General features: G+C 42.0%; 1 protein-coding gene across 1 annotated transcript; it reads right to left on the reverse strand.

Annotated features, from left to right (window-relative positions):
- Positions 1–23,839: 23,839 nt before the first annotated feature.
- NAA35 (N-alpha-acetyltransferase 35, NatC auxiliary subunit) lies at positions 23,840–84,589 on the reverse strand. The gene is made up of 23 exons (XM_063454995.1): positions 84,484–84,589; positions 78,589–78,734; positions 76,566–76,599; positions 73,999–74,113; positions 72,003–72,077; positions 70,744–70,911; positions 69,684–69,750; positions 69,555–69,598; positions 56,430–56,480; positions 55,985–56,068; positions 55,763–55,877; positions 54,811–54,989; positions 54,472–54,531; positions 53,796–53,902; positions 53,631–53,697; positions 53,443–53,541; positions 52,732–52,910; positions 42,962–43,098; positions 40,818–40,885; positions 34,931–35,071; positions 33,900–34,022; positions 33,356–33,436; positions 23,840–24,159 (listed from the first exon to the last, which is right to left on the reverse strand). Exons 2-23 carry the CDS (start codon positions 78,722–78,724, stop codon positions 24,100–24,102), a joined length of 2,190 nt encoding a protein of 729 aa, XP_063311065.1. The 5' UTR covers positions 78,725–78,734; positions 84,484–84,589; the 3' UTR covers positions 23,840–24,099.
- Positions 84,590–111,895: the final 27,306 nt, after the last annotated feature.

Genomic DNA, 111,895 nt, shown 5'->3' on the forward strand with positions numbered 1-111,895 from the left:
TCCACAGACGCAGAAAAAGCGTTTGACCGCGTCAACTGGACCTATATGATGGCAACACTGAGACAAATGGGCTGCGGACAGAAACTCCTCACGTGGATCTCCGCATTATACGACAAACCACGTGCCACACTTAGGGTCAACGGGGCCACGACGACTGACTTCATGATCAATAACGTCACCCGACAGGGATGCCCGCTCTCGCCTCTACTGTTCGCAATATCCCTCGAACCACTCCTGCAAGTGATCCGGCTGAACCCGGATATCCAGGGATACAACTGGCGGGGGACGGACCATAAAGTAGCTGCGTACGCGGATGACTTACTCTTCTTTATACGCAATCCTAGAATTACTATACCGTGTCTCCTTTCAGAATTAGATCAATATAGTGTATACAGTGTGTGTAGAGTGTGTGCAGTGTGTGCATAGTGTATGCACTGTGTGTGTAGTGTGTGTATAGTTAGTGCAGTGTGTGTATAGTGTGTGCAGTGTGTATGCAGTGTGTGTAGAGTGTGTATAGTGTATGCAGTGTGTGTGTGCAGTGTGTATAGAGTGTGCAGTGTGTGTATAGAGTGTGCAGTGTGTGCATAGTGTATGCAGTGTGTATGCAGTGTGTGTATATTGTGTGCAGTGTGTGTGTATAGTGTGTGCATAGTGTATGCAGTGTGTACAGTATGTGTATAGTGTGTACAGTGTGTGTTTATAGTGTGTGTATAGTGTGTATAGTGTGTATATAGTGTGTATGCAGTGTGTGTATAGGGTGTATAGGGTGTATGCAGTGTGTGTATAGTGTGTGCAGTGTGTGTATAGTTAGTGCAGTGTGTGTATAGTGTGCATAGTGTATGCAGTGTGTGTGTGCAGTGTGTGTATAGTGTGTGCAGTATGTGGGGGCCCTAAATTAAAATCCCCCCTCCCCCATCAAAGGTGACTAGGGGTCCCCAAGCCCCTAGTCACACAACCAAATAAAAAAAGCCCCTACCTACCCTAAAAAATAGTGAAGGGGGAATAAAATTACTACCCTGTAAAGTAAAATTCAACTTACTATTCAACGTCTTCTTTTTTCTAAAATCTTCATTTTTCATGAAAACATAAGCTACAAAATGTAGATAGATTGCTCACATTTTGAATATAGCAGATTTGGTACATTTTTCAACTTGGCTACGTTGGGACATGATTAGAAATATTTATATTTCAATTAACTAGTTAGTGGATAAACCCTTAAATGCCTATTTATCAATGTGCATTTGCACAGTCATGATAATTCTCTTTGGTGGATAGATAATAACAATTCCTGGTTTCTAACAGGATTTATTTACTCATTTGAAAATGGAGATTAGATATACTAGTTGCATGAGAGAAGACATCATTTAAACACCAAAAAAAAAAAAAAAAAAGAGAGAAGACATCATGCCATATATAATTCTATAGTGTAAATAAAAAGAGCAGCTCAATACAATCACACCAAGGACAAAGGTTGCAAAGTTGTAAAAGTTTATTGAGCTGTACCTTGTTCAATCGATTTTACTGTGAATGCTTTGCACAGACTTTCCTGATATTTGAAAATAGAGAATTGTCTCCCTGGATGTCCTACTTCAAATATATCCTAAATACAGAAAAAGAACAGCACTACAAACTAAAGTTTTACATTTTACAAGGATACTTAAAATCACTTATCTTAGCTAACAAATATGGAGATTCGGGTACTAAAGGGTTAGTCTATATGTGTAGCATTTTGGCTTAAAAAGCTGAACATCAAGGGTAGCCTGTAGTTTTGTGCTGGGGCTAGTTACATCCCTGGCACACATGACTTTGGAGTTCTGGGCTGCCTAATGTAAATTCTGTGCTTCTTTTACTTGTGTCGTCTGCATGCACTGCATGCTTGCAACAGACATAGTGAGCTTCTACCCTGGCACGCAAAGCCTGCAAAGGGAATCATTAATCTCTCCTCTCTTCCTGCCTTATTTTAGACCTCCCTTCCTTTCAATAGTCTTCCCAGCCTCCTTTTTCATTTTTAGTGAGGTTTTTTTTATCTTTTTTATATTCTAATATCTTCCTCCCAGTGTACTCCCTCCTCACCACTTGTCAGCTCAGAGCGCATGCATGCTCATTATCTGCCTCCTTGGCTTACATAATCAGAAGTGGTAATCTTAGCCAATCACGTTTTCCATAGGAAAGCATTGGATTGGCTGAACTTGTCAAGGTGGCAGACCAGAGGCAGAGCCAGCACAAGCCAATCACAGCCCTGGCCAATCAGCATCTCTTCATACAGATGAATTTAATCAATGTTATCAGAAGCTACCGCCACTCAGCTAGGCCCAGCTGAGCAAGGTGGCCCTTATGTGCTGAGCATTTTCAACTGACACTCAGCCAACGAGTAGGGAGATGATGGCAGGCAGCTGAGAGCCCCAAGTAAACTGTCAAATTGTTCTGAAACTGTTTGATTATTTTGGGAGTGTACCAGGGCACACCATAGACACTCCAGCAAGCTGTGGTGGGGGGGGGCGTGGCTAACTGCCGAAACGAGTGGTCGCATGGAGTGAGAGCTCCGTGCCTTGGATGACTTCGCAGCCATAACTCTCATCACACACAGCCCCCCAGCGACTGCCAAGCTTGTGGACCTTACCCCTATGATGGCGCCAGCAAAACAAACGAAACTGACGGACCAGATCCGTCCCGCCAGAAAGGGCCCGCCAGAAAGGGCCTACACAAGATCGCGATGACGGCCACGCCAACTCACAGCCTGCTGATAACGCGCCCGACCCTGAGGGGGACCCCTGCCCGTACACAGATGCTCCGGTAACGGAAAAAAGACTGTACCTAATGCTGCAAGACTTTAGGGTCACCCTGCAATCAGATCTCAGGAAGGCGACCAGTGAAATCAAACAGGAGATTTCTGATCTGGGAGAACGCACAAACCAGTTGGAAGCCCGCACGGAAGACATATACACCGAGCAAAATGCGCTGGCAAAAACTGTGCAACAACTGATGGAAGAACAGACTCAGCTCAAACGTAAGTTAGCTGACTTAGAAGACCGGTCCCGTAGGAATAACGTTAGATTCTGCGGGGTACCTGAACAAGTGGGCACAGATGAACTACCCGCATTTCTTAAAGGACTCTGCGCAACTCTACAACCTGACATAGCAGATGGAGCGTGGCTCCTGGACCGCGCCCATCGACTACCACGACCACCGAGGTTGGCACCAGATACACCTCGAGATGTGGTTGCAAGATTCCATTACTTCACCTCAAAGAACGCACTGCTCACAGCGTCACGCAAACTTGACAAACTACCAGCACCATATACCTCCATTAATATATATGCGGACCTGTCGGCCTTAACAATGGCTCGGAGAAGAGACTTCATCACGGTGACGAAAACGCCGCGGAACCACGATATTCCATACAGATGGGGTTATCCAACGAAATTACTCGTATGGAAGAACGGTAAAAACTACATGGTGAATGAACCAGAAGTGGGCATGTGCCTAATCAAGGAATGGGGACTGTTCCCGACACAATCGACGGTAGCGGCCGCTACTGCACCACAGCAAAGATCGCAAGGAGAATGGCGTATGGCGGGATCGCCGGCTAAATCTTAAATAGCTGTGCTCCTGGGACTCTTTCCTCCACCGATAAGCTGAATTGGGGACACTGTTCCACCTAATCCCACGTAACTATGAGAAACACTATCCGACACACATAACATGGGAAAATTGCACACGGCCACTTAAAACTGGGCCACGTGTTGCAACCAAAATGGAGGAATGATTGACTGAGGGAGAGAGTTCCGAATAAAAGGAAGTGATGCCAATCACACTGAAGCAATAAAAACCGGATATCGAGGACTAATGTTTGTAGATACTGCATTTTCATATTCCCGGAAGTGACGCCATCCGCACGATCGTACGTACGTGCGTGACGACGTCACTATTAAGGGATAAAGCAATACAGCTGCAGCACTTCCCCCTCCCTCGCAGGAACGTCTGTGATTGGTTGGTTTTCGATCCCTGGCCACCAATCATGACGGGAGGCGGGGTTTATAAGTAGGAAGAGGATCAGATGGAAATTACCAATTGAGAAAGCCGAACGGAATCGGCGAAACGCGTTTTGGACACACCAACTATTGTATGTATCAAGATTTTAATGTATGTAATAAATAATCTTTTTCTACTGAAGTATATTTGGTGCAATTTCCATCTAACTAAAGAGGGAAGGAGTCATCCCAAAAGGACTCATATGCTCTTTTACTCAGAGCCAGGTTACAGGCTCTTGTTCAGGTGAGAAGCAACCTTCACCTGTGTATATATATATTTGAATATTGATGGTTTAAAGGATTTCAACACTAGGGCGATTTTTCCCCGCTTTTCCCTTTTTGTCTTGAGGAATAATCTCCATTTGGAGTTGAAGGTGTGTGTCACCTAAAGGACACAAGGCGAGAGTGATTAAGAGCCAATCCCTAATAGGCTCTGAACCACGTGAGTGTTTCCTATCATACGCTGTACAATCACGTCCTTTTGCACAGAGTGCACTATATATTTTTCTATTTTCCACAACAGATATATCTACCATACCCTCCAAGAATCTGGAGGAGATATATATATATTCTACACCCCTGAAGTTTTGTATGGTGTAAGTTAAGACGATATAGCGCTACACACTTCCACTTGTACATACTGGTTATGTAATTAGTGTTTTTTTCCACATACAATCACGATAGGATTGAAGAGTACCTATACTGTGTGAGAGCTGCTGCACTATAAGAGCACCTATTAGTATTGTATTTAAGCGCCTGATAACACAGAATATTTTGTTTTGCAGAAGTGGGCATGCGCCTAATCAAGGAATGGGGACTGTTCCCGACACAATCGACGGTAGCGGCCGCTACTGCACCACAGCAAAGATCGCAAGGAGAATGGCGTATGGCGGGATCGCCGGCTAAATCTTAAATAGCTGTGCTCCTGGGACTCTTTCCTCCACCGATAAGCTGAATTGGGGACACTGTTCCACCTAATCCCACGTAACTATGAGAAACACTATCCGACACACATAACATGGGAAAATTGCACACGGCCACTTAAAACTGGGCCACGTGTTGAAAATGAATGTGTATAATGATGACGGGGGGAGGGTGGGGTTCCTGGGAGTGCTCTAATGATATACTGTTAGAATGCTATTATGTCGTAAGGTATATGTGAATATAGTACTGTACTCATGTGAGGGCTATGTAACCGAATTTAGCATGTAAGTCATCCATATCTCGCTCCTGCCACCGAGCGCACCCCAAGGATGAGCGTGGGCATAGGCATGGAGAACCGGCGTACGCCTCACCCAGTGAAGGCGCCGATCGCTATGAGGGCGCTATGTAAATACTTTAGTTTAGTTAAGAAATGGTTGTCATTGTTATCCCCTGTATTAACCCCTATCTCCCATATCCTACCCTCCTTAAGCCGAGCTATGCCAACACCGCGCCAAACAAGCTTCTTACCAATTAGCATACCACTACCTGCAATCAATGGATAACACTTTAAAAATCCTTTCCATGAACGTTAAGGGTCTCAATAGCCCACACAAACGCAGATTGGCCCAGGAAATGGCCAAATCCAAGGCGGCTATAATATGTCTACAAGAGACTAATTTTCACATACGCAAACCGCCAACTTTCAGGGTCAAATCCTTCCCCCAGGCCTTTCATGCCATGTCCGGCTCGAAATCAAAAGGGGTCTCAATCTACTTTCACAGGGACTGGGTTTTTACACCCAACAAACAATACATCAGCAAAGACGGCAGGCTGCTCATATTGGTAGGCTCTCTCAACGGCCTACAAATGACTATTGCCTCCCTGTACGCCCCAAACGACACACAAAAAGATTTCCTCACTAGGGCGTTCCGCAAATTAGGTCACTTCCAGTCAGGGCACACCATAGTATGCGGGGACTTTAACTGCACACCTGACCCACATGTAGACGTGCAGAGGACCCAAAACCGACCTCCTAAAAAGCCATCATTGGCTATGGGCCAACACCTAGCGAATTTATTAAACTCCTCAGATTACTACGATGTATGGCGCAACCTCTTTCCGAGCGCGAGAGACTATACATTTTACTCCCCTGTCCACATGACTTATTCCAGAATAGACCTATGCCTGTTTGATAAAACCACTCTGCCCCATGCCATGGACGTGCAAATAGGCCCCATCACATGGTCGGACCATGCCCCCTTGCTGATAACAATGAAAGTACCACACCCAGCGAGAGGGAGAGGAGCCTGGCGACTCAATGAGACCCTCCTGGAGACACCTCTCCACTTCGAGCACATACGCGCTACAATAGACGCATACTTTGCAAACCACGCACACTGCGAAACCTCACTTGCTACACAATGGGTAGCCCACAAGGTAGTTATGAGGGGGGAATTTATAAGGATGGGAGCAAACACCAAGAGGGCAGCACGCACGGAGAAAAAACAAACTCACTAGTGACATAGCTGACACTGAGGCTGGCCACAAATCCAACCCATCCAAACAAACTCACAAACGACTACGAGCACTCAGGGCCAAACTGAGAGACTTACAATTACAAACCACTGAGAAACACATGCGATACCTGAAACAAACTCACTACACGCTGGGGAACAAAGCTGGCAAACTTCTAGCTGGCCGCCTGAAACAAAAATACCTCCAGACCAAGATCCCCTACATTGTTTCCAAGCATGGGGACAAACTCTACAACCCCCAGGACATAGTGAATTCCTTAGCGGAATACTACGCAACGCTTTACCAACTACATAAAGACCCAGAGACACCTCAACCTACTAAGGCAAGAATAGAATCCTTTTTGAATAAAGTCACCCTCCCCTGCATATCCCAAGACCTTTGCGCATACCTAACCAGTCCCTTCACCGACGAAGAACTAAGGGCAGCAATTAAATCGCTCCCCAAACGCAAATCTCCGGGCCCAGACGGCCTCTCAAATTATTATTACATTAAGTTCACGGACCAATTAGCCCCCCACCTATTGAAACTGTTTAACGATATTAAGCAATCTGGCAGAATGCCCCGTGAAATGCTAGAAGCTTTGATTGTCACTCTGCCTAAACCCAATAAACCCCCCACGCACTGCACCAACCTGAGACCAATATCGCTCCTCAACACGGACACTAAATTTTACGCCAAATTGCTGGCTACAAGGATCAAAGCACTCTTTCCCACAGCAAGCTGTGGTGGTTGATCAAATGAGGAACTTACAGAAAGATCTCTGACAGCCACCAGGAGTTTCACTTGAAAAATCACCTGGTCATTGTGCACATTACAGACAGAGCTACAGCATTGGCTGCTATATTGTCTTAAACTTTGAAATTCATTTTAGTGAGTATGCCCATAAATTTGAAAGAAAAATAAAAAAACACCTCTCATCCACATGGTATTGATGTAGGTAGAGGACAGGAATTTAAGTTGGATCTATGAAATGCAGGTATTTGCTGGCCATCTCCCGAGCGCATTAAACATACTGTCTGCATGCCTTTCCTTTTCACTACTGCCTGTGGAACGCATCCCAGCTAAGACTAACTAGTAGTGCACAGTAACTACAGAATTATATTTGTGTGGTATAAACAATAGAATATTCCCCACTGCCCATTTAAAGCCTGTGGTCAGACGATTTAGGGCCACTTCACCTCACCTTCTTCATATCCAACTCTACTGCAGCACATCTAAATCTTTACTATGTTGAAAGGAACACGGGGGCGTGCCTGAGCCTTGACTGTGATGGCAGCCTAATTGAAGAGCTCCAGGCCACATAGCAATCACAAGCGTACCTCTACAGCACAAACTGCACCAAATGGTTTGCACTATGCGCCCTGACATGCCTCAAACCCTCAGACCCCGGCGGGTCCCACGCAAGCGGCACATGTGTGCCTCTGTGACTTCGGATGCAGGGGGCCCGACACTAGCGGACATCAGTGGGGACCTCAGGAGACTCACAGAGGCAATGGTTACAAAGCACAACCTACAAGTGCTTTCCACTAAGCTGCATGACTCCATAGCTACCACAGTAACGGCACTCCAGTTGGATGTCGCAGCCCATGACACACACATCCAGGTGCTAGAGGTCCAAACCCAAGCATCCGCCACTCAAGCCAGAGCCACAGACACAGCCCTCGCAATGCTCCTGGCCCTCAGGAGACAGACTGAGGACCTGGATAATAGAAGCAGGTGCTCCAACATTAGGGTACACGCCCTAAACAAGGGGATGTGACACAGGGAAGGTTGTCCCTACCTCGGGCATTCAGGCAGTAACATCTCACCCTGCCAAGCCAGACCCTCCTATCACTAAATTTGAGTCATCTTTGTCTTGGGAGGGGGGGTCATGGTGAGTCCTGAAACTACCAACGCATAGGATCCCTTATATATCATTGGGGTGGATGCCCGCTTCCCAGGGCCTTGTGGACTGTTCCTTAACTTTTGTTCCACTGGACCTAACCTGCCACCGAGGGCTGGGGCTCCTATGGTTGGGGTGGCGGGTATCGGGATGTTTGGGGTGCCGTTGGGACTGCACTGCATTAGTTATCCTTTGTGCCCTACTTTGTGGTGAGTCAGTGAGCATGGACTGTCTGAGAGACATAGGTTTAATTAATACCAAAGAGATAACTGTTTAAGAGATACTACAGACACACCGTGCAAAGAATTGCAAAGAAACGCACTGGTAGTTCGAATTGTTAAAAAAAACAAAAAAACAACAAAAGTACAAGAAAAAGGGGGTTCTGTATCGGATCCTTCGGTGCCCTGCTGGTTGTAGTACTGGGGCCTGCCTAGGGTGGGGGAATGAAATGCTGGCTTCCTGGAGTGCCCCGGGGGCAGGGGTGGTAATTCAACTTATACCGCACATGTACTGATTTTTTTAATATTTTAGGTACACATCTGACACAAATACGTGGCTAAGAGTTGTACTTCCCTTCACATCTTTCTCTCAAACCACCCTTCTATTGGCATTGGTACAATCTGGCTGGGCTTGGCTGCGATTCCCGTTGCCGCATCTTCTCCGCTGCATCACTCCAGGCTGAGTTGGGCACCACCTGCTCCCGCAGTCACACAAACACCCTCCACGTACGGAGGTATTCTCACCTACTACATAGGGTCCACCTGGGCCCTCTAACTTCTCTCTCCCAGCTACTACTCTCTTTTTCTCATCTGTACTTTCAACCGACTGCCCCCTGCCTAGTGGTGGGTACGGCGTGGCTGGGTGACCCCACGGGGTCTCCGTGACCTTTCTCACTATTCTGCTCTCACGCAGGGGCGGGGTGTCCACAGGTGAATCGCAACCAATCACAGTTCATCCACAAAACACTGTCTAAACTATTCACATTCACGTAAGGTATGCTCCTCTAACGCGCCCCTCAACCAAACAATAGATTCTTCCTCCGGATACAGTATCATACCCCAGAGTGCCAGTCGGAGCATACACAAATCCCTCCAAGCCCTGCGGCTCATTGTCTGTTGGAGAACGAAACACCCCGCTGACAGGGACTATACCCACTTCTCAGTGACCCATTCTAGGTATTCAAGGATTGATATGCCGTTTCTCCAACAAGAGCACCTGTCCCACCTGCAATCCACCCGTATCGGAATATCCACCTGGTCTGATCATAGTGATAAGGGAATCTTTTAAGCAAACAAAGAAGTTTGAATGACTATCTGTTCCTGTCCAAATTAGAGATGTTTAAATTGCGTATACGCAGAAGTAAATTCACACTGACACAGGGTTCAGATTAGATGAAAGAACTTCAGGAAATTTATTGGCTTCTGTTCAAAAGCGGGCTTGCAAGCCCTTTTAAAGGCGAAATTACATCATTGTAAAAATCAAGATATAAGCAAGAAAACATTGTCAATTGGCTAAATTATAAAGTGGTTAGTTAAATGCCCTCCCTGTTGGGTGTTACGTCTTTTGTCATAACTGACGTCATGACTGTCTCCTCCAGGTTTCAGCGCCATCTTGCTGGGCACGAGTGAGCTTACAGCTTACTCGATGGGAGGGGGGCTTGGCAGTTATCCATAATGAGTGGCTGGTACGTTAAGGGTTTCAAGGTTAGTATCCTTCAGCAGGGCCGCCATCAGGGCATGACAACCATAACGGTTGTCATGGGCCCGGCGGTCCTGGGGGGCCCGGACCGCTCAGGGAGTCCCGGGCCCCACATTCTATTTGTGCTCATATAGATAGCGAGTATCGCTATCTATATGTTCACCTCGGGCCCCGACTACCTGTAGAATGCAGACGGGGTCCAGCCAACACATCCTTACTCTCCAGCTGCTCCTGCCTGTAAGTCTCGCGAGCTCCGCGGCCGGCAGAGCGTTGTCACGGGTTACCATGGCAACGCTCCGCGCGGCAAACAGCCACAGCTCGCGAGACTTACAGGCAGGAGCTGCTGGAGAGTAAGGATGTGTTGGCTGGTCCCCGTCTGCATTCTACAGCGGCTGGCTCCCTCCACTATACCACCGGACCACCAGGGATGCAATCTCCCCCCTCCCTGGCCAGGTAAGAAGCAGGGAGGGGGGAATAAAATGTCAAATTTCCCAAATGGCTCCCCTTCCAACCCTCCCCCTCCCCTCCCCCCATGCAGCCCCCTATTTTACATACACTAAAACCACAACACACACACTGCATACACACACTAAAACCACAACACACACACTGCATACACACACTAAAACCACAACACACACACTGCATACACACACTAAAACCACAACACACACACTGCATTGCATACACACACTAAAACCACAACACACACACACACTGCATACACACACTAAAACCACAACACACACACACACTGCATACACACACTAAAACCACAACACACACACACACTGCATACACACACTAAAACCACAACACACACACACTGCATACACACACTAAAACCACAACACACACACTGCATACACACACTAAAACCACAACACACACACACTGCATACACACACTAAACCACAACACACACACTGCAAACACACACTAAAACCACAACACACACACTGCATACACACACTAAAACCACAACACACACACTGCAAACACACACTAAAACCACAACACACACACACACACACACACTAAAACCACAACACACACTGCATACACACATTAAAACCACAACACACACACTGCATACACACACTAAAACCACAACACACACACTGCATACACACACTAAAACCACAACACACACACACTGCATACACACACTAAAACCACAACACACACACACTGCAAACACACACTAAAACCACAACACACACACTGCATACACACACTAAAACCACAACACACACACACTGCATACACACACTAAAACCACAACACACACACACTGCATGCACACACTAACACCACAACACACACACACACACACTACATGCACACACTAAAACCACAACACACACACTGCATACACACACTACAACCACAACACACACACACACTGCATACACACACTAAAACCACAACACAAACACACACTGCATACACACACTAAAACCAAAACACAAACACACACTGCATACACCATACACACACTAAAACCACAACACACACAATGCATTCACCATAGATACACTAAAACCACAACACACACACTGCATTCACCATACACACACTAAAACCACAACACACACACTGCATTCACCATACACACGCTAAAACCACAACACAAACACACACTTCATTCACCATACACACACTAAAACTACAACACAAACACGCACTGCATTCACCATACACACACTAAAACTACAACACACACACTGTATTCACCATACACACACACGCACTGCATTCACCATACGCACACTAAAACTACAATACAAACATACACTGCATTCACTATACACACACTAAAACCACAACACACACTCTGCATTCACCATACGCACACTAAAACCACAACACAAACACACTGCATTCACCTTACACACACTAAAGCCACAACAAAAACAAACACTGCATTCACCATACACACACTAAAACCACAACACAAACATGCACTGCATTCACCATACACACACTAAAACCACAACACAAACATGCACTGCATTCACCATACACACACAGTAAAACCATAACACAAACACGCACTGCATTCACCATACACACACTAAAACCACAACACAAACACGCACTGCATTCACCTTACACACACTAAAGCCACAACAAAAACAAACACTGCATTCACCATACACACACTAAAACCACAACACAAACATGCACTGCATTCACCATACACACACTAAAACCACAACACAAACATGCACTGCATTCACCATACACACACAGTAAAACCATAACACAAACACGCACTGCATTCACCATACACACACTAAAACCACAACACAAACACGCACTGCATTCACCATACACACACTAAAACCACAACACAAACACACACTAAAACCACAACACACACACTGCATTCACCATACAAACAAACACAAACACACACTGCATTCACCATACACACACTAAAACCACAACACAAACATGCATTGCATTCACCATACACACACTAAAACCACAACACAAACATGCATTGCATTCACCATACACACACTAAAACCACAACACAAACACGCACTGCATTCACCATACACAAACTATAACTACAACACACACACTGCATTCACCATACACACACTAAAACCACAACACAAACACACACTGCATTCACCATACACACACTAAAACTACAACACAAACACACACTGCATTCACCATACACACACTAAAACTACAACACACACACTGCATTCAACATACAAACACTAAAACCACAACACAAACACTGCATTCACAAAACAAACACTAAAACCACAACACAAACACACACTGCATTCACCATACACACACTAAAACTACAACACACACACTGCATTCACCATACAAACACTAAAACCACAACACAAACACACACTGCATTCACCATACACACACTAAAACTACAACACACACACACTGCATTCAACATACAAACACTAAAACCACAACACAAACACTGCATTCACAACACAAACACTAAAACCACAACACAAACACACACTGCATTCACCATACACACACTTAAACCACAACACAAACACACACACAGCATTCACCATGCACACACTAAAACCACAACACAAACACTCTGCATTCACTACACAAACACACACTTTATCTAAAACACACAAAACTACATTCATTATACAAATGTGCAATCTGTATCCATTTTACACACCACACAGGCCATCCTTGTGGGTGGACTCAGAATGGGCCCCCAGGGGCAGACTCGGGGGCGGGCCCAGGGGGCCCACACTTTGAACTGTGTCAGGGGCCCCAAGATTTCTGATGGCAGCCCTGTCCTTCAGTGTTCTCAAGGCCTTCTTAGCAATTATACATTCTATCAAGACTATCTGCTGACATGCTGTTTCTATGAACAAAGGAATCTTGTAAAGCTTAAACTATGAGGCCTGAGAGCTGAATATGAGAATATAGTATTAAAGGGGCCCAGTAAGGATTATATAGTTTATAAGGGGCCTAATAATGGTTATAGGTTTATAAGGGGTTTAATAATTCTACAACAATAGTCCGGATGAGACCCTGGCGGCTAAATGACTCCCTCTTGCTAGACCTGGAGGACCGGGATCAAATATCGCAAGCCTTGATTTCATCCTTTGCAGACAATCCTCCTGGGGAACAATCCAATGTCACCATCTGGGAGTCGCAGAAGAGTGTCATCAAGGGCTCTCTAATCCAGATCGCAGCGTGGAGGAAGGCGGAAGCTAGACGGCAAATCAAAGACCTAGTGGAAACAATCTCTCACCTTGAGTCCCAACACAAACTCTCTCAAGTCGCGTCAGGCTATAAGGAGCTTCTCGAGACCCGAGGGAAACTATTAGCGATTCTATCGAGCCAACACTACCAAACAATGCAGTGGTTCAGGCTTTTTCTATCTACATGCCAACAATGGCGCCAAGCTTTTAACACGCATGCTTCGAGGTCAACAGGCACAGGCACAAGCCTCCGGACAAACAACTCAAATCCCTGAGTAAATTGCAGCGGAGTTTCGCACCTTTTACTCATCCCAATACAACATCGCTCAACCAAAGGGGGGTAACCAGGCTGGAACCCTTGAGCAGATGAGAACCAGATTGCTAGCCAAATAAGTCACTACCACCCTCCAGACGGATGATGCGGAGATGCTTGAATCCCCAATTACAGACGAACTCCAGAGCCCCATCGAGGCTTCGAGGTCGGTCTGAGCTCCGGGGTTGGATGACTTGACACTAGATTACAAAAAATTAGACTATTCCCTGATCCCAAAACTTACCAAAGCACTCAACAACCTAAGTTCTGGTGGACGATTCCACCAGGAATCATTGTCTGCCTGGATCATTATCTTGCCCAAACCGGGCAAAGACCCGGACTCCTGTGGAAGCTACAGGTCGATTTTACTGCTCAACATCAATGTCAAATTGTTGTCGAAGGATTTAGTGGTGCGGTTGGGTGCAAAGCTCCCAGGCCTAGTCAACCCATACGAAACGGGGTTCATTCCCGGCAGAGAGGTGCGGGACAGCACATTACGAGTGCTCTCCATCCAACATCTCGCACCAAGGACTAAGACACCCCTGCTGCTCCTCTCAACAGACGCAGAGAAAGCTTTTGATCGGGTGGACTGGCCATTTCTCATGCATACCCTACGAAGCTACGGCTTCGGGACGGGTTGGATGGACTGTATGGGAGCCTTATACGACTCACCGAATGCACGAGTACGGATGAATGGAGCCTGGACGGACGGATTTTTGATCCAGAATGGTATCCGTCAGGGCTGCCCACTTTCACCACTCCTTTTCGCCCCAAATTTTGATGGAGATATTTCCACACTGTACCAGCATCTACTGGCCGGTCACCTGGATCAAAATCATACCTTTAAACACCTGAGAAAACATCCTGGGGAAAGTGCTGGAGAAAATCTTGATATTGGCTCACAAAAGCACAGTGAGAGACCAACTACAAACTCCTTTCTTCCTGGTACAGAACACCTAAATACCTGCACAGCATCTTCCACACAGTGCCCAACACCTGCTGGAGGTGTGGAAGAGCCGAGGGAACAACCCGACACACCTGGTGGGACTGTCCTCGGATAGTTCTGTTTTGGAACACGATCCACACCGAGATTTTCCTAGGGGAGGCACAACCCTTCGAGGCTGAACAAGTACTTCTTCACGCCACCCCAACCGCACTGGCCGCAAAAAATATATATTTTTTAAATTGTCACCTCCTCAACACGGCCAAAAAATGATACCTGCCCTCTGGAAACAGGATAAGACCACGACAGTTGAGCCGTGGCTAGACAGAATTGTAGAAATCCAATCCGCAGAAGAGCTACATGCGTCACTAACAGGGACTGACACAAATGGAATGGTGGCGACCCTGGTTTGAATATATGGCATTAACGGGCGCTACGCGCACCGGGGACGTGGGGGCTGACCTGCAGGTTTCAGTACCCACACTGCACCTGGTTCCCCTGGGCTCCTCTCTTAACCTCACCACCACCTGCATTAAAACCAGATTCCCCCTGACTTCTTTCTCATTTCCATCCTACCCTATCCTATACGTTATGAGCACTCGTTCAGACGAGCCCACCCACTCCTGGGTAAACCCATCTAGCAAGATATATTTGGGGTGTCCGTGGCCCTTAATCAGGAATGCGCACCCTAATAGTGTCACGCGATCACTACGAGCTGAGAGGGGTGAAGCACACCTCCAACTGACATGATCTGTTCTCCCATTCCTCAACGGATCTACCGCTCGATACACCTTATGTGGGCTCCACACAGCTAACCATAGGGGGTTACCCACCCTTGTACAGCAGCATCAGAATTGCTGATTAGTTCACACCTTAGCATACACTAGCTGCTCTTTTTCACTATCCTCTACGATAATGCAACCTAAATTCCCTATGTCTCATTACAAGGTCGAATGATCACGTATGAGACCTATGTGTCTCAAATACTGCTTTTCTCTCTTCATGTATCACAGTAAACGCATACGCTGCACAAATTACACCCACATTAGAAGGGCTACATAGCTGGAATGTTCGTATGAACTAATGGTTGCTTTCCAGTAGCTCTTATAAGAATATCATTTGATTTTATTGACTTTGTGCACTGTTGAATGTCTCCAGGAGGGACCTGCGAGTCTCATGTATTGCTAATTTCTATTTTCATATTGCTAGACATGTATTGCCAATACAAATAAAGCCTTGTTGAAACATGAAAGGAACACCCCTAGCACCACAAAATCATATAGTATTCCACTCTCCTCTTCTTTGGCTCAATATTTCTACTTTTTCCCTCTCTGCTGTCTTTTTTTTCTGACGACGTATACGTAGAAAATTCTACTGAGTTTCATTATTTCAAATATTTTTTTTTTATTTTTTTTTAATTCTTTATTTTATTCGTGCATAGTGGGAACAAACGTTTGCACAGCCACAACAGCTGGTGCAGACCAATACGTAAACATCTTAGAACATTGGTATGGCATCAAAAACAGTGCACATTTTTTGTTTTTTGAAAGTCAAGGCATAGAATAAGTTGAGTGTGGAGCAGGCTGACACTAAAGAGAGATGGCCACATATTTACAATGGTAAGCAGATGAATACAGGATAGGTTTAACTAGTGCTTGGGGATATTAGACTAATGTGTCTGCTGTGGTTTCCACCGGAGGAGTGCATGAAGGTAGCCTGCAAAATGAATAATAGTGAGACAGGGTTCAATACATAGATGAACAACGTTGGCTTAACACAATGCCTATGTGATACCTCAAAGGGAAACATGCTGTTGAGAACCCCATTATATTAATGGGCTAGCATTGGGTGTATATAAACAAAACAATATATGCTAGGCTTACTGGCTACATTGCCATATTTGGCATTGATATCTTAAAATGCAAGTGAATTAAGCAAACCAGGAAAAGTACAACAGGAGGAGTTCAACAGTCCACTGGTACCTGCTTCACTCTGCTAAGGCTGAGGTGAGTAAGGCTGGTACATGAGTAGTCGGGTGAGGAGCACCTCAGTTAATGATTTAGGTAATTTGCAAAACAAAAAGAAACAGAGTCATCGGCAGTCCAGTGGTACTCACGACAACCTTGTAGGTAGGAGCAACAGGCGTCCCGGCGAAATGTAAGGTAGGTATGGGACACATGCAGCCAGTCCGCCTTAGGCCCTCAACCCACGCCAGTCCTTGAGGCCCGCCGCCCGGCAGCAAGAATCCGCTTGGCAATATGTGGCCAGTCGGTCTCGACGGGGTGTTGCGGGAGGCATTGGAACCGGGCAGGCTTGCTGGTGTGAAGCTGTGCCGTTTTCCGAATTGCTGTGTGGGTCTTCATATGCGGGGTTGTGCTTTGGTGGTCGGAAGGTTCAGGTTCCTCTGAGTGGGGAGTGTGTCGGGCGGGTTCGATTGTCTCGGTCTGATAGCCGTGGGACTGACTGCTAGCGTCGGAGGGATATGTCGTCCGCTCTCGCTGCTTCGGTCCCCGATTCCGTTTCTGACCCGAGACCGCTCCGGTGGCTGGAGGTAAGTATCTGCCTAATTGACGCCGGGTCGTTGGTCGTATCCATGCCGCCAGTGTACATATCGCTAAGTGGAGGGACCGGCCTCTGATATGGAGTTTAGTCCATAAGTGATTGCATGTGTTGGGATGAGTCCTGAGGTGTAGTGACCCAGAAAAGGTCGGTGGAGTGTCCATAATGTTTAGTGTCTTCTTCTGTGTCCCCTGCTTTCCTCTCCCTGCTTCGGCTTGCTTGGCTTTCCGGCTGATGGCTCCATAGGCATCACTGTCCGATGTAGGCCTGTGCTTCCCGCCCTTTGTGCTCCGCCGACCCGTTTTTTTTCGCCCTGCTTGTGTTTTCTCTGTGTTCCGCTTATTTCGAGGCTGCCAGGGATCAGGTTTGGATGGGTGCTCTTGTAAGATTTGTTGGGCGGGTACTGGGTTTCGGAGGGACAGCGCTCCCCAGAAGTCGGCAATTATGTTGTCCAGGAAGGCCATCGTTCTGGGCATCACATCGCCATAATCAGGCGTGAGGACCGCTGCGTCCACCATATTGGTTATGCCATGTGGGTTGTCAATGCTGGTTGAGGCCGGGTCGCTTAGTCCTGGTGGAGGGAGTGAGCCTCCAGGGTGGGGACCGGGATCACCCCCGCCGGTCCAAAGGGGGGGGTTGCAGGGTGCCATCAAGGGTTGTACAGAGGTCTGCCTGAGCTTGGTTGAGAGAGCGGCCGCCTCTCCCCTCCGCGCTGCTTGCTAGGCCTAACTCCGACCCGTTGAGGGTTTGATGCTGGACGGCTGCCACCGATCGGGCAGAGCCGGTCGCCTTACACCTGGCGTTCAAAACCTCGCTTTCTATTTCGGAGAGAGCCCCAGTAGTACAGGTAAGTCGCTTAATTTCAATGATTTGCCCGGAGCTCTCTGATAATGCGTCCAGCCACCATCACAGTCAGGCCCCGCCCCTTCAAATATTTTTTGTGACTGCTCATTGTTTAACTCCCCTCCCCCATAAACCACCACACACAGCTATGAAACCTTGAACTCTGACCTGCTTATTTATGTGCAATTGGTATTTGAGAAACACCTCAATCAAGTGTAAAGCAATGAGTAAGTTGAGGAAGAGAATTATGTATGACATCACCAGTGTGTTTGTATGATTCCCAATTCTCTCCTTAAATATATCGGGAGAAGTGGGATTGGCTAACATTAACTATTACCTAAAGATTTCCTAAAATTTCTTTGTGGAGAACATTAGCACATGGTGTAACGGACCGCCCAGCCCCACGACTGGGTACCTCCGTTACTGGATGCTCCTAGCGCTTCCAGAGGGCTCCAAGCACTCCGCCAGACACCACAACCACCGCAGACCCCACGAACCGCCGTAGCTTGGTTGGGGTCTCACTGTCTCCTACCTACCCTGGACCTGGTACAAGGCTCCAGGCTTCAGTGGGTGGACCTCTCCTCCAAGAGAGGGAAACAGGAACAAGCTCTTAAAAGAGCTTAGAAGTGATTATCCAAGGGAGCATGCAGAGCATAGCAATTCCTTGTAGTGATATAGCAATTCCCCCAATAAGAGACAAGACTCTAGATTGAGGGTGAAGAAGAACTGATCTTTTATTCAAACACTCTACTTTTATGCCCATTCTACAACCATAGTACCACCCACAGGGTTTTGAAGTACAACCTGTGGAGTATTGATCATTATTTAATGTGCAGTTTGCAATATATATGTGTATTATATATGGTATGGTGCATATATATATCTAATATGAATGTACATTTAGCTGTATAAAATAGGTGTATGAAATATGGCAGGCCCTTTTGCTTAGATTTGAAAAAGTTAACATTTCAATGACATCCCACAAGGTTAACAGCTAAAAAGGTTAAAATTAAATTAGAACAAACACATGTGTTGTCAGTCAAATGTATACAAAACTCGTAAGCTAATTACAGGCAAGAGCCTTCTAGAGAATATTCCAAAAACACATGTGCTGTCAGTTAAATGTATACAAAAACACTTCGTAAGCTAATTACAAGCTCGAGCCATTTAGGGAATATCCCAAACTTAGATATGCAATACATTACATCATGTAACAAGTTAGAAAACCTTTTTGGGAAAATCACACAGGTGGGGGCTGCTTTATGGAGGACAAAATGGCTATTTAACTGAAGGAGAAAGGATAGGATGTTGTCATTCAACCATTATTCCATTCTCACTTGCACGCAGAGCATCATACACAAGGACATATGCTGTCACTAATACTTTGGTAAGATTGATTATTTACGGACTATTTTTGCATTCTGTTACATTCATCCAATACACTTTTATCTTATATTTATTTGAGTCATTGTTTCATTTATTACAATATTTTTACAGTGCCTTTTTGGGTCTTCAGACACTGAATCATTTTAATGATAGTCAAGTTATCATCTAGAATGGTTAAGGAAAACAGTATTTATAAGTAATTTGGGAACGGAAGGGTCTACTCCGTATACAGCTATAGATTGCATAAAGACACGCTAAGCTTAGAATGACCCGGAGTGACCTTTTGTCGGTAAAGGTCCACATCATACCTGAAGCGAGCCATAACTATCAAAATTGAAGTATCACCGAAACCGACACAACCAATCAATACGTACAATACACTCAGACACTCCCACACAAAATCCTCCCCTCTGCCTGTGATATAATTACCTTACACAATGGGTTAATGTAATTATCAGGGGCAGAGAAATACAGTTTTTACACATACACTGTAACTTTAAAAATATACATTTAATCTTCATAAAAATGACATATGGGGGCAAAGCCAGCGCCTGTATGAGCCGGAAGCACACCGAGACTACTCCGTGCATCGCAATCGATACACGGGATATTTACCGTCCCAGGCACTGCTATACAACCCCAAAGGCACCAGCTTGACTCCTGAAGCCATGGGGAAAAAACCTAAGAAACATCGAGCGGACCCGGGCTCGGGCTCCCGCGATATTGGAGATTACCTCCGCACAACCTCGAGGCCAGTCACAGCCAAAATAGCGCCGGCTGAGGCCTACACGCCAACGTCGTCGGACGAGGACAGCGCTGCAGCCGACTCTCTACCTCCTTCCCGGCCACGCTCAGGACCACAAACAGCTACTGAGCTGGCAGAGTCTGCACCATCAACCAAAGCAGACATCAGGGCACTAATGGCTGAAATAAAAAAAATGTTTAACCCCTTAAGGACACATGACATGTGTGACATGTCATGATTCCCTTTTATTCCAGAAGTTTGGTCTTTAAGGGGTTAATGCTGATATGGCCCCGATCCGAGAGGCGGTCACAAAACTGACAAGGTACAAGCACTTGAGGAAGGAATGGAGGGCACTAAACTGGCCCAATCAGCCACTGATGCAGCTATAGGCGCGCTCCAGAAACAATGCGCAGACCAACAAGCGCAAATAGCCACCATGGAGGACAGAGCCAGAGCCTGCAACCTAAGAATCCGGGGAGTGCCGGAGACGATAGCAGGGGCAGAACTCCCCCACTACTGCCGGAGAATGTTCGCCACACTGCTCATGCCCAAACAGGCGAAGCAAATGGTGGTAGACTCTTGTTTCCGCCTCAACAAGGCTTCCAACGCCGCTCCAGAAGCGCCCAGGGACACCCTGCTAAAACTGACCCGAAACTCCGACCGCGGAGCGATAATGGGGACAGTGAAAGGCTCCTCCACAGTGTCGTTTGAGGGAGCACAGCTGATTTTCTTTCGAGACTTTTCAAGACACACACTTACCTGGCGGAGATCCCTCAAGCAAGTCACCCAGATATTGTAAGAACACTATCCCCTACAGATGGGGTCCACGCCGAATTATGGTGGATAAAGCCGGCAAGATGCACACAATGACATGACTCTCAGAAGCACCCACTTTTCTCCAACACCTAGGCATACCAGCGGAGAAAGCACTACAACCGGAGCGCCCAACGTGGACAGTTGCTGGAATCACTCCTTTTGTTCCTGGAAGGGGGAGACGTGAGATGGACCCCTCACCCACCTGAGCGCGGGACTTACAGACACCCATGTTTGTTGTTCACACTGTTGGTGGACCGTAAGACTGCCTATTGCCTATAATGCAGATTTTATACCCATACCCCCCTAAGGTCTAAAATGGCTCCGTAAGCCGACGGACTAGCCCTATATTACGATATACTCTCTCCCCCCCCCCCCCCCCCACAACGAGCAATGGCCTAAAGTTCATAATGCTATCACTAAGCATACCATGCCCGCACGGGCCATTCCCCAGGCCTTCCACTCTAGCAATAGTATGCCAAGCGTAAAGTCACCACAAATGAAGGCTAGCAGGCTGTTAACCTCACTGAAGGCCTCAGTGAAGCTGATTCCTCACAGCGATAACGCGATAAGACCAAAGAGGCACTACGAGACCTAAGGCCAGACCCCTCTATAAAAGTAGACTGCCATAACGCACCCTGCCCATAATAGGGAAACCTAGTTGATATTACTTAAAAATTAGCGGAATAACGAAATGAGACCTTGAGTAACCCGCAACTGTACCATGCTTGATTGTAAATGTTTTGACGTGTTTCATGTGTCCTGTTCCCATTACGCGATCACTCGCACAAAATAAAGAATTTAAAAAAAATAAAAATGACATATTATTCAGCACACTTTAATTATAAACATATCCACAATTCAGCCAATTCCATCCAGGGGTTAAAACCTTAGCTGGAAGTCCTTTTATGACCGACAGCAAGCACATTTTCATGCCCAAAACAGTTCCAGAGAATCAGGCTGTGCGGCCGGTCTATTTCCCATGTTAGAGTCAGTTCAAACAGACGAATGACAACCATTCAAATTGTCGAACTGTCGAATGAACTCTCGAATGAATTAGTTACAGGGAAGGTAAAACGTCAGCGGTGTTCGTGCTGTTCTGTAGCCGATTTTAGTTCCATGAGTTTGACGGCACACACCGCTGACTGCATTCGAATGAATCAAAATGGCCGCCGACACGTGTTCGGTTTTCTAATGGCGGCCACTTCGACTGCATCCGAAGTGCCATGCCAAAACTGCAGGTCCTTTCCCAAAGTACTTAAAGGGCCACAAACCGCACAATAAAAATCCATTATGCCCAAATACGGTTCTTAAAGGGCCATACACAGTCCAATACAAGTCTATAAGCCACAAATCAGTTCCCAAGAAGGGCAATACATCCCAGGGCCATAGTCGCAGGGAAGGAGGCTGGCAAACAGGCCCCTCCAAAAACCAGTGGCGAGGTCACTTTTGCCACAATATCACATCTGAATCACATCAATATCACATCTGAAATGGAGATAGAAAAACACAGGTAGAAGGAAGGAAAAGGGAAGACATGGCACCGCAAATGACAGTAATCAAAGTGCAAAATGAGGCACACCTAAATAATTGATTATCAGTAGTATTTTACTACTATGATAGATTTGATTGTGCTATGTGTGGTGTATCACCACATTAATATATATATTACACAAGGTTCATCTACATTAAAAGGTATTTATTTAGAAGGCAACAACACAATACTATAAATGTATCACAAACACACACACAGCCCAGACCCACGGAGCAACAACCCTTTTTTAAATCTATCTATCCATCTATATAGTAATCCCCTTCCCCACACGTTTGATCTCACCCACGGTTAGGCCTTCACATCTAGTAATGGCTCACTGCTGCAAGTCCAACATCACATCCACCAAGGAAGAAAAGGAAGCAACAGAGTGTAACATGGTTCCTCATGCAAGCACATGGCGTCTGCCCACGTCTGCTCTGCAGCACAGCCAAGAAGGAACAGAGAAATGAGGATAGGGGGAAGTGGTTCTCTCTTTCCTGACTTGTAAAGGTATTGAATTACCCAATTACCATATCAAAGGGTAAAGCTTATCCCCCTGTAAGAAAGATCTATATGAACTTGGCCACATGACCCCTGGTCACCATATTAGTTTGATGACAGAATGTTACCACACTATGTATATTGTTTATTTCTTGAACAATAAAGACTATGGCAGTTAATGGTTGATACTCTCTGTATGTGTGGTTTTCTGTGACTGCAAGTGACCGTAAAATGACCAAAATCACACTGCAGATAGGAGAAATAGGGACGACATCTTGTAATGGTGAAAAGGAGAGCAGTTAAGCCCAAGATGTTAGAGGGTGGAGAAGAAAAGCTTTAACTCATGATGGACAATTTTAATTAAACTGAGTTTAAAAAACAAAAACAAAACCCACATAGTATATTTCTTAAATATTTAATACTTATTCAAAAACAAGTGTTTAGACACAATTATGAAAATGGGAGCAACTAAAATCTTTTTTCTTTCCTTAAAAAAAAACAAAGGAAAAAAAAAACCAAAAAACATTTTTTCTTTTTTTTTTTTTTACCAATAACAAAATTATGAATAAAACTATTTTCACGTCAGTCTTGCATTTGGTTTCCAATGAATAGTCTAGAACACACTGTATATTTATGTGACAGTCTCTTCTTTGTAGGAACCATTCAAACCAGTTTGACAGCAGGAAAATATTTGTGTGCAGAGAAGTCAAATTCAGGTGGAATCTAAAACAAACAGGAAAAAAAATATTAAATATATGCAGGCCTTTCAGCAGGTGTTACTATGTTTTCCAAATGCAAAATCTAGCTTGTGGAATAACTAAAGCACCTGCATGTCTGTAAGTCCAAAACAAGCCTAGCTACAAAAGTAAACAAGGTCATGTCATTATGCCAGGAGAATGTCCGGTTTCACAACTTCTTGCTTTCATAAAGCAAGCTGAATAATGAACATATATCCCAGGAGCAGTGCTTTTTTATTTTAATTTTTTAGGATGTGTTTTTATTTAGTGTAATGTATTTCTATTGAGATACAGAGAACCCACATTTTTGCTTTATATATTTTAATAAAAATAAAATAAAATCATATTAATACTGAACAACCAGGAAGCTCTCCAGCTATTAAACCAGCGTGAATGACATTAGAAGTCAACAAATGGACATTTAGAATACATGGATGCAGCAGTATTTTTGGTATGTGAATCAACATACCGGTAGATTGTTAAACTTTCTTCCTACTTCAATATCCCCTCCTATCTGCATGGAATGTTTTTGTTTTTTTTTAACTGTGACTATACAATAATCCAACTAGGTATATAACAATTTCTAAAAATATGTTTATGTCAATCATTCAAATGACAATTAAATTATTAATGTGAAACATTTAAAATGATAATGCATTTAATTCAATTCTAACTACTTATTACATATCCATCTTCACTTTGCCATTTTTGGAAAAACTGCAGTGGGCTGGTTACTAATTCAATGCTGTATTTTCACAAAAACTTGACAAGTGTACACAAAGGGGGGCTTTCAGTTCTCTGAAGATAAAGCTGAGCACAATTTAGTGATTTTTATATAACCGTATAACACAAAGTTTAGAAAATAATCAGATAAATTCCAATTTGCAAAAAAAAAAAATGCATAACATTTGAAATAAGTTAGTGAAAAATTGCTGTGCAGTAAGGCTCAAAACATACCATATGACATACTTTATGGTGTCTGTTTTTTCTACGGGTATGTATTTACAGGTTAATTTTAACTGTTAAATTGCAAATATGCTCCAAAGTAAGAAATTAGCCCATTAAATTGATGTTAAAATTCTAAGTGTTCAATGTAAACTATTAATGTCTCTTATATGGCAGTGTAACATTGAGGTAGTATTGTTTTACTCAGAAGTGTTTGAGGATTATTTGGGTACAGTCATAGGTGCACACATCAGATTTACAAAATGCCCAGCAAAAATACTATACGCGTGAAAAAAGAAATGCAAAAAAATAAAATGAACCACAAACTGACATAAACTGGTGAAAAAATGGAAGCACTATAAAGGGACACTCCAGATGTCTGATGCACTTTAGCTCGCTGAAAGTGCAGATTTAAATAGAAATTGACACTTTCATAAATTAGGAAAAATGAATAAATAGCCCAGTGATCTCAAAACCCCTGTGTAGGTGAAAAAGGAGGAGTTCTGAGACCAATGGACAAAGTGGTCAGAAGGTGGTGCCAGTCCACCAAAGGGCTTGGACCCAAATAAATATGTAAATAGAAAAAATTGTTGCTGGCAAAAAAAGATATATATCAGACAACTTGGAGGTCTGTACCTACAGAGCTCTATAGTGACGTGATGTATATCTAATGGGAGTATATGGGGGAGAATCAACTCCCTAATATCTTAGATGGTGCTCCTGCAAAGTGATCGCCTGACAATTGTCTTTATTTGATCCTTTATGGTTAGCAAGATGTCACCAACTGAAAAGTCACCCATCAAGGGTTAACAGAAAAAATTCCCATAGAAACATTAGGACAGTATGAGTAAAAGAGGGGGAGTGGGTTAAAGCTACAAAGTTGCAGTCATAAATGCAAATACAAGTAACCCCTTAAGTACCCCTTGAGTAGCCCCTTGTGTATGGGTTATATACAAAAGGGAGATATGCGTTTGAGGGCTGCCAAGACACTCCTCTAATTTCTGTATAGGAGAGGAAAAACTCTGCGCTAGTCCCCAGGGGCGGACTGACCGGTCGGGCACTTCGGACATGGTCCGAGGGCCCGGCCGGGAGGGGGGCCCGCCATCAGGGGGCCCGGCGGCACACTTTGAGGGGGCCGTCCGCACCTTTAAATGCTGCAGCCGCCTGAGCGCTCTCTTAAGAGCCTCAGGCGGCTGCAGCTTCTCACCTCACCTCCCCTCCCCTGTAGCGTGGCCGAGCTGCTCTCCGGTCCACGGTGCCCGTCCGGAGTGATGGGAAGGTGCACACTGAGTGTGCACCTTCCTGTCAGTCCGGCCGGGTACAGGAAACAGAAACTCCTGTTCCGCGCGGAACAGGAGTTTCTGTTTCCTGTACCCGGCCGGACTGACAGGAAGGTGCACACTCAGTGTGCACCTTCCTATGACTCCGGCCGGGCACCGCGGACCGCAGAGCAGCTCGGCCACGCTACAGGGGAGGGGGTAAAAAGAGAGTGGGAGGGGAGGGGGTAAAAAGAGAGTGAGAGGGGAGGGGGTAAAAAGAGAGTGGGAGGGGAGGGGGTAAAAAGAGAGTGGGAGGGGAGGGGGTAAAAAGAGAGTGGGAGGGGAGGGGGTAAAAAGAGAGTGGGAGGGGAGGGGGTAAAAAGAGAGTGGGAGGGGAGGGGGGTAAAAAGAGAGTGGGAGGGGGGTAAAAAGAGAGTGGGAGGGGAGGGGGTAAAAAGAGAGTGTGCGGGGGTAAAAAGAGAGTGGGAGGGGAGGGGGTAAAAAGAGATTGGGAGGGGAGGGGGTAAAAAGAGATTGGGAGGGGAGGGGGTAAAAAGAGATTGGGAGGGGAGGGGGTAAAAAGAGATTGGGAGGGGAGGGGGTAAAAAGAGATTGGGAGGGGAGGAGGTAAAAAGAGTGGGGGGGGAAAAAGAGAGTGGGGGGTAAAAAGAGAGTGGGAGGGGAGGGGGTAAAAAGAGAGTGGGGGGTAAAAAGAGAGTGGGGCTAAAAAGAGAGTGGGAGGGGAGGGGGTAAAAAGAGAGTGGGAGGGGAGGGGGTAAAAAGAGAGTGGGAGGGGAGGGGGTAAAAAGAGAGTGGGAGGGGAGGGGGTAAAAAGAGAGTGGGAGGGGAGGGGGTAAAAAGAGATTGGGAGGGGAGGGGGTAAAAAGAGATTGGGAGGGGAGGAGGTAAAAAGAGAGTGGGAGGGGAGGAGGTAAAAAGAGAGGGGGGTAAAAAGAGAGTGGGAGGGGGGTTAAAAAGAGAGTGGGAGGGGAGGGGGTAAAAAGAGAGTGGGAGGGGAGGGGGTAAAAAGAGAGTGGGGAGTAAAAAGAGAGTGGGGGGTAAAAAGAGAGTGGGAGGGGGGTTAAAAAGAGAGTGGGAGGGGAGGGGGTAAAAAGAGAGTGGGAGGGGAGGGGGTAAAAAGAGAGTGGGGAGTAAAAAGAGAGTGGGGGGTAAAAAGAGAGTGTGAGGGGAGGGGGTAAAAAGAGAGTGGGAGGGGAGGGGAGGGGGTAAAAAGAGAGTGGGAGGGGAGGGGGTAAAAAGAGAGTGAGGGGAGGGGGTAAAAAGAGAGTGGGAGGGGAGGGGGGGTAAAAAGAGAGTGGGAGGGGAGGGGGGGTAAAAAGAGAGGGAGGGGAGGGGGGGTAAAAAGAGAGGGAGGGGAGGGGGGAGTAAGAAGAGAGGAGGGGGGAGTAAGAAGAGAGGAGGGGGAGTAAGAAGAGAGGAGGGGGGAGTAAGAAGAGAGGAGGGGGGAGAAAGAAGAGAGGAGGGGGGAGAAAGAAGAGAGGAGGGGGGAGTAAGAAGAGAGGAGGGGGGAGAAAGAAGAGAGGAGGGGGGAGAAAGAAGAGAAGAGGGGGGAGTAAGAAGAGGGGGGGGGAGTAAGAAGAGGGGGGGGGAGTAAGAAGAGAGGGGGGAGAGTAAGAAGGGGGTAAGAAGAGGGGGGAGTAAGAAGGGGTAAGAAGAGGGGGGGGGAGTAAAAAGAGGAAGGGGGAGTAAGAAGAGGGGGAGGGGGGAGTAAGAAGAGGGGGAGAGTAAGAAGGGGGTAAGAAGAGAGTGAGGGGGGAGTAAGAAGAGGGTGGGAGTAAGAAGGGGGTAAGAAGAGGGGGAGGGGGGAGTAAGAGGAGGGCAATTGCCCCCTCCCCTGTCCGCAGGCACCGTGCGGGCAGCCGGCAGGGGAGGGAGGAAGAGAGGACCCGGGAGCTCAGCCTGCAGCTCCTCTGGGACCTTCTTGCGCGAGCACAGATCGTTGCCGCGGTTACCACGGCAACGTTACGGCTCTGGCGAGAGTAAACTACGGGCTAGAGTTCACTCTCAACACTGTGACCACCAGGGATTCCTGGTGGTCGCAGTGGTGAGAGTGAACTCTAGCCCCATAAACACACTGCCCCCACACACCATACACATTCACACACTGCCCCCCATACACACACACACCATACACATTTACACACATTGCCTCACACACACACATACACTGCCCACCAATACACACACAGCCCCCCATACTAACATTGCCACACACATACACAGCCCCCTCATACACACATTGCCCCACACAACCTACACATTCACACACTACACCCACTCACACACACTGAACCTTTCACACACACTGCACCCCTTAAACATTGCACCACTGCTCCTATACCCTACTACAGCCTCATATCCCAGCTGACCCCAGGTAAGTTGTCAAACTGTTCTTAAACGGTTTGACTACTTACTCTGGGAGGGGGGCCCGGCCCTCCTGGCACCATAACGACTACACCAGGGGTAGGCAACCTTCGGCTCTACAGATGTTTTGGACTACATCTCCCATAATGCTTTTACAGCCATATTGCTGGCAAAGCATCAAGGGAGATGTAGTCCACAACATCTGTAGAGCCGAAGGTTGCCTACCCCTGGACTACACAGAGCAGTAGTGGTTATTGTGCATGGATTATTTCTTTAAATAATCTACAAGTGCCCCAGTAGCCAGCAAGCCAGCCAGCCCACTGGCCGGCCAGCCAGCCAGCCCACAGGCTGGCCAGTAGCCAGCCAGCAAGCCCACAGGCCACCAGTTAGGCTTACAGCCAGCAAGCCCACAGCCTGCCAACCGCAGCTAGCACGCCACAGCCTGCCAGCCAGCAAGCCACAGCCTGCCAGCCGCAGCCAGCAAGCCAACAGCCTGCCAGCCGCAGCCAGCAAGCCCACAGCCTGCCGGCAGTAGCCAGCAAGCCCACAGCCTGCCGGCAGTAGCCAGCAAGCCCACAGCCTGCCGGCAGTAGCCAGCAAGCCCACAGCCTGCCAGCAAGCCCACAGCCTTCCAGCAAGCCCACAGACTGTCAGCCAGCAACAGTAATTAAGGTAAGAGGAGCCAACTTGGTCTAGGTATCAGCGAGCTATGTTGTGTTGAGAGCCCCCTCCAGGCCCCATTAGACTCCATTGTAGTCTCTAATGGGACCTGGAGGAAATTCTTTCTAACACACTCTCTAAAGGACACTGAGATAGCCTCTGCTAGAATGCTCCCCCCCTCCATAGCCCATTAGCCCTCAATTGTAGTCTCTATTGGGGCCTGGAGGTGACTGTTTCCAGCAGGGACACTGAGATGGCCTCTGTTAGAAAAAAAAACCCTTCCAAGCCTATTAGACTCCATTGTAGTCTCTAATAGGGCCTGGAGGGGATTCTAACACACTCTCTAAAGGACACTGAGATAGCCTCTGCTAGAAAGACCCCCCTCCATGGCCCATTAGCCCTCAATTGTAGTCTCTACTGGGGCCTCGAAGGGATTATTGCACTTTTGTTCCTTGTGTCTAAAGATTGTGTAGGGTGTGGCTGGAGGCGGTGCATGGAGCGGGACATGGGTGGCGCTTGCTGCGGAGTATGGGTGGGACCTGTAAGGGGGCCCTTGATTTATTTTGCCCGGGGGCCCTGAGGGTTCTCAGTCCGCCCCTGCTAGTCCCTATTGTTCTCCCAACACCTTTGAGGGTGTTCTAATCTATAACTCCATCTACAAGGAAAAAGTATATACTGCCTAAAAGTATATAACCCTAAAGGCAGTATATACTTTTTCCTTGTAGATGGAGTTATAGATTAGAACACCCTCGAAGGTGTTGGGAGAGCAATAGGGACTAGCGCAGAGTTTTTCCTCTCCTATACAGAAATTAGAGGAGTGTCTTGGCAGCCCTCAAACGCATATCTCCCTTTTGTATATAACCCATACACAAGGGGCTACTCAAGGGGTACTTAAGGGGTTACTTGTATTTGCATTTTTGACTGCAACTTTGTAGCTTTAACCCACTCCCCCTCTTTTACTCATACTGTCCTAATGTTTCTATGGGAATTTTTTCTGTTAACCCTTGATGGGTGACTTTTCAGTTGGTGACATCTTGCTAACCATAAAGGATCAAATAAAGACAATTGTCAGGCGATCACTTTGCAGGAGCATCATCTAAGATATTAGGGAGTTGATTCTCCCCCATATACTCCCATTAGATATACATCACGTCACTATAGAGCTCTGTAGGTACAGACCTCCAAGTTATCTGATATATATCTTTTTTTGCCAGCAACAATTTTTTCTATTTACACTTTCATAAATTATACTGGCTATACCCCCTGGCTTCCAATCAGACAACCAGTCCTGTTACTTCCTGGTTTGGTTAGCTCAGTGGAGGCAGCAATTGCTCAGAGCACCTGCCTTGCAAAGACTTCTCATTAAAGGACCACTATAGTGCCAGGAAAACATACTCGTTTTCCTGGCACTATAGTGCCCTGAGGGTGCCCCCACCCTCAGGGCCCCCCTCGTGCCGGGCTCTAGGGGGTGGAAGGGGATAAATTTACCACTTTCTCCAGCACCGGGCAGGGAACTCTCCTCCTCCTCGGCTGAATGCACATGCGCGGCACGAGCAGCTCGCGCCTTCAGCTAGTATCATAGGAAAGCATTCACAATGCTTTCCTATGGACGCTGGAGTCTTCTCACTGTGAAAATCAGCCACTAGAGGCTGGGTTAACCCTATTATAAACATAGCATTTTCTCTGAAACTGCTATGTTTATAGAAAAAAGGGTTAAACCTAGCTGGACCTGGCACCCAGACCACTTCATTAACCCCTTAAGGACCAAACTTCTGTAATAAAAGGGAATCATGACGTGTCACACACGTCATGTGTCCTTAAGGGGTTAAGCTGAAGTGGTCTGGGTGCCTATAGTGGTCCTTTAAGCTGCATTGGAAGTCTATTATTAAACAGCCACATAATGTCTGGGCGGGGTTAGAAGAAAAGGGTTTGCAAAGGAAGCAGACAAGAGTTCTGCAGTTGCAAGCGGTTTTTAGATATATCCTCAATGAAAAAAAATGCATAGTCGAATGCATGTACGTTTTATTTTGGGGTATATCTACTAAACCATTATTCGTATTTAAACTGTGTTTGAGTGTCCTTTTAAGGCACAATTTGCACCATATGAGTTACACTGGAGTGTCCACACCATTATGGCCCTCCATTTGTGAAAGCAATTTTAACAGTCAAACTGCAATAAAACCCGAAAATGAGACATATAAGCCTATCAAATCCATCTATAAAAATTCTGGAATGGTCAGATCTCTTGTATGACGCTGTAGCTTCACTGGATAATAGCAAAGACATACATTAGTTATATTGTTGTACTCCGATGATAGTACTGAACACAATCTGGATTTTTGTACAGAGGGAGTACACATCAAGTTTACGAAATACACATTTAAAAAAAATAGTTTTGTGTGTGTAATAAAACAATTTTACTACAATATTTAGCAGAGATTGTCTGTTAGATGGCTATGTAAAAAGTGTCAATAGGCTGTGTTTGCTTGCTGATAGATTAGGACACAGCTTGCAGGAGCTCCTCAGATCCTAGTGATTAATAAAATGACACTATTAGCACTCATACCATTTATTGAGAAACTGCAATAATTACACTGGGGGTACTTTGGGGTGGTTAGGCGACTTTTGGCGCACCTTGTGATATTACAGGTTTCCGACTACACTGGATCAGTGGGTGAGTGCGGGCTATGCCTTTTGCCTTGGGCAGATGGAGTGGCGTTTGGGCCAGACCTGGACTGCTGCGAGCTGGCCTCCATTTTTAAGCATTTTTCCTTGTCAGGGAATAGAATGATTGTGCTATGTTTATGGCCTATATACTCCAAGAGCTTGTACTACAGTAGTTAACTTTTTAACTTTTAACAGTATCTCCCTTTTTGGGACATTTAAGCAGCTCACACACTTACATTTCTCCATATATGCAAACCATTTGAAAATGTGGACAGTATGGGGACAACCGTATGATATTTTGAGCATTATGTCCCATTTTAATTTTTTTAACCATTTTCTTTCAAAGTATTTGGTATTAACTTTTGAATACACATTGTATTTTTGCAGCTTATTGTTTAAATCTTGCCACTCTAGCAAAATTCCCTAAACTGTACTATGCTATATCTCCTGAGTACAACAATATCCCCTTATGTATACCTTGGTAAAGTTTATGCAAAATACAGGGACATATTACTTACTTGCAGATTGCAGGAAAAAAAAAAAAAAGTAAAAGTCTATATCACCAACCCCAATGCCAACCATAACCCTACCCCTAACCAATAACTATAACCCTAACCTTAAGCATAAATACTAACACTACACTAACCACTAATACTAGCTAAAGCTAACCCTAAACCCAAACGTTAACATTAAATTTAACCCTAAACACCAACTAAATTAATAACCCTAACCACTGCAACTATCTAGAGATCATGTTAGAGGGATTTGCTTTTCTGACATCAATGTCACCAGACTTATTCCCTTGCGGTTTTAAAAGTCCCATGCATAGTCCAGCACCGATCATCCTCTTCAGCTGTTGGTCTTGCTGCTGCGGGGTCTTCTCAGACCCCACAGTGAAGTCAGTAAAGATGTCACAAGACAGTGGCTGAACATGCTAATTTAAAGGGCTGTGTGCAGCACTCTGAGTAAAGTACACAGCTCATCAGTCAGCATGGGGCCATTAATTGTGGCCCCTGCTGACAGATGGGAGCCCCAGTTCTCAAGTGATACCTGGAGATCCCCAGTAACCAGTAGGGAAACAGTACCTCCTGGTAAAAAGCAACATGACGGAATAATTCTGTCATGGGTCCTTAAGGGTAGGACCATCATAATGGAATAATCCAGTCATTTTCCTTAATGGGTTAAAACAGACCACTTATATTATGTAGGAGAATGCACAGTGCCATTTATACTGAAAACACAGAAATGTGCATGCGGCAACCTTACCTTTGAATCCTTTTTATGACCCCCAGCAAGCAACTTCATGACGACAATATTGTTTTTGGCAACCTTTAGAATCTCAGTGACCTAAACAAAAAAGCAAATATATACAATCAAAACATTTAAATGCATAACCTAACAAGACACCATTGCATATATGAACGATATACCAGAATATTTGAGGTCACACAGAACCCAAAATTTATACTCTAACTTGTATGAAAATGTGTCTTTCTCACTAATATTTTTTAAATAAACAGTCATTTCAATTTTACTCAATGTATCCTGCATATATCAAAACTAGATGTTGGGGTTTAGATATAAACAGCAATTGTTCTAAATGTGAGCCAATCAACATTAACATCCCATGGTGATTGTTCCAAGTTTAGTACTTTGCTCCAGATTTTCTCTAATGCCAACACCAAACCCTAATATGTTTGGCCTCAGTGGGTGTGCAGTTTACAACTGGATAGCCTCTGCTTTAAAAGCGTAATTAAATAAATTAAAAGAAAGGTGCTCAAGAAAAAAACCAAAACCAAAAAAACCTCACCTCTTGATCCTGATTGGGAATATTTTCTAAAATCATCCTTGCTTGCTGAAAATGTTTGCTAGCTGCCATGAATAAGTCTGAAGACTGAGGAGGAGGATTATATTTATTTAAATCAGACATTTCCTGTAATAAAGAAGAAGAAGCAGAAGACAAAAAAAAATGTGAGTCACGTATACGTTTTAAATGAAAATGTCAAATCGTACAAATACTGGATAATTTCTAAAAAAAAACAAACAAAAAAAAACAAAACAAACAGCAACAACTGTTGATGGTTTTATTATAGAGACAGATAAACTCTAGAATAACCTAACAGAAAAAAACAAGGCAAGCATACCAGGTCCACATACCTACATGTATAGGGTATAACTAGTATTCACCAATATATCATCTGTGCCATACTGCAATACTCCTGTAATACATACGCGCGCGCACACATTATTTTGTGGGGTGCGCACACATGCACAAAAATTAAAGTTCCACACAATTAGGCAAGCTGATAAATTACTTGCCACTGCAAGCATGGTGGATCCATGACACAAGTATCAGAGTTTAATTTCTACTCGTCAATGGCTAGTGGAATCTTGAGCACAGATGTTTACACACATGTTGTGAGAACTGATCTCAGCTGGAGCCCCAAATGGGGGTAACGGAAAACCTATTTCTGAGATTGCCACTACTTCACTGTTCGATAGATTTGTCAACATTTCAGTTTGCAATTAAACTTTCATAAGCACCTGATGAAAGTTTAATAATAAACTGAAACATTATAAAATTAAAAAATATATTCTTTTGAAAGTCAAGAGGGTGTGTGATTCCCTTCAACAAGATGTAGGCAACCTTCAACTTTCCATGTGTTGTGGGCTACACCTTCATTTATGCATTACCAGCATTATGGTTGTAAGAGCATTATGAAAGATGTAATCTACAACGTGTGGAGTGCAGAAGGCTGCCTATCCCGGCCTTAAGAGTTGTGTGCTTTTGTGTAAATATATATATATATATATATAATTTATTGAGAAGTAAGACCTTACCTTAAACTGCAGATAGTGCACGGGAGGTGGTGTGATTACACTGTTAAATGGCGCAAACCTGTGCTCGTATCGAACTTGTTCACTGTCCAGCTCAAATTTTGGTTTCCTAACTTTGCCATCCATATCGAATGCAATCATTGTCTAAACAACACATGATAAAAATCAACAACCAGTGGAAGATCATGGGAGCTTTCATCAAGTTGAATACACCCTACTCATACAAAAATGAATACGTTTTCATAGACCAAGTTCACTTTACATTTAAACTATTGCTAGCAGTATGATTAGTTTATATCGTCAAAAAAACCTCAACTGCTGGAGTGAACCAGACTAGTTAGGTGTACAACTGGATATGATGAACGAAATAATATTGGTAATATGACAAATACCGTATAGTGAAACACCAATAAATAGTAGTGAGAATCTAGCCAAAATGGCTTACCTCTATGTACAAAAAATAATAATAATAAATAGAAGAATGATGCCTATGGACCTACAAGGCTCCCAAATAGCTAACTGGCTGGAGACTTTAATCAGTACAAAAAAATGGTCAAACCCAGAGCTAGGGGCCCATACAGTAGGTATGAGTCCAATGACAAGCATAGGTATCAGGGGTGCTGTCACGTTCAGCTAAACACGGTGCTTGGATCGTGCAGCTGTAAGAGGGGCTATGAACTTGGTAACCAGTGTAATATAAAATCTGATCGACGGTATGCCAAGCAATAGTCTCACTGGAAAAGGGGGGTGTCAAAGATGAGTTTATGTATACTTCTCATAGATGACATAGGGAAGAGGTATATAGATAGAACCTCCCCCTCTATAACTCGATAGCTGTAACACTAAACAAATAATGGTTACAGTATATAACCGAGAAGCCCCAATTAGTACTACTGAGGTATACTTCAGCAGATACAAAACGTGACCCAAACCCTAGTACAAATAGGAGGTAAAAAACACACAAAAGGGTGACTACATGTGTATAACCATACTTAGTATGTTGGTTGCCTACACATGGTGATAGAGATCCCTAAGTGAAAAAACGTGAGTAGAACAGAGAGCCCTTAGAGCCCGACGCGCGTTTCGGTGCTCGCTCTGGATGCACCTTCGTCAGGGGCTAATTTGAGACTGGTCAAAAGTCTCCTTTTAAATGAATCCAAGTCCCAGCCACTTGCTAATTGTCCAATGAAACCGCCGGAATTCAGCGCCAAGCCAACCACGTGGGCGTATGTAAATGCCCTGGGTGGATGGACCAATCACTAATCTCCTCGTCAGACGTCATCTGACGTTTTCTTTCGTATGCACTTTTTCTTATCAACACCAGTTTGTTAACCCAATGTATGCCAAGTGGATTTTGTCCTTATGGCTATTATCATACCGATACATGTGTAGAGTTGTAGCATTTTGCTACATAGCCGTGTTATTAATCAAATCTTTAGATATTGTTACGGGTTTCAGATACACTTAGATCGAGAGTTCGTCTAAAGTGTTAACATAAAGTATTTTTCTTAGCTCTTCCAGCCTCAGAAAAAACTGAACACTTCCCCATCGTTTTGTCCGATTTGTCCCTTTGGGGACTAAGATCGGAAGGAGTAGCTATTGACTTGTAGCGATTGCTAAGAGCCTCCACTGTATTTGGAGTGCCAGTCTTATGCTGACAGCTAGAATAGCATGATAGAGAGATCCTTTATCTTAGGACTAATGGGGGGCTAACAGTACCCAAAATATCTTTAGCATCTGTATCTAAAATGGGTACACAGCTTTCCAATGCGCAAAAGCTTCGGATATACTGCCCTTTAAATACCGAAGGGATGTCAATAAAACAAGCCTCATGCTGTTATGTAGGGTATGTGTTTCTCCACATAGGAGACTTGTGTTGCCTAGTGCATGTATAGGGTTTTGATCGTGAACACCCTATATTGAGTAGCAGTGCTAGCTGGCAGAGCGCCGCGAAATGTACCAGTACTCGCCCTACTATGTCCACCAGGACTGATAAAAGGATGGTACGCATAGTGTTCTATTTGTACAGTGGTTATGTACTGGGGTGTTGCAGGTTGGAGGTAGGTAGTGCGCCCTATGTGTGGATGATCAAATAACGTTGTGATGCTTTGGAGTCAAACCCTACGAGCATCCTGGTGCACACAACTCCATAGACATTCATACTATGTTGGGTAACCACCCCTCTATTACATAGGGGATAATGGAAAGTAATCTCTTATTAGTGTATGGATATCTATACTGTGTGGGGTGGAGATTAGAGGCTGGGCAGGGGCTGGGCGGTTGGGCAAGGGACTTGGAATACAAAAGGTGATAGTTATAGTAGTGACCAGAAGGAACTAGATATTTACAGGTATTTACAATATATACATTTCTATTAAAATTGGTAGTAATCAGTATAGCGTGCTTAGGAAGCTGGATTTATCAGGGCACTTAACGGGAGGGTACGGATCATAGTATTGGTAAGGCATGGCGAGACATTCATCCGTGAATGCTGTGTATGTCCAGTAAAGTACTTCTTGGGATGAAATGAACTCACTATCCTTAGTTGGTGAGGAGAGGTTTCATATAAAGGGGGTGTAGGAGAAGCCCTCATTCAATCCGTTTGGAGATAGGGTTTTTAATGTAAAAATCCAATAGCTTTCTCTTTGGAGCAGTTTGGTATCAATATCACCCTTTCTGGGACCTAGCTTCATCTTTTCAATGCCGTTAAAACGTAGGCCTTGTGCTGAGCCACCATGTTTGAATTTTAGATGTCTGGATATGACTGTGTCGATTTGTCTCGTGGGATTTACCGAGTTTACGTGTTCAAGAATCTGGTTCTTGAATGGTCTAAAGGTTTTCCCTACATATTTTAGACCGCAGCTACATGTTAAGAGATAGACCAGGCCCTCAGTCTGGCAGTTGAAAAAGGTCTTCACTGCATGTGTCTGGGTGTTTGTTGCAGACACATGCAGTGAAGACCTTTTTCAACTGCCAGACTGAGGGCCTGGTCTATCTCTTAACATGTAGCTGCGGTCTAAAATATGTAGGGAAAACCTTTAGACCATTCAAGAACCGGATTCTTGAACACGTAAACTCGGTAAATCCCACGAGACAAATCGACACAGTCATATCCAGACATCTAAAATTCAAACATGGTGGCTCAGCACAAGGCCTACGTTTTAACGGCATTGAAAAGATGAAGCTAGGTCCCAGAAAGGGTGATATTGATACCAAACTGCTCCAAAGAGAAAGCTATTGGATTTTTACATTAAAAACCCTATCTCCAAACGGATTGAATGAGGGCTTCTCCTACACCCCCTTTATATGAAACCTCTCCTCACCAACTAAGGATAGTGAGTTCATTTCATCCCAAGAAGTACTTTACTGGACATACACAGCATTCACGGATGAATGTCTCGCCATGCCTTACCAATACTATGATCCGTACCCTCCCGTTAAGTGCCCTGATAAATCCAGCTTCCTAAGCACGCTATACTGATTACTACCAATTTTAATAGAAATGTATATATTGTAAATACCTGTAAATATCTAGTTCCTTCTGGTCACTACTATAACTATCACCTTTTGTATTCCAAGTCCCTTGCCCAACCGCCCAGCCCCTGCCCAGCCTCTAATCTCCACCCCACACAGTATAGATATCCATACACTAATAAGAGATTACTTTCCATTATCCCCTATGTAATAGAGGGGTGGTTACCCAACATAGTATGAATGTCTATGGAGTTGTGTGCACCAGGATGCTCGTAGGGTTTGACTCCAAAGCATCACAACGTTATTTGATCATCCACACATAGGGCGCACTACCTACCTCCAACCTGCAACACCCCAGTACATAACCACTGTACAAATAGAACACTATGCGTACCATCCTTTTATCAGTCCTGGTGGACATAGTAGGGCGAGTACTGGTACATTTCGCGGCGCTCTGCCAGCTAGCACTGCTACTCAATATAGGGTGTTCACGATCAAAACCCTATACATGCACTAGGCAACACAAGTCTCCTATGTGGAGAAACACATACCCTACATAACAGCATGAGGCTTGTTTTATTGACATCCCTTCGGTATTTAAAGGGCAGTATATCCGAAGCTTTTGCGCATTGGAAAGCTGTGTACCCATTTTAGATACAGATGCTAAAGATATTTTGGGTACTGTTAGCCCCCCATTAGTCCTAAGATAAAGGATCTCTCTATCATGCTATTCTAGCTGTCAGCATAAGACTGGCACTCCAAATACAGTGGAGGCTCTTAGCAATCGCTACAAGTCAATAGCTACTCCTTCCGATCTTAGTCCCCAAAGGGACAAATCGGACAAAACGATGGGGAAGTGTTCAGTTTTTTCTGAGGCTGGAAGAGCTAAGAAAAATACTTTATGTTAACACTTTAGACGAACTCTCGATCTAAGTGTATCTGAAACCCGTAACAATATCTAAAGATTTGATTAATAACACGGCTATGTAGCAAAATGCTACAACTCTACACATGTATCGGTATGATAATAGCCATAAGGACAAAATCCACTTGGCATACATTGGGTTAACAAACTGGTGTTGATAAGAAAAAGTGCATACGAAAGAAAACGTCAGATGACGTCTGACGAGGAGATTAGTGATTGGTCCATCCACCCAGGGCATTTACATACGCCCACGTGGTTGGCTTGGCGCTGAATTCCGGCGGTTTCATTGGACAATTAGCAAGTGGCTGGGACTTGGATTCATTTAAAAGGAGACTTTTGACCAGTCTCAAATTAGCCCCTGACGAAGGTGCATCCAGAGCGAGCACCGAAACGCGCGTCGGGCTCTAAGGGCTCTCTGTTCTACTCACGTTTTTTCACTTAGGGATCTCTATCACCATGTGTAGGCAACCAACATACTAAGTATGGTTATACACATGTAGTCACCCTTTTGTGTGTTTTTTACCTCCTATTTGTACTAGGGTTTGGGTCACGTTTTGTATCTGCTGAAGTATACCTCAGTAGTACTAATTGGGGCTTCTCGGTTATATACTGTAACCATTATTTGTTTAGTGTTACAGCTATCGAGTTATAGAGGGGGAGGTTCTATCTATATACCTCTTCCCTATGTCATCTATGAGAAGTATACATAAACTCATCTTTGACACCCCCCTTTTCCAGTGAGACTATTGCTTGGCATACCGTCGATCAGATTTTATATTACACTGGTTACCAAGTTCATAGCCCCTCTTACAGCTGCACGATCCAAGCACCGTGTTTAGCTGAACGTGACAGCACCCCTGATACCTATGCTTGTCATTGGACTCATACCTACTGTATGGGCCCCTAGCTCTGGGTTTGACCATTTTTTTGTACTGATTAAAGTCTCCAGCCAGTTAGCTATTTGGGAGCCTTGTAGGTCCATAGGCATCATTCTTCTATTTATTATTATTATTTTTTGTACATAGAGGTAAGCCATTTTGGCTAGATTCTCACTACTATTTATTGGTGTTTCACTATACGGTATTTGTCATATTACCAATATTATTTCGTTCATCATATCCAGTTGTACACCTAACTAGTCTGGTTCACTCCAGCAGTTGAGGTTTTTTTGACTATTCTAAGCTATAGGGGTTAAGCCCCAGGACACCCCTGGAGTGTCCCAATAGGTGCTCCTCCACCAGTGAATTGGTCCATATTCGTTTGGACCTTCCTCACAGGTGGAACATTTGTTAAATTGATTAGTTTATATCCCCTTTCTCTGGAAGTAATTGATTCTGAGTAATATGGAGCTTTTGGACAAAACAGACCCCCAAAGGCAAGGTAACAGGGCCATAAAAAAACACAGACAACTAATTAGATCTCAGAAAAGGATATGTGAATTAGTTATCTATTTAGTGAAATAGGATAAAAACAAGAAGTGTCTGCATATACCTTGTACATCCCAGCACACATGTTTTGATAAGCTTGGCTTAGAGTGATCTCTCTACTCAGAGGGCGCACTGTGGAAAGAACACAGACTAAAGTGAATAACACTTTCATGCAAACTTGAGGAAATATTCTATCAATGTCAGATGTGTACTGCCCAAATAAACTGAAAACAAATCTCAGAATTACAAATGTTACTGAACAAAAAACTATACCTACGTGGTAATGCTTACCAGGTTTCAAGAAAAAAATGAATAATATTCATTACAGAGTATAGAAAAGCTACACGTGTTAAACGGGTGATACTAGTGCATGTTGCAAAGAAGAGGAAGGAGCCCACTCCTAATTTACATGAAATGATGGATACCAGAGCATATATGATATAGAAAATATTTTAGCTAAGCACTTTAATTTAACTTCACTAAAGTTGCTGATGACAACAGCTTCATGTGGAACCCTTAAAATAATATATAGCTTGACGAAAATCCAGCTCATATATCCCTATAAAGATAACATGTAATTCATAGTGTGCTAGCCAAAGTGATGTCAGAAGTATAATGTGCTTTGTGTTTGGCAATTACTATGGTGTTGTGGACATAATATAAATATGACAAAATACACACCTTTCTTATTTACTTCTATAATTTTAACATTCCACAATGCATGGGCATACAGACTCAATCATATCTGGGGCATATCACTTTACTAAGAAAAAGTGAACTCCCTTAACCAATACACTATTCAAAATGTTGTACTAGCAAAAAACATACACACAATAGCATATATAACAAATACACACACAATCACTTTATAGTCGCATTTATGCCAATATTTCTTCATTCTTTACACTTACTCCACCGTTTTCTTTTCTTATGATCATCTTGCTTTGATACTACCCTCTTCTGTTCTCTGTATGTGTCTGGGTCTGGGTGCACTGGACAGTGTGGGAAAGTGTATGTACATGTATGTGGGGTAGGTAGTTTCATGGATGTTATAACAATAGTGCAGACTCATACTTACAGTGAGCTGAAAGGCAGAGAGGTCTGGCAAAACAGAGTATGCCAAGGTTTGCCAAACATATTCTCTTACTACTCTGTCCAAGGACCAAATGCTGAACCCTGTATGTATCACAGTATTCTCACACCAACCATAAAATCCTCTCTCCAACCATGTTATGGACACTCCTACCCCAGCTATGCGGAATACTCCGCCCGCCCCAACAATACTAACTTCTGCACTTCCTTTCTGCCATGTGCGTTTGTTCATTTTGCCAAAAACATTAATTTGTCTACTTTCCCTTCTCAAACTATTACCCATATCTCCTTCCTCCCTTTTGACACACAGTACTATTCAAAACCTATTTTGGATATACCTCACATTTGGCCCTAACCCTTCACAATACCTTTCTACCCGCAAAATGATTGCCAATATTGTTTGCCCTTCCGCCCTGTCAAGTGCTATATTCCTCCCTGAGCACTTATTGTTCTCTGTCTCAGCTATGCACCATTACTCTTCTAGACCTCCCACTCTCTACCATGCCTATACCATATTTTGACTTCCTCCTTGGACCCCAACCAACTTTATCTCTTACTTCCAGTCATGCCATGTATCTCCTATCTCAGCTTGAGAACCAGGACATGTGATCTCTCCCCTAAAATTCGCATGCATCCACTGCAACAGCCATGTTGTTGGCTACAGAAAAAGCTTCAGGAAAGTATATATTCATCTACACATTTGCTATGAAAATTTATAGCAGTTCATTCTATGAATTTGAGTTTAGTCACTGAAGCAGGTCTTTTAATCTTTGCGTTTAGTTGATGAGAGGCTCACTTTCAAATAAAAATGATGGTTGCTTATATTGTTCTACAAATAGTTTTAGTGGCTCTTACAATTAAAGCCTTATCAAAACCATCTTGCAAACGCAAACAGGTCAGAGCCACCAGTAGAGCAAGTCAACTATGTTACAAAATAAAAGTATTTTCACTTGATGCTTTAATAGACAAGGAATGACTATATCACTCTGGTGATGCTCTGATAAAAATCACTTTAATCTGCATTGTACAGTATTCAGGGAGCTTTCTGCAGCAGCCTCTTTTGCTCTTCAGTTTAAGTAACAGTCAATTAACGTAATTTGATTTGGATTTCATTACCTTTCTTTTTCTTCTTTGTTTTTTTGCTGCTTCTGCCTTTCTGCTGCTCTTCCGTTATACGCTCTTCTGCCATCTGGGAGCTATCTGCTCGACTAAGCGTGGACATCAACCACGCATAGAGGAATTCTGACAGGTACCTTCAGTAAGAGAACAAAAATAGGAAAATGGTTACCCATACTTGCCAGAATTATCTGTTCCTGGTCATTTCAATGGCAGCATAGCTAGTAGCTGAAATCCACACTCAGCAGTCAGGGCAGGAAGTATCAAACAAATTCCCCTCCCTTTGTAGGAACCTCAGTCTTATTACAAACACTTTACTGAAGGGTGGGTAGTTGATGCTGCCACAAAAATAGCCAGAAAATGAACATTGAATAAAGTATAACAGGATATTAAGCTTTGAAGAGCTCATAAAACAGTACGACAGTATATGAAGCTATCTAGATCTCATTAAATAGTCAAAGAAAGCTCAAATGTATATCTGGGCTCTGTCAAATAAGATACATATGAATAAGCAGCAGAGTCCTCAGTCCAGACCCAAAGAATGAAAATGAGTAAATAAGGATAATCTGAACTTGAAATAGTACATGAAATAAAATAAATCTAATACTTTAAAAACAATTATAAAAACAGTAAAAATAATTATGGAACATGATCAAGTCGGATTCATGCCAGGGAGGTCCCCAATAAACAATCTCAGAATAATAATAAACATATAAGAAGAAACAGAGAACAGTGGAACCCCTCTAACATGTCTGTCAATAGACACAGAAAAAGGTTGGATGGGGTTTCATATTTGCCACCCTAAAACAATCGGAATCATCAGAGCAATAGTACAAGTCATGTCCACTCTCCCATCAGCAAAGGTTACAGGCTCAGGAATTACATCACAAAACTTCAATATCAAAAATGGGACTAAACAAGGGTGCCCCCTTTCCCCTTTACTATATATACTGGTGTTAGAACCCCTCACAATATTAATAAGACAAAAAAAAAAAAAAATCAAAGGATTTACCAATTCGTTAGGACAAACCAAACTAAATATCTATGCAGATGACATCTTACTAACACTAGAAGCACCAAAAATCTCGGTCCCAGAGCTATTGAAGGAGATAAACAATTACTCCAAAGTATCAGGATACAAAATGAACATGGAGAAATCAACATTTATAGCAAGAAATATGAATAAAAGGGCAATTCACTTTCAAAACATTGGGCTCACTGAAAGGAAGGATAGGCTAAAATATTTGGGTATAACTAACCTCAGATCTAAATGATCTGATAGAAGCCAATTTCTTACCTCTACTAAAACAAACTAATTAAAACTTAAGGGAGGATCAACATCTTAAAAGCATACATTCTACCAAAATGGCTATACTTGTAGAGAATGATCTGTAGAAAACTGTCTCTCTTTACTTCATTCTTCCTTTCAAAAAATTCATATGGGGCGGTAAGAAAGCAAGAGTTAAAATTATCGTTTTGGCCAGGTCAAGGCAGGATGGAGGCCTGGGGTGCCCAGAAATCTTACAATATTATCAGGCTAGTAGATTTTTTTCATATAATGCTCTCACAAAACAATGCAGCAACCCAAGGAACATGGTACAAAATGGAAAAAGCAAAAACTGGGGTAGGAAATTTATCCTAACTATTTTGGGTTCTAGAAGTGAGCTAAAAAATTATTAAAGAGGCAAGAACCAAATCTCAGATACTTAAAGATTTAACGAGATGGTGGGATAAACTCACAAACCGGAAAGGATTCAGAAAAATAATAATAGACGCACTCCCATTTTCTAGTATATCAGATATGTTGGACAATATAAATATAGACACTTTGATATCGGGGGGGGGTTAGGGGGGAGGGGGGATTAAAAAATATAAAAGTGGGAATATAATCTTAAATCCTTCAACCAAATTATGGAGGAATTCAACATTCCCTCCAGAGAAACATTTAAATATCTGCGAATTAAAGGTTTCTTAGCAGAATACCGCCTGAAAACCAAGATGGAGAATACCATAAATCTTATACATCCATTTGAACTAAAGAATTGTAAAAATCTAATGGCAAAATGTGCAAAAGTTATATACAGATGGAGACATGATAAACCAATGGGACTAATTAATAAACGGGATAAAGAATTATAAGTACATATGGAAGAAAATAAATGGATAAGCTCTTTTAACAAACTAAATAAAAATATACACTGCTTAAACCTCACAAAAACTCAATTTCAACTTTCAAACAGATGGTCCCTAACACCGAAACGCTTAAAGAAAATCTTCCAAGAGTTATCAGATAGATGCTGGAAATGTAATATAAATTAAGGCAACCTGATCCACATATGGTGGCAATGCGCACCCATAAACAAACTCTGGAAAGAAGTAACCTAGATAATATACCAAATAACTGAAATAAAACTACCTCTTAAGCCTGAAGTGGTCTTACTAAACACGAACTGGACAAACATGACAAAAACAACACAAATGTTAATATTGCACATAATCACGGCAGCTAAATTACTTTTAGCACGAAACGGGAAAACAGGGATAATTCCACGCACCAATGAATTAATAACAGGTTATATGGCAAGCAAGAATGGAAAAGGGTATTCTAGCGAACCTAGAAAGTAGATATAGGCATATAGAAGACTGGGATACATGGATAAATAAAATGGAAGAAATATCATTGCAGAGTTAAAATCACTCTTGTGACTCCTATCTTCTCCAGGCCTTCTTGTTCTTTGGTGGCTTTGTTTTGTCTTTTTTGAGCAAGAGACATCACTTCAGGGGGGCGGGGCCTGACCGCAGAGCTGGAAAGACATGAACCACAAGAGCTCCTGCATGGAGCAGCGGGGGTTATCCTGGTCTGGACTTCACAGGGCTACAGAACCCCACAAACCTCCAAAACTGCAAGCAGCATGTACCCAGAGGCCAAGATGGCGGCTGCCGACCGAGCCTCTAGGCCCCTACCGGCCCAACCTCTATCAACGCAGCTGGCAAGCGGGCACCCTCAAGAGGACCGCATAGCGGCAGCCTTCAACCTTTTCTGGACACGGTGGCAAACCATACTGGCACAAAATCGAGCAACCACAGTGGTCACCCAACTGTCCGCCACCTCCCTTGCAAGGGTACCAGCGCAGAAACGCATAACAATGCCACCGACCAACATGAAGCAGCAGAAGGCAACAAGAGCCTCACTTAACCCTAACAGCCGCAGACCAAGCACCCGATACCACAAGCCCGGGTACTGACGGGCTCGGAGAGCCACTATACACAGCCCGCCACCCCACAAACGAAAATGGCGCACTCGAGGGGCCTATGCCCAGTCTACACCAGACGAAGCCAAAAAACCTGCCGACGCTCAACCCACAAGCAGCGAGACACTGCCGCAAACAGCACCCCGGAGAGCTGTGCCGCTACTTTGAGGGGACATACAGAGACTCACTCTCACCAAAAGACATGGAGAGCAGAGAAACTCCCACACCACCGAGCACACACCTCCACCACCCAAGGCACTCATGCAGGACCGGATGGCAGCGGCAGAGCCCCTCCAACTTCCATGCTCCGCGACACAGAAGCCCCATGGGATTTTCTGATATGTGCCCTGCTAGTGCCGATAACAGGAATAGGCTGATTTCCACTGACTCTCACTGCCGCACGGCGGCCCGGACTGCTGCCACGCCACCACGTCCATGCAGCCACGAAGGACTTTGTCCCACAATACTTTCAAGCAATGCATCCTTGAGATAGACGAAACTTTGCACACTTAGAATAAGCATGATTTCTCAAATGTCTATTACCCTGGTCAATCGTTTTGTCAATGTAACACTCGCTCTGATTGCACTTGTTAGCAATGTTATTATATGTTTTTATAGTGTGGATTAGCCTGTCTAGTGACCGCATGCCTTAGCCTCTCATGTTGCACTAGGTCACCCACTTAAAACGGCCTTAACTTGTATTGAGCACTTCATTCGCGCTATGCTTATCTGTAAAGTCGACCTAGCTGGGTACCTGCAACACAGCGAAATAGACTTCAGTGGCCTATATCATAACCTTGCACACTTAGCAGCGCTCACACATCTTGTTACACACTGTTCACCTGCAAGCACTGTACTAATCCAGCATGCACACCCTTCACAAAAAGCGCAGATTAAGCCAGTAAGTACCATTGAAATGAGTAACCAATATTAATCCAAGATCTGTTTATGCATCTATACATAAAAAATGTGCACTGTTTAAATGCCACAATTGTAATATCAACGTGATCTGTTTATGCTTACGAACGCTATTGTGGCGAGGTAAGCTGTCTTGTTTCATTCATGCACTCAAAAAAGAGAGAGACATCACTGCTACGTTATCGTTACTATCCTTCCTTCTGACTTTGGATCGCAACAATTAACAAAGATAGAGTGTAGGTCCAGCCACAGTAAAGGGTATGGTTAGACAAGAGGAGGGGAGAAAATAAATTAATGCAACCCCAAAATGGGCAGACTTGTACTATACTTTATGTCTCAATAAAGAAAAAAAAACAAATAAAAAAAAACCTTATCGCTTATCGCTAAGCTCATGAAATAGCACTTTGGGTGATAAATGCTCAGTGCCTGTTACCACTCTCCTTCACACAGTGCTGTCCACCAGTCTCTGTGTCCTGAGCTATTAATTAGGGGAGACAATATCTGGTTAAGTACCTTAACCCAGAGTATACATCACACCGCTGCTCACTTCAACGCGTTTTGCCTGATTAATTGGGCTTTATCAAGATGAGTGTGCTGCAAGACCTTTCCTCCTGCAGCAGCACACACTTCAGAAGGAAATTCGTCTCCTGACTGCCAGACACTTACCATATTTTCATAGATTTTTCTCGGGCTGGTGTATTTTTCCTACTGGGTTGTGCAAAATCAGCAAATGTGACAGTTTCCATTTAAGCCTATTTCTGTATAAGAAGCATTCCTTTGTCGCTCTCATGAAATGGTTTCACATTTGATGATATTTTGCACAACCCAGTAGGAAAAATAACATATGCCTAGAAAAATTAACAAAAAATATGGTAAAGTGTCTGTTAAAGAGTTTTTTAATTGGATTTTTCACTTAAGTTTAATAGATAATATCACACTATATATTGCATTTTTTTTTTAAAGGTGGTGATTAAGCTGATGCTTCTGACATACACTTTAGTGGATACTGAGTGACATTTACTTGGATACCAAGTTATACTTAAACTGATCATGACTAACACATTGTTAGATACAAAGTTTTATTTCTTAAGGTGGAAATATGACAAAGGACTAGCAAGAAGACCTTTACACAGTAATTTATGATTATTTTTTTTACTTTTTAATAATTGGTTTTTAAAGTTTTTAACCACGCCACTCCGGTCTCGATGTGCCTGTTCTCAGCCAATCCAATTCTCAGCCAATGTTGATGATCTCAGCCAATCCAATGCTTTATTTTAAGAAGGCATTGGGTGGCTATTGAGCATGTGCTGTAAAATTCAGCAGTGCAAAACTCGCTGCCCCAATCAGCATCTCGTCATTGAATCAATGTATCTCTATGGGATGCATTCAGCGTCTCCATGCAGAGTGTGGAGAAGCTGAACCTAGATGCTGCACAATGTGCAGCACTGGACTAGGAAGCACCTCCAGTGGCCATCTGAATGACTGTTACTAAAGGGGTTACTAGGTGGCAATGTAAACACGGCCTTTTCTCTGAAAAGTCAGCTTTTATATTGAAAATTCTGCAGAGACCAGCTGTAGACACCATAACCACTATATTAAGCTGCAGTGGTTTTGGAGATTATAATGTCCATTTATGAATTGTATTTTTGTCTGTTTGTTTTAAAAAAAAACAACAACAAAAAAAACCTGGCTCCTAAGTTTTTTAACTGTCTGCTAGAATTTCAAGCAAATTTGTCAAGCCCTAAATATACTTAGCCATAGATTTCCATAAACTGGGTTGAAGTGAGCAGCGGTGTGATGTATACTCTGGGTTAAGGTAATTAACCAGATATTGTGATATCTATGAAATGTAATGTACACATAAATGAGTTCTCTTGTGTGTCAGTTTGTTGGGGTGTGGGTGGAGTCTCGTCTGTGGTATTGCAGCTCCTGGGGCCTAAAGTACAACGGTTTGTCAACAAAAAGTACAAGTCAAGTGAAAGTAAAAACAAACAACTTCTAACTGCATACGCTTTTGCTCATAAACCAGAGAAACTTTGTTAGGCTAAGAGTTTTGGATTATGAGGCTGTGAGTGCCCAGGTGTGTCTGGGACGCTTCAGAAAAATAAAACTGTAAAGTTGGAGTCCAAAATAATTATAAGGAACTTCAAACCTCAACTGGTGTATGTCCTTAGGACAATATAGGAGACATAGGGGTTGTGAGTCCCAAGTTTCAAGTCGTGGCTGCCGCACAAGCCTCTGGCTTTCTTCCTTGTGGCACGAATGGCGTAATCCTCGCTGGGTCCCAGCGGTGAGCTGTGTTTTTTTTTTATGGATGCCCTGGAGGATGTAGGGAGTTCTCTGGTAGGCAGAGTGGTGGCAGTAGTGCCGCTGCTTCCTGCAGGTCTATAACTGTGTGGGTCAAGCTGTTCCGCTGGATTTGTAGAGTCCTTGGTGAGCTCCATCTATATTCTATGTCGCTCTTTCTCAGTAGTGCCGGGAACGGTTGGAGGGACCATCTCCATTGTAGGGTGTCCCCAGACAGGTCAGCGTAAAAGGGGAGGGTTGCATTTTCGAAGGTTTTCTGTTTGAGGGCCGCAGGGACCATTGCCTTACGTGCGCTCATGCGGAATCTCACCACAATGTCCCTTGAGGCTGAAGCTGGATCTCTCCGCGGTTTGGGGACCCAGAAGACCGCTTCAAAGCTCGCATTCCTGGCCTATTTCGGCATCAGAAGGGCCCCGATGAGCCACTGCGTTAAATGCTTGAGTTCCTCCGCTGCGATATTGTCGATATGCCTCTGATTTTCACATTATTACGGCGTCTGAGGTCGGAGGAGGCCTGTACTGCCCCAATGCAGCCAACCAGGCCTGTCAAGTGCGTGCGGAGCTGGGCTACGTCGGCCTGTAGTACCAGTTGCAATTCACCTAACATGGATCTCAGTGTTTCTGTGGTGACTGGGTCGGGTGGCACCTTTGTTGGTGTTGGCTGTGTTAACGGGGCAAACATACCGGAGGCCATTTTGGGCCCATGTGCTCCTTGTGCCTGGTGGAATAAATCGCTGATATCGCGCCCCAGTTTGGGCTTGTCTGGTTTTTGTCTTTTCGTCCCATGTGGGTTTGTGGTGTATGATTGCGACACTATCTAGTTGGAAAAAGTTTTTTTTTCCCCAGTATGTATGGAGAGCCCATCTAATGTACGTCCGTCTAGGTCTGCTGCTAGGCTCCACCCCCCACAAATAAATTATTTGCTTTAGGTGTGCTCTTTAAGTTTGCCAAGCTCTTAAACGTCTGTATATAAGATTATACACAATACAAATATACATTTTAAAGAAAACATTTAAATGACTTGTGCAAAGACAACAGGTGTAGTAATAGAGGGATCATTTACCAAGAGAGGGAGCAAAGAGTCAAAATGGTAAAACGCAAAGGATGGAAGGGGCAAGAGAACTTTACTTTTGTGAGCCACTTTACTTCTAGGTACTAATTGAGTAAACATAGAAAAATAGAATGTGACGGCAGATAAGAACCATTCAGCCTATCTAGTCTGCCCAATTTTTAAAAATACTTTCATTATTCCCTGGCCTTATCTTATAGTTAGGATAGCCTTATACATATCCCATATTCCTTTTTCAGAATGAAATTTAGTTCATAATGCCTCTGTATACAGTCCAACGGTTTTCATTTCCCAAATATTTTTATAAAGGTTGAACCAATAATTAAAAGTTAAGAATGTCATTACTAGGAGAAAGAGCCTATTACAAATGGAGCAATTGTAAAAGGCCCAAACCAGCACTTGATCAGTATTCTAGCTTAACATAATGATATACAAAAGGGTTAACCCACTTTTAATATAAAATAATTGTATAAAATGTTAAGCAAAAATTATATGTAGAATATAGTTCTAAAGGACATCAAGAACAACATTAACCGCTGTAAAATGCACTGCAACAAGAACACTAAAATATGTGAAAGACGGGATAATGATCTATCCAAAAAACATGTATATCCAATGGAAGCAGATTTAACCATTTAGAGAAGTGGTGTTAGACAGGGCCGTCTTTAATATGAATAGGACCCTGGGCAAAGAATTTTGTTGGGCCCCCTCGGCCCTGCGACCCTCTCAATCCACCAACCCCCCAATTACGCCCAACCCCCAATCACACTGACATATTGACACATACACACACACAGACATATTAAAACATTCACAGATACATACTGACACACACATACACATACTGGCAGACATATTGACACACATTCAGACATACTGACACACACACACACACACAGACGCACATACATACACACACAGACACATACACTGATAGACTTATTGACACACACACAGACATGCTGATACACACACGCATACTGACATACACACAGACACAGTGACACACACAGGCATACTGACATACACACAGACATACTGACACACACAGACAGACATACTAACACACACACATACACAGACACATACACTGACAGAAATACTGACACACACACGCAGACATACTGACACACACACAGACATACTGACACACACACAGACATACTGACACACACACAGACATACTGACACACACACAGACAGAAATGCTGACACACACACACACAGACATGCTGACACACACTGACAGAAGTATTGACACACACACACACAGGCATGCTGACACACACAGGCATGCTGACACACACAGGCATACTGACACACACACAGACAGACATACTGACACACACACACAGACAGACATACTGACACACACACAGAAATACTGACACACACACACAGACACAGACATACTGACACACACACACAGACATATTGACACACACACTGACAGAAGTATTCACACACACACACACACTGACAGAAGTATTGACACACACACAGACATAATGACACACACAGGCATACTGATATACACACACAGATACACTGAAACACAGACAGACAGACATACACACACAAACATACTGACATACATTTAGCCACCCTCCAACCACCCTTACCTTTTCTGGAGGGTGGTTTCCCTGGGGAACAGTGGCAGGCTGAGGCAGTTGGGAGTTCTCCTCTTAAACTCCCCTCCTCCCTGCCTTTCTCCTCCTGTGCGGCTCTGATCTCCGGTGGGAGGAAGTGACGCGCGGCACTCACTTCCTCCCAGCTGGCTGACGAACAGGAAGGGGCCTGGTCGCGCTGTAAGCGTAACAGCGCCCGACCGGGCCCCTGCTGACACATGTCCACCGGGTGGCCCTTAGTGCATGGGCCACCCGGGGGCCCTCTTTAGCATGCGGGATGGTGCGGCTCTGTGCAGCCGCACCACCGGGTCCAAGGGGGGCTGCCCAAATCGCGGGGCCCACGGAGCAGCTGCTCTGGGCCCCCCAGGAGCAACTGGGCCCGGGGCAGCTGCCCCGTTTGCCCCGCGCTAAAGACGGCCCTGGTGTTAGATTAAAAACTATTCAAGTCCTTGTGAAATCCTTGTTTAAATCATTAAAATGTGATCATAATTAATATTTGACAAATTATCATACATTTATTTTATTCCCTTTATATACATGTGTGCTCCTATGTATAATATAACCCACAGGACTAGTCTGTGAATCTCTTTAAGCTTACCAATAGATGTAGTAATACTCATGCATGCTATAGAGTTCCAGCTCGAAGCCACTCAGCAGATACTGGATCATTATCCTCAGGTTATGATATAGAACCCACGTCCCCAGACAAGCCAGATGTTGCCGCTGTGGCTCCTGTTTGAGCAGCATACTGTGAAGAGCAGCATCTACTTTTTCAGCCTAACAGGAGGGTAAGCAAAGAGACAGCAATGCATAGCACGTGTTATGATATTAGACACTTAGCATGCATTACAAACAAAATATTTTAAACCTTTGAATTGTGAAAATACAGAAAGACCATCATAAACTATAAGGTGTATAGAAAATAAGTTTGTTGAGCTATAGAAAGAAATTCTAGATCATATTTTGCAATCACACTGAACAAACAGTGCTTAGTTATGGAGCCTTTGAATAAGTTATGATAAAGTCTTGCATACTTTAGCATCAGGCATATTTTTGTTGTAAATAAAAATTAAAGCAGAATGCTCATTTGATCTTGCTTTGTACATGTGTTTTAGAATACCTATCTAGAATATTCATCCTTGAATACAGAAATATTTAAAGCAACAATCCAAACCTTATAACCACATACAAGGAGGGTTGGAGAGGGGGAGGGCACTAAGGCAGATTTCACATTACAAAATAATGTATTATTTGACTGGGCGTGAACCATAAAAACAAACCAAGCTGTGTGAAACATGACAATATTTACCTCATCCTGTAAGGTAGCAAAATCCTCTAGAATATGCCCCAGTTTATCTCTCTGTCGTGCTCGGTTGTGACCATGGATCTGAATTAAGTTGCAGAAAGGCTACAAAAAGAGAAATTCAGTGAGTGAAAAATATTATGCTACTTGTAGACAGGGTTTATGGCATTTTAATAAATGGAATATGTACTCACTCGTGCACAGTGTGTAACAAACGATTCAATGTAGTCTTTTGCTTGGGAGGTATTATACAGAAAGCATCTGGCATGGAGAAACACATGGGATGTATTTAAAAAGACAATCACATAATATTTCATGGACTTTCTGGTGTTGTCTAAGTATTTATATGGATTACTTACTTTGGGGATAGAACTGGAGGACTAACAAAAGAGCGCAAAGCATCTTTCACCATGTCCTGCATTGGATGGGTTCCAAATACCTTTTTATTGTCCACAAGAAAAGTAGTCTAAAATACAGAAAGAACAGCTTAGAATAACAAAACATTTTCTTCAGGTCTGTTTTTAGTGTTTTTCCCCTCTTAATGGAAATTATACTTTTCTTTTTCTTTTTTTTTTTTTTAAACTGTGAATGCTTAATTTCGTAGCAGTAGAATGAGAGAGAGAGAGAGAGAGAGAGAGAGAGAGAGAGAGTGTGTGTGTGTGTGTGTGTGTGTGTGTGTTTTTGCTGTTAGTGAACATTGTGTGTGTGTGTGTGTGTGTGTTTGCAGTTAGTGAACATTGCACAAGGCTCTTACTTGTTTTGGGAAATTGACAGGGGAGTAAAGATTGGAAAGCTATCCTAATTGGAAAAACTAGCCAAACTGGAGAATTTTCTCAGCTTGCCTATATTGGTCTCAAATGTGTCATTAACAAACTCATTGGTTTCAATATGAGTATACAGGAAAAGGCAAGATTTTATTTATTAAAACTAAAATTGTATGGAACATATATTTAATACAGCTCTGACAAGTTGGTAATCTTCATTTCCATAAATATGCCTATATTGTCTGTAATTATGTGCTTAAAACACATTTACCTGTAAGAGGGATCTTGAGAGAACACAAGGAGACTGCTCACTGAATTCACAGAAAAAGTCCTATTATTTTAGGAAAATAAAATAAAAATTGTTATAACACTGATGTAAATCCGAAGAAACCAACAATTTTAGAAACAGATGTTTTTGCATAGGCTATCCCAAATGCTGAAATAGCTCCAAAAATACTGAACAAAAAACAAACCAGAGATGGCACTCACGGCCTCCTGTTTAGTTATCAAGTCTATATTAAGACCATACTAAGAAAAAAAATTATACAAATAAACAGTACAAAAAAAACAAAAAACATATTTGTTACCAGCAGATAAACCATAAACTTACCAGAATACTGTGAAGGTTTGTTAAATTGACAACTTCACAGACCATTTTTATACGGTCTATAAGTTTGTAAAAATAGTTAATCATTTCTTCTTTCTTAATAATTTTTGCATAACGAGGAAATGTTGGAGGGAGAAGCCGCTGGTTAACAAGAGGTTCAAACCCCATCATAATTGGATGCTCTACAAAATAAATTCAACATATTAAACTTAGTTTTTTTTCCATAAAGTCACCAAAAAGTAATGACAAATATATTTTTCTGGATTTTTCCAACATCAGCAAATGTAAGGAACAGTTATTTAGTTTAAGGAACATTCCGAACACCATAATCACAAAAGTTCTCTGTAGAGCCAATGGGGCAATAAGTGTAATGGTATGGCCCCAGTTTAATTTGTCAAATTAATTTAGAACAATCTAACAAATTACCTGGGTCCCACTGAACACACAGCGCCATAGCCCCGGCATTGTTCAGCAGTTCTACTGAGCCAAACAGTGCCATGCAGAACCATGGTCATTGGCTCTGAGCCAATAAGCACAGCCTTGTATTGGCTGTGCTTAGGTTAATAGAGCCAAACGGCTTCCCCTGCTGGAGAAGACCGAATTTGTTGCAGATGTCTGGAGACACAAGTAAGTTAGGACACAAACAAGGTACTTCTGGCAACATAACCACTTCAGTGCTAGGAGTGTTCACTGGTGTGCAGAAATTCCTTACTATAGAAATGGATATGGTTCCAATGGTAATATCTCCCACATCCCATCAGTCACAGAGTTCTGTTTACATTACCATCATATCACTTGCGCTGTGGGGTACGCATCTCTTTACCTACATTTATATTGCCCTGGTGTGTCAGATCAAGTTCAATGTTTTTATTAGCTTTTAAACATACTGTATAACGTGCACAGCATGCCTTCTCTAATTTCAAACTCCATATTATAAAAATTCTCCATTACTTACCTCCCTTTGTCGTATCATTCAGGGCCTGAATACCATGTGAAAGGGAGTTTTGAATGGCAGAGAGAAGGTCAGATGCTTGGCCTATCATCTTGGATGCTTCTATGACTGCACTTGTCTAGGTCACACAAAAAATGCATGTAAGCGGATTAATTCACAGAAAAAAAATAGATTAGTAAAGACAAATTATTAAAAAAATAAAATAAAAAAATAAAAACAACTTACCTCCTTCTTAGTAAATGCTATTAAAACAGTGAGCAAAACACGGGTAAACTTCACTCTGCTGAATACTGCCAAGCACTGCTGATGCTAAAGATGAAATGGGTATAAAGATTGTGAGTTTTGAATTTACACGTTAAGGACAAAATGCTTAAAGCAAGAGTACAGAAAAAGTGGATGTAGTGAATAAGGGTCAGCAAGTCTAGTGGAGTCAAGCGCCAACTGGGAGAAAATAGTTGGCATAAACAGAAAATTATTATTACCATGTAAACATCTATGCCCCGGGATGAATCTAGAAGCTAGCAAAATCACAATGTACTATTCCTGGTCTAAAGAAATGACTACACATATACACAAGCAAAATAGGAATAATACATAGACAGGTTGTTTTTTTTTTTTTGATTTTGCTTATTCTATGGGACAATAGAAAAAAAAACAAAAAACGTATTACCTCTAGCTCTACTTCAGGATCTCTAGCTTCTCCCTGTCGGCTTCTGGTGCTCTTAGACAAAAAGAAAAAGAAAAAAAAAATCACTTTAATGTTAAATTAAAATATGTACATGAAAACTCTTGTTGTATTACCCTAGGCTACTAATAGACTAGAACTGAACAATTGACTTTGTCTGAAACATTCTTAGCTACAGCATGATTTATTCACTAAAACTAATAAAGGAACACAATAGGGTCAGAAAACAAAAATGTATTCCTGACCCTATAATGTTAAAACCACCATTTAGGTTGCTTGCCCCATTTTAACCCCCTTAAAAGAGAATAAAACTAGGCTAGGCTACTAATAGACTAGAACTGAACAATTGACTTTGTCTGAAACATTCTTAGCTACAGCATGATTTATTCACTAAAACTAATAAAGGAACACAATAGGGTCAGAAAACAAAAATGTATTCCTGACCCTATAATGTTAAAACCACCATTTAGGTTGCTTGCCCCATTTTAACCCCCTTAAAAGAGAATAAAACGTACCTTATTCCCAACGCTGTGCATGTCGGCCGGCACAGGCCCCATCCCACAATTTGCCTCCTTGCTGACATCAGAATTTAATATTTCAGCCAATCCAATGCTTTCCCATAAGCCATTAGATTGGCTTAAATCGACAAGGAGGCGGGACGGGGTGGGGGCCAAACATCGGCTGCAGAGCGTGGAGACGCTGAACGTTAGTGCTGTACACTGCACACGCAGTTATTTTAGCCCAAACATTACAATTTGACATTTTGAGAATAAACTTCAATGAATGCATCAAGGGAATTGTACACTAAATAGTAACTTCTAGCACATCGAATGAGTTGACAGATTTGCAAACTGCAGCTAACATCAAGCAGAAACCAGCATTATGTCATACATAGATATTGTATGTCTGAGAGCCAATAATTAAAAAGATAACTAGGCACTGCTGAAAAACTTCAGTTCATTCAAGAGTTAGTGTGTCTGGAGTCCTCTGGTTCTTGCGCACATTTCAGCATTAAAATAATTTTTGAACAGTTTAGCAACAGACATTGCCGTATTGGGGCGAAATGGGCTGCCGCCCCAAGTTGAGTTATAAAAAGCCCCTGGAAGGATATTGCACCCTTTCATGATTAACTCCAAGTCCCCCGTAATACTGAAAGATAAATAATACCTCTAATTATATAATTTAGACTAATGCCACTTTGATGCATCACAGCATCACTGCGGGAGCAGGGCTAATTCTGCAGGTTAGTGTTGCAGGAGCAACATAGCATTGTGTGGCTTTTCTAATGTAGGTATGTAGAATACTCTGAAATCTTTCATAATTTGATCGGTAGAACATGTTAAGGTTTAAGGTTGGACATAGGCTGTGTTATAGGGGAGTTAGTGTTGCAGGAGCAACATAGCATTGTGTGGCTTTTCTAATGTAGGTATGTAGAATACTCTGAAATCTTTCATAATTTGATCGGTAGAACATGTTAAGGTTTAAGGTTGGACATAGGCTGTGTTATAGGGGAGTTTTAGGAGGCGCTTAAATCAATATATGGTGGGAGTGGCCATAAAAATTTACCCATGGCGTACCACTGGCACTGTCTGCCACCCATTGTTGGTATAAGTTGGTGTGGCTAAGGCACAACATAACGTCACCTTAGGTATACCACCTGTGGGGGCAAGACTGCGGGTGGGCTGGAAACCCTCATTCAGTGCCGAACCATTTGAAAACAATTTAAAGGAACAACACTCAAATGGAATAAAGTTTTAACAATTTAGTAGATATACCCCCAATGAAAACAAGCACACATTTATTGCTGCATATTTTTGATTAGCAGTTTATCTAAAAACAGCTTTCAAATGATGCAGATCTCTTTGCAAGTCCTCCCTTTCTTCCCCCGAAAAAATACATTCAATGGCTGTTCAATCACAGACTTCCCAATGCAGCTCAATGAGAAGTCTTTGCAAGGCAAGTGCTCTGAGCAATTGCCTGACTCTTGAGTATAGCTCCACTGAGCCAATACTACCAGGAAGTAACAGGAATGGTTGTCTGATTGACAGCCATGTGGGGTGTAACACAGTTAATTAATAAATGCGCCAATTTCTCTTGAAATCTGAAATTTTTTTGTAAAATAAAAAAATGAAGACACACACACACTAGTTTAACAAGCTGAAGTGCTTTAGGTGTTTGCTTAAACACTGCACTTTGGGCCAGTGCCACTCCAGGCACAATAACCACTTTGATGAGATTAAATGGCAACAGTGCCTATAGTGTCCTTTTAATTTATCTTGGTTAGAATACAACCTAAGGTTTGGAATGTTAATCAAAAACACACATGGGTATAATCAATTAGTTTGTCTAACCAAATTTCAGACTGAACAGCAGTGAGTTAAAGGACCACTATAGTGCCAGGAAAACATACTCGTTTTCCTGGCACTATAGTGCCCTGAGGGTGCCCCCACCCTTAGGGACCCACTCCCGTGGCGCTGAGGGGGGGAGGAAGGGGTTAATCCCTTTTTACCATCGCCGGGCTCCCTCGGCGCTGGGACTCTCCTCCCTCTTCTGCCGTCATCGGCTGAATGCGCATGCGCGGCAAGAGTCAGCCAGTCTCATAGGAAAGCATTCTCAATGCTTTCCTATGGACGCTGCTATGTTTACAGCAGAAAGGGTTAAACCTAGCTGGACCTGGCACCCAGACCACTTCATTAAGCTGAAGTGGTCCGGGTGCCTATAGTGGTCCTTTAATAGACACCTGCTCCTCCCTCAAAATTCATAGATTATATGTATGAGGTGGGTACCTTAAATATTACTATCATTGAGTAGCAAGTATAGCAGTAAGCCTTTATATAATTCAAACTGGGCTAGCTGTATTGTAGACTGTAATTTACTTTATTTGATGTGACTGAAATTATTTTATCATCCATAATTTACTAATTTGATAATGGAAACAGATAAGCATGCCTTATGGGATCTGGCTTTTGGGAGAGAAACAGAATTGCAAATCTTTTATAACAATAATGCAATTACAAATGCTAAAATGTAATTTAACTCACATTTAAAGATGCAGTGCATATTAGTTTTCAAAGGGATGGGAAGGCTCAATGATACTCTCTTTATTTACCGTATATACTCGAGTATAAGCCGACCCGAATATAAGCCGAGGCCCCTAATTTTATCCCAAAAAACTGGGAAAACTTATTGACTCGAGTATAAGACTAGGGTGGGAAATGCAGCAGCTACTGGTAAATTTCTAAATAAAATTAGATCCTAAAAAAAATATATTAATTGAATATTTATTTACAGTGTGTGTATAATGAATGCAGTGTGTGCGTATGTGTGTGTGTGTGAGTGCAGCGTGTGTGTATGAGTGCAGTGTGTGTATGAGTGCAGTGTGTGTGTGCATGAATGCAGTGTGTGTGTGCATGAATGCAGTGTGTGTGTGCACGAATGCAGTGTGTGTGTGCATGAATGCAGTGTGTGTGTGCATGAATGCAGTGTGTGAATGCAGTGTGTGCAGGGCCGGTGCAAGGATATTTGCCGCCGTAGGCAAAAAAAAATTTGCCGCCCCCTCCCCCCCATATGTCCTGACTTCCCCTCCTCCCTCAGTGGTCCTTACCTCCCCACCCCCGTGTTCCTTCACTCCCCCCCCCAGTGGTCCTGACTCACCCCTCCCCTAGTGGTCCTTACCCTCCCCTCCCCTAGTGGTCCTTACTTCCCCCTCCCCTCCCATAGTGGTCCTTATCCCACCCCCTCCCTCTCATAGTGGTCCTTATCCCCCTTCTCCCTCCCATAGTGTTCCTTATCCCCCCCATCCCTCCCATAGTGGTCCATATACCCCCCCCCTCCCTCCCATAATGGTCCTTATACCCCCCCTCCCTCCCATAGTGGTCCTTATCCCACCCCCTCCCATAGTGGTCCTTATACCCCCCCCTCCCTCCCATAGTGGTCCTTATACCCCCCCTCCCTCCCATAGTGGTCCTTATACCCCCCTCCCTCCAATAGTGGTCCTTATCCCCCCTCCCTCCCATAGTGGTCCTTATCCCCCCTCCCTCCCTCCCATAGTGGTCCTTATACCCCCCTCCCTCCCATAGTGGTCCTTATACCCCCCTCCCTCCCATAGTGGTCCTTATACCCCCCCTCCCTCCCATAGTGGTCCTTATACCCCCCTCCCTCCCATAGTGGTCCTTATACCCCCCCTCCCTCCCATAGTGGTCCTTATCCCCCCCTCCCTCCCATAGTGGTCCTTATCCCCCCCCCTCCCTCCCATAGTGGTCCTTATCCCCCCCCCCTCCCTCCCATAGTGGTCCTTATCCCCCCCCCTCCCTCCCATAGTGGTCCTTACCCCCCCCCCCTCCCTCCCATAGTGGTCCTTATACCCCCCCCTCCCTCCCATAGCGGTCCTTATACCCCCCTCCCTCCCATAGTGGTCCTTAACCCACCCCCTCCCTCCCATAGTGGTCCTTATACCCCCCCCCCCCTCCCATAGTGGTCCTTATACCCCTTTTTTTTTTTTATTATTAATTTTTTTTTAATTATTTTATTTCTTATTTATTTTTTATTTTTTTTTCGTCCCCCCTCCCTGCTTCATATATGGCAGGGAGGGGGGCTCTCCTTCCCTGGTGGTCCAGTGGCAGTTCAGTGGGGGGGAGAGGGGGGCTGGCAGAGCTGTACTTACCTTTCCTGCAGCTCCTGTCAGCTCTCTCCTCCTCTGCGCCGTCCGTTCTGCTCTTCTGTCAGCTCCCAGTGTAAATCTCGCGAGAGCCGCGGCTCTCGCGAGATTTACACTGGGAGCTGACCGAGGTGCTGAACGGACCGGCGGAGGAGGAGAGAGCTGACAGGAGCTGCAGGAAAGGTAAGTACAGCTCTGCCAGCCCCCCTCTCCCCCCAGTCTGTATTATGGCAATGCAAATTGCCATAATACAGACTCTGACTCGAGTATAAGCCGAGTTGGGGTTTTTCAGCCCAAAAAATGGGCTGAAAAACTCGGCTTATACTCGAGTATATACGGTACTTTCCTTTCCTTTCTATTTTTATATCTGCATTTGTAAACCAACGCCACATTCAAAACCAATACTGCATATTTTAGAGATGGATTTTCAAATCTGCTATACCAAACATGGTTGCAAATGTCATCAATAAGTGATCATGTCCTTATATCCACAACCGAACACCATAAAACAAAATATTCACCATAAAATGTAATTTTGAATAGGATTAGCAGCAGCATAACTACTGGGATTCTCCACTCCTGTATTGACAGGCACTATTTCATACCTAATTTTCAAACTTAAAATTGGTTACATCCACCCCTCTCCCTATACAAAAATATAAAACCCATGGACAACCCAAAGCACCCCAGAAATAAGTTGGAAATGCAAAATAGGAAATACTTATTAAAGAAGGGGTGCGCTTTTACTGCTGCTAAATACATGGAAAATGAAATTACCATAAGCAATTTTTTTACATGCATTTAGCATTTTTTTCCCCCATACACGCCATTGGAAAGCATTGGATTGGATAAAAAGCGGTCATTTTGATGATGTCACAAAGCGCTGGAAATAAGGCGAGTTTTAAACTTTTTTTGAGGGGGGGTGGGGGGGAGCCACCTATATGGTGGGTTAATTCACTATAGGGTCAGGAATACAGGTTTGTGTTCCTGACCCTTTAGTGATCCTTTAATAGCCATCAAAGAAAACAAAATTGCCACACAAAAGTATATATTTATATAAAGTAGACATCACAGGCTATTTACCTAAGGTTATTTTGACACTTTTTACGTAGCCATTTCACCGCCAATCTCTGCTAAATATTGGAGTAAAATTGTGGTTTTTTTTGGTTTTTCACACACAAACTTATAACAAAGATCTTCTCATGTGTATTTCGTAAAGCTGGTGTGTGCTATTCCTGTACAAAATGTTCCTCATTTTGTGTTCAGCTACATCTGCTAACTACAACGATACACCCATTGTATGTCTTTGGCACTATTTCGTGAAGCTACAGTGCCATATAGGAGCCCTGTCCATTTCGGTATTTACAGTAGAATTTTGAGAGACTGATTTGATGGGCCTATGTTTCAATTTAGGGCATTATAGCAGTTTGAAAAAAACCCACAAAGGCCTGCCATTTCTTAAAGTGGACACCCCAGGGTATTTCAAAAGGCATATTTTAAACCTTAGCGTAGGATCATTTTATTTGCTTGTTTGTACCGAGTCTAGTAGCAATTAGCATTTTTTCTGCCTTTTTGACACACACTTGGAGATGTTACTGTATATTTTGCAATCCTTATGTGTGCTACGGCAGTATAACACCTAATGTGTGTACTTTTTTCAGGGATATGTGGATGTTGAAGGGGCACATTGGACACCAAGTCATATCAGTTTTTTTTTTATCAAACTTTGAATTTTGACGCTGGGTCCATGTCCAATATAGAGAATTTGAACAGGTTGTTAATAAACTACCCCACAAACGCCTACCATTTCTTAAAGATGATATTATATACTGTATTAACCTGCATCAAACTCTGAGGCACTGTCTGAAAACTCTGTCTGATGATAGAATTCAGAATCCTCCTCGGCACTGAACTTCCTGAGCTTTTTACACAAGAACTTTAAATAATGTTATAAATTAATTTATTTTTAAACCTTTTTACCCTTAATGTAACACTAAACTCCCCAGTTTCCCATGAATTACCACACACCCTAATTAACTAAATAAAATTATTAAAATAAAAATCATAAAATAATCAGTGTCAGAGGTCAGCATTGCAGCAGCCTCCTTGGCCCTAAACGTGGTCAGCAACTTAAAATGGAAGAACTAAAGAATAATGAAAAAAAAAAAAACCAAAAACATTATATGGTGGGCCTTATATATTATATATATATACATACACACATATATATATATATATATATATATATATATAGGAAAACAATGGGCTGGCTGCACTCACTTGAACATGCTTAAATGGGGTGCTGCTGGGGGCCAATAAGTACAGTAAAAATTAAAATCCAGCAAAAAAAAATCTAGGCAAAAAATTAGGGGGGTTTAGTTACATTATATGATCATACATTGCATAAGCCTGCCACAACGTCAATGTACCCCATCTTTGGCAGGTCCTACACTAACAACCAACTGTCTACTAAATGAGCTACTCACTTAGGGAAATCCTTCCATCTCAAGTTCCCTGCAGTACAAGGCTAAATAGGGTCCTGAGATGAGGCACAGTGATCACATGTGCTGGGACAGCGCTATTGGCGGTTGCTGGTCTGTCTGTGACACTGAGGCACCCAGCAACAGTGTTAACCCCACGATCGCCGCGACTGCGGCAATCTGGCATTAACGTTAGTAAATGACAGAAATTTTCCGGCAAGTGTCCTTAACGCAAGGACAAGCTTGACGGAAAATTGCCGTATTTGGTCGGGAAGAGGTTAAGCATCGCTTGTCTGATTAGAAAACATAGTATAGTGATCTAGAACTCAAGACGTGAAGTTCTAACCATTTGGTTGGGGTGATAAGAAATGTTGTCTTCCAGAATTGTAACCAGAGAGGATAAACTTGCATATGTTCAAAAGGTACCTAAACCAGGACTCAAGGAACCAAGTCCCAAGGAAGAATATGTTCTAAAACTGCAGGCTTAACACATTGGCTGCCAAATTCTTCAAAGACACAGAGCCAATCAAAATGTGTAGACCTACATCAGCTAACAAATCTGCTGACAATTCCCTGGTATAACCAGTGTGTGGAGTTTTACTTAACCTGAATAAAGATGTTGAGGACAGCTGGATCAATACTTTTCAATGCCATAATTTCCCATTCAGAAGCAACACTGTGAGACTCCAATTGTGCAGAAGACTGAAGTCTGGTTGGATATGTTCCAGGATCTCTTCTTTTGGTAGTTTGAATGACATAGGGGTGTGAAAAGGATTCTACCATATGGATATGAATTAATCAAGGCTCTGCAAGGTGTGAGGTTCTACACTTGGAAAAAGTCTGAATGTCTCTTCATCTATTTGGCATGTACCTTGCAATTGATGAGGCAATCTCTTTTGATATGTTAATGGACATTAGCCTTTTTCCTGTATTCTATCCAAAGAGAAATATTCATATTTACCTCCCAGAATAATAATTAAGCCTCATTTTTGTTATATTTGGAATGAGACAAGCACCGTCTTCTAAACAAGCACAAACATGAGTGGCCTGACTTGACCATAGGTAAAGGAATTGTGATATCCGTCCTACTGGATCCCAGATGGGGCGTGCGACATGTCCATGGAATATAACAAATTTGTAGATGCAATTATTATTTCTGTGGCAGGTACATAAGAGAAGATGTTTCCATTTGGATTGACGGTGGTCTGGAACAAAGGAGGTGATCACTTATTATTTCTATAGGTACTCCTTAACTCCACCCCTGGGCAAGACTTGATAAGCCACAGGGTATATATTCAATGATTGGAAGGGGTGTTGGTGTACTTTCTTGGGGGCAAGATCTAATTTTGAGTGAGTCACCATCATCCTTCCTTGCCAGAGACCCCTTGGGCAGAAGTTGTACTTTGAAAACCTAAGCCTGTGAGTAATTAGGACTTATTGTATTTTATCCTTTTTGTTTTTATCTGTTGTTGGTGTAAATAATTTGTTTATTTTTTATTTATTTTTTTTGTGAGGTTAATCATGAAATTAGTAATTGTAAATTGTAAACCAAAAAGAGAACCAACATGGAATGGGAAAATGACGGAACAGGGACAGCAACGAATGTTATGGAACAGACAAGCGAATACATTTAAAAACTATCCGAAAAAAAGAGTGAGCGCAACACCGCCAACATGGGTGTTTGGTGTACACCAGTCTCCCAGCACACTGTGTGTCCAGATCCAGCCACAACAAGAGAAAAAAAAACACATCACCAGCAGACAGCAAAACACCTCTATAGAATGTTATGGCTAGAGTTCCACTTGGATTTTTTTTTTTTTTTTTTTAATTCTTTATTTTAGTTGCGCATGAAATGACAGCAAGCGTGCAGCGCCACGACAGCTGCTGCAAGCAGTTTCATAAACATTACAGATCGTGACAGGTTAAACAGCGCATTTTTTGGTGTGGAGTTAACAAGCTATAAGACAGTCATGGTAAATGTGTGCATGTTAAAAGTGGTCTCGCTCATTGTTATAATACAGTGTTTACAGATATGCGGGTGCTCGCTTGGGCGATTATATGTCACATAATGTAGAAAGCATTTTGCGAATGTAATAAAGCATATGGCATATTAGGTTATCTGCACTGATCAGGGCGTTAAGACCTTGTATTGTAGTACCAGTAGCAGGCATGTCCGTTTGGTGGTACCCACAGCCTGGGTTTCTGTTATGACGGTTGTCAGCAACATGTCCAGCAACTCCCGCTGTAATTGCCATCTGCCATAAGGAGCTGGGGTACCCGTCGCTGTGGCAGCAGGAATGGTGTCGGTCAGTGTCCCCTTCTCCGGCGCATAGTCCTCATAGGGCACCTCTGAGTGCATTGCATCTCTGGAGCCCACTGCAAATCGACATGTCTGCGGACCTCCGTGATCTTTTACCCAGCCGGTTGTGAGTGCGGGCATGCTGCTTTGCGGGTCGCAGTAACCAGGTGTGGGCAACTCTGTAGTGGGGCATTCGTTTGGGGGCGACCTTTCCAGGCACTGCTAAAGTGTTGGTTCGTGGTGTGGATTATAAGGATCTCCGGTGAGGCATGCTCAGTGTAGGTAGGTGCTGGGTTTTCCGCTGGTGAGTTGGTCTGCTCGCGGCCTGAGTAGCCATCAGAACCGCAGGTCTCCGTCGCTGCCCCATCGTGGTTACATTTAAATGCCTTGATAGGTTATAGCTCTGGCCTTGTGTTGTGGGGGTTCCCTCACAGAGCACCTTCCTCAGCGGTGTATAGGTTAGGTGCCTTGCTGTCGGCCATGTTGTAAGGGCCGCATGATGACTGTCGGCGGTAAATCGCCTGGGAGCACTGCCAAGATGTTGCTTGCCCGGTGGGGGTCGGGATAACCCCCGCCGGCCCAAAGGGGGGGGGGGGTAAGCGGGGCCGGGGATCCCAGTTAAGTCGTGGTTCTCAGTGGTTGCCGGGGCGGAGAGCGAGGCAGCGGCCGTCCGCCCCACTCTCCTCCCGGGTAGGCCTCAGTCTCTCCAGGACCTGGTCCACCCGATATCAGGTGTTCCAGCTACACCAGGACACTCCATGGCCAGGTATCTTGCCCCTCCAGGGGGTTCCAAGCCGATTATGCTGGGTTTTTCCCCAGTATTAATCAAGTTCCCCTGCTGGCATGGCCGCCCGGCCCCGCCCCCCTATCTTTTATTTTTATATGTACTGTGACTATTTTTTGCTCATAATAAACATTTATTAAGTTCTGCCTTTGTCTGGTTAAGAATCACTGAAGAGACTAATTCATATTTTGCAATTAAATGTACATTGTGCCAAGTAATATTGGGTGGGGTTTTATTATTACCGTATATACTAGAGTATAAGTAGACCCGAATATAAGTTGAGACCCCTAATTTTACCCAACAAAACTGGGAAAACTTATTGACTCGAGTATAAGAACAGGGTGGGAAATGCAGCAGCTACTGGTAAATTTCTAAATAAAATTAGATCCCCCAAAAATTATACTAATTGAATATTTATTTACAGTGTGTGTATATAAATAATGCAGTGTGTGTGTGTATGAATGCAGTGTGTGTATGAATGCAGTGTGTGTATGAATTAATGCAGTATGTGTATGTGATGCAGAGCCTTGGTGGGGTGTGGGCATTTTTATTATATTATTATTTTAATATTTTTTTTTTTATATTATTATTCTAATATATTTTTTGTATTATTAAAATTTTTATGTTATTTTTTTTCGTCCCCCCTCCCTGCTCAATACCTGTCCAGGGAGGGAGGCTCTCATTCCCTGGTGGTCCAGTGGATGGGCAGTGTAGGAGGGGGCTGTCAGGAAGCGTTTACCTTCTCTCTCCTTCGGTCCGGTCAGCTCCCCTGTCAGCTCCACTGCAAGTCCCCCATTTTTATTTTTTGATACAAATCCTGGGAGTGCTGATTTTCTTTGGCTATATCTATTTAGTGCAATCTAGCACCGGGTCTACAATCAAGTAAGTTGGAGTGCAAGGTCTCTTTTTCTTTTTTTTTTTTCTTTTTTTATATATATATATATATATATAAAATACACAAACCAGTGCACTCGCTTATTAACTAAACAGTGATTTCAAATCCTAGAGCAAGCATTAGGCTGCTAGAGTAGGACCTGCCAAGAATGGGGTACTTTAGTGCAGTTGGCAGGCTTATGCAATGTATGATCATATAATGTAACCAAACCCCCATTATTTGTTACCTAGGTGAGGTGTTTTTAAATAGTACTATTTAGGATTTGAAATCACTGTTTAGTTAATAAGCGAGTGCACTGGTTTGTGTATTTTGGTCCCAGTAGCACCCTATAATGTATGCATGTTTAGGTGAGTGCAGCCCTCCTGACTATGTATATATACATACTTACATACTTACTTGGGAAAATAATTTTGTGTGTGTGTATATATATATATATATATATATATATATATATATATACACACACACACACAAAAAAAAATATTTTCCCAAGTAAGTGGGTTAATCTCATAAGAGCAGACATTAGGCTGTTAGAGTAGAACCTGGCAAAGATGGGGTACATTGACGTTGTGGCAGGCTTATGCAATGTACGATCATATAATGTAACTTTCTTTTTTATTTTATTTGGGTCTCTGAGGAAGACCCATGAGAGGGATGAAATGCATAGTAACAATTATTTTATTTTTATGTACACCTTTATATTTGTTCTAGAGAAGTCCAGGATTAGCACCTCATCATGCTAAGAGGAGGCACCCTAATACAAATTTACAAGTCTGCATCCTGTAACGCCATTCGGTGCATATAGCTGCACTTTATACTGTATCACTCTATTGCACTTTCTGTTTTTGTAGATCTTCACCTACATTTTCTGTATTTGTTTGGTTGTACTTAAAAATCAACAAATACCAGTTTTATTTTTTTGGTTTTTATTTTGATAGAACCACCTTTGCAATTACAGCTGTATTTTGGAAAGTATATATTATCTTTGCATATCTGGATTCTTTTTCTATTTTTGTACAAATTGTTCAAGTCCTACAATGCTTAACTGTATCAGAAAAAGTCAATAGGAAGGACTTGGGAACCATTGGTTTGAGGTGGAAAATGGAAAACAGTCTGAAGGACACGTGTGGAAGGTCTAACCTTTACTGCAAGCCTACCACAAATAATACTGGTCAAGAAGCAGATATTGTTTGTGAGGTAAACTCTCTCTCCCAAAAGGGATGTTTTTGGAGAGTCTGAGTGAATATATGGTGTGTCAGTAATTTTAAAGATACTGCTGCACTATTTTGTTGCCCACTTTTTTTTGTATGGTTTTGAGTTACAGGGATACATCAAGTACTGCAGTGTGCTGGATCTGGTACAAGGAGTGCCCTGGTGCCTCTTCAATGTACGTAGTCAAACCATTTGTTTTCTTAACTGGTGTCCCTACTCTTTCCCTTCTGGTCTCAGTGCCAGAAACTCTGTCTAGATAAACCTTATGGGACACAGCTTCGCTCACTGAATAAGACTAATCAGCGCAGGACTTGGCTCAGGAGAACTAACGACAGCTCCTAGCAGGAGCTTCCGGCTCTCCATAGCGGAAAGAGAAGAGGAGGGTAGTGGCATCTGGCACGTAAGAAGTGAATATGTTCCAAAGCTGTTCGTATACTTAATCTGGGAGTGATCCTGGGCATGCATGGCACCATATCCACTAGTAGAGCATTTTTCAAACAATTCATATCTTTGATATATGTTCATAAAAGTTGAGAATTTGATATTTTAATTTCATCATGGAGACAAAATGACTCCTGTAAATACTTGTCAATGCATTAGTTTTTTGTTGATCCATATTTTCATTATGTTTTAACAATGGTTAAATAAATATGCAGAACAGAAATATTTGGCATTATACTAAAGATGTGACACCTATAATATATAGGTGAAATGTTAATTTTAAATTTCAAACTAATACTGAAAGGCAAGCCATTAACAGGTACTGAAATAAATTAAAAATACCTTAACTCTCCTCTGCAGATCATCTTCTACATCTTTCAACATTCCTATGAAAAAGGACATATTTGTAAAGAATACCCGAATTGTAAAGAATGTTCAAACTGGGCATAATCATTATGTATAATGTCTGACCTGTTACCCGTAGATCTGTGACACCATTAGCCATTTTAAATCCATATGTCATAGACTGAAAATCCTCCTTTAGAATAAAAGATAAAGGGGGTAAAAAAGCAACATTTTAGTACCCACTAAAATATTTTAAAATGTTACCAGACATTTTACTAAAATAGTGATTTTTTTTGTATCCATTACTTGATTAAATACCTTTGGGTCCCTTTACGTTCTAAAGAAATCTGCCTTTGTATACTCTGAAACAGTTAATCTGATTGAATGCTACACTTGCTGGATTATATCACTCACACAAGACACTATCATGCACACTATGTTCATTACAGTGTTTCCTGCCTGGTGAATAATGGTGCAATACAGTTTCTTCTTTAAAACCAAAACAGTGTCCCCAAATATTAACATGACTGATATTCTAGAAAACATACATATCTGATTCTGTTTCACTCAAACACCAGGTTTATTCATACTGGTGATATAAATTTATAGTGAGCGCTCACACCAAATATGGGTAATAGGAGAAGTGCCAGGTGCTGCAAGGGAAAATCTGATCCCCCACCAGATCCATGAGCTCAGTAGAAAATAACCCCAAGCACACCAGAATAACTTTGCATATAAAAGTGTTTTTATTTATACAGGGGATAAGTATAGATTTATAAAGGAAGTGCAGATAACAGTACAGGTATGAAAACATCAAAATAGCACACCAATAATCACTATACATGCAATAGTAAGTATTCAAATAAGAAACCCATGAACCCAAAACAAAACAGACATACTGACCAAAGAGCAGGAGATAACAACCCCAACGTTTCGGCGCCTCAGCCTTCCTCTGGGGAAATTCCAGGCTGAAATGCTGAAACGTTGGGGTTATCTACTGTTCTTGGGAAACATGCTTACACAATATTTTTATATTTTCCCCCAATTTCTTACATTTCTAGTGTTAATAAGTATTACTCTGGCTGATTTACTCCCCAAATGATTTAAAAAAAAATTTTTAAGTCATGCAAATATATAATTGCTTTACATCAATATAGATTAGTTGAAAACGAGAAAATGGTTGTACCTCTTCAAAAACAGCAGCTTTGTTGACTTTCTCTCTAGCAATGTCACAAATTTTGAGAATGCCTAAAGCAAATGCCTTCATAGCGGGGTCCTCTATAGAATCAGGATTATGGACATAAAGACAAGTGAAAACAGTTTGTGCTAAGGAGTGCCCTTCCAACCAGGTTATCTAAAGGTAAATAAGAAAAAATTATATATTTGTGATTAGAATCAGAGTAAAAATGTTCACATGACTTTTGGACAGAGATTGTGCTATTGCCAATAAGGAATTTGTATGCTAGAAGTTTAAACTTTGATGAAAAACTATAAAGTACTGCAGTTTCTTGTAATATATAAGACAGCGTGAGTGCAAGGATTTTTTCTGTATATGTTTATATGTATATATATTATTTTTTACTGGTTTAGAAGTATTCTGGAACAGCAAGCTTTCATCATAGTATTGTAGTGCCCTGATACCTCACCTAACCATAAGAAAGCAAAAAGTTTTAGAATGGTTTAACTGCTTACCTGTGGTCCGCTGGACATTAATCCGCGCCTCCACTACCAGAAGCTCTCAGTCTTGAGCTAAGCCTGGCAGTGCAGGGCTTAGCTCATTGGCTGAGACCAATTAGCTATTCACATAGATACAATTAAAGTATACCTTAAACAGCAAAGTACACTATAGACTTGATCCAGATTTTACATTATAATAGAACAAAACTAAAAGAGAACAGGGGGGAGGGGGAGAACAAAAAAAAGAAAGTATGGGAAAAGCTGCAAAGAAGGGGTGGGGGAAGGAATGAGTTATCCCAAGATCCACCCTAGTGAACCTGGGTATATTCAAGCAACAGATCAGAAGATTTTTGAAAAAAGAGGTGACAGTGAACTATAGCTTTAAGCTGTTCCATAAAAAAAGAAATGTAAGGGACCATAGCAATAACCTTTTGTACGGAAGAAGTCACATCCTGGAGACATAAAAGCAACTAATGTTTTAAACGTTGTATAGGTGTGTACAAAATGACAGTCTCACTTTACAGGAAAATAAAATGTCTGTGTGTTGCAGTTGACAAATTTTACTATAAATATAAATGGGAAAGAGTTATCAAGCATTGCTTAGATCAAGAATCTTCCTGTTGAAGCATTATACACCACATAGTTCTTACAATATTTCAGAAAATTAGAAAATCTGCTTTTAAATGCTTTTATTGCAAGATCTTTAGATTCTTTAGACTTTAATTTCTTAGAGTTTATTACAAAAACTTGTTTTATTGATGTACTTACCAGACAACAAAAACAGGTATCCATTATTCCAATTAGATCAGGCAATGTTAAATCCTTAATTTTAATGGTGCCATCCTGTAAAGTAAAAAGATGAACATTTTAGGGCTTCTTTACATTGTAAATCGATACCACAAAATATACATACTATTTTCTTTTCTTTACACAAACACACACTTTATTATATATGTAATAAAAATAAATATAAGGGGTCAATCTTAGCAAAGAGTCCCTATAAATTGTACAAGTTAAAACGAATTCTATTTAATGTGATGCAAGATTTACATGGATACTCAATGAAGTGATAACTTATGGGAATTCAAAGTGAATGTCAAATTTAAAACCAAAATCGGAAAAATTAAAATCTCCAATTCAGCCATGCTTCCAGATCAGCTACTTCGGCCTTAAATACGAAATTAACTTTGAATTTACCACAATTCACACTTAAAGGGACACTCCAGGCACCCAGACCACTTCTGCCCATTGGAGTGGTCTGGGTGCCAACTCCCACTACCCTTAATCCTGCAAGTGTAATTATTGCAATTTTCATAAACTGCAATATTTACCTTGCAGGGTTAACTCCTCCTATTAGACAGCCACTAGAGGGCACTTCCGTGATTATAGTACACAAAAAGTGTGCTATAGCGTCGCTGGACGTCCTTACGCTATGTGAGGACCTCCAGCGTCACTGAAATCCCCATAGGAAAGCATTTTTCAATGCTTTCCTATGGGGAGGTCTAATGCATTAGGTCTCCCCCCCGGCGGCCACGCATGCGTAATAGCTCTACCCTGCTGGATGACGTCGGCGGGGGAGAAGCGTGGGAGGACCCTGACCCAGCGCCGAGGGATACAGGCAAGTCACTGAAGGGGTTTTAACCCCTTCAGCAACTTGGGATGGGGGGTGGGAGGGACAGGGGACCTGCAGTGCCAGGAAAACAGTTTGTTTTCCTGGCACTGGAGAGTCCCTTTAATTGAATAACCCTAAGAGTATATTTTAAATTCTGGCAGTGAAGTCGGGGAAATGCCACTTAACAATGGGCAAGATTAGGATATTACTGACTTTTGTGAATAATGATGAGAAAACAACACATTTTGCCTTTAGGTAGACAAATATATTATTCCCGTTATTTAAATCAAAAGTATCATGGCTGATTTTTATTATGTTGCCTATCAGATGCATTTTAACTGGCAACCAAGTAATCATGAACAAATTGTTTGACACTTGTGGAACTGGTCACGCATCTCATCAACCAATCAGGTATAGTGCAGCACTGTTATAGCACCGAACATTACTATTAGCCTGTGGATATGACCAATGAAAAAGTCAGTGTAATTATGACATCATACAACAGAACATTAGCTTTGCATTTGGTTATAGAGCTCATATATACTCAGGACCCATCTTGGTGCAGTGTCACATGTCAGTCTTCCAAATGGTAAGATATTCCCCTCTCTCTTTATCTCCAAACTGCTTGGTTAACCATACTTTGTGAATATGAAAGAAAAACCCAAGTACTCCTGGCTGCTAAGGTTAAATTTAAAATATTACCTCTGTCTTTTTTTAATGAAAAGCTTTTACAGAGAAAATAAATATCACCATACAAGAAAAGTGTGCACAAGAGGTGTCAAGTATATTAATAAGCTTTAGAATAAACTATAAAGTATGGCTTGTCTGGTACATCCCCTGGCTGAAAGGCATAAAATGTTGTCTTAGGACCAAGGTGAGACAAGTCACACTTATTTAGCAGAGCTGATTACGCATAGCCAGGTGGTTGGCACTAAAGTATGTAGTTAGGCATATAGATACCATCATTTAGATTTTTGTTATGAAGTATGGATAGCAAAAAGCTAGCTTTCTGACTTTTTTCTTTGTAAAAAAACTAAAAACTGGGGCATGGTAGCCACAGACCTAAATCATTACCATGTGCTTTAGTGGTTATGGTGCTAAAATAATATGACATAGAACATATGCATGTGAAGTGGACTATAAGATACTTACCTTTATGGCCTGTTCAAAATTAAGGACTTTTCGATTAACCTGATTACCAATCATTCCAGCATCCATTTTAGGATCCATCATTTCAATAGCTGACATTGCTTCAAAGAGTCCAAAGCTGGTAAAAAAAAATTAAAATAAATGTCAACGCTAAAAACATATTGCAAAGCTAGAGATTTGTGATATTCTAACGAATGATGGCATTAAAGGAAAGGTTTAACAAACAAAAAAAACAGTTACAAAGCTAAAAAGAGACTTGCGTCCATCAAGTTCAGCCTTCCTCACATATGTTTTTGCTGGTGATCCAAAAGAAGGCAAAACACCCAGTCTGAGGCGCTTCCAATTTTGCAACAAACTAGGAAAAAATTCCTTCTTGACTCCAAAATGGCAGTCAGGTGTCTCCTTGGATCAAGCAGCTATTACCCCACTAATTAGAAATTATATCCCTGTATGTTAAGTTTTTGGAAGTATTTATCCAATTGCTATTTAACCCCTTAAGGACCGGACTGTTTTTGCGATGTTGTACATTTGCGACCAGGCATCTTTTTACACTTGTACAAGTAGGATATTGCGGTTTCAAAACATACATTTTTAAAATGTATCAATAGTGACATTGTAACATTATTATCTGTCATAAATCTCTGAATAACACCCCACATGTACATATTTTTTTTTAAGTAGACAAACCAGGGTATTCAATATGGGGTATGTCCAGACTTTTTTAGTAGCCACTTAGTCGCAAACAAAGTCACTTTCACTGACAATATCATCGCTGTGATATGTTTTACTGCTTTGAATCACTAATGTTTGTGTTCAGCGAAGTCTCCCGAGTAAAACAGTACCCCCCATGAACAGGTTTTAGGGTGTCGTAGAACGTTACAGGGTAAAATACAGTGCTAGCAAATTAAATTCTCTGGACTTTCGACCTGGGTTTGCAGGCAGGTCCCTCAAATTGCAATCAATAAAATTACTCAATTATGTAAAAATATTACATAAATACACACGTAGAATTTGAATATATATGCATATTTATATATTTGAAGTCTACATGTATATTTATATAATTATTTATGTAATTTTGTATATAAACATATATATATTTCGTATTCTTTTTTTTATTTATTTATATATACAATTTCATTCTAAGTGTATTTTGAATTAAATATATATTAAATATCAAAATACAGTTAGAATAAAATTTCATATAGATATATAATTTTTTTACATTTTTTATTATTATTTTTAATTTTTGTATTTAATTTAATTTACTTATTATTTGTATTTTATAATAATATATATATATATATATATATACACACACACAATATATATATATATATATATAGTTATTATATATATATATATATATATATATATATATATATGATATATATACACGTGTGTAATTTAATTATAAGTGTATTTTTATATTAATATATGTACATATTAATATAAAAATACACTTAGCATGACATTATATATATGATATATAGGCATATATTATATAGGTATAATATATGTCTATATATCGTGTATATATATATATATATATATATATATATACACATATATATATATATATATACACACATACACACACACACACACACACATATATATAATTATTATTTTTTTTATTAACATTAACTTTATTTTTTTTATGATTTTACACCAGCAGGGAGACTGCCTGTCAGCACAGACAGTCCCCCTGCAGGCAGACACATGGACACCTATTGTGACCATGTGATTGCTCTGTTGAGCGATCACATGGCCCCATGGGTCCTAATCTGCCGCGGGGAGACTGTCTGGGCTGCAGGCAGTCTCCCCACACCGGGAGCACCGCCGATCGCCGCCGGGGGAACGACGGCGATCGGGTAAGTAACTAAGACTGTTAGGACGGTTCAGGACCGTCACCGGTCGGCAACGCTAAAATGCCGATGACGGTCCTGAACCGTCCTCGGTCCTTAAGGGGTTAAACATCTGTATGGACTCTGATAAAACAATATCTTCAGGCAGAGAATTACATATCCTTATAGTTCTTATTGTAAAAAAACTTTATTTGCCTTAGATTAAATCTCCTTTAGGGTCTACAGCAGACACCACAGGGAATATACTGGATGTACAAGACAATAGAATCATTCCATTTACATGTAGAGATATGCAAGCACACTGACCCATCTTATTACAGTGAATGGTATTATACTCTAAACCCATTGTGTCAGAGGAAGAGAGGAGGTTAGTGTTGTGGCCTCCAATAAGAAATGCCACATAGATCTTGGTGGGTCTGAGAAGGTTATCAACCCAGGCCATAAATAACTGTCATTTAATAAACATTTCATTAGCACTGAGATAAAAATACTGAGATAAAAATTTGTGAAGTTACAATATCTTCCTCTGAAATACCTTGAAACTTGTACAATGATAGTGTTGCTCAAACCAAAACTCAAGTTCCACCAGCAGTCCATGATTTTCAGCTTACGCATGTCTGTTCCAGTAGCCATGAATCCTGGATTGCAGGTTGCCCTTTTGTATTGGTTTGTGAAACCCTGTCTTTATCAAGCCATACTTACAGTTTGTCATGGAGCAACTCTCCCAGTTTCAGTTCTGTAACAGAGATACATGATAGCATTTACTGTTTTTGTTTAGTAACATAATATATGTTCAATAATGGCATCTCTGGAGATACTCACAACATCTGATTTCTAATAATCAACCACTGGACTACACCACAACAGTCAGCCTTTATATGCATGCTACTGGCAGAGGTGGCACTTATGAAATTCCATTTAGTGAAACAGATCTATGTCTTTTTTCTGAATGGCTGGTCACATCATTAGCTGGTTTGTATATTTGAAGGGCTCCGTAAACCACCTTAACATGAGTATGACACAAGTTTCTGATCAAGAACATTGGATGTGTTCTTTGGAGTAAAGAACGAAGATACAGCATCAGCTATGAGTTTGGCAGATGGCAGGAGAATGCTACCTTCCTGCCAGCATAGTACTACCTAACATTTTGTGAATGAGTAATCAAGGTCTGGGGATGTGTTTCATGCTTCATTGCGCCAGTGGAGGTGGACAAGTTTAGAATAAAATCAATGAGCACATTCATTGAGCTAGAGCCAACATACTTTTGATCGTACAAATAGTGTGTGTGTTGTGTGTCAATATGTGCAGCGAGTAGAGAGTGTGAAATTATATATATATATATATATATATATATATATATATATATATATATATAAATAAAATACACACACACGTCAAGATATATATCATCTCTATCTCCATCCAGATAAAGCACATCACTCAGGGGACAAAATGTGTCTTCATATTTAATTATTCTCTCAGGCAAACATATGTGAATTACATGCCAACGCCTCAATCCTCTCATTTGGGAGATTTTTGAAGACAACAATAAACAGCCAAATCAATATTATATAGATGCTAAAAAAAAGAAAAAGAGTGAATGGAACAGTAGCAAGACTGAAGATGTAATCAGTTACATATCAAATAATACATGCGGTTAAGTTTGAAGACAGATTTTGTGCTCTATCTAACTGGATATATCTTGCCCGGAGTTTGGCACCAGGGCTTATAAATACACACACTGTACAGTAGTAGATATGGTCTTCTTTTAATAGCAGTCTACCAGGCAAAAATAAATTGTCAATTTTAACACCATTTTGTTGACATGTACTGTTTAAACTTAAGTTTCCCTTTATACGCAAGGCAGCCATCATGTGTACACCCCATAGATATATAAATCACCCCATATTATAATTGCAATTAGCAAAATTAGGAGACAAGCGTTTGTCGCATTCTAGATTATCTTTCAAATCTTTAAATTGCAAGAAATTGAGCAAATCTAATTGTGTCGAAAACACTGTCACCGTCAAACTCTTCAAACTCTTATGCTATGTCAGTAGTGCTTTAAGATATACATGCCAGAAGAGCATACGCATATTTGTATTTTATTAGACAAATCAAAAACTAAAATAAATATTTTAAATTTAACTTAAGCTTACTTGTTACATTAGCCTACCAACTAAAATGAACTAAGAGAAAAATTGTGAAAAAAAATATCTTTACAATACTTAACATTCAGAACTAACTATTTATATTTACTATTTAAAAAAACAAATATAAGTTGGACAAAATTGTTAAGTGACCAGCATTCATTGGCAGAGTGTGTAGCGGACACTCGTTTCCTGTTACATTTTTCTCAGAACTTATACAGCCAAAGTGAAATGAGAATTTTTGCTTTATATGTTTAATTGGGATCAGAAGCATTTCTCCATGTACTGTATGCATTATGATCACAGTGATCGATTACATTGCATTCACTTGGCAAATGGCTTCTGCTGATATACCTGGGACCCCAAGAAGTCAGCAACAATAAGAACAGCAAGTCCCTAGTACTCTCAAAAGCATGCAGTGTATTTTAAAAAAAAACAACAGGCTACACTGCCATGCAGTGCGGAATTTTAATACACAAAGCTCAAGATAGTTAAATTGACCTTTACAGTTTTAGACTTTTTTTTACCCTACAATTATTTTTAGTCAATCCTTGGTATGAAAAGATTTTAGTTACCATGACAGGCATCCCGGAATTCCTGAGTTATGTCTATCCAGTTGGTATTGCTCTTCATCATTTTGTATTGCATTTTGTACTTCATGGAAAGTTCCCAAGCAGAATCATCATCTTCCATGGATGCTTTCATAACCATTGCACGGGAGCTTAATACATAAAACAGACCAGATATGTCAGAACAAAAAATGATTTACCGTACTTCCCATCAAAATCCCCAAATAATGGTATATTACTGCATAGTTCAATATATATTAATGTACAGCAAACAAGATTACTTTTTTCCAGCTGACTGGTCAAAATCAAGGTTAATAAGGTTTTGGCACATTAATCCATTAGGAACGATACATAACATTTTTAATCTTTACAGTAAAGGCATTGTATTTTTGTGGCTTCTTCATTAATCTCCTGCTATATCAAGTAGCAAGTTGGGTGTACCTGGCAATGAGTGCTCAAAACAGACAGCAAACGTAGGCACTACCCAAAACTATGAAAGCTTTTAACAAGTTAATTTCCAACTGACTGCAATGAAAGCTTGGCTTTGCAGTTCAACTCTGGCAAACATTTGATATATGTGACATTTTCTAATGTTAACCTGCTTGATGCAGCTTTCAATACATACTGAACGTAAAGGAACACTGTAGTACCAGGAATACGAACATGTATTCCTGACACTTTGGTACTGAAAAGGATGTTTAGGTCCCCGGCCCTCTTCACTGCAGAGTTAAAAGGTTATTTTTACTTACCTTTTCTCTGCCGTTCTGGCCTTGCGGCGGCTGGCCACAACTCCATGACTGAAATCTTCAGTCCTGATGATCTCAGCTATTTTAAAATGCATGAGAAAGCATTGGGAGGCTATTGCACGTATGTGGTAATATGCATCTCCTCATTGAGATGCACTAAAATCAATTCATAGGAAAGTACCAGGGACATAGAGTTCATGGTTGCGCTCAGCCACTCAAATGCATTTAATGCTACACTATGAGAAGCAGTGGACACTTTTAGCCACTATTCCCTCTAAGCTGTGTGCACACTCAATTTGCCTGCAGTACAGATAATAAAATTATGAGGGCACACAGGGTAAGGCTGGCCTTAGCCAAGGAAAAGTCAGGACTCAGGAGCAGGGCCTGTGCTCCATTATAGGTGCTGCACAGCTCAATGAATCTAGGCCATGCTTCAGCGAGATGTCAATACATCTCGTGAGAGTACAGCCGAGAATCACAGAGACAAGCGGCACGCATAAGGGAGCAGACTCATCACGCACCATCAGGTAAAGCGGGCATGACAAAATTTACGCAATCTGGCATGTAAGCATAACAATATGGAATGTGGAATATGGGCAATGTGGCATGATTTTAGCATAATAAAATGAAGGCAAACTGAAATTTATGTAGGCAATGTGGTATTTGAGCATTTTAGAATATATTCAAATTAAATTTGTATTAAAGGTAAACATGGCAATACAGTTTTATTAACTGTGTGTGAGAGGCTGTGACAAAATTTTCTTGGAAAATAAAAAATTCAGGTTTATCTTTGCACAAGTATTCAGTGCGCACATTTTCTAACAGGAAATACATTTGCACAATAATATTTCTACGTACACCAACTACTAAACATTTAGAGGGAACATTGCTTTCAGCATCAGCATGCTGAAAGTGTATTTTTTTTTTTAAATTCACCATTGAGAAAATGCCTCTATTGGCATCAGTCTGACAGTCTCTAGAGACACGTTCTCTAACAAACGTAAACATTAACGTTTCTGAAAAAAGGAAATGATTTAAACAGTCAAATAAAAAGTGGCAACATCTATTTATTAGGATAAAGCGTTACGTCTCCCATGATGTCACTTTATGCTTTTACAAGTCCATAGATCACATCTGCTGAGTCAATAGATATAGTAAATTAGACATAATCCTTGGTCTCTCATTAAAGATTTACAATATCTCAGTCATTCATAAGGATCCTAGAGTAGTAGTTGTGCCAGCAGGAATAAATGAGTACATCAATTTCGGTGTAGAAATAAACAAAGAATAAAAAACAAGCACTCAGAATCCTTTTAATTAAACACTTAATTGAACTCAAACATGTATTCCTGACACTACAGTGGTAAAATAACTTTTTTGGTCCCTGGCCCCCTTTCTTTACAAGAAAAAGGTGTTTACTCGCCTTTTTTTTCGCACTCGTCTGCCGCCGTGGCTGAGATCAAACTTGATGATCTTGACCAATCCAATACTTTCCCATAGGAAAGCATTAGTAGACTATTGCGAATGTGAGACAAAACACCACATTGTAAAAATCAGCAACTCCTCAGAGATACATTTAATCTATGCATTCTATGTGGAACTTGCAGTTCTACACACTGTGCAGCACTGTCACAGGGAGCATCTTTAGTGGCCGCCTGAGTGACTGCCACGCAAGGTGTTACTAGGCAGTAATGTAAACACTTCACTTTCTATGAAAAGGCAGTGTTTTCATTAAAAAGCCTGCAGGGAATAACAACATTAAGCTGTAGTTGTTCTGGCAACTATAGTATCCATTTAGGACTATGTCTTAAGCAACAAATGTATTTTTCTTACTTTATGACATTTACATTAAGATGAAACTACCATTTGCCTCCAATATCCTTGAAATAGTTGTGTACCCTAGATTGACTGACATCCTTGAATCCAATTCTCTGCTTGACTCATTTAAGTCTGTATTCCACACTCGTCACACTGCTGAAAAGGCCCTGACCAAAGTACCCAATGATTTAATTGCTGCCAAATCCAGTAGAAGCTACTCTCTCCTAATTCTCCTTGACATTTCTGCTGCTTTTAACACTGTTGATCATCAACAATGCTTCCCATCTGCAGTAATCTTGGCCTACTAGACTCTGAGCTTTACTGGTTCTCTTCCTTCCTCTCCCAGCTCTCTTTCAGAGTTTATTTTTCTGGCTCTTCCTCTTCTCTGCAACCCCTCTCTGTCAGTGTTCCCCAAGGTTCTGTCCTTGGTCCTCTACTGTTCTCGATCTATACTGCATGCCCTGGTAAACTCATCAGCTCTTTCGACTTCCAATATAATTTCTCTGTGGATGACACACAAACCTATCTGTCCTCTCCGGATCTCTCAGGACTCGTGTCCCTTTCTATTATTTCTAACTGGATGGTTGTTCATTTTCTTGAACTTAAATGACCACTATAGGCACCCGGACCACTTCAGCTCAATGAAGTGGTCTGGGTGACAGGTCCCCCTCGTTTTAACCCTGCAGCTAAAAACATAGCAGTTTCAGAGAAACTACTATGTTTTCATTGAGGGTTAATCCAGCCTCTAGTGGTTGTCTCCCTGATCGCCACTAGAGGCGAAGGAAAAATCACACTGAGATGACGCTGATGTCCATAGGAAAGCATTGAGCAATGCTTTCCTATGGGCGGTTTGAGTGCGCGCGCGGCTCTTCCTCATTCGGCGCGGACGTCAGCAGGGGGAGGAGAGGTCACCAGTGCCGAGGGAGCCCGGCACTGTTAAGGTAAGTGGCTGCAGGGGTTTTACCCCCTTCAGCCCAGTGGGAGGAATGGGGGTGGGGGGACCTAATAACCCTATAGTGTCAGGAAAACAAGTTTGTTTTCCTGGCACTATAGTGGTCCTTTAAGCTGTAAAAACAGAGCTTTTCATCTTTCCTCCATCACGTGTTTCTACTCTTGTGTCTGTCTCCCTCCAATTCAATGGCACTACCATCATCTTTACCTCGCAGGCTCACTGCCTAGGTGTGCTTTTTGACTCCAACCTCTCCTTTAACCCTGATGTCCAGTCACTCTCCAAATCCATCTCAAAAACATACCTCGCATCCACCCCATCTAACGCTAGATGCGGTGCTGGTACCTGCCACGATCATCTGTCACCTTGACTACTCCAATCCACTTCTCAGTGGTCTTACATGTTTCAGCTTGCCCCTTTACAGTCTACAATGAATGCGGCAGGAAGGATCATCTTCTTGCCCGCCCATTTCTCCTCCCTCTGGCTTCTAATAAGATCCAATCTGTCTTCTCAGAACATTTAAAGCTCAATTTAAAATCCTGGTGCTTTCTTTCAAATCTCTTAGTAAAACTACTACCTTCTTATCCTTACTAATACACAAGAATGTCGGACCCTATGTTCTGTCGAGAATCTGCTTCTGTTCGTACTCGCACCTCTGACACCCACCTTCAAGGCTTCTCTAGGGCTGAGCCGTTCCTATGGAACTCCGTACCCTTCTCTGTTAGGCTCTCACCCAGTCTCAGTTCCTTCAAAAGATTAAGACCTCACTTCCATAGAAAAGCATTTTAAATAAACTTAATAGCTTTCCCTCCCAGCACCTTGGTAACCCGCACTACTTCTTCTCCTGCAACTGTGTCAACCAAAAGACTAACCCTCCATTGTAAACTATTCTAGTAACATCCTACCCTTACCTCTTGTGCCACTTCACCCCACTCCGTCAAGAATGTAGGCTTGTTTGAGCATGGTCCTCAACACCCTCTGTACCTGAACATCAAACTTGTCTTGTAGCAAATACTTGTCTGTTAGTCCACCTATTGTACAGCGCTGCAGAATTTGTTGGTTCTTTATAAATATTATTAAGGAAACTGTTTAAGTTTTTTTTAATGGGGTTTTGATCTACTTGATACTTGCAGATTGAGTGCCATAAGCACTTGAAAGATAATGATTCAACATTTGTGCTGGAAGGATGACATCCTAAATTTTTTACTCCAACCACCATATCTAGTACAGCCTGCCGTAGTGGTTATGCAGGCAGAAATACCCTGGAATTTTCCCACCAGGCCCCCTCTATAGGCAGGTTTATGACATCTGCAGCATTGCAGAAGTCAGATGGTGATTCTGGAGCTTATTCATTAGCCAATGAGGGCCCCTCTATGCATAGAAATATGCAAAGAACTGACAGTAGCCTGGCCACTTTTTTTTCCTGGCCTGGTGAATGATGCCCCAATGACACAGCTGGAAGAAGAGTTACACATTAGTATGTGCAGCTTTTCATTGCAAAACGCTACACATACAGACTTCAAAACATTGAAGTGGTAATGGTGCCTAGAATAACCCTCTAAGATCTATAAGAATTATCTGCACACTGTATATTTTGCATTTGTGATTTCAATAGCAATGCATATAAAATATAACGGTATTAAATAAAATGTAAACTGTAGCAAACAAATTTGGGTGGCAACATTTAGACTACTGTAGCCGAGTTGATAAATGTCAACAATTTTAGGTGGAATTTTGTAATTCTCTCTTCAATTTGCTAATTAAACCCCTTGGTCTTTTCTTTTAGTTCTTCTGAGAAATATTAAGCAGGCAGCAGATTCCAGATGGGAAAAAGGTACAGAGAATGTGCATTTCAGGCAATATAACAGGAACACTCTGCCGAGCAGAACCCTTTAACCCCTTAAGGACCAAACTTCTGGAATAAAAGGGAATCATGACATGTCACGTGTCCTTAAGGGGTTAATGTTAGGATGGGCAGTCAGTCAGTGCTATCTTACAATGGACAATTCTGGCAGTGCAGCCATTGTGGACTATAATTCTCATAATGCTCAGCCAGCGGTTGTGAGGTACTCTGTCCTCCCCCTGGCTGGCTGATGGTCATGTGGGTGGTAGTCTACAAGCTGTGGTAAGGTTAGCCATGTCCCAGTAATAGCAGCTCTGCAGCAGATACATATCCCAGTGTCGGCTCCGCTGCTGGCTCTGCACATGGTTACATTAATGCCAATAAGGGAAAGTATTGGGATTTAGCCCCTCTGCTGCCCGCTAGCCCCTCGCTCGCTCCTCTAGCAGTCACCTGGCTGACATTAAACACCGGGCACTGCCCGCTCGGCCTCACTAGTTCACCCCCTGCCCTGACGCTCACAGCCCCATTAGCCCCTTACGCCTCACCTCCTTCACCGGCTTACAACCCCCAGCTCCACGTTACGTACAGCTGTCCTGCGTGATGACATCAAAGCCGGGCGGAACAGTGGCTCTGTGTGTTCCATTGTGTTGCTCCGAGGCATGCCGGGTATTCTCGCGATGATTAGCGGCGTATCAGCGTCTAAGCTTGCGAACCATGTCGCAGTGACGTCACTATGCGTGCGCCGCCAGTGTGTGCTGGGTAGTGAGTAAGAGAGCATGTCCTGTCACAGACACCTTACTGGGAGAACACCGGCGGGAGCTAAGCAGCCACTCCAGTTCTGTAACTTTATTAAGTCTGAGCCACTCCAGTTCTGTAACTTTATTAAGTTTGATCAATACAATGTTTGCTATTTATTCTTCAAACCATGACTACTTCTGCTTTTAGAAGTGGTTGTGGTGTTAGGATGTGCAGTGTTTCTGCTTGAAGTTAGGGACCTTTTTAGAGCCGATACCGATAATCTGTGAACTTTCAGGCCGATAGTTTACCGATATTCTGTACATTTACTGTATTTTGGTAAATGCACAAAATATATATGGCAAATTTTTTTTTTCTTTCTTTCTTTTTTTTTTTTTTTACTGTTATATTTATATGTGTGTGTAGTGGATGCAGTGAGAGTATTTGATTAGTAAATGCAGTGTGTGTGTGTTTTGTGTAGTGGATGCAATGTGTGTGCGGTAGGAACTCCCCTCCTCCCCACCCCTTACCTGTCTCTTAGTGCCCCACACTTAAAAATATAACTTAAAATGGTTAAAAGTTGTAAAAATACAGGTCAGAAATATACCAGACTTGTATGCAAAAAATAACAGCAAGGACCTTCGGATTAGTTGAGGATGGATTGTGTTGGTCTGTATTCCGGCTGCCGGTGAGGACGGCGTTGGTCTGAGAGCACGTCCCGAGTAAGAGCCTCACTTCGGGGGACGTGCAGAGCAGACTATTTCGTTTGCGGTTGTTACCAAACAGGTCCTGCGTTGAAGAATAAGCTGCTGCTGCTGGTGAACGCGTTTGTTCCTGTATACTGCTGTGAAGATCTGTCTTACGCGTTTTGTAGGGAATGGGCCCTACTTCATCAGAGACGTGATACTGTCCATTGCTTCAGTTATTCTTTAAATATACATTGCCTTAATTGCCAATAATGCATCTTTGTATTGTACAACTATGATATAAATGACATGAAGGAATATAACATTTTCCGGAGATGAACATTTAATAGATGTTTTGGTATTTGTATATTTACATCTGATAGTAAATGATATTTACATGATTACATGGAGTACGGATAAGTAAGTAAGAACACAGTATGTGAGTTTTACAAAACAAACAAGCCTATACTCTGAAAATAAAATACTGAATAATAAATACTGAATATCAGTTGGGAGAGATCTTAAGGACTAAATAGTCTAATTTATAATCTACATTGCTTTCAATAGGATGGAGAAACCAAGAAATGGAACCGAAAATAAGCAGATAATAAATAAATTAATAAAAACGGAATATCTATAAAGATGGGATATTTGTAAAAAATGGACATTCGTAAAAAATAGGACATGTATAAAATGGGACATATATGAATATTATATTAAAATGCTAGCTGCATATAGTACATAGTGGCCAATAGTGATTAATTATATATAATTACACATAAACATTGCATTTCTTTCCATTCTGGAATAAAGCAAAAAAGAATTAGTAATACAGTTATTCATACATTTGTGCCTACAATGTATATCATTCTGAGCGAAAAAGAGTGACTATGAATAGAAGTGATACATATGTGCAAGATCCACATATTGTGTATTCATCAAAGGTTTAGTATATTGATGAATGAAAAAGGTATATAAGTATATAAATGTATAAGGAGAATAACTCACTTGGTGTTATTAAATAAATCACCTAATATGAAAATGAAGATCAATGAGTGGGGGTTATATTTATAACAGTGCTATGTGCCATACGTGTATAATATAGATGTAAGTGAATCAGAAAAAGGTCCTGAGACTAAAGGTACATAATAATAGATATTTAAGAGGAATAAAAAATATGAGGTTAAATATAAATGGTTGCAAGTGTATACCTAAAAAAGAAATCTCTTATAGATAAAGAGTGGAACCTAAAAGGTAAAAATGAGACTAAGAATGGAAATTGTGAATAAAAGACTAAAATAGGAAAACTAAGAGCGAGATGAATCAATGCACAAATGAGATCTAGAATGTTGCTGGAAGACTGGATCTCTATAGGGAGGATACACTAGAGGTCAACTAATATAAGTATGTGTTGAAATCCTCATAGGAAGGCATTGAGCTCAAAATCTACATTAAGTCCCTTAGGGACTAGGGTCTCTAACTTGAAGATCCACTTTGCTTCTGTTTGGTCTAAGACCTTATCAATGCTTCCTCATCTCCAGTGTGTGTTCACCTTCTCGATGGACATAAATTCAAGTCCTGTGGGGTCTCCCCCATGAATTTCTTTAAAGTGCTTAGAGAGGTTATGTGTTAGAAGAACCTTCTTGATGTTTCTAATATGTTCTGCAATTCGTATTTTAAGTGATCTCTTCGTGCGTCCGATATACTGTTGTGGACACGGACATGTTATTAGATAGATAACTCCCGACGTGGTACAGTCCATGTTGGTCTTGACATCATATTCTTCTTGAGTGATGAGTGATTTGAATTTGGTAGTTGAGTCTTCTAAAGACGGATTGTTCCTGCATGCTAGACACTTTTTGCATCTTGTAAAACCATGAGCGGCGTCTTGGTCTGAATTGGCGCTCACAGACTTGATGGTAGGTGCCAGCATAAGTTGTAGATTAGATGCCCTGGTGAAGATGATCCGAGGTTGGTTGTCAAGACATTTTGATAACGTTGGATCATTCTTGAGGATCCCCCAGTGCTGTCTCAGTATCTTCTGTATTGTAAGGAATTGATGATTGTATTTGGTGATGAAAGTAGGTGCTGAATTGTGTGGTTCTGTAATACTGGATTTCTTGCATAGAGTGTCTTCTCTTGGGATAGTTAATGCTGTATCAATAGGTTCTTCCAATAATGAGAAATTGATAGCCAAAGAATGCAAAACCAACCCCAAACATTTTTTTCAAGTACATTAATTCTAAAAAAACAAAAAATGAAAGCGTAGGTACACTGAAAACAGAGATGGGTCTGTTAGTCAATGAAGACCAGGAAAAGGCAGAAATTTTAAATAACTATTTTTCTTCGGTATATATTAATGAGGATCCTATGGCAAGAGATATGCATATGATTGCTGCAACAAACTTGCAGATAACTTGTGATTGGATAACTCGAGACAAGGTGCTACAGCTATTAAAGAAAATTAATGTAAATAAAGCTCCGGGGCCTGACGGTATCCACCCACGAGTACTTAAGGAGCTAAGTGGGGAAATAAGTGAACCTCTGTATTTCATTTTTCAAGATTCTTTTGTTTCAGGTATTGTACCGGAGGATTGGAGGAAGGCAGATGTTGTTCCTATATTTAAAAAGGGTTCAAAATCCTTGCCTGGAAATTATAGACCTGTGAGCTTAACTTCTGTGACAGGGAAATTATTTGAACGGCTATTAAGGGATAATATTCAGGAATTCATTGGGAAGAACTGTGTTATTAGCAAAAATCAGCATGGGGAGGGGGGGCAGGGAGTGAAGAGGTTACAGGGTGGGGAGGGGGCAGGGAGTGAAGGTGGTTACAGGGTGGGGAGGGGGGCAGGGAATGAATGGGTTACAGGGTGGGGAGGGGGGCAGGGAGTGAAGGGGTTACAGGGTGGGGAGGGGGCAGGGAGTGAAGGGGTTACAGGGTGGGGAGGGGGCAGAGAGTGAAGGGGTTACAGGGTGGGGAGGGGGCAGGGAGTGAAGGGGTTACAGGGTGGGGAGGGGGGGCAGGGAGTGAAGGGGTTACAGGGTGGGGAGGGGGGGCAGGGAGTGAAGGGGTTACAGGGTGGGGAGGGGGCAGGGAGTGAAGGAGTTACAGGGTGGGGAGGGGGGCAGGGAGTTAAGGGGTTACAGGGTGGGGAGGGGGCAGGGAGTGAAGGGGTTACAGTTTAGGGGGGGGCAGGGAGTGAAGGGGTTAGGGGGGGTAGAGAGAAAATGACTTACTTTAGGGGGCAGGATCTGGGGGCTGTGTCCTACCTTCATTTAATTCCCTGGTGGTCCAGTGTCTCCCTGGTGGTCCAGTGGGGTAACTCTCCGGTCTGAGCTCCGCCGGGTGCAGAGCTGCAGACAGTGTAATAAAAGTCTCGCAAGTTCCCTGAGTGTTGCCATGGTAACTCTCTGGGAGCTCGCGAGACTTCTATCACACGGTCTGCAGCTCTGCACCCGGCGGAGCTGCAGACCGGAGCTGCTGGGCAGACTGTTTGGAGGGAGCCCGGCGGCATACAGGGCAAGCCGCCGGGCTCCCTCCTGGTGTCAGTCTGCCTGACTGCCCGGCGGCCCTGGATGTGTGGGTCAGCGCGACCCACTGGGAATCGCCCTGCGACCCACCAGTGGGTCGCGACCCACACTTTGGGAACCGCTGCCCTAGACACTTGCACCAAGGCTCGCATGCTCATGGGGCCCATCGGGTGGCCCATGCATTTAGGGCCACCTGATGGGCCCTATATCTTCAGGAGCCCGGTCAGTGCTGTGGCCATGTAACAGTGCAACCGGGCCTCTTAAAAAAAAAATAATTGCAGCCGCAATTACTGCTGGAAGGAAGTGACAGCCGGTCACTTCCTACCAGCTCCCTCCGCACGGGAGGGAAGCGACAGAGTGGAGACCGCGAGGAAGGAAGAGGCAGCCGACTCCCATCAGCCACAGCCACCCTCCTGCAACCAAAAGGTAAGAAACCCAAGTCCTACACGTTTTATCCCTGCTAGGGACTTCCTCAGGGACAAATTCACAGTGGAAAACAAAAGTGCTGGATTGAAAGTACATAAAAAGCTTCCTTCACTTCCTCCCTATTATATACACCCCTCCAATGAGTCTAAATCTTGGTCCTACAGGTGGCTTCACTCTCTTACGGCTGATTCCGATCTTCTCTGTGATGACTTCCTGGTTTTTTGTGTCTGACGCGATGATGTCATGCATTCCAAGCGTGCGTTCCACAATGCGTTTCATTTCGGCAAAGTCCATTTGGTCTACTAAAGAACGGTCTCTGAAAAGAAATGTATATAAATGGGCAAGACATATCAGGAGGGGGGGGGGGGGGAATAAAGAAAAGGTTACTGGCTGCTAACAACAATAAAACATACACATTCTTTATTTTACACCGAAATAATAAATTGTATCTATATACATAGTGGCAAAGCCATAGGGATAAATAAAGCACAAAGAAATTATCTAAAATATAAACCCCCCACTTGAGTGTTGGTATAAGTTTTTTTTTTTTTTTTAAAAGGTACTTAAAAAGAATATTGAAGGGGGGGCGGGGCTTGGACGCCATGCTGAACAGCCGCGAGGGAAGAAGGCTCCTCACGTTGATCGCCTAATTCTCGAGAAAACTACCGATTCCGGGGTGCACACGATTCCTGAACTCACCTAAGCTACTCTAGAGCACCTCGGGCGTCTGATGATACACTCCGGCAACTAAGTTTTGAGCCTGAGTACCTGCGGCCTAGTGCGGTCTCTGCTGGGAGTGGCGGCCGACCTCCTTAGTGGATTCCCACGAGCAGAGCTGAATCTGTAACCTGTCCCCCCCCCCTTTGGACCGGTGGGGGTCATCCCGGTCCGCACTGTGTATCGCACAACTCTGAGGACTTACCTTGTGTCTCTTGTTACACCAAAATGGCAGAGGACCTCCCGCATGGGCCTATGCTGACACCGACCACGCAGAATCAAAATAACGCTGTAGACACTTGCCTGCGGAGACTGGAGATTCACTTCCAAAACTTCTGGGCAAACCTAGAGGCTCGCATGGCATCGCCCCCACCAAGACCCCAAGCTGAAGCTCAGGGGACTCAAATGCGGCAGAAGGGCGGAATTCTGGCGGGCACTGCTCTACCACAAGCGGATGCTCTGCGCCCTACTCACCCTTTCAGGCCGCCAGGAGTCATTCCCCAGTGCACCAACAACACAAGCAGAAAACTCGTAGACGGCGATTAAAGCCGGCAGCAACCCACCATTCTCCCAAGCAGGTTAACTGCTTGGAATACCCAAGCCTCCAAGCCAGAACGTGGAGGCTACGGTCCTGCAGGAAAATCCAAGGAGACTTGCCTCAAACCTTCTGCAGAGGAATGGAAGCGGCACTACAGCGCCCACAAGCTGACCCACTGCACAACAGCACATCGCAAACGCTGCACTTACAACTCAGGCTGATATCCCAGACCTCCAGAATGGGCATAGGCTGACTGCTGTGAACTGTCACGGGGACTGGCACCACTCAGAAATTACACACAGCACAGTCCGACCGCACAACTAGGGGTTAATACCTCAGAACTGACTTTTCATTTATATTTTACTTATATTGTTTTTGGGTTGCGCCCTCAGGTTTCCTTTTACTACTAAAAGCTATGCATATAAGTTGTGCAAACCTGGCGACGAGTCCACCGTTTCCTCCCGCCGGGGAGAGTGCAGGACCGGACCCTTGGTCTGCAACATGCGACCCCTGGTAGGAGCCGGGGCCGGAGTAATGTAATCATGCCACAAAACGGATCTAACTGGCGCACTCTCCGAACAGCTAATAAGTTTGCCAAGCATCGAAGTTGGAGGATTAACAAGCCTGGAAAGGGAAGCTCTACTGCCACCCAGATGGGACCCTGTGAGACCTGCAAGAGTCTGTGGACTTATATTATTTTGCTTATTCAGAACTACCTCTTAAGGGACACCCCCAGCCCAACACAGCAGGGGCTCTATAATGATCTCCTTGAATAGCTGTCAAGCCTGCCACACATAGGAGTGGGCTGAGAACCAAGCATTGAAAATGAATGATCTGCTGCCACCCAGCTGAGTTCATGTGACATGTGAAAATGCCTGTCTTATATGTTATGTTTTGAGCTGATGTCCGAATTTTCAATTGATATAATTTCCTGGGCAACACCCTCCAGTCAATATACATGCTCACTGTAGCAATTGCAACCTTTTTATAGCAAAGTCTCTATAAGAGACAGCAGATATAGAATCCCACAGTGCTTGTAGTACAATAGATTCAGGCGTATTGCTCAGATATTATACCTTCACTGTTATGCCTTCATGCTAGGACATCATATATTGACCCAGCGGTAACTATTTGGTACCAACTAGTTGATCAAACTTGATATTATTTTCTATTATACTATATATATGTTTTAAACTTGCACCCCTCTTGATTTTTTAAAACCAAAAAATGTGCTCAGTTCTTCCTATATGCCTACACTGTTATGTGTAATGTTAATACTTGTCTTGCTTTTGCTATAGTGGCATAGCGAGACTGCTCGTTATGATCATGCACATCAAAAATAAATGTAACAACCCTACTTAGCTACTTGATCTCGCAAGGCAACTTCGCTTCTAGGCTGAGCTTCCTGGGCCTAAATATCCAGCCAAGCTTTGCATCGTTGTTGTCTCATGGCGACCAGTTAGCCATGCCCATTATTATACCATGATAAGTCCTTCTTGACGCTCGTCCAAGTTTTCCCTTGTTTTTCGCCTATTTTCAGATCTTGAGACTAGACTAACCTTGTTGTGATTTATGGCCAAAATAAGTTCTCTGTATTCTTGTGGACATAAGTCCATACTCAAGTGATTACATATTTTGCTTTTTATTGCCTTGTCACAACTATATTATGCCTACCTGTTATAAAAAAGAAAAAAGTGCGGTAATCTAGACATTTACGGATATGACCCTGCCATTATTCTGATGTGTATACTATTAAGAAATGTTTAAGTACTTTTGAATGTTACGTTATGCACTACAAAAATAAAGAATGAAAAAAAAAAAATATTGAATTTATTTATTTTGAAAAAGGCTTAAAAAGTATTTAGGGTAAATTTAAAAGGTTTTGAACATTTCTGGATTGTTGGATTACTTTTATGTGTGTTTTTCAGAGCATAACTTGGAGCAAGCATACTTTTAAAATTTCTCGCTTTTTTAAAAATCATGGGTGACTTTTTTGGAAGTGCTTTACCCAAAATTGGGTCTCTTAATAAAATCTCCAAATGTTTTGTTAGGATTTTCCTAATTTTCTGATGTTGCGTATTATATTGGGTAATAAAAGCATATTTGTAATCATCTTTTTGTTCTTTTTTCCTTCTCTTTATTAATTTCTTCCTATTTAGTTCTTCAATTCTTTGATTCTGTTTTTAAAATACGTTTTTTTTTTTTCATATTTATTTGACATCAGTTTATTACAGTAGTGTCTGGCCTGCTCTTGATGGTCACAATAACGAATCCTGCGACCAACATGAATATCGGAGGCCGGAACCCAAGAACGTTCGGCAGGCCCATAACCCCTCTAATCAACTAAATGCTGTAATGAACGACAAGAGAACCTGGATTCGATTATGGAAGAGACTTCATACTCCTCCTGTCCAGAAACAGCAAACGGGGGAGGTGGAACGCTTGGGACAGTATACCTATTGCAAAATGAAATAGGATTAATTTTATGAAGGTTACGAAATGGACCAAGGAATCTGGAAGCAAACTTCATGCTAGGAACTTTAAGTTTGATGTTGCGCGATGATAACCACACCCTCTCACCCATTTGGTAAACAGGGTTGGCACCTCACCGTTTATCAGCATGAAATTTGAAATGATCAGCCCCAATTTCAAGAGCAGAGTGAACCTTGGTCCACGTCTCACGAATAGAAAGCAAGCTGATCATCCAAAGCAGGGATAGCAGTGTCAGAAAAAACAGCCGGCAGAAAAGTAGGATGACGACCGTTATTAACAAAGAATGGGCTATGTCCGGAAGAGTGGTGGATAGCATTGTTCCTAGCAAACTCAGCCCAGGGTAGTAATTGAGACCAATTATCCTGTGTGCTATTAATAAAACAACGCAAATATAATTCCAATGACTGGTTAGCCCTCTCAGTCGTACCACTGGTTTGGGGATGGTAAGATGAAGAAAATGACAATTCAATGCCCAACTGTTTATTAAAAGCCCTCCAAAACCGAAACACAAACTGAGAACCTGTGTCAGATACAATATTGTGAGGAATGCCAGGTAGTCGGACAATTTCTCGTATGAAAATAAGAACTAGGTCTTGTGAGGATGGCAATTTGTTTGAGCGAACAATAGGAGCCATTTTGGAAAAGCGGTCAACCGGTAAAGCCATTAGAACTGGGAAGTTCTACGATGATATTCATGGACAAATGGGACCATGGAACACTAGGTACGGGAAGTGGATGCAACAATGCACATGGAAACTTATGAGTAACTTTATAAACTGCACAAACTGAACAGGCCTGCACAAATTCCTTAACATCTTTCCTGAGAGAATCCCACCAAAATAATCTCAGGATCGCGGATATGGATTTATTAATGCCTGGATGCCCAGCAGTCATGTTATTGTGGAACACCCTCATGACATTCTCTCTTTCAGCCAATAGAACAAATAATTTATCCAGTGGTTTATTGCATGGTGCCTGAGACTGAGCCTCCATGATAGCACCAAGCAGAGGGGATGACAAGGAAAGAACAGTGGAAGCAATGATAGACTCAGGAGGGACAGTAGGGAATTTTTCTTGTTCTTGTCCTGATGTAGTGTCAAATTGCCTAGATAAGGCATCCGCTTTCATGTTTTCGGAACCAGGTCTGTAAGTTATAAAAAAGTTAAAGTGAGATAGGAACAAAGACCATCTAGTCGTTTAGCAATCCCCTATATAAGCCAAATTCTTGTGGTCAGTAATGGTCTTTGGAACCCTCTAAAAGATGTCGCCACTCTTTAAGCGCTAGTATAATGGCCAACATTCTTGTTGCCAATATCATAATTACGCTCAGCAGGAAACAACTTTCTAGAGAAGTACCCACATGGATGCAGAGGGGTATCCTGACTCTCTCTCTGAGAAAGAACAGCCCCTACCCCAGTTTCGGAGGCATCAACCTCCAGTATGAAGGGTTTACTGGTGTCGGGATGTATCAATATGTCAACAGAAGCAAACCTTTGAGAAGTTCAAAAGCTTCTCTAGCTTCCTTAGACCACATCGTACTGCTAGCCCCCTTGCGTGTCATATTGGTGATGGGAACTATCACAGAACCCTTTGATAAATCTCTTATAATAATTAGCAGACCCAATAAACCTTTGTATGGCTTTTAGTCCATTGTGCAATGGCCAATATAGAACAGCCTCTAGTTTATGGGGATCCATCTGAAAACCAGAGGCAGAAATGTTATACCCCAAAAACTGTACTTCAGTTTGGTCAAAGATGCATTTTTCCAGTTTGCAATAAAGTTGATTTTTTAAGTAAAGTTTGCAATTCTTGTTTGACATGTTTGTGTTTCTGAAGGTCAGGGGAATAAATAAGGATATCATCAAGATAAACTAGGACAAATGAATAAATATAGTCTCTGAGTACATCATTAATAAATTCCTGGAACACGGCCGGAGCATTGCATAACCCGAAGGGCATGACAAGGTTCTCATAATGCTTACTTCTAGTGTTAAATGCCGTTTTCCACTCATGATTTTCCTTAATCCTTACCAAATTGTATGCATTCCTGAGGTCAAGTTTAGTAAAGATTTTAGAACCCTGGAATCTGTTAAACAATTTGGAAATGAGGGGAATGGTATTGGCATTTTAATAGTGATCTTGTTTAATGCTCTGTAGTCAATGCATAAATGTAATTCTCCATCCTATTTAGATACAAAAAAGAACCCTGCACCAGCAGGCATGGATGATTTACATATGTGACCCTTACTTAGGGAGTCTTTGATGTACTCCTCCATTATTCTACTCTCCTGTGGCAATAAGGCATACACTGCTCCCTTGGGTAGCATAGCGCCGGGTAGCAGATTTATGGAACAGTCACTGTCACGACACTCCTTAGTTAATATGCCCTCGTGCAGTACTCACACTCACCACTGTTTCTGTTTGGCACTGTTTCTCATTTCTCATTTTCTCATTTCGTTAAGCACTACACCTGGCCTTTGTTTAGCACCTATATATTCTGGTTTCTCCCCTCACTCCCTGTCAGATCATTATCCTTCATCCTGTACCCTGTGTGGAGTATGGATCATTATTTAATGTGCAGTTTGCAATATATATGTATATATATTTAATACTAATGTACAATAGGTGTATGAAATATTGCAGGCCCTTTTGCTTAGATTTGAAAAAGTAACATTTCAATGACATCCCACAAGGTTAACAGCTAAAAGGTTAAAGTTAAATTAGAACAAACACATGTGCTGTCAGTTAAATGTATACAAAAACACTTCGTAAGCTAATTACAAGCTCGAGCCATTTAGGGAATATCCCAAACTTAGATATGCAATACATTACATCATGTAACAAGTTAGAAAACCTTTTTGGGAAAATCACACAGGTGGGGGCTGCTTTATGGAGGACAAAATGGCTATTTAACTGAAGGAGAAAGGATAGGACGTTGTCATTCTTTAACATTCATTCACTCAGGCATACATTCAACCATTATTCCATTCTCACTTGCACACGGACACCATACATGCTGTAAGCCACTAATACTTTGGTAAGATTAATTATTTACTGACTATTATTACAGTGCCTTTTGGGTCTGCAGACACTGAATTATTTTAGTGATAAATCAAAAATTATCATCTAGAATGGTTAAGGAAAACAGTATTTATAAGTAATTTGGGAACGGAAGGGTCTACTCCGTATACAGCTATAGATTGCATAAAGACACGCTAAGCTTAGAATGACCCGGAGTGACCTTTTGTCGGTAAAGGTCCACATCATACCTGAAGCGAGCCATAACTATCAAAATTGAAGTATCACCGAAACCGACATTCTGGGGGCCTCGTCCTTGGGAGGTTTAGTCGTGTCTTTTGCAGTGGAGAACACGGTGTACTCAGTTGCCGGGAGGATTCTCGTTTTGTAAGTATGTCTTTCTTTAAGTTTCCAAATAGGATAGGTAATCTTGAAACTAGTTCAAGTGACCCTATTGATTTAAATACTGAACACAGATCCGTTGATTCCCCTGTTTTGTTTTCTTTCCCTTCTGTGTTTCAAGAATTTATAAAATGTTGGATTAAAAAATATGGAGGTCCATTTAAGTTGGGCGAAAATATAAGTGATGCGCTGTTTCTAGAGGACATTTTTCAAGTATTACCCTCAATCATGCAGCTTAAAGATGGCAACGTAAAAAAGGGTAGGAGTTTGCCAGCTTTACTAGATATGCTATTAATGTCCCTTCAAATGATTGAACAGTTGCAAGTTAGTTTTAATCTGCAAGCTTCTCTTATTAATACGCTGCATGTACAAATAGAAGATTACCGCACCCAGGCACAAAATGCAGCTCACACTGCTGGATTCTTACAAGATAAAGTTCATAAGTTAGAATCCAAAAATATAATTCTTGATCAAGCTGTAGACACCTTACAATGCCTGCGTACAAAGCACTCTCCTTCTTTAAAACTAGGAGGTAAAGCACGGGGAAGTGCTATATTTAAAAAATCCCCTGTTGCTCATGAAAACAAATGGTATCAGATTGCCACCTTGTCAGTCGATCTTCCTTCTGCTTTAATTAATGAAGACGACAATGCAATATGGATGGAGCATAAAAATGAAAATATTGAGTTTCCTTCACAAGTAACCTCTGTCCCCACTGCTCCTCCCACGTATACACATTTGTATCCAGAATTGCCAATTGAACATTCTAAAACTGATCTTGTTCCTTGTAATCCTATAACACGTGGTCCTCAATTAGAGGCTAACGAAGTGTTATCAGATGACAAATTGAAGGAAATTTCTGCACATCATGCTAGAATAGAAAAAGAATATAATGATATGGAAATGACTTTACATAATGTAAAACAATCGTTTTCGCAAGAAAACCAGCAGAGACGAAACTTAGAAGCAGAGTTGTCTGAGGCTGCACGACTATTAACTGAGACTAAAACTAACCTTGAACGTTTTCGGCTTGACAATGACGAGTTACAACGTGTAAATGACAAACTTAAGGCTACTACTAGAAAACAGGAAAAAACTGCTAGCATATTGCATGATACTACGCAAGACCTTAAGTCTACTAACAAACAGCTGCAAAGTGACCTTAACGAGGCTAAATCTACACGACATGTTGTGATTTCTGATCCCGTTAACGTACACATGTCCCCTACTTCATCTATTAAAGCTACGGAAGCCAGAGCTGTTTTATCTGAGATCGGTCAGGCTCCTGTGAATAAGGGTACTGTTGAGGATTTCAATAGATTCACACATTGGATCGGAAAACTCCTTCGCTGGGGTTCTTCGGATTCACAATTAATAGAGATTTTTCTAAAAGGTCTGGGATCCTGTTCAGCTGTTATAGAAGGTTTTGCACAAACTTTTCCTCAGCTGTTAGAACGGTGTTGCCATAAGCTATTTCATTTGTCTAGTCCTTTCCAGATTAACAAAGCTTTTATCTCACTTCCTAATGAGTCTATCACAGAAACTGCTAACAGAGTAATTGTTTTCCTTGCTGCTCTTACTAATGGGGCTACTTCTTCAGAAAAACGTTCTGAAATACAAGCTGACCTTAAATTGGATCCAGCAGTGCGGGAGTTAATTTTCACTCTTGTACCAAGTAACATTTCTCATGTTATGACCATCTGTTACGGTGACATGAGGAATGTGGACTTTAATTCATGGCTTGACCGTTTGCAAATTGAAATGGATAGATATTTTAAACCCTCTCCGATTTCTGAAATAACATATCAGGCTCAAAGATCTTGGAGAGATGGACAGCAATTAAATAATGCCTCTAATACTTGGCAGACTGAAGGTCCACAGTACCGTGGACGGGGTGGCTTTAGAGGTAGATTTAATACTACAAGACGTGGCATAGGAAAAGATGGTGAGTGGATTCCCTTGAGGGATATTATTGCCTCTCAGAAAGCGTTACAACATTCTGTTGAGCTACTTAGAAAACAAGTAGAGCAAGCTAATTTAACGCCTGTTGCAGCTCTAACACCTTCCCTTCCCCCCCTGTCCTCCTGCTAGGGATGTGTTTTCTCCTCTCCTCTTTGTCTCGACTGGCCTCTGAATCTAGATAAATGGGGACGACCAATGTGTACTATGTTGGTAGATGGGGAGAAAATTAACACTCTAATCGATACAGGGGCAGCTGCTACACTAATATCTGGTACACCTAAAACTGACAAATTTACTACTGCTTGCATTGTGGGGGTTACTGGAATGCCAAAAACAGTGTATGTTGAACCTAGGACATTGACGATTGGCTCTAAGACATTCTGATGTGTTTTTGGAAAAAGATGCGTTATCTCTGTTGGGAGCTCCGGATATTGTAAAGTTTGGGTTTATCATTGATTTAATAAATCACATGCTTTGGAATATTGTGGAGAGTCCTAGCCCTTCTGAGCATACTCTGATCGGTTTAGACTCCGATTTGCCTCCTGTGCATGTTGTCTATCCACATGAGGATGTTGGGGCTGTAAAGGGTATTAAAATCAAACACCCTCCTGCTCCTCCTGTGGATACAGAATCTTGGTGGCATGAATATGCCGATGTATGGGCTAAAGATAGTCTAGATTGTGGTAAATCACAATTAATGGTTTCTTTGGATGGTTCACACCACCCATATGTTAAACAGTATCCAATTCCACGTGAGGCAGAAAAAGATTTAGAGGTTATCATTGACCAATTGCTACAGAGAGGGTTAATTCGACCATGCCAAACTGCAGGATCGAGTCCTGTGTGGCCTATTCGTAAAAAAGACAACACTTGGCGTTTAACCATTGACTACAGACGACTAAATGAGACAGTTTTTAGAACAGCACCTGTTGTGGCCTCTTACCCTGAACTGATTGCTAAATTAACTCCTGAAATGCAGTATTATACCGTGTTGGATCTTGCAAATGGGTTTTATAGTGTACAAGTCACTCCTGAAACTCAGTATCGTACTGCATTTTCTTTTCAATCTAAACAGTATTGCTGGACAGTTCTTCCTCAAGGTTACTGTGATAGCCCTGCAATTTTTCACAGCATGTTAGCACAAGCTCTAAAGTCTCATAATTTGCATAACAAAGTTGTTCAGTATGTTGATGACTTGTTAATCGCAAATGATACCTGAGAAAGCAACATTCATCTGTTAAAAAAGGTTTTGGACTGCCTTAGAAAGCATGGCTTGAAACTTAACCCTGACAAGTGTCAGCTGGTCCAACAGAAGGTTAATTACCTTGGATTGGAACTTAGTCCAACAGGCAGAAGTATTCTTGAGGATAGGGTTAAACATATTCTCTCCCTACCAAGACCAGTAGATGTGAAATCTTTACAGCAGTTTCTTGGGCTTACCGGATTCTGCAGAGAATTTGTTGCTAATTATGCTTTGCTTGCAGAACCATTATATGACCTACTGAAACAAAACAAATTTGAATGGAATGATTCTCACACACAGACATTTTCGTCTCTCAAATCTGCATTAGCTAGTGCACCTGTTTTGGGCACTCCAGCATCTGACAAACCATTTTATTTATACTCTAGTGTGTCTGATACAACACTTGGTGCAGTAGTGGCCCAATACCATGGTGATATACTAGCCCCTATTGCATACTTGAGTCGCAAAATGACACCACCTGAATTGAAATTTGGTCCTTGTGAAAAAATTGCCCTAGCTACATACTGGACCATACAAAGACTGAGATATCTTCTCAGCGGTCAGCACATTGTGATTCGTTCACATCATAATCCCCTGCTTTTGCTGAAAAAACATAATTTGGCTTTAAGTGACATTCGGAATGAACGTGTGGTGAGATGGATGACTACGCTGCTCACTGAACACATTACAGTGGAACCATTAAAGGAACCTTCTGTACATGTGTTGGGTGTTCTTATTCAAGGTCAGGATCATGTATGTCATCCTATGCTTGCTCCTAAAGCACATTCTGTTTTTAAAGAAGGCAGCCCTGCTGATGTGGGAAATACCCCTGTTTGGTACATTGATGCTAGTTCATCAGTCATCGATGGTAAGCGCATGACAGGTTTTGCAGGTGTACTTCTTGAAGGTAGAACAATTCTTGATATGTTTCAGTATGCTTGTAAAAGGGCAGGAGCACAGTTTGCTGAATTAGCTGCACTACTGACTTTGATCAGAGACAAAATTGGGAAAGGTGGTACACACTTTGTAGTCACTGACTCTATGTATGTTTTCAGAGGAGCTTTGATTCTTCTTACATTTTGGGTCAACAATAAATGGCAGTCCACTGATGGCAGTATAGTACATCACAAAGGCTTATGGGAACGCATACAGGATTTGTCTAAAGATCATATAGGCTTTATCAAACTCATCAAGGTAAAGGCACATAGATCTAAGGGCCCATTGGCATACGGGAATAGTCTTGCAGATAAATTTGCAAAAGAGGCTGCATGTCTTCCTGATATTCCACTATGGGAAGAGGAAGATGCATTGTATCATACACCACTTGCACCAGTACAGTTGTATGCCCCTGACGATGATAGCACACAATGGTCTGTACTTCGAGAACATCAAGAGTACGATTTGGTACTCGCTCCTCTTTTTGATGACCCTGCACCTAAGTTAGGTAAAGAAAAATTGTACATTCTGCATGACATTTTAGTCAAAGACACTGAACATGGTCCTGTCTGGGTTATTCCCTCTCATTTGGTAAAATGTTTGCTAGCATGGGTACATGGTTCCATTGCAGGGGGACATCCCAAATTACAAGAATGTATGGATAGAATGTCTAAACTGGGATGGTGGCCTACTATGAGAAGAGATATTCAAGATCACATTGACAGATGTATTGTTTGTGCACACCAAGACCCAGCAAGACAACTAACACGTGGAGCACTAATGCGACATGCTCCTACTGGACCTTGGGACAGACTGCAGGTTGACTATGTAGGTACACTACCATTGACAGCCCGTAAAAATCGCTACATATTGGTTGTCATTGACTCGTTTAGTCGATGGATTGAAGCTTTTGCTACCCCTAACAAAACAGCTGGCACAACTGCCAAAATCCTAGTGCAAAATGTTTTCTGTCACTTTGGGATTCCAAAACAAATGGATTCAGATAATGGCGGTGAATTTGTCAATACTATCCTGAAAGAGATCACAAGTTGGTTAGATCTCCCTTGGGATTTCCATATTGCTTATCACCCTCAAAGCGGAGGCATGGTTGAAAGGATGAATGGCCAGATAAAAAAGGAACTTAGTAAAATCTGTAATGCCAATGGTAAAAATTGGGATATTTTACTGCCTTTTGTCCTTGCTCGGATGAGATCTAGAGTTAACAGGCATATCCAGATGTCTCCTTATGAAGTTCTTTTTGGACGCAGTATGCCTTCCTGGGAACGCCTTTTGCTTCCTATGGATTTATCTACCACGGTAGCATTATGCAATGAAGAATGGGCCAAAAAACATTCTCTATGGCTCACGACTGTACAAGGACAGGCGCTGCACACAGATGCGGTGTCCGCCTTAAAAAGTAAAAGTGATTTTGATAAAAAATCTGACCTCACTGAATACCAAGTGGGAGATTCTGTGTGCATGCTTAAACAAGGACAGAAAAACCCTAGGAAATTTCCTAAAGATTGCTGGGAAGGTCCATATCTTATTGTGGACAAAGTGGGACCCTCAGTTTATCTTATTCAAAAATCAGATGGTTTAAATGTCTACAAGCATGCAATGCAGCTTAAATTGTTTAAGGGCTCTTAAAGCCCTGTGTTTGTTATTCTATATTTACTTTGTTTTTCAGAAAGTGTACAAAGGGACTGAGACTCTAGAACGGCTGTTCCAGACTCTACTGTTCATTATGAATGATCGGCGCCTTTACATCTAATCTTCATATGGGCGAAGAAAAATAAAAACAGTCCTACCGGATGTACAAAACTAGCTTTGGCTAGACTACTTTCTGCACGTGTTGCATGTTTTCCTAGCCTAGTGTGATACTTTTATGTATTTACTAATAATAAATAGTAACGTTGTGTAATAATCTCCTTATCCACATTTTTCATGTTATATTTGAAGTTTGGTGTCCGTAACTTACAGTTTGATCATAACTAATTATTTTATTGGTTTTCATAGCCTACAAATTAGACTATGGCATCTTGGACATGTTGCTTGATGGGATGCGTTACAGTGATGTGTTTGCTCTATACCTTTACTAACATTTGGCATCCAGATAATCATAATCTGCAGAAGCGTCTTGTCACTTCTTCTGAAGTGCTTGCTCCTTTTAAACCTATATATTTAGTCTCACACCCTACTACCAGCATTGACCTTATCTTTTCCTTATTGTCTAACTTTCAGCGTAATAGTGTTAAATCTAACCGTCCCATATATCATATTTCTCATAGTTCTGCATCCCCACAATTTGTTGCACTTTTTATTGCTAGTGTTCCAAAATTTGACTATGCTCAGCTATGGTTTATTAATAAAACACATCTTCTGATTCCAGAATATGGTGCACTTCCGCATCTTGATAAAAATATTTGTTTGATATGCAGTATTGATTTGCAATCTACTACTTCTGGCATTTTTCATAATTCTAACCGCCGCCCTATGGCTAACATGGATAATCTTAATACCTGTGGAAGTCCAGAAGTCCAGGACTCTACTTCGGTTGCAATGCCTGCGACTATTTTGGTTGATACTTCCAACCCCTCTGATTCTGTAGGTGAATGGCAATGTACAGACAATGGTATTCCACAGTTTATAGTTAGAATTGATGAAATAGCTCAACCTTCTACTCCTATAGCTTTTGTATCTCCCTCTACTCCTATACCAGAATCTACCACACCTCCATTTAAGGAAGGTGACCCTATTCAAGTTCGTTTAGACTCTGCTACACAAGTAGCATATGATGTTTCATATCGTTTGGTTACCTGGCACTTACAATTAAATAAATGGTTGGTTTCCACACAATATTCCAATTGTACGCCATTCGTATCAGTACAGGAAAGAGCTTTTCAGTGGTGGTTTCATGAAAGCATGTTATATAATGTATCACTTCGATCACACCATCGCCCTAGACGAGATATTTTAGCTACTGGGTTAGGTACATATGGTAGTGTCATGGGATCAGCTGCACAAATTAATTCAGAAATTCTAAGATATAAACTTGCTTCTTTAGCCTCTCATACTTCTACAGGTCTGGATACCCAATATGGTATTAATACTAATATTGTTAAGCTTCAACAGCATCAAACTCATGTTATGGTAGATACAACTGAGATTATTTCTGATAAGTTTCACACTCTGGTCGACTCAGTTTACAATGTTACGCATGATACTGCATGGGCAATGCTATGTTCACAGGTTCAGGCTGATCTGTCTGCCGATCTTAAACTTCAGTTGCAAAGTTTATGGTCTGGTAGATGGCCTGCTTCGTTGAGTCTTGCTGCTTCAAAATCTGTGACTGACTTTGCGATGACTCATCTTTTGTGGTGGGAAGTTCTTCTATCTGACTGCTCACTTGAAAGATGTGCCATTCAAACATTAATACCATGGGCAGGCAAAGATGCTATTATTTATCGTTTAGCTACAATTGGCCTACCGTCTAATGGTTCATTATTGTTGCCTGAACTTTCACATCAATGGGTAGCCCAGGGTACGGATAGTTCCAACTGGACCCTTGTAGACATTTCCTTGTGTCACTCGAATGCTAATTCTTATATATGTTCTCCATCCCAATATAAAACTACTACTGAAACATGTTGGGTTAATCAGGATGAATGTAGTTTTCATGGTCAATTTAATGTTACAAATCCTGTCTACTACTTGGGGTTAGATCGTGTTTGTTTTCACTTATTTCAGCCTGATCAAATTATTTTTAAAACAATGGATGAATCCCTTCTCAGCACTCACTTATTGCCTGGCACGTGGTGTAATTCCATTCCTGTGTCTTACATTGCTTCTTCAGTATGGAACTTCACTATGCCTCAACTTACTAACATAAGTTTGGATTTATCATGGGAACGTATTGTTGATTTTTCCATGTCAGATTTGCCCTTGGGTATGGGTTCTGAGATGAAAAAATGGTTAACTGACTCAACATCAATTACGACATTGCTTAATTCATTAAAGAGTGTTTCGCACCAAGCTCAAATTACTGTCACACATAAACAAGGGATTCTTAAACAGGTCTCTGCTGCTGTTAAACAAGATGGTCAGACCTCATGGTGGGAATCTGTTTTGGGATACAGTAATACTGCTACACATTTTTTTAATATAATGTTGCATCCAGTTGTAGTTATTTCTCTCTTACAACTGATTTTATTTTTATTCATCTGTATCAGTGGTTGCTATTTCAAACGTTTACATCGTAATCTGTGTAAAAAGGTGGCTGTGTTGGAGGACTTAGAGTCTAAGCATAAACGTCTTCTCCCATTATATACACTAAATGGTTATTCTGTATCTTTGGATCCCTCTCAGCTTCCCACTCCTCGTTAATTTTGGATTGTATTCTGTGTCCATGTTCTTACATTATTTTTGTTTTCTTTTAGATCTCCATTTTGCTTTTCTTCTATGTCATGACTGGTTCCTTACTTTTATTTTTAAACAGCACTTGGGCGTTTCTGTCTCTTTATTTTAAATACTAAGTGGTACATTCTGATGACAGGTTTACCAGCTACACTCTATTATCAGTAACTTTCTCTGTCAACGTACATCCAGCTGCTTTTATTACACTTATCTGTGAAAAATTCCTACTGACTGCTCTACTGTCTATGGGTACGATCGGTACTAGGATGAAGACTTTGCATACTACCTCTGACGAAGATTTCCTAAACTTTGCATATACCTAAGGAGTTGAGGAGCTATCATGGTTATCCTACTTCTCAAACTTCCTGTTTGGTTGCTGTGAATGTCTATTGTCACTGTCTTGTGGTGAATCTCATGCTGCAAATTGCTATTTCATTCTGCGACCTGGACTCTAATTCTGCACTCTCCATGAACTATATTTCTTGCTATGTCGCTGATATTCCTTCTATTGGACTTCCAGATTTGATACTGGTATTTGACTTCTTCAATCAAGATCTCTAAAGAACTTTAATGTAGCTTTAACACAGTTTACTACGTCACTCTGTGTTATATTTCTTATTCCTGTGTTTCTACTGGTACCACTTGTATGCAATTTATTTCTCTCTCTTTCTCTCTTTCTCTTCTCTTTGGCACAAGTGTTGTTTGTTTTCCTTTTTCACAGTTTTTCTCTTGTTTTTCTTTTTGGTTTTGTCATAGAAGAAAAACAAGTGGGGGAGTGTGGAGTATGGATCATTATTTAATGTGCAGTTTGCAATATATATGTATATATATTTAATACTAATGTACAATAGGTGTATGAAATATTGCAGGCCCTTTTGCTTAGATTTGAAAAAGTAACATTTCAATGACATCCCACAAGGTTAACAGCTAAAAGGTTAAAGTTAAATTAGAACAAACACATGTGCTGTCAGTTAAATGTATACAAAAACACTTCGTAAGCTAATTACAAGCTCGAGCCATTTAGGGAATATCCCAAACTTAGATATGCAATACATTACATCATGTAACAAGTTAGAAAACCTTTTTGGGAAAATCACACAGGTGGGGGCTGCTTTATGGAGGACAAAATGGCTATTTAACTGAAGGAGAAAGGATAGGACGTTGTCATTCTTTAACATTCATTCACTCAGGCATACATTCAACCATTATTCCATTCTCACTTGCACACGGACACCATACATGCTGTAAGCCACTAATACTTTGGTAAGATTAATTATTTACTGACTATTATTACAGTGCCTTTTGGGTCTGCAGACACTGAATTATTTTAGTGATAAATCAAAAATTATCATCTAGAATGGTTAAGGAAAACAGTATTTATAAGTAATTTGGGAACGGAAGGGTCTACTCCGTATACAGCTATAGATTGCATAAAGACACGCTAAGCTTAGAATGACCCGGAGTGACCTTTTGTCGGTAAAGGTCCACATCATACCTGAAGCGAGCCATAACTATCAAAATTGAAGTATCACCGAAACCGACACCCTGTACCTGCTGTTTCCTGGTTCCCGTTATTCTGACTCCTTGCTCCTGTGTCTTGTATCCTGTGTACCCTGATCCTGTGTTACTGTTCCGATGTCCTTATGGTCCTGTGTTCTCGTCTCTGCCTGGTCCTGTGTCCTGTGCCTCCCGTTCCAGTGTTCGCTTGCAGTGTTCCTGCCTATACTACATTTCCAGTGATTCTGACCTTGCTGCCTTATTTTCGTGTGACCTGCTTTGGGCTTTGCTCCTTGGTGTCTTTTATTTAGTGCTTGGTGGCTCAGGATCTGTGCCCCACTTATATTCTGTGGTGGCTGCACTATCCTGCCTAAGGCCTTTACTTTTGCCTAAGAACTATCACGTGTACTCTGCCTGCTCTATTGTATTTTATATTGATTTCTTGTATATGTATGTGTGTGTATATATATATATATATATATAATTTGTGGCATTGTACATAATTTGTTTTGTATATAATATCCTTTGGTTTTCTTTAATACATTTTCTTGATTGCTCCATTCATCGTGTCCTTGCATTATTTCTCTGCTAAGTTGGTTCCCACATTTAAAGGGACAGTGCTGTCACAGGGCAGCACCCCTTCATGTCCTTACAGAATGATCTGACCACTTGGAACCAGCAGAGAATAATGTCTAGGATCACGATGGATAACATTGTTGGTATTCACGCTGATTCACAGCAAGAGTATGCTCTCATTAAGACTTGTTGTAATCAGTTAAGACAAATTCAGCGGCAGATTGGAAAGGCCTCTAATTTATACTTGTCTACTATAGACGTCTCCTGTCAAATCCAGAAATCTGTATTATGTGGATTTATCAATGAACTTCAAACTTTTTACAAAAATATATGTGACTCGTTGCTTTCTTAGTTACCTGATTGCGATAAATGGTTGAGAAAGTCTCCTGTGATAAGTAGGGTGTATAAACTTATCCGTATGTCTCTTAAAGAAATATCACATCAAAAATCTCTGTCATATTTGCAGAAACAAGTAAGAGTAATGCACAATAATTTTGTTGCCTTATTACCCGAAGTTCAATTTCTTATTGATCTTGTACAAGAAAGAATGACTGTCTTTATGCCTGTTAATGATGATGGTATTCCCTTTTCTGATGTACATAGCATAACTAATCCTCCTGACTCTGACTTGGGCAAATGGCTTGTTAGTCCTCCCGCCTACAAAACCGAAGTTCCTCACGAATTAAAAGCTGAAAGCTTTTCATCCCAAACTGCAGAAGACGATATGGAGGGGTTGTATAGCACGGGCGATCCCCTCATGGATATTGGTGCTCGCTGTAAAGCAACTCTGGATGACGAGCAGCCTGAACATGAACGCTGTACCAGTATGCAGTTTTCAAATATTGTCTTGGTACCAGAGACCCACAGTGCCCTTATGCCACAGTCTCTCTTCTGCAAGATCCACTCGCCTATTCCCAGAGTGAGAATACCGACTACCAAGATGAGCGATCTCGACACCGTTCAGGAGGGTACTAGTCTGGTCAGAAAGTGTCTCAAGCAAAGTCTGCCCAGCCACGAAGTAGAAACAGACTCACCTGAGACAACAACCAGAGAAACTAATTCCTCCATCACCGTGACAATTGAGGAGACCACCAGTAACCTTGACCAGGTAACTGGATCTGATCTGGATATCAGTCCCGCAAAGGACAATGCAGTTCATGCTCCGAGGGACAATACTGAATCCATAGAAACAGAAGTTCCAATTTCTACACCTCTTCCTGAGTCATCTAATACTGGAGACTTGAAACTGGGAGAGTCACCTATAAAAGTTGCTTCGGGCGATGTAATTGACGACAAGGCTGGGTCACTGAAGTTGGAAGCTAATCTCGTAAAAGATGATCCTCCTGTCAAAAGGCCACCACGTAGGAAACATGGCAAACGACATACTTCTTCAAAAACACTGTCTGAGAAGGCTGAGAAACTTGAGGTGGAAGCTTCAGAGCAAACAGTGGAAGAGGAAGTTATCGTCCCAAAGGCAGCTCACGACTTTGATATGGAGAGGTTGGATGATACCAATTCTAACCCTTCTGCCTCTGGGGGTTCGAGGATTGGCACCTCTCTTGCAACCGCAACTGTAAAAGATGCGTTGACACCAAGTAAAGAAGACTGTCATCCTCAAGTGGAATTCAAAGAGTCAAACTTGGTGCAACGTGACAAACACGGAAAGGATCTGAATGAGACAGGGCTTGTTCAGAACCCACAGTCTGAAGAAGAATCTACAGTTATAGGCAAGTCTAACCCCGTTCTTCAAATTACAAGCCCTGGTAGGACAATTTCCCTGCTGCAAGAGGAAACACAAACTACCACACTTGTACCTGAACATAACATTGAACACTCTTCTAATCAGCAGTTTAACCAAACTCCAAACGAAGAGAATGATCTAAGTGACCAGGTATCTCTATCTGTTACAGAATTTAATCAGTTTGTGAGAGAGTCGTCCCTGCTTTGGCTGGCCTCATGCTCCGAGAGATTGGGGGAGCCGTCCCTTGATGCATTTATGCGGTCTGAGGAGGAGGGTTCGCAGAGTGCTCCTGATCCTGTACTCATTAATCAAGGGGATTCTTCTCAATTGATTCCAGTGGCACCTACCCAAGCTGACTCTGAGACTGTTCTCCCTTCTACAAGAGTTGCACCGCGGCCTTTATTCCGAGGAACTAGCAAGCCAGAAACCAAGTCAGACCCAGGACCTCTGAGTTATGCTCCTGTTTCTAGCGATAGCACCAGGTCTAGTAGGATGATATCTTTGTCAATCACTGGTAATGTGAGTTCCTTATCGTATAAAACCTTGATTTCTGTTTACGTGTCTACCCTCCTGGTGTATCTTGATTATCTGTGGTCCTTATTTTTCTATGCTCCTACCCTGCCTAATTGGTTTCTTCCTTGGGACTTTCCATTTGTCATTCCTCCTAAACCTCCTCCTTGGTTGGGTGACCTGGGTTCTCTTCTGTCACCTGTAGGGGGTCTTGGAGGTTTGGAGCGCCAGGAGTCGCTCCTTAAGGGGGGGGGGAGGTACTGTCACGACACTCCTTAGTTAATATGTCCTCGTGCAGTACTCACCACTGTTTCTGTTTGGCACTGTTTCTCATTTCTTTTCATTAAGCACTAAACCTGGCCTTTGTTTAGCACCTATATATTCTGGTTTCTCCCCTCACTCCCTGTCAGATCATTATCCTTCATCCTGTACCCTGTACCTGCTGTTTCCTGGTTCCCGTTATTCTGACTCGTCCTGTGTCCTGTGCCTCCCGTTCCAGTGTTCGCTTGCAGTGTTCCTGCCTATACTCCATTTCCAGTGATTCTGACCTTGCTGCCTTATTTTCGTGTGACCTGCTTTGGGCTTTGCTCCTTGGTGTCTTTTATATAGTGATTGGTGGCTTAGGATCTGTGCCCCACTTATATTCTGTGGTGGCTGCACTATCCTGCCTAAGGCCTTTACTTTTGCCTAAAGACTCTCACGTGTACTCTACCTGCTCTATTGTATTTATATTGATTTCTTGTATATGTATGTGTGTGTGTGTGTGTGAGTGTGTGTGTATATATATATATATATATATATATATAATTTGTGGCATTGTACATAATTTGTTTTGTATATAATATCCTTTGGTTTTCTTTAATACATTTTCTTGATTGCTCCATTCATCGTGTCCTTGCATTATTTCTCTGCTAAGTTGGTTCCCACATTTAAAGGGACAGTGCTGTCACAGGGCAGCACCCCTTCATGTCCTTACACATACGATCTGTGAGGTGGTAGAATATTGGTACAACTCTTACTGAATACCTCCTTAACCTCTCAGTATTATATGGGAACTTCGGAGGCTTGAGGCGTAGTAGTGGGCAATATAATGATGTCCACTCTTTTGGAAATGTGCAACATACATCTCTCAGTACAGTCCTTTCCCCATTCCAATATTTCCCCCCTTTGCCCAGACAATATGAGGATTATGCTTAATAAGCCAAGGAAATCCTAATATGATGGGACAAGAAGGAGAAGCAATTATTTGGAATGTTATGTCTTACTTGTGTAAGGCACCAATGGAAATGTTAATGGGCAAGGTTTCGTGGGTAATTAAGGTTTAAGAGAGAGGTCTCCCGTAAATAGCCTTAACGACCAGAGGTGATAATCTCTCCTTGATAGGTATAGAATGTTTTTTGTGTTTTATCAATGAAGTTTCCTGCTGCACCTGAGTCCATCAGGGCTTTGCATGAAAGTTCTTCTTGTTACATTTGGCCGTAATATCAAGGAGGAACAATTTTTGTTATTCCCAGAGAACGTATTCATTACACCTAAGACCTGTCCCCTTAAGGTTCTTAGGTGCAGAAGTTTTTTTTTTTTTTTTTTACCGCAGTATAGGCACAGACCTTCTTTACTCCTGTATTGTCTTTCTGCCTCTGACAGTCTAGTGACCCCCAACTGCATAGATTTGGGTTCGGACTGTACAGGGAGGTCAGGAACAACAGGTCTGGAGAAACGAGGTACTAATGACATAGCCATACATCTGGTTCTATTTCTGGTAGTTTCTCTGGTTCTAAGTCTATTATGAATCTGCATGACAAACGTGATAAATTCACTTAAAGGACCACTCTAGTGCCAGGAAAGCATACTCGTTTTCCTGGCACTAGAGTGCCCTGAGGGTGCCCCCACCCTCAGGGACCCCCTCCCGCCCGGCTCTGGAAAGGGGAAAGGGGTAAAAACTTACCTTTTTCCAGCGCTGGGCGGGGAGCTCTCCTCCTCCTCTCCGCCTCCGTTCCTCCCCGTCGGCTGAATGCGCACGCGCGGCAAGAGCTGCGCGCGCATTCAGCCGGTCACATAGGAAAGCATTCATAATGCTTTCCTATGGACGCTTGCGTGCTCTCACTGTGATTTTCACAGTGAGAATCACGCAAGCGCCTCTAGCGGCTGTCAGTGAGCCACTAGAGGAAATAGGGGAAGGCTTAACTAATTGATAAACATAGCAGTTTCTCTGAAACTGCTATGTTTATAAAAAAAATTAGTTAACCCTAGCTGGACCTGGCACCCAGACCACTTCATTAAGCTAGAGTGGTCCTTTAACCTTTTAGGTAGATCTTTGGAAGCAATCTCATCCAGAATTGCCTTGGATAATCCTATTTTAAACGCAGAGATTAACCTGCTATTAGTCCAGTCTACCTCAGAAGTCAAGGTGTGAAATTCTATAGCATAATCTAAGATAGACAGCCAATGAGACAGCCACTAGAGGACATAGGGGGAAGGCTTAACCCATTCATAAACATAGCAGTTTCTCTGAAACTGCTATGTTTATGAAAAA

The sequence above is a fragment of the Pelobates fuscus genome, chromosome 5, assembly GCF_036172605.1.
Source record: "Pelobates fuscus isolate aPelFus1 chromosome 5, aPelFus1.pri, whole genome shotgun sequence".
Taxonomy (NCBI): Eukaryota; Metazoa; Chordata; class Amphibia; order Anura; family Pelobatidae; genus Pelobates; species Pelobates fuscus.

Excerpts from the sequence above, each read along its gene's own strand:
- NAA35 (XM_063454995.1), bottom strand. The coding sequence starts at position 78,724 with ATGGTTATGAAAGCATCCATGGAAGATGATGATTCTGCTTGGGAACTT. Across the intron at positions 56,481-69,554 it reads ATCTGCAGAGGAGAGTTAAG|AGCACCAGAAGCCGACAGGG; the intron begins GTATTTTTAATT and ends TTTTTGTCTAAG. Across the intron at positions 53,903-54,471 it reads TCTCAAGATCCCTCTTACAG|ACTACTTTTCTTGTGGACAA; the intron begins GTAAATGTGTTT and ends TCTGTATTTTAG.